Source organism: Lycorma delicatula, chromosome 4, assembly GCF_047948215.1.
Source record: "Lycorma delicatula isolate Av1 chromosome 4, ASM4794821v1, whole genome shotgun sequence".
In the NCBI taxonomy this organism is placed as follows: domain Eukaryota; kingdom Metazoa; phylum Arthropoda; class Insecta; order Hemiptera; family Fulgoridae; genus Lycorma; species Lycorma delicatula.
This window is the reverse complement of record NC_134458.1, coordinates 49,219,930-49,342,683: the sequence shown is the minus strand read 5'-3', so window position 1 is coordinate 49,342,683 and position 122,754 is coordinate 49,219,930. Positions and strand designations below refer to the sequence as shown.

Sequence of the window (122,754 nt, the reverse complement as noted above, 5' to 3'; positions counted from 1 at the left end):
GTTATTTAAAATGAATTTTATTTTAAATCTTTTTATCAAATATTTATTGTTATTAATATTTATATGTTTTACATAATGTAATTAATAAGTCTAGTTATAAAATAACTAACGTGACTATTTGCTGTGCAATATGGTGCCCACATTTTTATGTATTGCAAGAATCAAATTTTATTTGTACTTGTTTTTATAATTAGATTTTATTTTTAAAATACTGTACTATGAATCTGTTTTCTGTAATTATGATTAGAGATGTAAAGAATTTATCAAAATTTTTATCAGATTTAATTATTTTTATTAGTATTATTATTATAATTATTATTATTAGCAGTGGGCAATAAGAACAAGCATTTATTTAAAATTAGTTCTAGGGTTATTTATTTTTAAAAGAGTATTATCAAACTGACAATGAAGTCATTTTACCATAGAGGAGTCATTTCTGTTAAATGACTGAATGATTTATCGTGACGATTTGATGTTAAGAAATCTGTCATGCATAACTATTGTCAAGGGAGAAAGATAAGTTCATTAAGTTGCCTTTCATAATAACTTTGCAATAAATTTTCTCTTATCATGTTGTATATTTTACTGCACTTTATCATAGTGTAGAAATAAAGTATACCAGTAAACTGATGATGTTTTACTGTCGGTAGATTATATATATATAAATGTTTATAATGATTATTTTTAATAAAGTACAGTTACTGTCTGCAGTATGCAGTGTGTATATGTGTATCAGTTAGTAATTAAGATTATTGACATTTTCTATTGCTTCAATATTCTGTTATCAATAATGATAATGGCCAATCCTTTATTAACATGTTCCTAACAAAGAGTGTTCCCAGAGTCCCAATAATGGATATTGTCAGAAATAAAATTACACATTTATTCGTGTACTCTTTTGCTTGATATTTCTGAATGAAAATATTTTACAATCACACAGCACAAAAACATAGAATAATTAATATTTTTATGAAAACATATATACAAATAAAATGTTGGATAATATTTTTAAAAAATGTTTAAAATTTCCCTTTATATCAGTATTTGAAATAACTTTTTTATAATCCAACTATTATTTGCTCAGTTGATTTCAGACTCATTTATTTCTCCGAGAGTATATAAACTTAGTCTGAAACTGGATCATCATTATATTTCATCTCTAAAAGAAGAAAACACATGAGTAAACACAATTACAGAAAATTAGATATATTCTACAGTAACAAAATTATAATTTTTAATGGCAAAAGAATTTCTTTTGATATGATGTTTTTAAATAGACCGATCGAAATAACTCATTTAGAGGGGGAAACAATTGTTACCTGGACTTTTATAAGTGGAAATGGTAAAGAGGCTTATAATAAACATAAAAAAAATAAAGGGGCAAGTGGAGGTGGTAGAGGGTTGAAAAGGGGTGAAAAATGATATTGCGATTTCCGACAAAAGTTGACGTAAAAAAAATTTGTGGTTATTTAAGACACAGAAGGAGGTCTTTCACCAAGTTTTGTTAAAATTAAATTATTTTTTGCAGAAATGAAAAATAAAAAATGAAGAAAAAAAATTTTTTTCTCAAATTTTGAGGTTATGTTCTCCACAAAAGTTGTAGATTTTTGCATGATCTACAACTTTTGTATTGGAAAATTTTTTTTACAATCCCCAAATCACCCCTCCACCCACTCTGCTCACGCATTTATTTTTTTTACATTTACTATAAGCCCCTTTACCATTTCCACTTATAAAAGTTCAGGTAACAATTTTTTTTCCCTAAGTGTAATTTGGTTGGATGAAAACTCTTGTCATTTTTGCATGTATTTTTCAATCTTTCAAAAGTAAGCTGAAGCATTATGATATGAATTTAATAAACTTTAAAAAATTATACCATCTTCAAAAAATGCACCAAATTGTAAAATAGACTAAAAGTAACTTACTAATTTTACACAGACTTCAAAAAATAAAAATTTAATGAACATTAATATTAGTTTATTTTTTAGTTTTAGTCTTATCTAAAACGTGGTAGGCCTATAAAACATCATTCATGAAAATCCCATTACTAAAAGTGCATAAGTGTGAAAAACTTCCATCTTGAAAAAAAAAATGTATGTAGATAAAGATTAAGTAACTTCTACCTAATATTAATTAAATTAGTCCTAAGTATGGGAATGTGTATTACTTTTTTAACTCAAGGCCAACTAATGTTCTTGAGGTTTGAATGAAAACATTGAATATTCTCATCCTATTTAATTACTATGATAATCCTTTAATATGTAATGATGAATTCAAATAAAAAATATCTTATGTTGTCAGAGAAACATCCTTTAAAATAGAATCCTCAAAATTTGTGTATTTTGTTGTGAAAGAGATGTGAACATCATACTGACCAAAACAACTTACTAATCAAATTTGTGTAAACATGTTCTCTATTTTATTATTATTATTAAGTCAATTAGAAACTCATATTAAAACAAATTTGGTTCAGTCTATCATAAGAAGTTAGTTTTGTATCATTTTCACTGCCAACCATTGCAAAAAATAGTCAACCATAAACTGAAGTTAATAATGTTTTAATTCTGCACTGTTCATTGTACAAGGAGTATTCATCCTGCTATAATATACAGTTATATCAGGTGTCACATCAATTAGAAGTTGAGGGCAAGGTAGGAGCAAAATTTTATTTGTTGGTCCTGATGCTGAACCTAGTTAAAAACTTTCCAACTTCAATACTTATAAGCTAAATTAGTTTTATAACTGAACTTAATACGTACAGGTCTCATTTAAAAACTGTGGGACTAAAGAAATTTGTGTAGAACAAATGAAACTGCCAGGTATTTGTCTCTAGAATCTGAGGAGCTTTTGATACAAAAGAAATTTGGTTCTTGAGTCTTTATCCTTCCATTTTTTGAGCTAGAAAGATGTATAAAGCAATAAAAATCAGTAGCCATGTTTATTGAAGTATAGCAGATATTAACCACAGTTAATTGTGGTGTATTACAATAAAAAAGATGCAATACGTCTTAGAATATTATCTTTCCAGGTGTAAGTCACTATAAGATAAAACAACTTTTCTTTCTGTAACAGAAAATTGGCATAATTATTACTAGTTCGACCCTTGTGGTAGAAATAACAATCACATATACTAAATAATGTCGTTCGGAACTTTTACTGAAATATCATTTTATTTTGTGATTACAAATTAAAGATTTTATTCCTCTTTAAAAGAATTATATATTTTTGATTTCAAAATTCTGAACAAAATGGAAAATAATTAATAATGTATCGCATCTATATTACAATTTTTTTTTTGTAATTGTGCATAAAGATTAAAAATATTACTTTTGCATTTCATGTACTCTGTTATTCGGCTGTGTACTCTAAATTTCATGTAATAAGTTTTAATAATGGAGAAAATCTTTGCTGAGTCTGATCAATATAATTAAAAAAGAGATAGGTTTTTAGGAGTTGAAAACAAAGATATTAAAATACAGTCATTAATTTTGACTGTAATAATAAAATTACTAAATGGAGTAAGAGCAGTTTTTTCTCATCTATCAACAAAAAACTTACAAAATAATTCAGTAATTTCCAAAACTCCAGAAGTTTTCAGAGAAACTCAAAGATGAAACACTTAAGAAACACCCAAAAATCTTAAGTACCATTAAACAGTGTATCCTTAATACTTCCAAATCTAAAGATTACAAAATCTACTTATCTCACTGTGTATTATTATCCAGTTGCCTGTTAACATAAGATCAGTCAGTAGCAGTACGTTTTAATAGGATTTGTTCTTTGCTGTATTTTTAATATAATTAAAAATTCTTTGCTGTAATTTTGTAATATAATGTGGATACCTGCAATTCATAATTGTTCTCATTTTTAGATAAATAAAGTGTATCTATTTTTGTTAACAAAACAAACTCATTTCATGATTTTTGTGAGTTCACTTAAACTTTCTGTTAGTTTTATTTTTCAATGATAAAAATATATTATTTACAAGAAGGTAGAATACAGAATATTATGCATTAATATAATAATCAATATAATGTAATATCAACTGTTTATGATAATAAACACACTTCCCTGTGGATTGGGAGCCTGGCAGTAACCAACAAGCTTCAGATAGGAGAATACCTTTAATATGATTGTAAGCTGTTGATGAGAAGCAATCTGAAAAGTAGCTGCATATAGGCAATGACAGTGACCGAGATGTGGTATAGCGCTGTGAACTGGGACAGTACCTAAAAAATGCAAGCAACTTTATAAGGATACTGGCCACTTATATATAAGCCAATGCACCCCTTGTTGAAAAGCTTGCATGCCTTTGAAAACTAAGTAGCTGTACTGTAGTTACTTAAAGAGTTAGTACTTGCATTGAAGCCAAATAAAGAAAGGGGGCAGCAGCTCTTACAGTAGTTTGAGATTGCAGATTGATGGTTGGCCAATTAAACAATAAACTTAAAGCTTAGCTATCTGAAGGCCATGTTATATATTATGAAATTGATTATTATTAAGAAATTTACACTGTTAAAACTAATAGCGCTTTTAAACAAAGACTATGAACAAATGTAAAACAAATAATTTTTCTACAGTTGATCACCTGATTACACATAAACATCCAACAGCAATTACAGAAAATAATATAGAAATATTAAAAGTAAATAATAATAAACTTGAATATTTAGAATAATATTACGTTTAAAAATATAAAGCAACAGGTAAATTTTGAAAATGATGAATTATTTTAATTGTCATAATCGATTTGGTAGCTGGCCCCTAGTTGTAACCAATTTTATTTCAATTGGTTATGACCAACTATCAACGTTAATAGCTGATGAAGGTAATTTGTTCCCGGAAATAGATCATCAATAAGTGATGAATCTGCAGATTCGAAAAGTGCTTTTTATGTAAATTAATTTTTCAGTGAGATCAAGATTGCAATTAATTTTGAGTATTTATGAGTGGTTTTTTTTTTATAGTTTACATATAACCTCTTCAGCAGAAGTGAAAAGATAGAATATACCCGGTGATTAAGGGACGACTTCATAACTTTAAAAGCATTAAAATTTTATTTGCATTACATTTAGGTTCGGTTGAGGTCTCATTTCATAGCAAAACTCATTAAGTTTTGACTCGTGTAGTTCATTAGTACTTAATTAGCCCACCAGTGTTGTTAAAAACAGATAGATGTACTGGTGCAAAATGAGCTCGCTATGTGTTTTGGTTTCACAATTTGCAGTTCAATGTAATTTTCATAGAGAGTACCTTAGGAAACCTCCTTGTAGACACCAAACCTTTGTTGTTCTGTTAACATACAAATTCACCAGGATGCCACACATACCCGAAGCTGCTATGGAACAACTCAGAGAAAGCTTTGCATGTAGTCTGAAGAAATCAACTCGACATGCATCATGTGAGACTGGCATTCCACAAATGACTGTTAGGCACATATTATGTAAATGATTGCCCTTGAAGCCTTACAAACTAACCTGGTTCAACACATTACAAATAACAACAAAGTTGCTCAGCTGCAGTTTGTTTGGAAATGATGGGTAGAATTGCAGACAATACATTTTTACACAATGTAATTTTAGTGATGAGTCAATGTTTTAAATCAGTGCTAAGGTGACCCTCAGCAGAGAATCCTCATGTAACTTTGCAGCACATTGATGATAGCCCTAAGTAAACAAAGACTGTACAACCTGTTCTTCTTCCAAGAGGTAACCGTAAATGGTGTCATTTATCTGGACATGCTTCAAAATTTTCTCATTAAGACGTTGATAACAAAGATGGATGCCATTACTATCAGCAAAACAGGGCACCAGCTCACTGTCGCCTAGAAGTCCAAGATTTTCTTGATAATCAATTTCCAGGTCAATGGATTGACCATTAAGGTCCAATTGCATGGCCACCTCACTCCCCAGATTTGACCCCGCTAGATTTTTTCTTGTGGAGTTTCATTAAAGATCAGGTTTATGTACCACCTTTGCCTGCTGATCTTGTTGAGCTAACACTTCAAATTAATGTGGCAGCTGCAAAGAATTACTGGCTACAGTCTGGAATGAAATCGACTTCAGGTGGGATGTAAGTCACATTACAAATGGAAGCCGTATTGAACCAAAGTGAATGTTGGGTGACAAACTTTGATGAGTTTTTCTTTGAAATGAGACGTCAACCAAATCTGTAAGTTATCTTGACAAATGTTTATATGCTTTTAAAGTTTTGAAGTCCTTTTTTAATCATCTGGTATATATGAAGAAAATCTAATGTGTGATCTAGTCAAATGTGTAAAAGGAGATGACAATTTGGTCGTAATGGAAGACTTGAATGCTATATTAGAAGGAGAAGTAGTTAGGAAAGGGAAAGTACAGCCAAGTTTAAAAAATAAAAGAACTAGGCTTTTAGAATTTTGGGCAAGTATAAACTACTGGCTGCAAACAAAATTTTTAAAAGTCAAAAGAAATAGTAGAGTTTCAAATCAAATAATAGACTGCAAAATGTACTCAGAAGGGGACATTGATTCTTTCTTTATATTACTAATGATATAATCTTTAAAAAAAAAATAATAAAGAGCAAAGAGGTAGGATACAAACTTGCTAAAAGAGAATGATTTAAAGTTAAAAACTGAATAAATCATATGTTAAGACCTAGAAGTTGCTACAAAGGAAGCTTTAATTTAAAGTAAATGGATAAAATTAAAAAGACAATAGGAGGTAGGTTAAAAAAAGTGTATTAGAACTGATGAATTAACAGAAAAAAGATAGGAAAAAATTGTATCAACAAATGAAATTAATAGGAGTGTGCAAAGTAGCAAATGAGAAAAAAATTGGATAAATGACAAAAATGATGTGGATATAAAATCTTTATGAGAGAGAGAAGAAAGAATGAAGTGGTGACAGAAATACTTAAGATTGTGTGGAGGAGAAAAATTATCTAGTTGTGTGCTAGAAGGTGAAAAAAGAATGATTATAATTTAAAAGGAAACTATACTATTATAACTAATTTAAAAAAGACTCTCAGTTTGTTAGAGCTCTGAAAGACTTAATAATAAAGCAGCAGGGTGATATTCTACTTGAATTACATACTATCTGGGAGAAGAAGAACTGAACATTATCTGGAAAAAGTTTTCAACATTAGTGAGCAAACAGAATATGTGTTAGATGAAGAGTAGCTCAGTTTCAGAAAAAGCACAGTTACAAGAGAGATCATTTGGACCTAATTTTAGGAGGCAAACATAAGAAGATAAAACCATCTACATAGCACTTTTAGGTCTGGAAAAAGTATCTGATAATGTAGAAAGGAGTAAAGGTTGCAAATTTTAAGAAACAACCACTTTGATAAGGAAAGGAGTGAGTAGAGGCTGCAGCCTCTTAAATTACAACCCCTACTGTTTTTCAGCTTGTTCAAAGAAAAAACAATACAAGAATTAAAGGAAAGCTTGGGTTATTTATCCAAGGGGAACAAATAAGAATAATCAAATTTGCAGATGACATTGTTTTTTTATGAAAACTCATAACAAAGGTGACTGAAAGGAATATAATGAGGAATAAATATTATGATAGGGAACGTTGTGTAAAAGAAGTAACAGAATTTTGTTATTTAGTCAATAAATTTAAAGAGAATGACTAAAATAAGGCAGATATCAAAACTAAATGGTGCAAGGAAAGTAAGGTTAAATCTAAAAATGAAGTCTGATAATATTAAATCCACATCTAAGAATTGGGAAGAAATGCTTTAAAAATGTTTGTTTGGAGTGTAAAATCTACATTACTTGGAATGCTACAATAGAAATTGTGGCAAAATAATAAGAAGAAAAAATATGTGATGTAGGAGGATGTTGAAAATTATATGAATTAATAAAATTTTAAATGAATAGAACCAACAGAAGTAGATGGAAATTTATGATAGAATCATGTGAAAACAAAATAGGGTGGTTGACCATACACTACAATATCCAGGATTAGTTAATATAGCAAAAAAAAGATATGAAGAAGGCAAAAACTTTTAAAACTGGAGGAACAATTAAAAACAGCTATTTGACAATAAAGAACATATTAAATATATTGAGGTTAAAAGATTGCCACAGCACTAAAAGTACAGAGAACTGTCAACTGAATGATGAATCCAAAGAAAAAATAATGATAAAATATGTCTACATGGAGTACAAAATTTTAATATACAGTAAGTCATAACACAAAAATCATTAATAAAAACCACCCATGAACTCATCAAATTAATAACAAAATTCAACTTAAACTTGCAATTTAATTAAAAACCGCTTTTTGAATCGTTGAGTTGATGATCAGTGTCAAAATAATATATCAGTCAATGCATTTCCTGAGATTATTGAAAATAATATTTTAATTACTGATAATGAATCCATGGATCAGTTTTTATGTAAATTGGTAAGTTTGGTATTAATTCGATGTGTTCATGGAAGATTTTTGTTGGTAGTTATTGATTGCAACACATACAACATATTTAAAATGATAATCCATGTAAATGAACTACCGAAAAATTATGCTTACATCCCAAAGCTTTTCACTTGTGCTTAAAATGTCAATCTTAAACAATATAATAGCTCAATATTCTTTTGCATATGAATTAATGATTGACCTCATTTCGAATTAATTTTATTTAATTAAATGTAAGCAACTTTTGATTAAAAGAATATGTCTATATTCAGAGTATTTCAGGGTGATTTTCTCCTAAACTATGCACAATACAAAAAAAATAAAACAAAAGTTACTCAGATTGGAGGGTGACCGTGGAGTTGACCTTGACTGTTTTTCAAAGTTAACATGTTTTTTTTAATGAAATATCCCACCAATGAAAAGTACAAAAAAATTGACATTGAAATATGTGGTCACACATATGATCTTTGACCTTTTTTAAGGTCATACTGGTCATTCCATTTGAAAAAAATTATGTTAACCTTGAAATAATGATCAAATCCAAGGTCACCATGAGGTGCCCCCCTCCAATCTGAGTAACTTTTGTTTTGGTCATTTTTTTGTATTGTGTGTAGTTTACGAGAAAATTACCTGTGGCGATTAAAGTGAAACACTCTTTATATAATGTATTACAATAGATAATATTTTTTCTGTATTGAGCTGAAAAACAATTTATCATGACCACATTATGTCACTTAATTGATTAACTTATGCTATAGAACAATAATTTTTCTTTCACTGTCTAAGAAAAACATAACTTTCGCAATTTTGTGTTTGCTCATGTTAAATCTCATTTTCTTATTTGGTCTGATAAATGTGTAAAATTTTACTCTAAGGTCTAAGGTAAACTATTTTTGTGACAAGTCTGTTCTAAATGACCCACCTAGTCTAGTCTAGTGGTTAACGCGTCTTCCCAAATCAGCTGATTTGGAAGTCGAGAGTTACAGCGTTCAAGTCCTAGTAAAGCCAGTTATTTTTACACGGATTTGAATACTAGATCGTGGATACCGGTGTTCTTTGGTGGTTGGGTTTCAATTAACCACACATCTCAGGAATGGTCGAACTGAGAATGTGCAAGACTTACACTTCATTTACACTCATACATATCATCCTCATTCATCCTCTGAAGAATTATCTAAACGGTAGTTACCGGAGGCTAAACAGGAAAAAAAAAAGAAAAAGTCTGTTCTAAATGGAACTATTTTATCTCCAGTTCTTGAAAATAGATCATCATGGAATTTTATTATGCAGTGAGTGTATGAATTTTTAATAGCAGCTCAGTGTTACTGTATGGAAATGAATATACTTGTATATTCTCTTTTATTTTACTAGCTGTTGGTTTACAGCTTTTCATCATTATGTGTTTTGCATTACTTGGTATTCCTACTATCAATCCTCTTCTGCCTAAAAATAATTTTTTGAGTAGAGGTTTACACTTAGGCTTATTGTCTGTATCTAGAATATGTCTAACAATGATGTTGCCCATTTTGAAGTAGTTGGTAAATTTAATATGTGTTTGAGTAGCATCAGGTATCCTAAATGTAACTGTGTACCTAAACAAAAGCATTTAACTTGTTTTTTTAAAAATATTGTTAGCAGTGAAACTAACAACTGATTTCATGTTTATAATACTTTTTATTTTGATAACCTTTGAAACTTTTGTTTCCAGTGTGTGACAATGATTTTAAATTTGTAGCTTGCATTTTTTTGGAAAAAGTGTTTTGTTTGTGGTGAGTACACAGAATATGTGAAAGGAATGTTTCATTAAAGGTTTCCAGACATCATTGTTCCACATCGTATTGCTGTGGAAAACTTGAGCAATAAGTTATTAGAAACGGAATCTGTCAAAGATGTTCTCAAGTCCAGAAGACCATCTATCCTGACAAAGGAAAAGTTAGATCATATTTTTGATTGCATAGCTCAAATTCCAATAAAATTTATCAGAAAATTGGCACAACAAGCAGAAATCTCAAGGACACACTTAGCTAAACATCTAAAACTACAACTCTAAAAAATTACTGCAGTGCATTAGTTACTTAATAGTGATTTTTAAATGTCTTGAATATGTAAAATTTTTTTAAGATGAAATGTGGTTTCATTTATTGAGCCATATCAATAGTGGGATGTGGTCTTTGAATAGTCTACATTTGATCTTAGAACAGCTTTTACATAACAAAAGAAAAAATTTTACTTTGGTGTGCTCTATCATATAAGCGGATAATCATTCAGTTTTTACAGAACACGGTAAACTCAGAATGTTATTGCAATGAAATCACATATCCTTTCCCTGGTTAACTAAGTAAGTAAGAAATTGTTGAACGGAACAGAACACAAAGACAGCATGGGATACATATCCCCCTATTAATTGCAGAACTTTGACAGCCTTGCTGCTGGGGGTCTTTCTTATTATTAGGCAGATGTTTGTTTATTTAATGTTGGTTATATATTAGTTTTGTTTATGGACAAAATTGTTTATTGCATTCTGATCTTTACAGATCAGTTTGAAAATTGTTACTTGGGCTCACCTTGGGAGACTAGCAATGTATTTGCATCTTTCACCAGGCATAACTCCCCTTCAGTTGTCTGTCCACTGAATGCCTGTTGGTGCTAGTGCCTTTTGGTCTTGCAGTAATGTATCTTATGGGATCCTAGTTGTTGGCGGATGCAATACACTCCCTTCGACAGAAGGAGTCACATGTCCTTAACTGTAGAACTTGCTGAAGTGTGCTTCAAATGAGATGAAGCAATAGTGCACCACCAATGTTTCACTAAATTTATTGTATGAAGTTTTCAGGGATAGACTCATTTCAAAGCATGTATTGCCACCAAGATCCACAGATCTTACATCAACAGATTTTTATTTATGAGGAATAGTGAAGGATCTGTTTACAAGAACATTCCTCATACCCTGGATGAACTGAAATATAACATAACTGAATTTGTAAATGTAATCACTCCTTTGGTCCTTCAATGTGTATCTTCAGTCATGTTGAATTGTGTTCAGGCTTGCCTGGTGGCAAATGGTGACCATATTGGGCATCTCCTATAATAAAAATTCAATATAGTAAGTATTATTCATTTTTCTATCATTGTTATTTGAATATAAAAAAAGTTTGCAAATATTGGTGCATAGCTTCATTTGGGATACCTGGTACGTTTGATCTTTGGTGTGTTTCTTCATTTAATATGTTGTTTTTATCAAATTTAGTGTTTGTAAATTTAATATTGTTCAGATATGTTCATAATTGTTACATATTTTATAAAATTTGCATGTTGCAGTTAATTACTTATGTTGGAGTTACTTTGTTCTGTGTATTTATGTTTTCCTTGTATTTAAGTATAAAGTTAAATATACATTATTTGGTCATTTATAGTATTAAGTTAAATTTGACAATAATGACGTAGCAAATCAACAGCCATAGCACATAAAATTTACTATTTGACCATATATTAAAGGGGGTCATATAAACACTTTAAAACGGGCGCTAACTACACCATCAACGGAGGTGTTCTACAAAGCAATTTCATTCATTCAAAAAATGGGGTTTTTTATTTGTATCGTTTTTCAAACCCTTATACTTTTCCATACGTTTATTATCTGAAAAATGTAAGAGATTGAATTGGTGTGTGTAACTATAAAATTTTACTAACAATTATATTACTTTAAATAAAAATATGAATATTTAATTAGAAACTTAAAAAAATTTTAAGTTATTTTATAAAATTGATTTTATTCAATTCTCTTTTGCTATATACTGTATAAATTTCATCCTCAACCGACACTGTTGAATAGGATTTTATCCTCTTTGAAAATATCAATAAAATTCTTGCGCACGCTGCTTATGTGGCAGATCCACGAATGTGAGACATTACGTCGGGTCTTCGATATAGCCTTTCTTTCTCAACGTAGGATAATGTACACCTAGTTATCTCCGAAATACTATTTTATGTTGTTGATTTTGTAAGGTAAAACAATTAAAAATTAGTAGACTGCAGACTACTTTACTGAGCGCATGAACATTTTTGTTTGTAATATGGAAATGTAAGATCTTTCATATAACATTTCTAAAACGTCGGTGTATGTGTACGTGACGTAGTTTGTCCGTTGCTCTTTGCATGGGCAGGAATGTAATAAAATAGTGTGTTGGTTATTGCTAAGTTTTTGTGTTATTAGTGAAGTACTGTTTATTTGTGTGTGACTAAAAGACATTTCAAAATGTCGACAATTCTTCCGATAAAGTTTCAGGAGCATCTATTGGTATGTCTATTTAAGAAGTATTGTAATTAGATAAGTAGACCTTTCAACGCCCCTTCGTTATTTTGTACCACTAAACAGGATGGATATAATTTATTAGTTTTGCAATAATGTTTATATAAGTACCTTTAATTAGCTGTAATACCTTATGGTTAATATTTTTTTATATCTTTTGACCTAATTTATTCAAATTTTCATAAATTAACTTGTTCGATTCGTAAATGTTTGCGAGTTGTGAACTAATTTGAAATTGTTCCAATAATGAATTATGCATTTTAGATGACGCTGTCAATCATGAATTATGCATTTTAGATGACGCTGTTAAAAAATTTTCGTGTCACTCTTAGTGGTTATGATAACGAGATGTTCGTGTGGGTGTTATATTCGGCCATTAACATTGTGAACCAATTTTCCGCTTCCTGAGTTAGTCACAGTAACCCGACCGTGGCAGGTTATATTAAATAATGAAATAGTTCCCATTTTCTTTGTTCACTTTACATTTGATTTACATAGAGTTATAATTTATTTATTGAAACATTTTCCTTATTCCTTCCCCTTATGTCAGTTTTAAGGGATTTCTTTCAGTAAACGTATTTCGCCGAAATATTTGATTTTTTTTTTTGTCGAATTGTATGACTATTTAAACTGATTAGTAGAGATGCGTGTGAGTTATCCCAATTTTTATTAAAATACATGCATTAAAATGTTTGGTTAGAGTGAACAGTAAGTTTCGTTTAGTGCAATCACTTTGTGAAGTTTTTATCATGTAATAAGAAATAGACAGTACCAATTTACTCTTTACTGAAACTGTCAAACTCCTACTGAAACAGTCTACTCTATACTGAATCTGTCTTATTATATAAGAATATTACAGAAGGATTATTATGTAAGGATAGACATTACTTATGTTGAAACAAAACTGGCTGCTAATTAGCTGTATTGTTTCATATATTTGTGTTACTGTATTTTATACATTTTAGAATTTTTAAAATTTGTATGTACATTTGTTATGACAGTTATTCATGGGAATGATGTCCAGTTACATGCTTTTAACTCCATTTTATGTATGAACTATTTGTATAATTTACTAATATTGATTCTTAAAATTCATGCAATTAGCAGTATATTGGTAGGAGGACAACTTATCAGCCCCAAGTAACAAATATTTTGTTATAAAGATAATGTGTTGTTCTACATAATAACCTACTTTATTATTTTATTTTCGTCACATTTATTATTCCAAATTAAAATATTGCCTGAAAAAAATTTGTAAAGAATCAGAAAGACATAATTTTATAAACATATTAAATAATTTTATTACAAATTTACTGAGTCAAATTATGAAGAAATTGGATTTTGTTTTACATCAAACATTTTTGCTGAAAGAATTTATCTAATAGTACGGGTCTGTGTGGTTTTTCATTTGATTAAATTTATTTTGCCTGTATCATCAAGATTCTGTTCAGTTACATGTTGAGTCTAGATTGTATTAAATATCAGAATTGATAAGTTACACACCCACTTTAGCTTTTATCTATTATTTAGATAATGAGACTACATTTATGTTATGGCATGTAAAGTTAACTATTATAGCTATACCATTTAGGATTACATTTATATATTGGTCTAAAAGAGGACTGAAGTTGTTTGTTGGTGATGGGTAATTTAGGAAATTTGAGTTAAGCTTAATGATATCCTTTTATTTTGTTACCTTGGGAATTAAAAGAAGATTGAAAATAAAGCTAACCTTTGTGTGCTATTAAGCTGTGTATTTTATTATCCTTTATGTCTTGCATGTGTGGGTGTCATCCATTATAAGGCACTTGGAAAGGGTATGTTTGTTGAAAAATTATAAAAAAAAGAGCACAAGGGTTGGGAGACATTTATTTGATAAAGACTTTAGTTTATATAAAAATTCTTGCAATTTAATTAAAGAAATTTCTGCAATTTTAGTTTTCAACTAGCAATTGCAAGTAATTCCCGTAACAAAAAAATTATCGTATATACAGTATGATAAATATTACTGACACATAATATTTTATTAATAAAGATAAACAAGATTTCCTTTTATTTTGCTGATAATAATTTATATACTTATCCCTCATCTTTTTCATTTTTTTATAACAGTGAAACATTTTTAATTTTCTCAGTAAATATTTTATATTAACACATTTACCACATCCTACATTATTTTCTGTTTCTTTACAACTTTGGCAGGTGTGCAAACCTATTAATGAATGATCAGATCTTGAATGTCACGTCAAGTGATTCTACACAGCTTTTGATTCTTTTCATCTTCTGCAGCCAAGAGAAGTCATATCTTTAGTTTTTATTTAACCTGTACTTTATTTTATCTACCTTCCTTTCTTAGGAGATCCTCTTTTATATGAAGCTAAAGGCAACCAAATTCAATGACCATATTGGATTCAGGCTGTGCAAAGATGTTATTTGATGTCCATATAGGATACCATTGCTAACTGAATGTTAACTTTTATAGTTCTTATTGAGTCTTCGCATTCCTAGTTTTTGGGCAAAAGAACAATGTAATAATTAAATTATTTTATGTTTTTCTTCTAGGTTTACTACTCTGACGTAATTTTTATTTTCTCAGCTGTACCATCTAATTTCTTGTATGCAAAATCTAAAATAACTTCTCTCTTTTTCTAATTATGTTTATATTATTCGTTATCTATTCCATTATGCATTATTAAAATGTTGCTGAAGATCTGCAAACACTATGTAGGTAGGTAGGTAGGATTCTTTCTTCAGTTTGCCTTCAAAATTTAATGAGGAGCAATCATTTTTCTTTATGTACTGGCAATTTTTCTGAAACTGAACTTAACTTTATAAGGACACCTTCCATTATGTTCTACAAATAGTGCTATTTAATAATTTGAATAAAATTGAAACATCAGACTATTATTGCTGTAGTTCTTGCATCTATTTTTTTCCTGTTCCTTTGTTGTTGGTAATAACTCCATGTTTTTTGACTTAAATGCAAATACACCTTGGGAACAGTTAGGGTCTTACTTCTTCAGACTCATAAATTGTGCGTACTAATTTGTGGAGTTATTCATTCTGTTCTGCCTAAATAATTAATAGTAATTCTGATTGTCATCCATACCTATTGATGTTATCTTGAACATCTTTTGAGTTCTAATCAAATTCGGATAGTTGTGCAGGATTAACCCATCGGGTTGGTTTAGTGGTGAATTGCGCAAATCAGCTGATTTTGAAATTTTGAGTTCTAAGGTTCAAATCTTAGTAAAGGCAGTTACTTTTATACGGATTTGAATACTAGATTGTGGATACCGGTGTTCTTTGGTGGTACAGTTTCAATTAATTACACGTATCAGGATTGGCTGACCTGAGACTGCAAGGCTGTAAAAAGTTTGTCAGAATTGGAGAGGGTCGAGTGGGGACCCATCCAAATTTAGGTCGCTAGACATGTACTGACCCTGTTGCTGGGCAGAGAAGGGAATAATTTGGCTGGACAGCTATTTTAACAGAGTGGGTATGTGACTGCTTGTGTGTATCTAGGGACTTTTTCTCCTACCTGGGAGTTGCAAATGGGTCTTCTAGTTGCAGAGTACCTATCTAGTAATACCAGGCCTTTTACTGGGTTAGACGGTGAACTACCATGATTAGAGTCAGTCCTTCTGTGAGTTGAGTCCTCCCCTTTCATCTCTTTTTTTTTTTGGATAGGTACCTATGATTATGTTAGCCATTGCTCTGGATTCATCAGTGAGGGCATGCTCTGGCACCTTCCAGTAGCTAGTGAATGAACATTTGCTTTTTTATTGGGGCTCAGTTGGTGGTGAATCTGCCTGTGTCTATCCAGAAATCTGTAGGATGTTCTTATTCAGGGATCACATGAACATCAAAATAATACCTAGTGCACCTGCACTCAGAAGAATGATAACCCAAGCCTAGAATTCAGAATTTTTTCATAACTTGAATGTAGAATCGTCCAGTGTTTAAAAATCAGTTTTAATCTAATTTAAGATACATACAACTCAGACTAATTGTCACTCAAGTAATTATAATTACCCTCGTTTTTTAAGAAATGAATTCTGTGTGAAAAATAAAATTTGAATTTCAACCCAAAACCTTGGGTTGAAAGGCAAAGATAATAAATATTGTGGAACTGAAATACTTAAAGATTTCATCATCATAATAGACACAATTAAGAATTTAATTGTTGTCAGGTATGAAACAGTTGTTTGTTTCTTGAAACTGCCTAGGCTATGTTTCATGGAAAATTTTCTTGAGCAATGATCTTGAACCGGGGTTAATTTAGTTGTGTTGAAGCTCACATTGCACTCATTACTTGGTGCAAATAACCTTTATTATATTTGCTTGGTTCTTGAAATTTTTTTCAGTGTAATGTGAATCGCCAGGATTTGTATAACCTCTCAGCCCTGAACTAGTGGCCACAGAATTTGAAAATCCTGATGGGAGAAGTACTTCGGTAGTAAGCCTTGCTCAAGTTTATTGAGTAGATGTGCAGAAAATCATAAATATTAAAAATTTTTAATTGGTTTTGTAGTGAGATGTATGTATCTAAGTTGCTGTATCGCAAAGCATTATTCCATAAGTATAAGTTGCATTTTGTACTAAATGACTGTTCTTTAGGTATCATTCAGGCCTACAAACAAGTAAACAATTGTAGGGAAGAGAAAAAACTTCTATAAAAGTCAGAATAAGAATTACTTAGAGAAAGGTTAGATTTGTTGAAACTTTATCCAGTATATATATATATTTTGATAAATCCATTTATTCTGGTTAGTCATCAGAATTAATTGGCGAAAAAATATTATTTAAAACTTTATAAAATGTTTATGATTGGAAGGCCAAAACGTTTTGTTGAAAAAGTTAAATTCTTTTAATACATAAGGTTGCTCTCAGGTTTTCTGGTAACTGTTCATAACCATTAATAGAAGTCTGTTAAGGAGAAAGAAATTTAAGTTATTCAGTTGATATCATGATGTGCAGCTAAAAGAGTAACTTTTAACTGATCTAAATCTTCAAAGAGGAATTTTATTCAAGTATCTTTGTCATTATGATGTGAATCAGATATTTTACTTACTGGTAGTGTAAATGTGAGCCAGAAGCAAACATTTACTTATGCTATTAATTTCATACAAGCATTGATTAACTTCAATATTATTTTCAAAGAGCTGAGATTTGAGAAAAGTTATTATTGAATAATTCACAATTTAATTTATTGATGTAATTATTTTTGTTATGCAATAACTGTATTATTATGTAACATATGGTTACTCATGACTTAGTAATGTAATGTAATAACATGTAATATTACTAAAATATGTTTATTCAGCCTTTTTTTTTTTTAATTGAATTTTGCTATAGGCCGTCATTTCTGTTTTTTTTTTTTTTATATTATTAATGTATTATAATAATAATAAATGAATTAAGTGTTTCTGAGATCATTAAAACCTGAAGAATTAATAAACTTTTTGGAAGTTACTGTGAGCTTGCTCAGATGCAACCTGATTTGTAAAGTAGGGATAATTTAGTTGGGACCTTTTTGAATTGGTTTAATAAGGGTTCCCATTTTTTGAAAATTTTATGGAGAGAAATGAGTGATAAAATATGTTATAGTATTCCTATATAACATATTTTGGGCATTGATTATTGCACTTGCACACCAGTTAAAGAGATAAGATTTCTTCATATGGCATTCAGTTTTACTGACCTACTATAAAGTTTTACATCTCTAATCATGTATCATTTTACAAATTTTTTGTATTGTTGGTTATTAATTATACAGCAGCGTGCAATAACCCGAAACTGGGAATTTTTGTTTATTTCTATTTTGTGCCACACTACTTGACCACACCCATTCTTTAAGTTGTCTGTGTAATGTGATGTTATTATTCATTGGTTATTTAGGAATTTTCATGTTATAAGTAGTGTTCTGTAAAAGTTTATTTCATTTTTATTACAGGATCATATTTTTGTTCTGTGTCTCTTGAATAAATGGCCATAACTCCAAAAAAGTGGTTAAAAATTGTTTCTCTTACTTAGCATACTGATATGACACAATGACAAATAGCTTCTGAATTTGGTGTTGTCCTACGGACAGTGGATGCTATTCTAAAACATTTTAAAGAAACTGATTACTTTTCACCTAAAAAAAAGGCAAATGTGGCTGTAAAAAAACTACTCCAACACAGAATCATCAATTATTAGTGAGAAAACGTAGACTTATCCAAAATTATCTGCTGTGGACTTAAATCAAGATTAAGCAGCCAGTGAAACAAACTTACGTGTGACAACTGTTAGATGTTGACTTTTTGCAGCTGGATGGAAAGCTTGTCAGCCAGCTAAAATGCAGATTTTTAACACCAGCATTGTGCAAAAAAAAGGCTCTTGTAGGCCAAAGCACATGCTAACTGGACCAAAGAAGACCGGAAAAATGTTATATTTTCTAATGAGTCAGATTTTTATGTTCAGGGACAAAGGGGTTAACCCACCAGGTTGGTCTAGTGGTGAACGTGTCTTCCCAAATCAGCTGATTTGGAAGTCAAGAGTTCCAGCAATCAAGTCCTAGTAAATTCAGTTATTTTTACACGGATTTGAATACTAGATCGTGGTTACCGGTGTTCTTTGGTGGTTGGGTTTCAATTGACCACACATTTCAGGAATGGTTGAAGTGAGACTGTACAGACACTTCATTTACATTCATACTACATATCATCCTCTGAATTATTATTTGAAAGATAATTACCAGAGGCTAAATGGGAAAAAGAAAAAAGGGACAAAGGGGTTCCATACATTTGAAATATATCAGATGAAAATACATCACCAGCAAATATTCAACGATCAGTTAAACATTTCCAGAAAAAAGTTTTGGGTTTCACATTTGAAGGCCCTTGTTCATTACTCCAGTAGATGGTATGTTTTAAAAAATGATGAATAACTCAAGATTCTGAAAGTAAAGGTTGTGACACTTCAAAATTCCCACAAGGCAACAGTTCGAACAAGATTTGATACCATGCCATACTGCCAAAGAAGTGGAAAATTTTTCGAACAACGAAACATTAAAGTTCTCCAGTGGCCAGGCAGCTCCTCAGACTTAAACCCTATTGAAGATCTGTGGGCAATAGTCAAAAATGAATTGTATCACAAAAATTTATCTTATTTAAACAAGCAGTATGAAACCATACGGATTTGATCAGTATGGTTTCATACTGATATGAAAAAAGAAACAAAAAGAAGTGAAGTGTACTTGTTTAATCAATGCCAAATCATGTACGTGAAGTTATTAGGAATAAAGGAGGTCATAATTATTACCAGTATTCACAAATTGTAATAGTATAATTTTTTTAAATAAAGTTACTTTTTATTTAATAACATATGTGTTCGGATTAATTTGCAGGCTACTGTATTTTTAATTCCTTACTTTCTTTATTTCTTCTGGAAAAATTATGTAATTAATACAATTTAATTTGCTGTAGTAAATTAATTGATGTCACTTTGGTAATACTGAGCAATTACTTGATCTCCATCAAAGTTTTTCATACCGACATGTTATATTAATGATAGAAAAAGTGAAGATCAACATAAATTAAATTTTGGAGATGCAAAATAAACCATAAACTAGCATTAATGGTTGTCAGTTGGACTGAGTCAGCCGTTGAAGATGACTGAAGGCGTTGTTTGTAAGGTGATTGCTCTTTGTACAGATTACTATTAGCGTGGAACATGTTTTGTAGTCTCTATAGTGACTATATTTCCATTTAAATATAAATTTGGACAAGTATTCTACAGGATGGTGTTTAGCATTGCCATACCTTGGTACATTATCCCTAACCTTTTCACAGAACTAATTAGCATCTGTACAGGTCGCCATAACTCACAAACGTGATTGCTAATTGACTAGAGTACCTATAATGTGCAGAGTTTAATTTTGCTTGTGTTACCCTCTGTCCAAATCTGCTTTCCCATATTTAGAGCTTGTGTTTTCCTGATCCTAAGCTTATCTATTATGATATATTAAAGTATGAAAACAAATTGAAATTGATGTCATAATTGCTGAGAATTACTGTCTTTTTGTACTCCCTCTTGCTCATTTGTTTTGATATGTGGCTGGACACACTAAGTACAGTCCTAATTTTTTGCCTTATGTGGATATCTCGCTGATTATAGAGTTTGAAATTTGGGTTGATATTCTGGATGTATTGCACACTAGTATATTTGTGGAAAGATGTAATTTTTTCATTAGAGAGATCAGTTCTTACGAATGCCCATTGATCTGAATTTTGTGAATTTTTTTTAAAACTAAATGTTATTGGAAGATTTGAGATGTAATGTAGATTTGCAGAAACAATGTTTTAATGTGTATAAATGGTTTTGAATTGTCTGTTGTTGGGACCCACAGTGTTTCTTAGTAGTTTGAATAAGCATTGCTAGATTGTGTGTAACTGCTGGTTCAGTTATGATAAAGATGTATATAATAAAAATTAAAAAAAAAAGTAAATAAAAATTGTAAAATATAGTATTAAATAATGTATTGTTCTGTTTTAATATAAAATTTTTATATTTTTGAATTGTTTCACTCTACACCTGTAAAAAATAATAAATAAGATTAATCAAAATATTTTTGTTCGACAGAAACAACTTATCAATTGATTTCTGTGTTTAATATATATATATATATATATATATATTATACAACACACAGATTACACTGATGGGCATTTTGGTGTAAAAAAGAAAGAAAAGTAATAAGTAGACAGAAAAATTTAATGACATGACAACTGAGTGAGTCCATTCAAAACCTGGATTTTGCTAGTTCATTCATCCTGTGAAACATTTGAACATACTATGTTTTATGTAAATATAAATGTAATTAACATGTTAAGAACCAGTGTTTTGCATAATTTTTTATTCTGCTTATCTTGTTTAAATCAGGATAAAATAATGTTTCTTTACAAATTTCTTTACTCATATTAGTATAAAAAAAAATTTCTTTGTCCGATTGCAAATAAATACACAAGTTTCTTGTATTGCTCAGTTGTTTACTTGATTTTTATATCTAAAAAATGCTTAAGATTCGTGTTTAATTTGTCTTGTAATTATGAAAAAAATGTTAAAGTTCCTTAAAATCACAAAACTAATATTTGAAGTTTATGTAGCCATCCATTAAACATTTTGTTATTCAACCCTTTATTAGATGTTATCTAATAAAGTTTATTATGAATAATACATTTATATAGTTTTAAGTGAAAGGGTCTGTAAGATGCATTCCAGAAGCATTAATATATTTTCTTTTTTATTTGATAAATCTGTAACAACATGTTAAGGTCAATATCTATTAATTACGCCACCTTATGTTTTCTTGTATGTATAGTGCTAGTACTATTTATATATTTCATATATCTAATGTAATTTTTCTTTTGAATGTCATAAGTCTCCGTGTATCACTTGAGCTTGTTTTACCATGTATCATTTTATCAGTTTTGTTTTTCTCCCTTCTTAAACAAGGCTGTATTCTATTTAGACTAGTATGATCATTGTTTATTTTTAAGTACATATTTTGTGTCCTGACTTGTAATCACAACATAAATATAGAAGAAACTTGTAAGTTGAATGAAACAGTGGTATTATTATATTGTGTTAAGTCACTTCCTCAAAATCTATCAGTGTTGTAATGCCTTTCTTATTTTTCAGCTTACCAGTGTTGGCATCAACCAGGCAAGTGTCAGTTTCAATTCTCTTACAATGGAATCTGACAAGTTCATCTGTGTTCGAGAGAAAGTAGGTGATTCTTCTCAAGTAGTTATTATCGACCTAAATGATGCATCAAATCCAATCCGTCGTCCTATTTCTGCTGATTCTGCAATTATGAATCCAGCTAGTAAAGTAATTGCTTTGAAGGGAAAAGCTGGGCCAGAAGGATCAGCTGCTGGTATGTCTCCTTTGAATGAATGTGTTTAAATAATTACAGTGATTTATTTGAATTTTAAAATTCTTACAGAAATTCAAAGGAAAATAATTCCTTACAGAACCTTCGATGACTGTTATTATCTGTATGATTAGCTATCTTTGTAGGAATCATGAGACTGTTGTTTATTGAACAAGTTGCCTGCCTCTTGAGAATTGTACAGCTGTTTTGTTGGTAAGTACACATATGCTGAGGCTAAGCAGAGAAATGATTCTTAAAAAAGGACAACTCTTCAGTTATCTCAGAGTGCTAATTGATTAATGCTTAAAACCTGAACAACAGAAACTTACTTTATGATAGGACTTTCAGTATCATATAACTGAAAGCATTGGTAACATATAGCTGTAAGTTATTTAGAGTAATAGTAATTAATTTATTACAGTAGTGTTTCTTCATTTCTCTTTTCTAATAAAATATGATTGCATTGTAAAACATTCACTAGTAAAATAATTAATACCTTTCTTAGGTCAGTGACTGGAAATTACAAAATACAATTCATCAGAAATTACAAGGACTATTATCAAGTATCAAAACAACAAGAATGATCAAGTTAGATCAAATCAATAAACAAAGATCAAATCTGAGTATTAAATATTTCAAGTTTTGTTAGATATGGTTATTATGCATATCCATATGTGACAATGTGTAATAATGTGTAGACTAAGATGGAAAAACTGGATTTGGTTTTTGTTAAGAAATAGCCTAATATAACATCAGGAGTAATATTAAAAACTATTTGAAATTATTTTATTAAAATCTAGTTGAAATCTGCTTCTAGTGTCTGTTTTGAATCTTCCTGACATGAACATTTACATACATTTGATTGATGTTTCAGTTGTGTAGTTGATATCCAAGGCTAGGTTTATTTGATATTTTCTGATCTATCATCATTTGGAGTTATATTTTGTTTATGATCAATTTTCTATTTTCAGTTGGAATGATATAATGTTGTCAATTTAAACATTAAAATAGTTTTTATACCTATTCTAACACCTGCCCCACTTTGCTGTTTGTCTGTTGTATTTTGTGCCGAGACAAAGTAACAATTTTAGACAATTTTCTTAGTACTGTATCTGTTTTCAGTACAATAAAAAATTAACACATATGTTAAATAGGTAAAAATTTTAAACATTTCCACTAATCAAATAGGATAAGGAATACACTGTTTCCAATTACAGAAGATCAAAAATACAAGTTGATAAATAACTTCAGATGATCTGTAATAATAATAATAATAATAATAATATCAAACTTCATAATATAATTTTATGTATGTGAAATATTCATGAAAATATATATTTTTTTATTGTGTAAAGTTATAAAAAGAAAGATTTAGGTACATTTTCAATTCAATAAAAGAAGTATGGATTTTGGCATTATATCACTGAAAAGAGCTGAATTATTGAGAAGGAAATTACAAATTTTTTTTTTTAAATTACATGTTATAGAAGTTAATATTTCATTTAAGTAATTTTTGTTAACAATGGCAGCAATTTGCTATTTATGAATTTTTAAAAATAACCACTTTCTAGGAATTTGTTACTTTTAATATTAGTTTATTGTGATGTGACTCTTTTTCGTGGAACAGAAATATGTATGTCAGTAAAGTTCTTAATTCTTTTTAAAATTTATTTTTTGGGTTAATTCAATCTTAATTATTCTGGAGTGCTTTGTACCCGTATGATTCCAGCATAACTATTTGCCTTGTTTTTACAGCCCAGAAGACGCTACAGATATTCAATATAGAAATGAAAAGCAAAATGAAGGCACATACAATGACAGATGATGTTATATTTTGGAAATGGATTTCGCTTAATACTTTAGCTCTAGTGACTGAAACTTCAGTTTTCCATTGGAGTATGGAAGGTAAGTTTCGAAGAAGTTAATTTGATTACTTGTAATTTTAATTACTTTATTTATACGTTAATTTACTTATATATGAGGGGGAGAGAGAGAGAGTGTGTTTGTGTATGTACATGTACATGGCACGAAAATAGGTATCATTTTATGTTACATTCTTATTTGTTGATTAATCATCTTCTAATTTTAGATTGAAAGCACAGAGTTCTTCCTGATTGTAATTTTTCTTATTTATTTTGATTTTTTTTTTTCATATTATTCTTGTTTAATTCTTCTATTCTTGGATGTAGCCTACATCCAAGAGTAGAAGAACCTTTTTATTAACTTTTTGATGAAAGTCAATTATGATATTAACTGGTGTTTTATTGGTTCAATAGAATGTTCCAGTAAAATTTACTGTGATTCATTATTTTATTACTCTGTCTTCCAAAAGTGAGAAGCAGTTTTGATAAGGATAATTTCTCTCCACAAGAGCTCCTTAATCTCTATTTAAACATGTTAATTATTTGTGTTAAATTGCATAACTTATAATGTGATAAGTCTTAAAATCGTAGTAATTTCAAAAGGCTTGGAGTTTGTTTAATCCTTGGTTATAAAAGTTTTTAATAATATTGGGTCTGTTTGTGAACGTCTAGACTGCAGGTAAAGATTAAACTGCGCTATTTTTTTAAATAAGTTTAAAAAATAGTCGTATTAAAAATAATTTTAATCAGATAAGTTAGTATACATTCATCTAACTTTTTAGAGACAAGTTTTAGATTAATTAAAAAATAGATTAAGTTAAGTGGTTAATTTATTATTTCTTTTTCTTTTTTATTGTGTGCACCTGCACCTTAGTGGAAAAAGAAGTCAAGTATCTGGTGGCATTAGCTTGTTAACTTCCCTGCCTCATTTTTTTTACCCCTAAAAAATTTTGAAAAGTTAGTCATTAAATTTGTTTTCATAAAAAAATTGTTATATACACCATTATTGTTTTATTAATGTTTTTTTTTTTTTTGGTATTCCCTTGCCATTTTATAATTGTTAATTGGACAAATATAATTTTACTGGACTTGATTATTATAAAATTCTAATTATATAAAATTGTTTTTAAAAGAAATTAATTTCTAATATGCTTGTGTGTACTGTTTCTGCTTTTATATACAAAAGAAAATAGTAATTTCTTGTTAAGAATGGTTGCACATAACAATATATATATTTTGTATGTGTTATAAATAATTATGCTTGAACATATTTAATAACTTTGTTGATATATTCTTAAAACGTTTTATCATTATTATCATTTTTTTTTATGTGAGCATGAATTGTGATTTTTTGGTTACTTGTTTTGTTAACATTTCCTTTTCTTGATTTTAGGTGATTCTGTACCTCAGAAAATGTTTGATAGGCATTCTAGCCTGAATGGTTGCCAGATAATTAACTACAGAACCGATCCGAAACAAGCGTGGTTATTGCTAATCGGAATATCTGCACAGGTATTTTAGAAAAAAAGTACTTTTAATCTGTAATATAAAATTATTTAAGGCTGATTATGTTCTTGGTATAGTTTTTTCTTTTGAAGTATTTTTATTTTAACACATTTGTAACATTCAAACAAGTACAATTGCTGCCAAGTAACGGCGAGCTTGGGGTGGCGATGATTACTGCCCGACATAAAAACACTTTATAGACATGGAAAAGTAAAAGAGAAAAAAATATAATAAAAATAATTGTTTTGTATTTGCAGCATTGTTGCTTTCTTAATAGTATAAACACACAAAAATACATTGCTTCATAAACAACAATTGCATCATGTTTATGCTAGTAAGAGATGACTATGCCAATGTTTCAGAGAATACTAGTACAGCAGTGACAAGCAGGCTGGTCATCCATCCAAGCTTGCCATTACATGGCAGCTACTGTACTTGCCTTACTCAAAATTATTTTTTTATATCATCTAGATTACAGTTAACAAATGGCAGTACTAACTGATTTTTATGAATGTCAGTGCTTTATACACTTCTGTTTTCAATATAATTATAAATAGTTTGCCCTTATAAACTTTTATGGTATTGTAAGTTTTTTTTTTTTTACATTGATTTAGTTACTACTTGATTTGTTAAATTGTACTTAACAAATTTTTGTTGCTGCTGTTTGTCCTTATGCATAATTTCTTGTGTGTGTAATGTTATGTTATCACTTATCTTCAAGATTACAAAACTACCTTTTAATTTTACTATCCAGAACATATTTATTTTCTGGCTATAACTAAGTTTTCTGACATTAAAACATTCTCTCTGTTAAAGTTATCCTCCAGCATTTCACCAGTAAAATCTACTGTAAAATACTACTAACTGTTTAGTAACCCATTGTCACACCCCTCAGTATGTGACAGTGAAGGTGAATGTGTGTGTGGCCTCTCACTTAACAAAGGAAATTTTCCCAGGCATGGGTTCATGAAATTCTTTATGAGTGTGTTCATAAAAGAAGTCATGTTAAATATTTTCTATTTTTATCACACTATGAAACCAGTATTAACAGAATATTTTAGGTAATTCCTGTGACACAGCACTTGTAGAAACAAATTAAAGTATCATTCACTGTATTAATACATGTATTCTAAAATTTATTTTTTGATTTATTCCTCTAATGGTTGACATTTTTGATGAAACTTTTCCAACCAGTTTGTTAAAAAAACAGTAGAAAATGCTTTAAAAAATGTGAATATTTTAAGCTCGCATCACATTATTTGTAAGAGAATATGTTATGTAAGAGTGGGTAGCTGATTGGATTCAATTAAATAAAAACTTGTTGCTGTAATTCTTTGATCTCTGTTGATGGAACTTTGTAATTAAAATGATCAGAAGATTTGTGTTAGAAAAAAGATTTAAATTTTGATATAAAGGAAAATTAATTTCGCCTAATGTAATATCATTATAGCCAAAGACATCAATAGTTTCTGCATGGTATGATGTAGTGACCTCATCACTGTTTGTACATCTTTGCAGAAGAAAAAAATTTATGAATTGCAAGTCAACAAGGCACGTAATTTTGTTGTTAATTCTGCAGTAAGGAAATTTGTTCAATAGGAGATTCGATGCAAGCTTTGAATATACGTGTGCAATAGGGTGTATTGAATGGAAACAGTTTATTATCTGTAGGTTTGTATTTTGGCTTTACTAATAATTATACAAGTAGCAGTAAATAGTAATGATACCTGAAACACTAATTGTGTTAAAAGCTTTATGTAATAATGTACTAGTTGCTCACAGTTAATCTAACTGTACTAGGTTTTAATGTGTACCTTTTAAGATAATTTAAATTTCTTTGCTGTGAGGATATTACTCAGATTCCTCTTATTGATGTTGAAATAAGATTTTTTTTTACTATGTAAATATTTGTGTATATGTATTGATATAAGTTTATTTTTTTTTTAAGCAAAATAGAGTAGTCGGTGCAATGCAGCTGTACTCAGTTGAAAGGAAGTGTTCACAACCAATTGAAGGACATGCTGCATCTTTTGCTCAGTTTAAAATGGAAGGAAACCCTGAACCATCTACATTATTCTGTTTTGCTGTCCGAAGTGCCCAGGGTGGTAAATTACACATCATTGAAGTTGGACAACCACCAGCTGGAAATCAGCAGTTTTCTAAAAAAGCTGTTGATGTTTTCTTCCCAGCCGAAGCTCATAATGATTTTCCTGTGGCTATGCAAGTAAGTATTCAGTTTTTATGACTAAAATAATTTTTCTATTCCATCTTAATCGTTTTTTAATTTATGTTTTTATCAAGTTTATTAACAAAAACTGAAGTATTTTGTTAATATTTCTAGAAATTTATTTTAATGCCAACTGCTTGTTCAGTCATTTCTGTATTTTGAGCAATAAAGTTTATTATATTGTTAACCTGCTGCTATTGCATAGATAAGAAGGGGTTTAGTTCTTCCACCACATAGTGAAAAAATAATAAATATGTATGAAGTGCATATGATGATAAAAATAGGTTGATGGTGGTGGTAGTAAGGTCTGATGTTGGTGGTAGTAAGTTGGCTAGTATCATCACTAAAATCAGTGTTCGTTGCAATTTCCATCTTGGTGGTAAATTGTGCGCTGTAATGTTTTTATACCAGTGACTAAGCAGCTCATAGCTTAATAAACTTAAACAAAAGTTTATGTTGTTGGAATTTTTCTTGTTTTCATCATGTATGTGCATTAGTACACATTCTTCTATTAAGCTATTAGTTTGCTAATTTTTAATACTACTTATACCACCTGTTAAGTTATTAACTAACTAGTTTTATACTCATGTGAGCATTCTTAAGTGTGAGAGGTTTTAGATATTACTAACTGGCTTTTGCCACATTTTTCTTTTACTTCACTTTCTCATTTGCTGAAAATTCATCAGGATTTCTTTTACTCACTTTATTGGCTGTAAAACCTAGATTTGTAATTGAAATTGATGAAGATGAAGGTATTCATTATATTTATACTTTTATGAATTGTTCAGGTTTGATTCCATTGTTTTTGTTTCAGGTCAGTGCAAAATATGATGTAATTTATTTAATTACAAAATATGGTTATATACATCTTTATGATATTGAAACAGCCACATGCATTTATATGAATCGTATTAGTGGAGATACTATATTTGTCACTGCACCCCATGAAGCATCTGGTGGAATAATAGGTGTCAATCGCAAAGGACAGGTAATTAAATATTTATGGTCTGATATGTTTTTATTTGATATACTTTGATAAATAGTTTTTCAGGCTTCTTTCACATCAGTTATTTGAAGTATTTGTTTATTATTTAATTTCTATATTTTCTTTCTTTTTTTAGTTTGTTATATTGTTTTTGTTTTTTTTATCAGTCATTACAATAAGATGACAGTGATAGTAATATTGATATAAATCTTTACTTGTTAGTAAGTAATAAAATGTATAATTTTGCTATAGTTGAATTCATAAAAAAATTGAATTAAGAAACAGCTGCTGGGTGTTATAAAAAACAGCATTATATTTATTCTTCCACTTATTTTTTTATTAGTGATTTTAAATCCTTTGTGATGCATTGGGTCAGTACTACGAAATGTATGTTGATATTTCACTAACAAGTTTTTTTTTTCTTGGTAGAATATAGTAAGTATTAAGAATAAAGGAGTATTTTAAAGTGGTTCTGTTAGAGGAACAGATTTAATATTAAGTTCACTTGGTTATAGTGTTTGTAAATTTCACATTTCTTTTTTTTTTTTAATTTCAGGTTTTATCTGTTAGTGTTGAAGAAGATAATATAATTCCTTACATAACCACTGTTCTACAAAATCCTGACTTAGCTTTGAGAATAGCTGTCAGAAACAATTTAGCTGGTGCTGAAGATTTATTTGTTCGCAAATTTAATGCTCTATTTCAGAGTGGACAGTATACTGAAGCAGCGAAGGTAAATGCATTTTTGTTACTCATTTTGTAATTTTTGGTTATTCAAGGTGTTAACTAAGAAGTTCTGAGAATTTTCTTATGAAAAATTAAATACTTATTTTTTTTACCCAGAATTTGTTTCCGAGTAGAGTAGAAATTGGATGAGGGGGACAGGTTCAACGAATAGGAGTTGAGATGTTTGCTAGGAACTGCTTTTCAGTGAGCAACTTTTGTGATGGCTTTATTAATACGATGCATCACCATTCTTTAATATACCTGGCTTTTTGTGTCATGTTATTCCTTGTTTTTGTTGTAACCTCATGCTAAATTTCTTGATACATCTGACCTTATTGCTTGAAACAAACTCCATATGCACAATTCCTTTCAGGGATATTTTTCTTTCATGTAGCTCTATTTCTGACACTGTCTTCTAGTTTTTCTTAACATGCCTAACAATTTCTTATATTTACTGTCTATTTATTCTCCTTAAGTTGAGTTATCATACGTGTGTATTGTAGTTTGCATAAAACTTTGAAAAAACTTTTACTACTTTTGATAGGGACCTGCTTATTTCATTTGATTCCTCTTGTACTGTTAAAAACTGTTTAATACTAAAGTATAAAGGAAAAACAATAATCAGCTTTTAACTATAATACACATACAAATAAATTATTTTAGAATATTGGATGGCAGTGTATCAAATTTGCCAGATTAAATGTAATTTAGCAATGATTGATTATAATTCTTATAAATGTTCATAGTATAATAAACAGTAAAATACTAACTTGTAACCAAGTCTGCTTTTTTACTATTAGTGACTATTCTTGAGAGTGAGTTGAGATATAATTCATGTGTTAGATATAGGTAATTGATGTAATTATAATTGATAATTGTGTAGTTCTTCTCTTAGATAATAGCAATATAAGGTTGGAATAAACAGGTTAATACCATTAGATAGGCGCATCATTTTATTAATATAGATATTTGTTTTTGTTGTTCTAGGTGGCTGCAAATGCACCAAAGGGAATTCTGCGAACACCACAGACCATGCAACAGTTCCAGAAAGTTCCAACACCACCCAGTCAGACTTCACCATTATTACAGTATTTTGGCATTCTTCTGGATCAGGGTCAGTTGAATAAGTATGAATCTCTTGAACTTTGTCGGCCAGTTTTACAACAGGGGCGTAAGCAGTTATTGGAGAAGTGGCTGAAGGAAGACAAGCTGGAATGCTCTGAAGAATTAGGAGATCTAGTCAAGCAAGCTGATCCTACGCTTGCGTTATCTGTATATCTTCGAGCAAATGTCCCAAATAAGGTAAGGTTTAACTCTGTAAATATGGTATTTTACATATATGTATGGTCCAAACATCAAAGTTGATTTAATGTAGATGTAGTATTTGTAGAAGACTTAAGTTTTGGAAGTTGTTAATATGGTAAGTCCATTTATCATATATGGTGGCAAAGGGTTTATAGTGTTACCCAAGGTTAAACAATTTTGCATTCTTTGCTACAAGAGGGAAAGATTTTCATAAACATTAATTTTATGAATGTATATTTATGTTGCATATTAATGAAATTAAAACCTGTTTCAATTTTAACACAAAACATACTGCACAGTTATAGATAACAGTTTAATTTAGTTTTTCAGTTTGTATAATTAATTTACTATCATACAAATTACAACTGTGTGTGTGTGTTTATGCATTTGTTTGTTCTATTATATATTAATTTCTTTAAAATTTTTTTTGTGCTTTTATTCTGTGCTTTATTTCAGTTTCTTTTATTAGATGATTTCTGATTTCAGGTTATCCAGTGTTTTGCTGAAACTGGTCAATTCCAAAAGATAGTTTTGTATGCAAAGAAGGTTGGCTACACACCTGATTACATATTCTTGCTGAGAAATGTAATGAGAATTAATGCCGATCAGGGAGTTGCTTTTGCTCAAATGCTTGTTCAAGATGATGAACCTTTAGCTGATATTAATCAGGTAATCGTACATTTAAATATGCATCTGTAGGTATTATGAGATGTGAACCAAAAAGTATCTGAATTTGTGGTTTAAGTCTAAATCGAATGATAACGATTAGAAACAGCCTTGACAAAGATTGATGTTGTACACTTACTTCTGTATATATGGTGTGATTTGTTCCCACTAGAAAAATTTCAGCAACAAATTTGCATCATATGTGTGTAGATCATATAAAGACACTATAGTATATAAAATAAATCTTTTAAGGGAGCTTTTTTTTAAAAAGGTTGTGAAATTGTGAATAGTCTGGATGGCTTACAATCAGCGGAAGTAGAAAAAAAGTTAAACTTTGACATGCAGCTGTGCTAGAAAAATCTCAAATTACAATTTGCTGGTTTTCTAAAAACTTAAATACAAATTTCTGTTCACTTTATCATATTCTTGCGTACAGGTTGACTATGAGAAACATGTTCTTACCAAATCCTCATAAGACCATAATTATACACAAGTTTCAGTTTGTTTTTTGTAATAAATAAATAAAAAATAATCATTTAAAAACTTATCATAGCTGATTATGAATGTTGAATTTATGAGTATGAACTCAAGGTTTGGTCTTTAGTATAAAAAACCTCAAATCCTTCTAGACTTAAAAGGTTCTGTAAAATAAAAATGATAATGACTTATTCTTCAACCTAGATGGATTATGCATCATGAATACGGTCCAAAGGGCAGTTGAATTGACAATAGTATTTGTCACGTTCTGTGCCATTCATGAGACTAGGTTTGTTGGAAAAGACCATGTTGCATTGAAAATGATGACTGATGATTTCATTATGACAGTACCCAATCCATTTATTGCAAATTGTGTCGCAGTTTCTTATTATTAAGATTGATACAAGTCCAACAATTACTTGTCTGATTTCATTTCCTATATCTTTTAACCAAATATATGATATTTAAAAGAAAAAAAGAGTTCAGTAGGTTAACATAAAATTAAATATGGTGTGGGAATTTGCTGTTTCTAATGATTTTTAAAAGTGCTTTCATAGCTGAAAACAGTCTTGGTAGGCGATTAAGTGATAATATTTTTAAAATTAATTTATAATTGTTTAAAAAATAAATATAATTCAGGTTTTTTTTTTACTTAACCTCATAAATATAAGTTAGGATTTATTGTATTATTATTTTATTTAATTTGGTACTGTTAGCGTTAGTGCATATTCCCTTACATTTATTGATAATGTGTCGCTGTTTTCCAACAGTAGAGCTGTGAACAGCCCAAGTTCAAATATATTTATTAAGATTATTTTGCATTCATAGTTTAGTTTAAATGACTGCTGCTATGTATAGTATTTACTCTTATGTAATGCCAAAGATTTTTTTTTCTTCTGGTAATTGCCGATGTGTAAGTGAATCTTATTAGACATTACCAAATTCAAAATATTAACTCTATTTTTTTTTAATTGCCATCGTTAAACTAGAGACTTTTGAAATATGTAATTCATAAATATTTTATTTTTGTAATGTTGATTATTGGATATTAAACTTAATTGATGATTGATTAAAGGATTCTTTTTTTTTGTGAGAAAGAACATTTATTTTGAAACTGAGACAAGTATATGTTATTGAAGTATTGTCCATAGTTAGCTACAACATTTTTCCATCTTTCTGGTAAAAGACATTCATTGTTGGCAGAATGACTTATCTTTAAGGTTGTCCATGAATCGAACCATTTCTCGATATCTTAAAAAAAACTGAAGTGCTGGTCAGGCAGGTGGTTCTACATGGATTGAAATAAGTGGAAATCAGAAGGAACAATGTCTAGTGAATATGGCAAAGGGGGTAAAACATCCCTTCTGAGCAGCTGTAGCATTTCCTTAACCAGTTTAGCAACATGTGGCTGAGCATTGTCATGTTGTAAAATCACTTGTCATGTCTTTTGGCATACTCTGATCATTTCTCTTTTAATTCTTGGTTTAACTGCACTAATTGTTAGTAATGGTTTCACCAGATTTTAGCAGCTCATAATAGACTGCACCCTTGTGATCCCACCAAATACAGAGAGAAATACCTTTGAATGATAGATATTCGGCTTTGCTGTCGATGTTGATGGTAGGCCAGGCTTGTACCATGATTTTTGTGTTTGGGATTATTGTAATTATCCATTTTTCATCACCAGTGACAATGTGATGCAAAAAAACACTTCCTTCTTTGCCATTGAAACAGCAATTCACATTTGAGAAAACCCCTTTCGGTGTCCTTTGGCTTCAGTTCATATGGCACTCAATTTCCTTACTTTTGAACCATTCCCATTGACTTCTAATGTTTAGAGACAAACATTTTGGTTACATATAATGCTTCTGTCAATTTTTGTCTTTAAACATTTTTGGTTGTCAAGGGCTCTCCTTATCTTCCAAATCAAAATCTCCACTTTTAAATCGTCTAAACCAGTACTTACCAGTTGAAATCAGTGGAGCATTATAGCAGTAACCTTCACACAGCAAACAAAGACTTTCAGCTGCCGATTTCTTCAAATAGAAACAAAAAAGTCATGTTTCCTGCAAATTACATTTTGTTGGCACAAAACTCGACATATACAGCACACTAAAAAAAATATGTTGTTTACACTTTGACCAAATGACATACCAATTCTTGAAACCTAAAATAGCTTTTATATGCAGTTGCATTTAGTATAAACAGAAACCAACAGGTGCTAATTATGCAGTCTCTGGTAAATCCTTCAAATTAAGTTTAATACTAAATATTAATAGAAAAATTCTAGTTATTAATAAATTAAACATTTTTTTTAGATTGTTGACATTCTTATGGAACAGAACATGGTTCAACCCTGTACTGCTTTTCTTCTTGATGCTCTGAAAAATAACCGTCCATCTGAGGGTCCATTACAAACACGTTTGCTGGAAATGAATCTTATATCAGCACCACAGGTTAGTTATAAAGTTTTTTAAATGTTGGATTTAATCATTCTTGTGATGAATTGATGCTATTGGCCACCAGTTATCAAATAAGTATGGTTTTCTGTGGTACATTACATATACCACAATGAATAAAAGCAATAATGATAAACAAGCAATATCAAATTCCATCACAATGTGCAAATTATAGATAATAATTTAAAAAAATTATGTGCAAGTGTCAGTATTTATACCAGTGGATCCAAGTTTGGATACATATAAATGCAAATGGCATGTTATTAAAATTCTGCTCCAAAGTAATGGTTTGTAGTTTTGTTGTATGTTGTGTCTGATGTAAAGATATCAGGTGATCTTAATGAGTAGTGATACATATGTAGTTATTTAGATTATGTGATTTATAATAATAAATGAAATATTACACTGTGTGCGTGCATGCATGTTTTTTTTTTTAAATGGCTTCCATCACTACTGGAATGTTCACTTTTTGTTTATGTAAACTTATTAAAATTTGAATTAATTCGTGATGCATATTTTATCATCATGGAGGATGGTCGTAAAAATAAATTATTAACCTCACTGAATGTCTTTGTTGGGATTTATAGTGATGATTTAAGTTGTAAGCAGTATTAAAAATAGATAAAATGACGAGAATGTTTTCACATAATATAGGGTTATTATTTCTAAATTGTTAAATGTTATTTTTTGTTTTATTTTAAATACATACATGATTGATGATCTGACTAGTAGTTCTTCATAAATAGATAACACTTAGTTCACACTGTACACCTAATTGCTCTTCTAGATAACCTGCTTTAAATTTTTTTCAGCTTTCTTTTAATGGTCCAATGTGATTGCAAACTAAAATAGTTCCTTGACACCTGCTTTGCCTTCCTTCTTTCCAGTTTCTTGATAATTGTTGGTTTGGTTTTTATTTGCTTGAAGATCTTATTTTAATCTTTACTGTCCTCTTTCTTTCTGGTAGTATATCATCATTAGCTATTTATTGTAATTTTTTTCTCACATTTGATTGGATCGGTTATTCTTTCTGTTGAACTATCAGGTAGCCTTCATTTTCATTTCTTTTATATAATGTGTTAATGTATTAGATTTTGCTTTATCTATCCACTTAATTATTTTCATTAGTCTCCATATCAACATTTCTAATGTTTCTGATTTGTTTTTACCTTTTATTTTAATAACCCTTACTTAACTCCTTAAGACACTGCATTATAAGCATAGTATTTAATATGAAATTTCTTTAGGTTTAATGTGTTTCCTGCCTTGTTTGTAGAAATTATTTGTTTAATTTTACTCTGCTTAATGTAATATGTCAGTCACTCATAAATAATTTATATTTAGACACCGATGTATTTACATTTGTTCATTATTGGGTTGCAGGTAGCAGATGCCATTCTTGGTAACCAAATGTTCACACATTATGATAGAGCGCACATTGCACAACTATGTGAGAAGGCTGGCTTGCTTCAGCGGGCACTTGAACATTATACTGGTTAGTTGACTTAGATTCTGTGTAAAACAAAATATCTTTATATATGTCCTGTTATAGATAACAAATTAATTATTTTTTAAAATGTTTATGTTTGGTTGTCAGTTAATCTGATTGTTTTTTATTTAATACATTATCATCTAAATTTTTTGTTTTATTCCTAGAAATATAAAGTTATTTATTTTTATTCACAGATTACTGTACTTGTAAATGGTGTAAATGATCATGTAAATTATGTATTTCAGATTTGTATGATATAAAGAGGGCTGTTGTTCACACTCATTTGCTGAACCCAGATTGGCTTGTAGGATATTTTGGTACTTTATCTGTGGAGGACTCTCTTGAGTGTCTCAAAGCAATGCTTACAGCCAATATTAGACAAAATTTACAAATCTGTGTTCAGGTAAGTTCATTTGTTAACTTAAGATTCTGTTTTTATTCAAGTAGTATTAAACCATAGATTGTCGAAGCTGTTGCAATTACTTAAGTATTATCATTTATATTTCAGTTTTTATAATTGGAAAGAAAACAGAAAACTAAGAATATATTTCCTTTTACTATTTATTTTTATTCGGGTAGCTGACTTTGTTAATGTACATTTTACTTAATTGCGTTTAACATATACGTTGTATTTTTTAGTTTTAATTTTTATTGTAATTACTTCATTAACTTTTATTATTATTATTTTAGTTTTGAAACTTTTCAAAGTCATTTGGAATTTTTTTAAATATATATATATTTTTTTTTTTTGAGTTTTCTTTTTGGGAAACTCCCAATGTAAAATTATAGAATATCGTACTCATTTTTAATTGTGGTTTAATTTTAGCATTGTTTGCCACTTAAAGTAAAATGAAATTTGCTACTAATTTTTTCCTCAGAATTCTTATTATTTAGTTCTGAAACTTACAGAAATTAAAATCTGATAACTTTCCATAAAAGTTTATTTTTTCAAATGTGTCAAAATTAATTGTAAAGTAATGTTAGTTTCATGAAATCTGATTATTTTTATATTTATTGCAGTATCAATGTCCTCAAGTACTTGTGTGTGTATATATATATATATATTTTTTTTTTTTTGTGTAGTTAAATGACGTTTAAATCAAGTTATTCATTAATTCTGAGCAAAAACAGTTATAATTAATCTTCTCTGCTTAAAATGTTTTAAGAGAAAGTTCAGTTCACTGAATTTTCAGAAGAAATTAAAAAATCTAGAGGAGTTAGTTTAAATGTGTACAAAAATTCAAAGCAAGCATTTACTTATTGGTCAAATTAGTCGACCAAAGTATCAGAATGAATTTTTACTGCTTATTTTTTAATGTAAACGTTTTGAATTAAAATTCTGTTGAATATAAGCCAAATTACACTGATAGACAAAAAAAATTTAATGTTTTTTCTCTAAGTGTGATACCATTTCTTGAATTACTTTGCGTACATTACAGATTTGTAAATACAATTTTTCTGTCACCCTTAGTTTTAAATAAATTACACTTCAAAAAAAAAAAAAAAAAAATTAAGGGAAAACGTAGTTAAAATCTGTAAAATTTGTAACTTTGCATGGCCATACTTGTGTTAAAATGATTTGTTGATGCTTTTCTTTTATAAATAGCCTCGGGCATATCCCGAATTAATGTCCAACAGTAATCGGCTAGCATGTTAGTATTCCATTTCCCTTAATAGCGGCTTTCTATCACTGAAATGTCTTGGTGGAAACGTTCACCATGTTCGTCACTTACGTCTCCAAGGTTGTCCGGGAAAAATCCAGATGTGAGTGGAGGAAATGTATTTTCAAAGACATATTACATCCCATAGCTGTGTATGAAGTAAGAAGTTGATTAACAATATCGTGGTAGTTGTCAGATTTAATTTGTTTTTTCTATTTGATTTTACGGTAAACTCACCACATACATAACAAAAGGCATCCACATCATTTACACAATTTTGAGGCATGACACTGCACTGTTAACAAACTTAAGACAGCAGTACGACTGAACAAAATTAATTCATTCCTAAATCCAGTGCTTAATACAAACAAAAATGCAGTTGTGTTTTCAGCTACATGTTTTGATCGCACAGACATGATTAATCTTGTCCATGAAGGCTCAGTCTTCGAAATTAGATATGATGTCATAATGTGTGACTGTGATATGATTTAATTCTTTGTCTGGTATTGTTTATTTATAGCTTACAAATTATGTTAACAAAGTTAAAAAACGAAAAATTAGCTAACAAGATACAGTATACGAGCTTGAAGTGCTGACTTTATGTTGAAAAATGAAAAAATCCTTTAATTAAAATTAAAAAATTTTTCAAAAATGATGGGTGATAGAAAGACTCTGAGTTCATATTCATTTTCAGCATCAAAAAACAGATTAAAATCATGTATCACATGTTAGGAAACAAAAATTATGTTTATCAATGTTATTATGAAATAAATTTGATAAAAAGTATGGATGAATATTTGCTTACACATAGTCTACATTTAGAATTATAGCATATTATCATTTTAGTAAATTAAATATAACCTATATATATGTATATTATTAAACCAAATGTCTGCTGTTTTGATCAACTACAATTTGCTGTTTAAAATCATATCCTGTCACTGTAGAACTTGTGTTTTCTGGACAAAATCTAAGATAATTGATTTTCACAGGCCTCTTTTAAAACCAACTTTATACTGTTAAGGGAGTTCTGTAGAGACCAAAACAAATGGTAATATAACTGTGCAAAATCCAGGACTATACATTAATTGCACAGAACTTCATGGCCAAGCTCTCGGTTTTCAACATATCGCCAAAGAAATTTGAGGGTATGGTGTTGCGGCAGGAAGGCAACACCTTTCTTATTGAATTCTAGTCTCTTTGTCTTGATTACTTGGTGTATCTATCCAGTTCTTGACAGTAGAGGTTAGAATCAATCAATTGACTGTATGGCAGCAGCTCATAATGAATAATTCGTTTTCCGTCTCACCAAACATGTAGCATCACGTTTTGATGCCAATCTTATCTGTTCCACTGTTTACAGAGCTCCACCTTGCTTCATCCACAATTTTTTACGTACATTATTGTCGTACATGACCCATTTATCATTACTCATAATGAGCTGTTTCAAAAATGTTCAATTGCTTTCTGATTTAGCAGATGGAAATTTAATCCATTAAATTTTTCTTTGTAAATCTTTGGTGCCAAATTTTTTTATTAATACTAGAGTTATGCAATCCTAAAGATGTATTCTGGGAGAATACAAAGAAACTTTCTCCAACCCCAATGTTAAGTATGTGTACGTATGAGTAACATATATATATTGTGTGTGTGACAGAGGGAGAGAATTCAAGAAAATTTATGCATATTTTAAAAGGAAAAAATTCATTCTTAATCTAAGTAACAAATAATCAAGTCCTAGCTTAACAATAAATGAAATAAATTCACTTGAAATGGTATGGCCTTCAAGAACACCGTAAATTTTTCAAAAAGACAGTTCATGTAAATGAAATAAAAAATAAGAGTTGCCACTTATACATTACAAAGAGGCAAAGGCATTATGAGTGGCAAGAGGGATATGCTACTGTGCAGTAATTGTGTTGAAATAATTAAAGATTATTTTTGGCTTTTGTTCTGTCATTTGCTACTACCTCAAAGATAAATTTGAAGAACTCATTTTATGCATTCCTTTTTTATGGATAATGTTATAGTGTACATAATTTTTTTTTCAGATTGCTACCAAATACCATGAGCAATTAACTACCAAAGCATTAATAGATTTATTTGAATCGTTTAAAAGTTACGAAGGTTTATTCTATTTTCTGGGTTCAATTGTAAACTTCAGCCAGGATCAAGAAGTTCACTTCAAATACATTCAGGCAGCTTGTAAGACCGGTCAAATAAAGGAAGTAGAACGTATATGCAGAGAATCGAATTGTTATAATGCTGAAAGAGTGAAAAACTTTTTGAAGGAGGCTAAGTTAACCGATCAGTTACCACTGATAATTGTTTGTGACAGATTTGATTTTGTTCATGATTTAGTCCTTTACCTGTACAGAAATAATTTACAAAAATACATAGAAATATACGTACAGAAGGTATGTATTCTCTTATATATCAATTTTATTATTTATTTTTTAACCACTAAACAGGTTACATGCTCGGCTGAATAATTTCTGTAAAAGAGCATTTTATACATTAACAATATTTTTTAGTAGTTGTAGTTTTATTTTATGATGCAAAATTTACTGAGCTTATAAAAATTCAGTTTTGAATTTTTATACAATTGTTATTTTAGCTAAATTTTTGGTAAAAATTATTTTGAATTAAATTTTTATTAAAAAATTTAATTCAAAATAATTTTTACCTTGTACTACTATAATTTTTAATTTGTACTCTGGATTTGATAGCTTTATTTTTAAAAAAACTTTAATGTTATTTGTTTTTAGCCATGTATACTTTTTGGAAATAGTTTAATTTGTGTGTGTACATGCCTATTATTTGCTTAAATGAACAACCTATAGGTCTTTTTTATTGAGAGCTATAAATTATTATTTCTCAATGAAAATAACATGTATATATTTTGTTGTTGATTTAGTTAGTAATTGTCCTTCTATCTATAGAACATGTGACAGTAAAATTTTGTATTAATCTTTGATATTTCCAGATAGGACTGCCCATTATTGCAAATGGAAAACTAAAAATTCTTACAATCTTCTAAACTACAGATGTATGAACTATGTGTAATACTATCAACACATCTTAATAGATCATGACTTAGAGATTCATAAAAACTCCATAAAAAAAATAAAGTTGTGAAATATGATCTTTGCTCTTTGTTTAAAATTTATTGTTCAATTATTTAAAAATATATACATATGTAGATCTTCCAAATTAACTTACAAAATACTTTATTTGATATAAATAATAGTATTTCTTCATTAAAAAATATATCTTTAGTTAAATCACTTATCTCAAGAGTAGAGTGTCCAATTTTCATAAAGGAGATACCAAAATGACATCATTCTACTTCCCAAATTTTATTTTTGGGAATAGGACAGTTAGCTAGTTGTTTACAGAATATAATACATAATCTGGTGATTAAATATTATTGTATGTAAAATATGATGTACTCTCAGTCAGAGATTTATCTCAATTTTGAAGTTATCTAAATTAATTTACTTTTAAATCATTTATTAAAGTTAGAGGTGCAATTATAAAATAATCGTCAACGTTGGACCACAGTTTCTAAGATTATGATGGATATCTTTATATGTATAAAAATATATGATATCCAATTCGTATAAGACAAATCATATCTGATTTTATCATACATGACAAATATACTTTAAAATTTATATTTAAATTCTATTACATAAACCACCTACAGAATATTGAAATAAGACATTTCTCACCTTATTTTTTCATGAAAGTACTTTCATGGGATCCTGCATCCTCAGGCATGATTGAAATAATCCCCTTATTGCATAATAAGAATTTTAAAATAATGAATATTGTGTATTAATTTACTCAAGTGCTGCTGTCTGTTGCAGTTGTCACAAGACCATCTCCCTCAAACAATGTCATTGTTTGTATTTATGTATGGGGTCTGTTGAGAAAATAACCAAACTTCATTTCTTTAATCTACATTATTAAATTTACAGATTATTGGTCCTTGTTCTCTTCAAAGTACTCCCCTCTCTTATTTATACACTTTTCTCAAAGCTGTTTCCACTTTGCGAAGCAGTCCTGGATAGCTTCATTTGAAATGGCCAGTAAGGTCTGTGACAAATTTGCTTTAATGTCATCAGTAGTCTCAAAATGGCACCCTTTCATCATTGACGTTAATTTCAGGAATAAGAAAAGATTGCAAGGAGCCAGGTCAGGTGAGTAGGGAGGCTGAGGGAGAACAGTCATCTGATTTTTGTCACAAAACTGATGAATTGACAAAGTTGAGTGTGCAAGCGAATTGTCTTAGTGAAGGAATCATGAGTTTTCTTGCATAACTCTGGTCTCTTTTTGCAAATTTTTTCATGTAACTGTTGTAAAACACCTTGATAATACACACAGTTCACTGTTTTACCTTGATGCAAGAATTCAAAATGCACAATTCCATTAAAATTGAAAAAAAAAACAGCATCACTTTGGCGGCATTAGATTGAGAATGACTTGCTTTCTTGGGATGTGGAGATTTTTTTTTGTCAATCCATTGTGGTGATTGAACTTTTGTCTCAATGTCGTTGTATACCCAGCTTTCATCTCTTATTATGATCCTTCGCATGACTGTTTCATTGTCATTAGGTTGTTCAAGAAGTTGGCAACAAACGTCCAATTTTTTTTTTTCTTTAGGTCAAAATGTCACAGTATGATCCAATCAAGATGCTAACCTCTCCTGCAAGTTCTGTGACAGTCAATCAGTGATTTGCACGCACCAGATCATTGATTTTCTGAGCATGGGTGCCACCAGTTGAAGTCGAAGGCCCTTCTGGTCGAGGGTCATTTTTAATTGACGACGGCCACTTTTAAATCATAAAAACCATTCGTAACACTGCATACAACCCAGACCATCATCTCCATAAGCTTGTTTTAAAAGTTGAAACATTTCTTTGAAAGTTTTTCCCAGTTTCATGCAAAATATTTTATGTTGTATCATTGCTCCTGAAAATTGCACATTACAAAAATCGCTACTAAGCTTAAACATGTTGCTTTCAAATAACAATATCATGAAAACTAAATAAGATATCAACAATCCAAGGACGTGTGATTACAGAGGAGGTTATGCAGAACACAATGCTGCTAACCGCCCATCACTAAATATCTCCGTTTATGTGTAATTAAAAATGTTTGGTTATTTACTGCACAAACCTTGTATGTAATATTTTTCTTGTATATTTAATATTTGTAATGTATGTAATCTTTCTTAATTATATCAGAAATAGAATGATTATTGCTTATTAAATGGTGTGCCCTATTAGATAAACTTGATTTATTATCTTTGCAATTTCTATAATGTTAAGGAATCTAGTTTTAAAGGATCTATTTGTTTTTCTGATACAAATATCATCACATTTAATTTTATAAATTTCTACAGATTGTTTATTTTATTTTTATCATTATTTTAATATAATTTAACAGTTCAGAGGAATAAACTGCATGTTAAAAAGATTAATTTCAGTAAAATAAAAATTTATATATATATATATATATATATATATAAAATTAAGATTAATATGTAATAATTTATGAACCACTTAAGCAGAATGTGATCACAGCTTACTGATTAAATGTCCATGTTTGAAATTTTATTTATTTTTTAATGGTATCATAATTGTTAAAAATATGACAGCGTTTGTAATACAGTTTTTAATTAATTGTGTTATAATGTGACACTTAATAAACAATAAAATAATTTTTCCTCTAGTCTTATTTAAAGTTTATTATTTTATAGGTAAATCCATCTCGGCTTCCAGTTGTCATTGGAGGATTATTGGATGTTGATTGTTCTGAAGACATAATTAAAAATCTTATACTTGTTGTACGCGGACAGTTTTCAACTGATGAATTAGTCGAAGAGGTAGAAAAGAGGAATCGGCTAAAACTATTATTGCCGTGGCTTGAATCTCGTGTCCATGAGGGTTGTGTTGAACCTGCAACTCATAATGCTTTAGCCAAAATTTATATTGACAGTAACAACAATCCTGAACGTTTTCTTAAGTACGTATCTGGTTTATATTAATTTTTGTGATAATTTTTTTTTTATTGAGAATAATTAATTTTTTTTACTAAGAATAATTAAATCTGTTATTTAGTTTCCTTTAGCATAGATTGATAAAGGGGATTTCTTTTTCATTTTAGTGGAGCAAATCTCACTGGTTTCAAAATCTGCAATAATTTGGTATCACCATGAAGTACATTTTTTTTTTTTTTTAGTTGGTTTGTTATGGCAGCTGTTTAAAATGGCGTGGGCTGTATAAATACTAGGTTCAATATTTTACTAATGGTTGTGTAATTATTTGTTGAAAACTATTATTAAATTGCGTTCCATGTTGTATTCTAAAGTATACAGTTTTTTTTTTGAATTTTTATGATTATTTAGTTTGAAAAACTACAAATTTAAAAAAAAATGGTCAGTTTTCAATGAAACTATAAATTTTTCATTTAAATATACATATAAATTTACACTTTTATGCTGTTTTTTTTTAAGTTTTCAGTTTCTACACTACGTGTTAGCCTTAAATATTGGTTGCATTGAATTTAAAATTAAAGGCTTGTTTTTTCTTGTTAGCCTTTGCATGATTTTTAATTATTTTTGGATGCTTACTTACTATGTTCTCTAATATAGTGTATAAGCTGCTAACGAGCAAAACATGCTAATAATGTACTTAGTGTAATGGAAACTACTTTTCCCAGTCTCTTTAAACTTTGTATTACCAGGGCAGGTTTATTAAACATGCCTTTCATCATTTACATTTTATTATATTCTTATATAAAACGTTATTCTCTTCAAGATGATGTAGCCTAAATCATTCTAACTGTAGAATTTTCAGGTTTTAAGGTTCTTTAACTCTTAAAAGTTGTTACATTCATCTTTTGATATCCATTTTGTTTTCCCTGGGAAATACAAATAGATTTACAAAGTTGTCCTTATAATATTATGGAGAATCACTACATTTTCAGTAACTCCCCACTTAGATACACAAGAGCCATACTTATAGTAATACTTAATTACCGTATTAATTTCAAAATTTGTTGTAATGCTGTTATTGTTAGTAATTAATTTTAAATAATCTCATTACCTGTTGTAATGGTAACTTTGACGGGATGAAAAAGTATCTGAATCTAAGCAATTTACCAGGGGTGATAGATATATTTATTTTTAGTGTGTATACATGTATTTGTAGAGTCAATTATATATAGGAGTAATTATAGCAAATGTGACATTAAATGTTTATTTCACATTCATTTGTTTTGCGAGGTGGTACTTCAAATGTTTTAGGTACAGAGTAACTGTCATGTTGTATACTTAGCAATTGACCATTTTGTGCTGGTTTGTAAGAATTATTACTTGTAGTCTCATTATTGTCAATTTGTACAGGCTGTTTTTAATTAATTATTTTAGCTTAATTTCTGAAGTATAATTTTTTACTTTATTTTTTAATTTTAGGTTGAACTTTGATTCGTTGACATTTTACATGTTTTGTCCTCTATGTACATCACATCAGTAGGTCAAAATATTTGACCTGATGTTTCTTTAATGCTTTTCCGAACCATCTATTTAAATAGGAAGTAGATGGATAGTTAGAATTCCTTATTTTGAGAACTAGAAAATTATTGCGTAACAAATCGTGATGTAGGTGTACATCACATGATTTACTGTTAAGAGAGGAGTTAGATACACAGTATGTCTGAAAAGTTCCCAAACTAAATTAAATAAAAATACAGATTTAAAGATAAACAAATTTACTCACATCAGCCCTCTACATAGAACCATTCACTAGGATGGCATACTGTGTATGCCATCCTAGAGACTTAAAAAATTACCAAAAGTGAAATTTCACCGTTTTTCATGTTCAGTTTTTGGTAATTTTCTCATAGAAAGAAGAAAGTTAGGTAAATAAACTACTGGGACCAATCTTTTACTTTGAGAAAATATGATTAAATTGCTTTTTGTTTCATCCTTCCTGGACCAAATTTTTTTAGTTCTGATTTTTTCCGTAAACCCTTACAGTCACAAAAATAGGTGTGCACACCGTAACAAAAATGGCCGCCACATATAAACTGCTTAAATAAAAAATGAAAAAAAAAAATAGTTTTAAGGTCCTGAAACAGTGGGAAAGTTTCTTTTTTTTTTGAATTGGTCAAGCAACCAGCTTATATTTTTTTGGGACACTTCAAATGGATTGGCCCATATATATCTATTTTTTATTTATATTAGTATTAGTATCCAAATTAATTACTTTATGAAGCAGTTGTTGAGAATAAAACTTTCCTATTTCAGAGAAAACCAGTTTTATGATAGTAGAGTTGTTGGAAAATACTGTGAGAAACGTGATCCACACCTAGCTTGTGTTGCTTATGAAAGAGGACAGTGTGACCGTGAACTTATTAATGTTTGCAATGAAAACTCATTATTTAAATCTGAAGCCAGGTGAGTGTAAACAATTATTTTTTTTTTTTTTAATTTGTTTTACTTCATATATTGCAGTATTTTTTTAACAGGTGTTGAAAAAAATTTTTTAAGTAGTTTTTATTTATTTAACCTGATTGTATAAATAATTTTTTATATATAGAACAGCAGGGTTGTAAAAGAGGTTTGTAATTGTAATTCTTTATTATATTAGGCATTATTTCATTATTAGCTTATGACAGATTCTGTCCACTAGCATATTTGTCACTGTATAAAAAGGGAATTGACATTTTCTTTTCTTTTTTCCCCTATGCATTAGTACACTGTTTTGTGTAGTCCTTAGATTGTTTTGGAAACCTCTAAAAGAGTCTAATCAATCTTTTCAAACATGGGAGTGAAGTACTGTCATCTTTATGAGTGGCTTTCACATTCAGAGCTGAAATGTAAAAAATATTATTTTGTGAATATTGTCGTATACAGAATTGACAAAAAAATTTCATCTGCTCAGATGATAATGTTATGTTTTGAAAAACTATTGAAAATTTAATAAATAAATTATATAATTATTATTTTAATCTTCAGTGTAATTCAGATGACCATTTGATGGGTAGTTGATCTTGTGTAAATGTTGGCTCACTGAATATTAACTCTGTAATCTGTTAATATTTTCCTGAGACCACTTAATTAGTTTCATGATGAGTTTTTTATTAGTCCTGAAATCATACTGATTTTTTTTTTTACTCTTAAGTAAATTCAACCATATCATAGAAGAAAATAAGTGACCTTGGCGATCTTTATAGTAGTAGAACATCATATGTTGCGATAATTTTATATAATTACATTGATTTTCATTTTTTGCAATCAGTTAGCCTTAGTTGCAATAATGAAATATACTATAAATATTATTTCATTCTTTTTGCATATTGTACTGATTTTTTTTGTCATGGCTTATTTGGCGTAAAAATTGCATTAAAAATTTATTTATTTAGATTTTTTTCAGTAATCCAACTTCAAGGATCGCCTTAGTAATAAAATAAATTTCATGTACCTGATATATACATAGTAGTTATTTAGTGTCAAAATGAACAAAATATAGAAACAAAAACTCAAAAAATGCACATATCAAAGCATATACTTCCACTTGCAAGTATAACAACCACCACTTATAAACATTAATATAGAGACTACACAGTATGCAATGCCTGCTTAGATCATACCTGTTTTTCAGACCTTCCCTTTTTTTTTTTTTAATATTGATATACTTACCCATAATTTATTTTTATCTTATTAAAGTAAAATATTTCAACTTAATTTTATTTATGTAAATCATATTTTCAGTGTGATAATGTTATGAAAAATAAAAAAAAAGCATTTGAAAAGTTTAAAAATTAAATACTAGTTAGCAAGTAAGAGTTTCCCAAAATTTATAGTTAATTTTTTATAGGTTTAAAAATGTTCCTTATTATACCCTGTTAAAAATTACACAAATAACAATTTATATACAGTATATCACAACTTTACACTACTATTTTCATATCACCTTCTGATTAAAAAATTTTTTTTTTACTAGGTACTTAGTGAGAAGACGTGAACCAGAATTATGGGCTGAAGTTCTGAGTGAAAACAACCCATATAAACGACCTCTTATAGATCAGGTATGATAGTATTTTCTTTACTATATGCATTAATTGTAGAATTTATTACACGCGGTTGCATTTCTCTTATCAAATGACATATTCTGTATTAATCAGACAGTTTGCAATTTTTTTTTTTTTTTTTTTTTTTGTCTTCAGTCACTTGACTGGTTTGATGCAGCTCTCCAAGATTCCCTATCTAGTGCTAGTCGTTTCATTTCAGTATACCCTCTACATCCTACATCCCTAACAATTTGTTTTACATATTCCAAACGTGGCCTGCCTACACAATTTTTCCCTTCTACCTGTCCTTCCAAAATTAAAGCGACTATTCCAGGATGCCTTAGTATGTGGCCTATAAGTCTGTCTCTTCTTTTAACTATATTTTTCCAAATGCTTCTTTCTTCATCTATTTGCCGCAATACCTCCTCATTTGTCACTTTATCCACCCATCTGATTTTTAACATTCTCCTATAGCACCACATTTCAAAAGCTTCTAACCTTTTCTTCTCAGATACTCCGATTGTCCAAGTTTCACTTCCATATAAAGCGACACTCCAAACATACACTTTCAAAAATCTTTTCCTGACATTTAAATTAATTTTTGATGTAAACAACTTATATTTCTTACTGAAGGCTCGTTTAGCTTGTGCTATTCGGCATTTTATATCGCTCCTGCTTCGTCCATCTTTAGTAATTCTACTTCCCAAATAACAAAATTCTTCTACCTCCATAATCTTTTCTCCTCCTATTTTCACATTCAGTGGTCCATCTTTGTTATTTCTACTACATTTCATTACTTTTGTTTTGTTCTTGTTTATTTTCATGCGATAGTTCTTGCGTAGGACTTCATCTATGCCGTTCATTGTTTCTTCTAAATCCTTTTTATTATCGGCTAGAATTACTATATCATCAGCAAATCGTAGCATCTTTATCTTTTCACCTTGTACTGTTACTCCGAATCTAAATTGTTCTTTAACATCATTAACTGCTAGTTCCATGTAAAGATTAAAAAGTAACGGAGATAGAGAACATCCTTGTCGGACTCCCTTTCTTATTATGGCTTCTTTCTTATGTTCTTCAATTGCTACTGTTGCTGTTTGGTTCCTGTACATGTTAGCAATTGTTCTTCTATCTCTGTATTTGAACCCTAATTTTTTTAAAATGCTGAACATTTTATTCCAGTCTACGTTATCGAATGCCTTTTCTAGGTCTATAAACGCCAAGTATGTTGGTTTGTTTTTCTTTAATCTTCCTTCTACTATTAATCTGAGGCCTAAAATTGCTTCCCTTGTCCCTATACTTTTCCTGAAACCAAATTGGTCTTCTCCTAACACTTCCTCCACTCTCCTCTCAATTCTTCTGTATAGAATTCTAGTTAAGATTTTTGATGCATGACTAGTTAAACTAATTGTTCTGTATTCTTCACATTTATCTGCCCCAAATTTCTTTGGTATCATTACTATAACACTTTTTTTGAAGTCTGACGGAAATTCCCCTTTTTCATAAATATTACACACCAGTTTGTATAATCTATCAATCGCCTCCTCCCCTGCACTGCGCAGTAATTCTACAGGTATTCCGTCTATTCCAGGAGCTTTTCTGCCATTTAAATCTTTTAATGCTCTCTTAAATTCAGATCTCAGTATTGTTTCTCCCATTTCATCCTCCTCAACTTCCTCTTCTTCCTCTATAACACCATTTTCTAATTCATTTCCTCCGTATAACTCTTCAATATATTCCACCCATCTATCGACTTTACCTTTCGTATTATATATAGGTGTACCATCTTTGTTTAACACATTATTAGATTTTAATTTATGTACACCAAAATTTTCCTTAACTTTCCTGTATGCTCCGTCTATTTTACCAATGTTCATTTCTCTTTCCACTTCTGAACACTTTTCTTTAATCCACTCTTCTTTCGCCAGTTTGCACTTCCTGTTTATAGCATTTCTTAATTGCCGATAGTTCCTTTTACTTTCTTCATCACTAGCATTCTTATATTTTCTACGTTCATCCATCAGCTGCAATATATCGTCTGAAACCCAAGGTTTTCTACCAGTTCTCTTTATTCCGCCTAAGTTCGCTTCTGCTGATTTAAGAATTTCCTTTTTAACATTCTCCCATTCTTCTTCTACATTTTCTATCTTATCTTTTTTACTCAGACCTCTAGCGATGTCCTCCTCAAAAATCTTCTTTACCTCCTCTTCCTCAAGCTTCTCTAAATTCCACCGATTCATCTGACACCTTTTCTTCAGGTTTTTAAACCCCAATCTACATTTCATTATCACCAAATTATGGTCGCTATCAATGTCTGCTCCAGGGTAAGTTTTGCAGTCAACGAGTTGATTTCTAAATCTTTGCTTAACCATGATATAATCTATCTGATACCTTCCAGTATCGCCTGGCTTTTTCCAAGTGTATATTCTTCTATTATGATTTTTAAATTGGGTGTTGGCAATTACTAAATTATACTTCGTGCAAAACTCTATAAGTCGGTCCCCTCTTTCATTCCTTTTGCCCAGCCCATATTCACCCACTATATTTCTTTCCTTGCCTTTTCCAATGCTTGCATTCCAATCTCCAACTATTATTAAATTTTCATCTCCTTTTACGTGTTTAATTGCTTCATCAATCTCTTCGTATACACATTCTACCTCATCATCATCATGGGCGCTTGTAGGCATATAGACGTTAACAATCGTTGTCGGTTTAGGTTTTGAATTTATCCTTATTACAATGACTCTATCGCTATGCGTCTTGAAATACTCCACTCTCCTCCCTATTTTCTTGTTCATCACGAAACCTACTCCTGCCTGCCCATTATTTGACGCTGAGTTAATTACTCTAAAGTCACCCGACCAAAAGTCGCCTTCCTCTTCCCACCGAACCTCACTAATTCCTACTATATCCACGTTTACCCTATCCATTTCCCTTTTTAAATTCTCTAGCCTACCAACCTTTTTTAAGCTTCTAACATTCCACGCTCCGACTCGTTTGCAAGTTTGCAATTATACCAGCAATATTTGCTTTCATACACAAATCATTGACAAATTTTCCTACCGTGTTCAGGGTTGTTAAACATTTTAAACCTGAAAAATCTTTAGTTTGCCAATTAAATAGTTTAATCTGACAATTCATGTGACTTATTTTGAAGTCTTACTGGTGATGGATATTGCTGATGTTTCTTAGGTTATATTATTTCTTTTATATGTATATATAATATTTAGAAAAATTAGCTAAAAAGTTAAAATTTACAAATATATACTTATTGATAAATTTATCTAAAACTAGTTAGTTTTATCTAAAACTATTTAGATGAAAGGTGAAGACTCTTCATACTTTCTTTATGAAAGTGTAGATGTTATTCTACCACAAAGATGATTAAACTGTATTTAAAGTATTACACCATACCAAAGTATATGGAAATACATAATGCTTTATTAGGATATTGTGAACATGTTTTTTTATAAATCTGATTTTTTTTTAAGAACGTGGTTTTTTGACTGTCTGGTGGTATAGTTAAGTACAGATTATGTAAAATATGCTGTTATATAGATAGAATATACATTATTTTCTTGATAATGAGAAAATAAATCTGTTAAACTATCACAGCTTGAATATGTTTTGCCATAGTAATATAAACATCCGATTCAAACCGTAAGTCACATACTTCGCTAAAAATCAATGTAAGAAGAAGAATATATAAGAACTGAAACTACTCTTAAATGTTAGAAAAGTGAAATCCATATTACTGACTTTTATAAGAAACAGTCAGCGTTTAGCAGTAAAAGAAAAATTAAAATATCCTGGAATAACTGATTTAAATATGAAGATACAATATAAGGATAACAGCCAAAGATACATTTAACTTATTAATTCTCTTAGGCCGCTTCAAGGTTAAATAATAATGGATACAATTTTTCTGGATGGCATTGCCATTTATTAGTAATTAGTAAGTAATGTCTGATGGCATTGATGGATCAGTAAAGTAATTTGAAGTACAGGTGCAGCAGAAGTGACTTTCACATTTTGAAAGTTAATTTAAAAAAAAAAACATCTTTATTATCAAAAAAACCCATATATTGCAGTTTTTTAAACATAAGTTTTGGGGAGTACGTCACTCAAATGTTGACTGTCATCGGCCATACATTGTAAAAGCCTTTCTTGGAAGTTATTCAGTACTCTACAGCACATCTCAAGAGGAATGATGGCAATTTCTTGATGCATCTAATCCTTTAAGTAATCTAAATTTTTAGGACAATGTCTAAAAACCTTTTTTTTAAAGTATCCCCACAGAAAGAAATTGCAAGGAATCAAATCTGATGACCGTGCAGACTAAGTTTCACCTCGTAAAGAGATTAGATAGATGACCACAAAACATGTCTCTCAAAACTGTGAGCAAACGTCAAGAAGTGTGAGCTGTGGTGGTTCTGTCCTGTTGGAACCAAGTGTCTGCTGAATCTTCAAGTTCGTCTAATCTAGCTTGTAGAAAGCTCTGTTATATCTCTACATATCGATCTGAAGTCACAGTAACTGTGACACCATTGTCTTCAAATCAATGGGGCCCCGTACGCCAGTTTATCATTGTACACCAAATGGTAATGCGAGAACTGTGTAGCGGTTTTTAGTGAAGTTTGTGAGTGTTGGCAGCCCACATAATAAAAACTTTGTTTATGCTGCCAGAGAGATAAAAATGTGCTTCATTGCTAAATAGCACAGCAGATGCAGGAGGGGGAATCTGCTGCCAAAATTCATTACACAGACTTTACGATTGATGCAGTCCCTCTCACTTAATTCTTGCATAACTACCATTTTGTAGAGATGCGTTTTAAGTTCCCTGTTGAGAATTCTTTGTACACTGATCAGAAATCCCAAGTGCAATTGCATATATACTTGCGGAATGTGTTGGAGATTGCTTAATTGATGCTTTTACTGCCGCATACTTTCTATGTTGTAATGGTCCAAGGTCTGCCAGATGGTCTTCTTTTCAATATTGATCCAGTTGTACGGAGATTAGAAACCCATTGCAAAATTGTTTTCCTAACCAGAATGGTGGTATGTCTACCAAGATCAAAGCATATACAAAAGACTCACTGAGTCATGATCACAGATTATTGTTTTTGATAAATGCTTGAACAACAGAACCACAATGTTCTCTCATCCAAGCCATGGTAGAAACTAAAAATGGCGACTGACATTAACTACTGAGACTCCACCCGTCTCACACCCTCACTACATACAGCACAGTGATGTTTTCAAATGTGAGAGGTAACTTCTGCCGCACCTTGTATTTAATTTATCTCAGCATCAGACTGAAAAATTGCCGTTTTAGTTCCTTAAAGTAATAAAATGTTACTGTACTCTTTTATAAGTATTTGTTTTGAATTTCCTTAATTATGCAATGTTATGGTACCAATGTTTTATTTTGTTATTATTTATTTACTGCAGGTGGTGCAAACTGCTTTATCAGAAACCCAAGATCCTGAGGATATATCAGTTACAGTAAAAGCATTCATGATTGCTGATTTACCAAATGAATTGATAGAACTTCTAGAGAAAATTGTCCTTGATAATTCAGTTTTTAGTGATCACAGGTAAAATCTAATTTCATATTACATTTAATGTGTTTATATATATTGTTTATGACTTATGTATATTTGTCCAGAATAGAAACTTAAATGGAAAATTAGAGACAAGTAGAAGTTGTTATACTTTTTACTTTATCATTGGTGGCAGTTAAAAAAAAACACAGGATGTGTACAATTAAAAAAGCCATGGAATTTTAAGTTTTGGTTCCAAAAATTAACTTGTTTGCCTCAAGTAAAATAAATTAGAAATTACAGCAATATAATTCTACATATCACTGTAGTGTATTTCTATATACTGCACTCTTTTGAGTTCTTTTATATGTATTTAAGATTTACGTTGAGGAAAAGTTGGATGTTCATTTGCTGGATTGACAATAAATTTTTTGCAGATTTGTTAGGAGATCAGTATTAGAACAGTAGACATTACAGTTCCTTAAAAAATAAGTGGCTGGGACCAGGAATAACTGTGCTTATTCTCTTAACTGTATAACAAATTAAAATCTGTTCTTTTACTTATTTTTCTATAAGAAACTCCAGTCTATAGGCTACAAAAAAAAGATAAAAGATTGGTAAAATGAAGATTTTGTAACTTCATAATATGTTACTGCATAGTTACTTTGTAAATTAAAAGTATATTCATCTCTTAAATGCATCTTGTTTATTTTACCTGTTTATTATTATGTTTTCAGGAATCTACAGAATTTATTAATATTGACAGCTATTAAAGCAGACAGGACTCGGGTAATGGAATATATAAATAGACTTGACAATTATGATGCACCTGATATTGCAAACATAGCTATTAATAACCAACTTTATGAAGAGGCCTTTGCTATATTTAAAAAATTTGATGTCAATACTTCAGCAATACAGGTAATAATCCATGAATATGATTAAAGTAACATAAATGTGTATGTTTATATGGGCCTTATGATTTTGTGGGTCATAAGTTCTGTTTGTATTTAATACAACTATTTTGCTATTAACATACACAGGTTAATTAACATCCTCCTGAAGTACTGCAAATTTCAGGTACAGCTAATGTTTGAATTATTTTTTGTAAAAATTAGTAGTATAAAATACTACTTTAAGCTACTCTTTACATCTCTTTTAAATATATTTGTGCCACAATCTTTTACTCATAAATCTTTAACAAAAATTCTGCAATTAATAAATAAGGTAGTTAATACTTTGATAAGAAGCTTTCAAAATACCATCTGTCATATTCAATAGAAAACAAATGAAGTGTGGTATATGCCAAGTTAACAGTCAAATGAGGAATAGAAATTACAAAATCTAGTTTGAGCAAGGAGAGCTTTTACATCACTTCTTGCTTTACTTACATATCTGAACTTTTCATTTACGGATATAGTATGGTAGAATGCTACCATTAGTATGTCGAGAGATAAGTTGAGTCTACAGTTGTATTGCTTGCTGAGTGCAAGCTCACTTGTTCATTCGGCTGTCAACTCAGCAGCCAAGTCTATGGATGTCACCATGTCTGTTTTCTACTTTAATTTATTGGCATTGTTCCAAGTTTTTTACTCTTCCTATATATATTTGAGGACTAAGAATTTTTTTTAAAGAAATATTTACTGTTATTTGTTGAGAGAACATAGCCTCCTGGTGTAAGTTTGTATCGCTTAGTTTTGGTTCTTCATCAAAACTGTGTTAGTTACTAACAAAATTGTTTTTTGATAATGGTTCTGATTCTTTTTGGGGGTTGGCCATTGGCAAACAAAAATAGTGTAAATACAATAAGAAGAATTGATAATTTACAAATGTGTTAATGTAAGATACTGTTAATAATAATAAATTTATTATTGATATCAATGAACATTCTTCAGATTGCTAGTAAAAATAAAAATAATTCTGTCATCTACGGAAGAAGTGATAGGTTTTGAAAACTGTAGTGTTATAATAAAATAATTTTCTTAAATTTATTGACATGCTTAAAATCTTAATAACTAGTATGATATATGAAGGACTTTTTTTGAAAATAATAGAGATGTTGGAAATAGTTGTCATAAATTCTGTGTAACATATACAAATATTTCAGGATTTTGTTCAAAAAATAAAATAGATAATTTTTTATATATATTGGAATATAGCACAATCTGATAGAACTATTGCCACGTAAGTTGGAAAAAAAAACTGCTAGCATTCAGCAAACATTTGGCATGGTACTAGACCAACTGAAAACATTGTCAGTTTAATGTAGATATTTATAACCAAAAATACATATGATGTTATTTAATTAAAACTAGTTTAAGATCCCAGTTAATATTAACTTAACATCATGTTAAAAGTTGTATTTCTTTCAGCTATTGTCCTTTCACTTGATTCCAAATCATTTCAATGGCATTTAAGTCAGGGCGATAAGTTGGCAACCGTAGAACTGTGACCATTTTTAAAAATGTCATCTACTAGAAATTTCTTTGTGTAATTTTTTAGTATCATATAATTCAGTCTTCGTCATAACAGGAGAACAGTTAATTCGTTGTTTGGCTAACCATTTTAGATCGCTTTTTATAGTTAGCATTTGGCTGCTTTTGTAGTAGAACAGTGTAATATAATGTGTTAACTATATAATGACCGATTGAGATGGCAAGGTGGGAATACACTTCTGTAACCATTTTGTGTACTTTTCGGAATCCATCTATTTGTGATAATCTCCTTTCTTATTTGATTCATATGTAAGTAAAGCATTGTTAATGAATCCTTTATTACAGCCGGCATGAACAATTATCAATAGTGAGCCCTTGGATACTGGTGTATTCAGTCCCTCATAAAGGTTTGTTGTGTCTACCCACAATTTTGGTGTTGCTTGACTACTGTGAATATAGGTTTTATCTGTGTATAAAATTGGTCTTCCATCACGAAACAGGTAAATTTGTCATAGAAATTTCATTATTTGCATTTTAATATCATGCTCTTTTATCCATATTTTCCAGTTGTCTTCTGTTTTTTCCATCTAAATTCCACTTAACGTAATATTCTCCTTAAAAATCTTCCACTCTAAAATTAATTTCACTTCCACGAGCTATTTGCATAATTCTCTTCACAGTAGGAATGCATTTTTCAGTTACATAAAATTTTTTTATTAAACATCTCAAAGCATGTGCGTCAAACAAATCTAAATTGCACACATTACTGGGACAATTTGCACGTTTTCTCGGCAAAACAAACACTGATGGTTTCTGTTTCATTTGATTTCCCTTCTGCTATAATCTGTGGACTGTTCGTTTTGATACTTTTGTCACATGAACAACCATATTCAGCACTTCTGTTTACCTCACTATTCCAGTTTCAGCATTTTGTAAAATAGAAATTGTAAACATTGAATACAATTTCCCTCACCTGACTATGAACTACTGTACCTTTTCCTCCTAACTTGGACATTAAAAAAAAAATAACTATTGAAATATTGAAAATTCAAATGACTGAATTGATGACAAAGTCTTAAATGAAAAAACAAGTAGTAAAAATAAATCACTAACAGCTATTGACTTCATTAAGTAAAATTACACCCCAATAAATGTTTCTATAATAACCACTTCTAGAACATAATTACAAGTGATGTGTGACATATGATTCTTCACAGCGCATTGATTAAAGTAGATTAAAAATAAGTAAATGAAATTCTTAGAATTGCATATTTTGTTTACAACAGTTCATAGTAGGCCTAGATCACAACTTCAATGTATAATTTAGAATAAAATTCAATTACATACACTACAGCAAGTTTATAAAACTAGTTTTTTAAGTTTTACCATAAAAGACAAATGAAAATGTTTTTAGTTTCATATAATAGAGGCCAACGCTTACAAAATGCTAGTACATAGGCTTTCAGTCCATGCGCCAACATATGTGCCGATACATTTATTAAGTTACCTTTCAAAACTTGCTTATAAAATCTTGAAATCGACTACAGGTTTTAAAAATGTGTGTAATCTCCAAAATAAACTTCTACTAAATAGATTTTGTTAATAAATTTTTTGAAGAATTTGTTTAGAATGTACACTTGGATTATTTATACAAATGTCTGATATAGTTGTATACTGTTTCATGCAATTTTTCCCTGATAAAGTAATTTAAACTTTTTGTTTGTTTACATTTTAGAGTGAATATTATATTTTGTAAAACTTTAAAAAAATGTTGAGCAAACAATGTATTATTTCTTGTGAGCTGTTACAAAAGAAAATATATCATGTCAATAAATGATCAGATAGTAGATTTCTTTTAGCTTGATCAAGGAAAAGGGCAGTTTACAGTTTTTTATATATAAGGTATAAACACCTAGAAATTGTATGTTAGAGTGATACTGATAATTAAGCAATAGCCTTCCTACATGATATGTTGTTTTGTTTACTGGTTCTTATGTGTGAAGTAGTTGTATTTTTATGCTAATGGCTCTTCAATACTGTTTCCAGCCACCAATTAGTTGGGTTGTAAATATTAATCCATTGATGTAGTAGGTATTGTAATTACCACACAAGAGATGCGTTGCCTCTTGAATAAAAAAAAACTAATAGGTATGGAATAAGTAAGTATTTTCCTTAAAATTTATTAAGATAATTATCTTAATTTATACACTTTTGTTTGAATACTTATTATAATTTTTTAATAGGTATTGATTGACAATGTGCAAAATTTGGATCGTGCATACGAGTTTGCAGAACGTTGCAATGAACCTGCAGTGTGGAGCCAGTTGGCAAAAGCTCAGTTACAAAAGGGTCTTGTAAAAGAAGCAATAGATTCTTTTATAAAAGCTGATGATCCTTCTGCATATATTGATGTTGTTGAAACAGCCCATAAAACAGGTTAGTTATTGCATAGCTATATCAGATATTCAATTCTTGTGTTATTTGTATATCAAAGTGTATCTCATATCTTTTCATATAACAAATTATATTTTATAACCCACTGTATGGGAAGACATCTGTGTTTCTAACTAATATATACTTAGCAGCATAGTTATGTTTATAAATATTACCTCTATTGGTAATATAAATAAAACACTTAGTAAAACTTTTGTAAAAAGCTGTGTAAAAAAAAACCGTTTACTAGCCAATTAAAAAACTTACTGTTGCATTAATAGCTTCATTTTTCATAACTGTGTTTTTTTATTTTGTTTAACCCTGATGTATAACTGTTAGTTATAGCATGATTTTACAGTTATTTGTGGCCTACATCTAACTAGATCATACAAACAAAAACTGAATGAAAACTGTGAAATTAAACTACTGTAATTATGAGATAATATTTTGAAACATGTTTTTGTAGACTTTTACAAAGTAGAATCCTTTGCAAAGTTTATTTATACTCCTCTGCAATATATATTTATACATTGCAGGATAGATTTTATTGAAGTACAGTAACATGAAAAAGTAATAATACTAAATAAATACTTTTAAAAGTTTTGTTACTTCTAGCTTACAGTAGTTATATTGCCTCGACTTGAAAATTACCTTTAAATTGTATGAACACTTTACTCATTTTATACTATATGAAAAATTAGTTATATTGACAGTACTAAATAGTTTATACAAATTTGTGAAAAAAAAATTGACCTTAAGAATACTAATAAAATTGCCAAAAGCGTTTGATAGAAAGAATTTTTTAGAATTCAGTATTGAGGAGCTTTTTAGAAACGCAGTGCAAAGAGTTGCTTAAGATTTATTAGAATTTGACAGTCAATCTTCTTCTGTTTAAGTTAGAATCATACACATGTTCACTGATTAGGAGTGTAATTGCAGTAATTGTGAATGAGTTCTTTGATTGTGATTTCTCTTCAGTTATTAGAAAATAAGCATAGGTAATAAACTATGTTCTACAGCTAAGGCAATCAAAGACTTCTTTATTTATATATGACCTGACTAGATGTGCTATCATGTTGTGATGGTTAGTTTGTTTATAGTTAATTAGTCTTGTTATCTGTAATTATTTGTTATTTATAAAAAAACAATAGTAGTTCTTTGTTCATAAGTATATAGGATTGAGGTTACTTCACGTTTTTAAAATGAAAGTGTTGTTTAGGCATAGAATAATATTGAGTGAATGTGCTGTTGAAAAATGTGTGCATGATCATGTAGTTCTTCTTTATCTAATGAATCATGCACATTAAATTCATTACTAATAATTTTAAATAAATTAACCAAGAAAACTTTAATTAATTAATTACTGATCATTCTTTTACTGTTGTATTCTACACTTTTTGAATGGAATTAGTAAAAAATGACAATTTTAATTTTCTTCAATTATTGGTTATTTAAGGGTTAAAAAGTTGTAAGTTTAATACATTAAACTTACAACTAGTAGTGTGTGATATTACATATCACACACTAGATATATACACACTAGTGTGATATTACATATCACACACTTATGTGTGTGATATGTAATATCACACACTACTTTGCATTATTATTATTATTGTTGTTAACAAAGATTTTCATAAGTGATTAATTATAAAAAATTTAATTTAAATTATCCGCATGAATCATGTACACAGATTTTGTGGTGTAGTGACTTGTTATTGACAATATCAATCCATAAATTTTATGAGAATATTCTCTCACTACTATCTGTACTTGCTGAGAGAAATTATTTTAAATAATTGCAATGTGAGTGACTCATCTTATGCCATAAATAAAACACAAAGAAAATGAAGTTCAGTTTGTACCAATAACACAATTGAATTTATCAATTTTTGGCTTGTGAACTGAGGTCTGTTTATAATATTAATCATTAAAAAAAAAGCTAATAATATAAAAAAATTATATTTAATAATGTCTAAACATAAGAAAAATACAGTTCAATTATTAATAATTAAAATGAAAAGTTTCAGCATGATATTGGACATATTTAAAAAATATATGTGCTTATAAAATAAATAAAAATTTATTACTCCTGTTCAAATTGTCTACACACAAGATTCCAATTGGGTACTGATTTATTGATAAGTCATTAATTACATGTTGTGCTAGAAGAAGTGTAAATAAGATTGCTGTGGCAGTTATTAATGAACCACATAAATTTATAGAATGTAGCGATGACAGATAGTGCTGGTTGGTGCTGTCACCTTGCCTTATTGATAATTCGTTTTAAAACAGTATAATTAACCGGAACATTACTAAATATTATTTTAAAACTGAGTATTACTCATCAAAGTTTAGGAATTCCAAACATATAAATACCTATTAGTTCTACCAGGGATACCTGAAGTAGTATTGGCTCTACTGTGTTAGTACAGTGGAGGGTATAGTATACCACAAAAGGATAAGTACCAAGAAGCCAGTTGCTGGTCCAGAAATCCATCCTCACTGCATCTCAAATGAGCTTTTTAAACTTTTGGCAGGAAATTTTCATTTTGTTTGATTGTAATAATTATATTAAAAATTGAAAAAATAGATGTTAACCTGCTCTGGTTTGCTGTTTCATTATGTTTAGTTTATATTATGTGAATAATGAGTAAATGTCTTGAATAATATTTCTTATCTTATGTTATATTTCAGAGAGCTGGGAAGATCTAGTACGTTATCTTCAGATGGCACGCAAAAAGGCTAGAGAATCATATATTGAAAGTGAACTTATATATGCATATGCAAGAACAAATAGGTTAGCTGATTTAGAGGAGTTCATTTCTGGGCCAAATCATGCTGATATTCAGAAGGTAAGAAGTTTTTCTGGATTTTTTTTTTTTTTTTACATATAAACTAACACCTAAAGAAATTACATAAAAGCAAAGTTTATTTTAGTATTTATTTTAGTTTATTTTTAGTGTTAACTAACCATCAACCTAACCAAATTTGTAAATGGAATTATATAGGATGTATCTGTATACTTAAATTTCCCATAATTGCTTTCATCAACCTCATGTATGCTTTATATTTTATTAATGAGTAATTTCATTTCTCATGGTTTCATTGTCATTTTAGAAACAATTTATTTGTGCGTTTTCTTTTATAAATCATTTTAGAATTTTTCTGAACCTTTTTAGTTTTTTAAAATTATAACTTCCTGTTGATAAATAAAATTTATTTTAATGCGTAAATGATGCATTAATATTTTGCATACTGCACTCATAAATTAACTATAAAAGTGGAGTATTAGTATGACAATGTAGTTCAATCTAGTTCAAGGCTTGAAAAAGATAAAACAAAGTTGATAATAGGAATCGTGCTATGATGCAGTCAGACTTCATATTGTATATGGTTTTAGTATTATTCATGTAATTGACTTTTAATTTAATTAAAAGTGATAAAATTATGTCTGGCCTGTTGTTTGTCACCAATGTGTGACATGTGGTTATGACAGCAGCATGTCATTGGAATGACATAGACCTTGGTCTCTAATTTCAGTTTGTAGTAATATTATATATAAAGGTTCTAAATTTTATGTTTGCTTTATAATGTAATTTCGTTGCTCTATTTAGGTATATATTTTATCTGCATATTATATCATTATGTATGTATTAAGTTTTGTGCACTCCAGATTTTTTTTTTTTTTTTGTTTTAGATTGGAGATAGGTGTTTTGATGATGGTATGTATGAACCTGCTAAGTTACTGTACAATAATGTTTCCAACTTTGCAAGGCTTGCAATTACATTAGTTCACCTGAAGGAGTTCCAGGGTGCTGTTGATAGTGCACGTAAAGCAAATAGGTACAGTACCATGTATATTTATTTATTTATATTCTCTTAATTTGTTAGCTGCCATGGCTGTAAGAAAGAAGTATATTACATTATCATGCAGGAACAATGTTCTCGTTTTGCAAGTGGATCTAGTCCATGATCCTAAAACATTAAAATGGATTTTTAAATTACTCATTTTTTGTTGATCTACTATGGTTACAATGCTTATAAATTTGCATTTAATTACGTGTAAAAATTTCATTAAATAAGTTTCTATTCTATGCCTAAGTTATATTTCATCTTTGTAAAAGTTAAATGTAATTTACTAAAAAATAGTTTAGTCCCTAAAACTTTCAGAAAAATCTCACTAATTTATGTAAAAAGAAGTTATTAGTAGTTCAACTTCTGATGTTTGTTTAATTTGACTACTTGAAATAAAAAATTTGACTGATCACTAAATTTTTGTCTGTAAAAGTGGTTTTATATATATATATATATATATATATATATATAAGAATGTTAAGAAGTCTGTGCAGTTGCTTTTTTATAGTAAATAAAATTGATAAAATGCAGGGGATTTTTACTTATCAATAATGAGGTGTTTGCTTTTGTTACAGTACTAGAACATGGAAAGAAGTTTGCTTTGCTTGCGTTGATAGTGAAGAGTTTAGACTAGCTCAGATGTGTGGATTGCATATTGTTGTTCATGCTGATGAACTTGAAGATTTAATTAATTATTATCAGGTTAGTAATTTGTTTTCTTCCATGTACGGTATTTTATAAAAGTTTACTTTAATTTCTAAACTTTAACTAGACCTATTCTGTCCAGAATCAGATGCACTTTACGTCATGTTGACAGTTTTTTTTTTTTACATAACTGATACAAGTATTTTTTTATTATTTATCATAATGCAGTATTGTATATGTATTTTAAGATATTTCCAGTAACATAAAAGCGGTTCAAATATCTGTAAATTTTATTGAAAACAATCAGAATCCTGATAATCATTATCAGAACATGTTAGTTCCCCTCAATTACAATGTATTTGTTCCAATGTTGTGTCAGTTTCTTGATCACCATCCTCAAAGAAATCTTTAGTTTTCTTCCCAAACGTGCCCTGTTTTGCTCCAGTTACCAAATCTTTATTGTTGAATTTTTTACCACCTAAAAATCCTTTCACTAGTGGTTAAATGACTGATAATTAGGCAGAATTATTTGTATAGCTTATGATGAACATTTGTTCCTAAACTTTCCTTTAAGCCTACTTCCAATTTCAGAAAAGTTGATTCGTAAGTTTAAGCATCTAAACTTGGTTCAATTAGTTTAGACAAGTAATAGAACAAAATTCTCAGTTTTATTTGTGTTTGTTATGTATAAATTTATTTGTCTTTGTTGATAAAACTGTTTTTGAATAGTGGTCAGATACTTATTGTCCAAATAGTTTTTGTTTGCCTGTTTAGAGATTGTATTATGCAAATTGTAAAAAAAAAATATTTTTGACAGTGATGAATGAAACTTAGATTAATAAATTATCAATAAATAAATTTAGATTTGAAAGTGATACAAATTGTAATTATGGACTCATATAGAGTAGTTGTATTAACACTTTTGTGATAGTTGTTGGGTCACACATCATGGCTGTAGGTTTTCTGAGTTGTTTACTTTATATTGTAAAGCAATATGTTCATTCTTTTAATACTGGGCTTAATCAAAACAAACCACTGATTTTTAGGATAAGTTTACCAAAGCCGAGAAAACTGGTGGTTTTGCTGCAAATAATGTTTAAAGTGTTAAGAGTGAAGTATTTTTTAATATATATTTATTTAACTATCATTTATGCTATATATTAATGGATAATACAAGAAAAATCATGTTTCTACAGCATATAGGAAATTATAACAATAGCTTATGTCTTTAGTGTTGTTATTTACATCACCTGCCTTCTAATAAAGAGTCAAGTTTCATCTGCATTGTTTAAGTGTAAAATTTATAAATTCATCATAAATAAAATATCTTATTTTAGCTATCATTACTATTATAACTTTATAAGCTGTTTAATACAATGACAGTCTGATCACAGTATATAGCTTGAATAAGAATGTGAGGTTTATGGTTGTAATTGTTAGTAGAAAAAGATGTTCTTGATGTTAGATTCAACAGTTTTTTTTTTTTTAGTAAAATGTACATTATACCCTTACTCAAAGGTAAGGTATGCAATTTCATTAAACAAACTGAAGTGGTTAGTAGTACTGATTTAATTCATATTTTTTTTGCAGTTATTAATAAATACCTGCAGCATGCATACCATCCAAGGAAAATTGTATCCAGTATTGTGAAATTTCATTGGTTATTGAAAATAATTCATTAAATATAACTTTAGCCACTGCTATTCAAATCTTTTTACACGCTTATGTTTTGAACACTGCTACTGTATGAGATATTCTATTTGTCTTGGAACTATTAGTTTTAAGAGACTTAAGTTAGAAAAACAAAAAGTTTTTTTATAAATAATTTGTTATGTTATCTGTCAGTATTATTTTTCTTTCCTGTTACAGGACCGGGGTTATTTTGAAGAGTTGATAAATCTTCTCGAAGCTGCTCTTGGTTTAGAACGTGCACATATGGGCATGTTTACAGAACTTGCAATTTTATACTCAAAATATAAACCAGCTAAAATGAGAGAGCACCTTGAACTTTTCTGGTCTAGGGTAAACATACCTAAAGTAAGTACACTTACAAGAAGCATTAACAGTTCCTTTTATTATCAACACATTCAATGTTATAGGGCACCATGGAATGACCCGCAAAATCTGAACAATACTTCTCTATATTTATTTTGGTGATATTTCAGAATGAAAATTTAATTTTTAAGTCATTCAGTGTGTTAGCCTACGTTCATAGTTTCTTAATCGAGTAATATTGTTTTGGTATTTTTAAACTGTTTTGTAAACATATCTGAACTTTTATTAATTTAAGTACTTGACTTTATAAGACATTTTAAGACTTTATAAGTCATTTTTTAGTGGGAAATATGGATGAGCAATGAGCCCAGTTTATGTCATACTATATTTATTTCAATATAAAATTATCCTGTGTTTTAATAAATGTTATCTCTGATATTACTATTAACTATATATCTTATGCAAAACCTAATCACGGAGCTGAAAGATCTGATAAAATTTTAAGGCAAAATATTGAAAGTGTTTTAGTTAATATTGTGCTGATTGAAAGGATTAGTAATATTTATCAAAATACATCTCTTTAATTATAATTTCTGTTTATATATATATATATACTGAAACTAAATTTTAGTGGGGGTATTATGTATTGATGGTTTTTGAGTTAGCATTGATGAATTACACATTAACCTTAATGTGTAGCTTATATTATATTTGTGTACAGAAGTGCACATGCTATTACTAAAAAAATTAAGTGTTAACCTACCTTTCATAGCCAATATCATATTTGGTAGATAGAAATGGTAATACAAATTCTAATATATTTTACTGGTACTGCTGCGCATTAAAGTATATCTTACATTTATTATTAAATTAGTAATTTTTCCATAGATCACTTCATACAGTATAAAAGGAATACACACCACGTCGGACAGTAACAGTCAAGTCAATAGTTAGCTTTGTTTTTGCATAATGTAGATATTTATAATACATCAACTAAAATAGAAAAATAAAAAAATATGGTGAAAATTTTTATATTCTGTTGGGATTGAATAGTAAATCCAATTAAGTAAATTTTTAACCATTCCTTCCTCTATATCTAGGTTATCCTCTTTTATTTCCTAGTTTGTTACATAAAAAAAAAGATTTTATAAAATTGGATGATGTTGACAGCTTTGATATTGTTGAAGCTCTTTTTATCTGTATTTGTTATTTTGGCTTAGTGTATTTTTTTTTTTTTTCAGTTTGATTATTAACCAAATTTTCCTTGCTTTGACATTATAGGAACACTCAAAATTTTAATTGGGGTCCAGAGCTCAACTGAAACATTTAATTCAGGATAATTTAATATTTTTGTACTTTTGTTGCTATAGTAACTTAGATAATTTTAATTGATGATTAGCTGTGTCTAGTTGAATAGATTAATAATTAAACTTGAGAATTTACAGAACTTGTTTTATAATCAGTTTTTATTTATTTCAGGTACTACGTGCTGCAGAGCAAGCTCACTTATGGGCAGAGTTGGTTTTCTTGTATGATAAATATGAAGAGTATGATAATGCTGTGATCGCCATGATGAGCCATCCGAGTGAAGCATGGCGAGAAGGACATTTTAAGGATATTATAACCAAGGTATGATCCATTCAAAAGTGTTCCTCAGTTATATTGTGAATTCGGATATTTCTGGGTAAATTATTCTCTCTATCTTTTTCTTGAAAAGATGTTTTTCTGTAAGAAAAGAAAATAAGTTAAATTTACTAAACAAAATGAGTAAAGGCAATTTATGTATTGGGCAAGAGGTCATTGTGTGTTATACCGTGAGTTATGCTTATTATATGTGTGTTTGAATTAAACGGTTGTTAATTTATATCACTTTTAATTTTCACATTGGTATGATCCCTTATATTAATGTGAACTTGCATCAATGGAATTTGTCTTTGATTACATTATTTTTAGTTGTAGAAAGATATTTACTTCAACTGTCTTATGCAGTAATAGAACTTTTTTATTTTTGCTGAAAAGTCTGCCTTTTAATTGTAGTACTAGCAAAAGCAGATTTTTGTATAAAAGAGATGTTACTAATATTTTTTACAGTGATCATCTTTCTTTTGATATCTTACACTAGACATAATAAACTAACATATGTATAGAAATTTGTCTTTTACCCATCAAATATTTGTTTATTATTGCTAAGTAATGTTAAGTATGTAGCTGCCATTTATGCACAGTGACTTTTCACTATGCATAAATAAATGTAAATCAAACAGTTTTATTTATTAAGTATGATTACAAGCATTCTTATACCGTAGAGTCTATATAATTATATGTTTTTGTTATGCTCTATATATATTTATAAATATCGAGCATATTGCATCCTAGCAGCAGAATATAATTATTTATAGAACTTTCTGTTTATGTTTTCTTTTCTTCTGTGTTTAGTGCTTTTTCAAAGATTTATGCTTCATCAAAATGTATATATTTGGACATTTAGGTTAAAAACTTGCTTAAAAAATACATTTATGATAAAATGGAGAGTTATGTTTATGATTTTATTTCAGTCACTGATATAAACTATTCTACTGCTATAACAGTCTGTAGCAGATAAGGGAATGATTGTTGTTTATTGACACAAAATCTAAATTTAAGTAGTTTTAAAAATGTACTCAAATTATGGTACCCATAAACAGTAGCTCTGTTATTTTCTACAAATTGAATAGCAGCAGAATAATTAATTTTGTGTCAATAACCAAGATTGTAAACACACCTTCTTTCTACATTCAAAAAATTTTAAATATATTTTTAATCTGAGCTCCAGTCATACATTCTGATGATAAAAGTAGATAAATCTCTGCGAAAGCACTAAACAAAAAAAAAATATGCAATAGCAGATGAAAAAATAATAAATTTTTATAAAAACTTGAAAATCTCGGCATCCAGCTCTTTAAACCATATTTCATTATATGCACTTGGGCAGCATGTAAGTGCATTTTGTTATATTTTGTGCTATTGTTAAAAAAACCTTCTCTTTCATATTTTAACTTTGAAAATTTTGAATAACTATCTATAATCATTGCTATGCAGATCGTTGTTCAGAATTTTTAATAATTAGTCACTGTAACATAATAATTTTTGTACAGAGACTGGCCAGTCTTAATAGATCAAGTTTTCCAATAAATACAATTAAAAATACATTAAAACTTTCTATTTCAGGATTGATCAGATTTTCATATGGTAATTAATTATTGCATAGTATAAATAGGTATTCGTGCTATTTTTCTATGTTTCAATCTAAAGTAATTTTTACATAAAAATTTTCAAATTTTGAAATGATTCAAATACAATAGCTTTAATCATAGTAGGATTAATTAGATCAGGATAATGTTAAAGTAAATATTTAATTTCTGTATGTTTAGGTATTTTTAATTCATTAATTGTTTTAAATTTATTTTAATTTTATACACCTTTTTTTTATTTTTTATTTTTTTGGAAAATTTTATAACTTCAGAATTCTATTTAGGATAGTTATTGTTCTTCTTATATAAATAAATGTACTGTACAAGCCTAATCCTGCTAACTTTGCTTATATATATGTATTTTGTTTAGTATTTATATATCAGGCAGGTCAATGATAATAAAATTTACTTGTCTGTAAATGAATCATTCTACTTAAATCTGAAGTGTAATGTAAAATTATTTTATTTGTTTTATGTAAAATAGAGGATCTGCTGACAGACATAAGTACTTAATTTAATTTTTATGAATATTGCGTTTTGTTAAGTGCCTATAAAATTGAATTGCCCAAATATGAAACCATCATATTTAACCTTGATATTCAGTTTTGTCTTATATTTTTTACATTATATTTACTCTCTTGTCAATAATGTGAGATAGCTTTAAAAATTTGCCATAATCAGCCAATGCCTTCTGTTTAAAACAATAATCTTGACAAGGAAGAAACTTTTATAATCGCCAGTTTTCAAGATATCATAATGTTGCATCCTTGTTTCTTTTCTCGCAATAGCAACAGCTGGTAGTTTATGTAGCATCTGACATTGCCTGTTATGGTTATATATTTCCATCATTAAGCAGCATGTAGTTGTCACATTTTGTATTTTGCTTAAGAAATTACAATCAGAAAGTATTCATTGTGTTTCCCAAAGCGTTTGGTGAAATGGAAATAAAAGTACAAACATTTCCATTAGGAGCTTGTAAATGTTCATTTTCATAGGTATTTAAAAAAAAAGATGAACATGTTCAAAGTGGTAGAAATTGAGGAAATAGTATCAAAGTTTGTATTATTCTTTACTAATTGAAAATGCATTCTGTTTGTCCAGAAAAACGTTATCCTAAAATGTTCCACAACACATCAGTCTGTGCTAAAGGAACAATGTAATGCTTCTGAAGTATCCATCATACCCTCCTGACTTGTTTGCTTGAAGACAACAGAAAGGAAAGTAATACAGTCGCACCTCTATATAACAAAATGGAGAATCCCGGGGGAAAATTTGTTAAATGCAGGTTGTAAGGTTCAGAAGACTTACTAACACTGAAGTATGTCGTCATAAGTGGGAAAATCAGAAACGGTAACCTGTTCATTAGCAGTGATGAAATCTTCCAGTGTAACGTCATTACTGACATTTCCAGTTGTTGGGAGGAAATTCCAGTGACTTTTTAACTGTACTAGTGTCATAACATTTTCATTTCATTCTGTCATGATGATACTGAAACCAGCTTTACAAAAACAATGGAATATTGTTTCATCACTAACATCATTGGTCCATACTTTTGATAATTCAGAAATGCACTCCCGAAGGTCAACAGTATTAACAGGGACAGTCTTATTCTCTACAATTCTCTAAAAAATTGTTTTTCAAGATTCTTTTTCAGTAGTGCAATTTAAGATTTTTACCTGCTGATCCATTGGTTGTATAATTGACGTTAAGTTTTAAGGGGAAAATACAACTTTTCAATTATTTAATACAGAATTAATCTCTTGAGAATGTGCCATACAATTAACAATAAAAAATACAATTTTTCTTTTTTGTCCGGTAAACTGTCCATCTCTTTTTACCCAATCTGTAAAAATGTTGGTAGTAATCCGCGCCTCTTTATTAAATGTGTAGTCTGTCTACCTCTTGATTGATTGATTGTGGCCATCAGTTTGCATCCAAATGGCCTTGGTTTGACCTTTGTTCGTCTGGTTGGTGATTGAGGACGCCGTTCGCTTGACTGCCGTTTTCTCTCTGGCATGTAATATGAAATCCATGTTTCATCGTCACTAATAGTCGAATTAAGGAACTCATCACCTTTTTCTGTGTATCACATAAAATATAGATATGAAGATTGCACTCGCCAAAATTCAGGTTGATTTTTCATTTGTTAGTGAGAAATTAAAAAAAATAACAGGTCGTCAAAAAAAATTCAAAAATCCGTTTTAACCCTTGAAACTTAGATTAACAAAATCAAGAAATTGGTTTTAAGTATTGAATCATTCAGTTCAAACCCAGCTCACATAGTGATAGACACTCACAGTTCATAGTTTATTATTTCAATCCATTAAAGCTTTTCTTCAGCCGGCAAATCTCCACTACTATATAAATATATATTTTTTTTTCCAAAATTTTTCAAGATAAATTATATCTAAAAACCTTCTCACTTATGCCAACAAACATGGGTAAAAATTTGGTTGTGATTGATTGGGTAGGTTTTAGTTAATCCCGAACAAACAAAACCCTCTTCCTCTTTATATAATAGTATAGATTAATTAAATATAAAATTTCATTTCCATATTGAGTAAATAAGTAAATTTGAAGATTCTAAGGTGTTTTTTATAAATATGAGTGAAGAATGTTTAGAAATTTAAACTATATTGTTATAATTTCAGGTAGCAAATATTGAACTGTATTACAAAGCTATTCAATTCTATTTGGATTACAAGCCATTGCTGTTGAATGACATGTTACTTGTATTAGCACCTCGAATGGACCATACTCGTGCAGTAGCTTTCTTCACGAAGGTAAGTATGTTATTATTTACACTAAATAGCTAATTTAATTTTTTCCTTGAGGTAACTACTCTTCTTATTAACTTCAAGATTTAATTGTTAATTTTAGAGCATTAAAAATGAGTTCATATTTTCATATCATAATGGTAGTATTTAATAACTTGAATCTTTGTAGGGAAAATTACAATATGAAACTATTAAGTGGCAATGGAGAGCTTTACTTTTCATCAAATTGCATGGATAATTAATCACGTGTGAAAATTCATGTTGTATTTTCTAGAAAACAAGTAAGTTAATCTATATGTAAACAACAAATTATATATATGAAGTTCAAAAATTAAATTGATACTACTTTTTAATTAAATCTCCAGGACCACGGTTAGGTATTTCTTCAGAGGGTGAGGTGAATGATTTGTAGCGTGTGAAAATGCCATCCCTGACCGGGATTTGAACCTGGGACCTCCGGATGAAAGGCTGAGATGCTACCGTTCATGCCACTGCTTAATTACTTCATGTTTAACATTACATTTCATTAGCATTTTTGAATAAATAATTTATACGTAAAAAGAAAGATTGTGTAAATTTTAGGGTTGTAAAATTTTAGTAGTTCAATTTCTTTGAGCAATTGGTTTCATTTAAACTGTAATAACAATCATTTTAGCTGTAATCCCAATAAGTTTTCTAGTTTTTCTCTGTACTGTGACATATATGAATATTGTATATGAACTTCCACAAGTTGATTTCAGACAGATGCCAAACTTTATGGCAAAAGTAGATGGCCTATATTAAAATTTTGTAGAGAAGCTAAAAATAAAAAATAAAAAGGATTAAAAAATGATTTTTTTTTTTCAATTGAAGAAAAATGTAACAGTTACTTTATAAGTAATAATTTGCTACGCTCTTGTAAAAATCATTTTCTGTATTACAATGAATTAGAAATTTTCCTTTAAACTAAATTACTAATTTATATTATAATACATTAATCGCACTTGATTTCAACAGTTATTTTAAACAACTGCTACTCTAAACAGTTTTGTTCATGAACTATTGTGTGGTAAATTATAAAACCGAAATTTGTTTCAGGTCAATCACTTACAGTTAGTGAAACAGTATTTGCGTTCAGTGCAATCATTGAATAATAAAGCAATTAATGAAGCATTAAACAATCTGCTGATAGAAGAGGAAGATTATCAGGTAAATATATCAGTTGATAATTGTATTTTTTACTTACTTTTTTTCTTATTTTTGTTATGCTTATCGACAGGAAAGTTAATCAACAAGTTTTTGTTTTGTAGCTTGAATATTTAATTGTTTTCATGGTTATGAAATAAACTAACATTATATTTTATTTCGCTGTTTAATTTTCTTCATAATTTAAAAATTTCTCTCATTTGTTTCTGATCTTGCTTAGGCTGTGTTAGTCTGTTCTTGGACTCACTTCTTTTCATTATGATTATTCTTGTTCATTCTTCGATTATTTCTGTTCCTATATACTTTGCTCAAATTGCAACATAAGTTGTATTATACGTAGTTCTGTTCACATTTTACTAAGATTTATTTCTGCGTTACTTCTAATATATATGGTCATTAGTTATTATAGTAAATGCCTATAGCTTGCAGGAAACTATATTCTGTTAGCAACTTACTGAAACCATTTCTATAAAAACATTGCTTCATTTTATGGCATTTTACCTTATGCTTTTCAATTTCCAAAATTATACTTATGGCAATGTTACAGGTGTTTGTGGAAAAATCATGTTAAGTTATAAGGGATGCAATTTTACGGAATTACCTAGGATCGCTATTCTGCACTCATCTTTTATATGCAACCAAATCCTTTGGCCAAAAGGTTATCTTTGTTTGAGTTGGATTCTATGAAATGTCTTAGAAAATCAAGATTACAAGATTTGATTTAATTTGATTTTCTGACCTAAAAATTAATTGTTATTCAATGGATAACCTTCATAAAATATGACTATCCACTAATATCATTTAAAGTATGAGTGTGTGTTATACATTAAATGTATACATACAAGGCGTGTTTTTAAAGTAAAGTCCATTTTGAATTTGCCGTCTATATATGCAATGTAAACAAATAGTACTTGCACTATTTGTTTGAATGATTGAAAAAATTTGAGAATACCAGCACTTCACCATGTCAAAATGATCTTTGATTTATGAAATCTTGACTGAAAAATGGTGTGCCAGATGAGTGCAAAAGATGTGAACTGATACACACAAAGAAAATATCTTGCTGCAGCCCATGAATTTTGTGGCATTATGAAAATGAAGTTATGAACTATTCGATCACATTGTTGTCGGAGATAAAACTTGGATTTTGTATTTGAACACTGCAACAAAGCAGCAGTTGACGCGATGGTGGCATTCATTATCTGTGAGACTGAAGAAGTTCAAGCCCTTTGGTAAAGAAGCTTATTATGAAACATTAAAAAATCTTAAAAGAGCTATAAGAATCAAATGTCATTGGATGCTATCCTGCGGGATTTTGTTTTGTATGACACTGCTTGGTCACACACAGTAAATCAGAGAGTGAGATAATTGGAAAAATTTCATTGGAAAATTTTCAGTCATCCACACTGTAGATGATGGATTGGTAGGAAACTTTAGCTTCCTGTAATTATTCTCTTTTTCTTAAACAGTGCTTTGCATCACAAAGGTTTGGTGGCAATGACTACAAGTGGCATTACTAACGCCATATATAATAATTAATACATAATAACTAAATTGGCATTCCTACATGGTTTAATTCACTGACGGCAGAATTTCTTAAAGACTGAATGAAGAACTAGTAAAAGCTATGAAAAATGTATTGACAGCTATGTACAAAATTATTTATTAATTAGGTTTTAGGCGTAAGTAAATAAAGTTAGTTTATATTTTTCAGTTCTATTTTTATTTCTAAATGGGCCTTGCTTTAAAAACACACCTTTTACTAATTTGATTGAAACCTTTTCATTATTCTACTATTAATTTTTATTTTAATTATGACATTTATTTGAATACCTGAAAATATGTGTAAAAATTAATTGCTCTTGTTTCATTATTTTTTTGTTTACAGGGCCTTAGAACATCAATTGATGCCTTTGATAATTTTGATAATATAGCGTTGGCTCAGAAACTGGAAAAACATGAACTTATTGAATTCAGACGAATTGCTGCATATCTTTACAAGGGCAACAACCGATGGAAACAGAGTGTTGAGCTTTGCAAGAAAGACAGACTATTTAAGGTTTCTTTTGTTTTTTTATTACAGAACAGTATACAAAACTGTATTAAGGATTTTTACAATTGTAAGACTTAACTAGCTGTAAAGAACATAATTTCTCTGCCGCATATGAAAAACAGATTTTTATGTCACTTTTTTTTAACTGGTAACATATTTGCAATCTTCCAAAAATCATAAATTTAAGTGTAGTTGGTCCAATTATAGAATGATCTTCAAGATTTTAGAAAATAATTTTTATGTTTGTTTATTTTAGGTTACGTTTAAGCATGTTTAAGCATCATTGATATGATATGGAAGTGGATCAACAAAGGAGATATTTGTTGTTTAAACACCAGTAATATGTATAATATAGAATTTTACATTTTCATTGTTTAGAAAGAAGACAATGAAAGGTGTGATAATTTTTCTGTTTTTATACATATTGCAACAAAATAAAATTAATATAAAAAAAAGCATTTGTTATATATAAAAAAATAATCATTTATGAGAATATTATTGTTTATGTATCGTATTAGTTGTTATATTATTGGTTTTGATTCTGACTCTTTAACATTCAGAATATTTTATATGTATGTGAAAAACTTTAAATAGGTCTGGTATTGTATATTAAAAAGTTTAAGATCATACAGTACATAATTCCTTTAAAACAAGCATAATCTTTGCAGTATTTTGTTTTTGGATTTCAGGTATTTAATGGTTTAATATTTTATAGATTGTTATTAGCACTGATGAGGATTGCTTTCTCAAAGAGTGTTGATGTCCTCTTTACAATCAATTATCATGGAGAACAACACAGTTAGGGTGCCATATGTAGGGCTGAATATTACCTGCACGATAATGTGGAACTAAATATTTAGCATTGTTAAGAGGGTAACAGAAACTGCTACACTTATCTTTTATAGTAAACCTGGCACTTGATACTCTGTATTTTTGTGGTTTCTGATGTCAGGTTGCTTACAACATTCAGTTATGACAACTTATATTCATAAATAAAGATGAATAAAAATACCAATAGTACTATTAATATAATATATTATAGAGGTTGCTTTAGAAAATACAAATCATCCCGAATCTAGATCGTGTGTAAAACAAAGAAATTCTCAATCTTGTATTTTATACTCAAATCTATTCATGTTCTAAATTTTAACAGTTTATTATGGTAATAAATTCTGTTTTTCTTTTTTCAGGATGCAATGGAGTATGCTGCTGAATCGAAGAATCCTGATGTTGCTGAAGAATTATTGGCTTGGTTTTTAGAAAATGGAAAGCATGATTGTTTTGCTGCTTGTTTATTCCAGTGTTATGATCTGTTGCATCCTGATGTAATATTAGAGCTTGCTTGGAGACATAATATTATGGACTTTGCTATGCCATATTTGGTACAAGTGACACGAGAATACATTACTAAGGTGAACATGATGACTAGTTCAGTAGTATGATATGTATAATTTAAAAATTAACATATTGAAGATTACAAGGCAGATAAACATGACATTTTTGTAGAGCGAGTTAATAAGTTCTAAATGATGGAAATGATCCACTATGTCCCATGCTCTCACTATCCAAGACCACATCTTTTCAGTCAACATGCGTCTTATCTGTCTTCGGATCTCTGAATGTTTTCCTTGGTGCATTAGTTTGGATAAAAGCCTGTTTTTGTTTTCTCCAGTAATGCATGTTAAATTTAGGAATTGTGAACTCGTGTCCAACTGCTCTGTTTTCATGTTTCCCCAAATTATTTCTAAAAAAAACAGTCTGTAAATAATTTGGTATAATTTTACTAGCAATGTATTACACATATATTTTCTAGTATTTTTCTGAATAAAATGATTTTAAATTTAATTTATCAAATGCAGTAGTTTTATTACATGTTAAATTTTATAGTCATGTTGAATGGAGAACACTAGAATGTTAATGGTGTTGGCTGTAGTAGAAACTGCTCACCCATCCTAAAAAAGTTAATATTTCATTTGTATATTTATTTCCATTAAAGTATCTACAATCATATATTTAGCCTTTATCTCAGTCTTCAGCTAGTAATTCTGTATTAATCTAGTTATTTCATACTCTTTCTATTATTTAAAACTGATCAGTACACGTATTAAGTATGTTCAATAAAGATGTGTTTGTGTATTTGTTTAGAATTATACTTTGTACACTAGTTCTGTTCACTGAGAAACAAAGTTACCCTGAAATTTTGATATGAGCTAGTTCGTTACCTTTGAGAATATTAATTTGTACTTATTTTCAGCAGAAAGACAAATTTTGGTATCACGTGTTTTAGCTGCCTTTTTATTGAATCTATATCAAATATTACTTTCAAAAATTACTCATTTGGTTTAGACAGCATTTTCAAAACACATGATCTGGATTTATCCATTAGCATTTCTGTTTGCTTGTAAAGAACTACATGCCCAGTGTATACAACTGCCCTGACTATAGGTATACTGTAAATTTTAGTAGTAATAATTCCTATTTACCAAAAATGAAACTAGAAGTTTATTTCCATTGTTAAAGGATCACTGGTATATATAAAGGAAAACAAGTATTCATAATTAATCCCTCAATTTCTACTGATGATTGTTTAACAATTGAAGTACTCATCAAATTAATAGATTTCATTTTTCTACAAAGTTCTTGAATATTTTCAATTTTGTGTTATTTCAATATTGTTTAGTTTATTATTTACATATCCTATTACAGGTCACTGGGTCTGTGTGTAAATCTGCTTTCATTCCAGAATTATGCCCTCTCAATCATTTCCCATGAATCACCTCATCTCCACATATTCCCTCAATACAACTTTTATCTAATACGTAGTTTGCTTCTTGGTTTCCTTTCTTCCATTTGTGTATTTTTTATTCTCTTAGGTAGTCTTACATCTTACAGCCTTTATGCATCTAAATCATCATAATGTACTTTATCTCTTGTTTACATATTATATATTAATAATGTTACACTTCCTTACATATCCTAGCTATTTTTGTTTTGCTTACTACTGAACTCATTAAATTTTATCTCCGGCTTGAACCATACCCATCCCTTCGACATAACCCATGTTTCTCCTGCATAACTGTAGACAAACAATATATCTCTACATTATGCCTTCTACAGAATGATCTATTTCATAACAGATGCTTTTTTATTTTGAAAACACTTCTTTTACCTAACCTACCGGTGATCTCATGACTATTGGTTCTTCAATCTGTTCCAACATGGTCAGTAAATTTGTTCAATTTTAAAATTGTGTTCAAGAGTTGCATTATTTATTTACTACTTAAACATCCCATCGCAACTGATCTTGTACAATTTCAGTGTTCTCACCCCCAGATCATTAATCTGTCAGCAAAAATCACATAATACATCACCTAGAATTTGCTGCACATTCTTTTTATAATTTCCAGTACTTTATTTTTTAATCTGTATTTTCCAGTCAAATCTAAGCCTTAATTTCTGAATTCTAGTAAATCTGTACTTTTAGTAACTGTTTTATCAGTCCTAATGCGAATTTCACACAGATTACATGGCTGTTTACAGTCTGGGGATACATTTAGCACAGTTCATTCTATAATAATTTATAAATTATTGTATTAATTTTTTGATATATGATTAATAATTCAAGTAATATGTTTCAGGTTGATAAGCTTCAGGAAGCTGAATCACGCCGTATGGAGGAACATGCTGAACAGGACCATAAACCAATGATAATGCGTATGTGATAATTTATTATTTTCAAACTTATTTGTATTTATGCTAAATGGTATTAGATATTTTATTAGTACACTTCATTACATGTATTTTTATTATTTTAAAACAAGTCAAACTAGCAACCGACTTCTGATATGATAACACCCATCATTGAGGAGTTAACATATTAATCATAACAGATGTACTAACTTGCATGTTAAAGGTACAGAGAGAGGATCATTTTCAGGGAGGAAAGAGAAAATTACTAGTATAATATGACTAAAGCTTTGTGATTGTGTATGTACATGAGCCTAGTTCAATTTGTTGTAAAAATTTTGTGTCTAGCCAGCTGTAATTAGAGATCATAACTAACACTCATTAACAAAGAATATTTTTATAGTTCATCTTACATTTTGAAATGATTTTTTTATTCTACTTTGTTGCAGCGGAACCACAATTAATGTTAACTGCTGGACCTGGTATGATTGGACCCGGATTCTCACCCGCCTACCCTAATGCATATACTCCAGGAATGCCTTATCAGGGATACGGCATGTAGATAAAATTTCTTCATTTAGGAATACATGAAACAAAAAATTTTGTATGATGGTCATATAAAATTCATCAAAATTGATAGTGAAAATCATCAGTTTTTATGAACTGATAATAATTTAGAATAACTAAATTAGGGCTATACAATGTAAAGTATTTATATAAGTAAACTACTGACTCGGTTCAATTAAATTATAAAACAAAAGTTATTGCATATTTTATGTACAAGTATACACAGCGTTATTTCATTTACACTTAAATACCTTTAGACAAACATGTAAAAGTGACTGGAAAGGGGGCTTACAAGATAATTATTATAAGCAAATTATTGTTAGCAGGTAATAAATGATAAATAGCTTGTGTGTTTGTAAAAGGATATATTCTGTATTTAATGTTGAAGATTTTTATTTGGTAAATGATTGTACATAGAATTAATTTGTTTTTACTTTTTAAAAAACTATACATAGATATATTTTTTGTCAGATTTTTCATATTATTCTTTTGTTGCATTCAGTTATTACCTAAAGATAAGTTTCATGCTTATATAAAATCATGTCACAAAGTGATAATTTGGTGTAAGATTTACACTGTTCAAGTTTAAATAAGGAACTTTATCCAAAATTGATAGCTGGTATTTGAATGTACTGTATAGTAAAATCATTTCATTTCTTTAATATTGTTTTTTTTAGTGTGGTTTTTTTAAAATTCAGTTTCTAGTAGCCTTGCAATTTTTTTTTAAGATCATTGCTACTGTACCTTTTTCCAGCATATCATTTAATGATTCATATATATATATATACATGCTACATGTACATCTAAACATACATAGATATTAATAATTACATGTACAGATGCAAGGTATTCATTCCATATTAATATGTATAAATAAACACATTTTAAAATCATCTGTGAACATTTGAGATTACTTGTTAATCTATGATTAGAAGTTGTATTTTTATTATAAATGTAACTTTTAATATAGGAATTGTTTATAGAATATTTATTTATCGCTTGTGAACATTTCCACTAGTATGTAGTGTTGATTGATTTATTCGACTGGATTTCAGTGATATATTATTGTTATTATTATTATTATTAATATTATTATTATTTATTGTTGTAAATTTCAATGCATAATTTTTAGAATTTTATTAATTTGTTCCTAATTATATGATATCTTGCTGTTAACAGTTATACTAATCCATCTTTGTTATATAAAAATTAATTATAATAAAGCAGATACGTTTATGTAATGATCTGTAGAAATGCTGTACTATTCATCTGTAAAAATAAAACCCGTTACAAAGTAATAATGTTAATTACAGTATAAATTAGAAATGTACTAAATAAATAAATCATGTGTTAGTATAAGCTGATTATGATGGGACATTATGATTCATTTTCAGTGACATATGTTAATATTCCTGTTTGAAGCATTAACTGGTCAGTGCATAATAAAGTTTTGTAAAGTAAAAATCACTTTATCCAATTAAAATTGTATAATGTTAACGATATTGTGAAAACAAATACAAACTCTTAAATGTTAACGTGTACTTTTTTTTTAATGGAGCTTAATATCTTTGCTCTGGGAACCACACGTGCCAATACTAAGTGTGCTATGGCTCTGTGCTAGGAATGAATGAGGTTACTTTTTTAGTATGGTTTAAGTTAGCCAGCCTCCGTGGCACAAATGGTAGCATCTCTGCCTTTCATCTGGAGGTCCCGGGTTCAAATTCTGATCACGCATGGCATTTTCACATGCTACAAAACATTCATCTCCTCCTCTGATGCAATACTTAACGGTGAACCTGGAGGTTAAAATAGAAATAAAAAAGTATGGTTTAGGTTGGCTTGTTCATAAAATTTTACTTACATACTAAGTTTGGATCTCAACCAAAGATGTGATACAGGCTTATCAGGCATTTTTCAAGTATTAAATAGTCTGAAACAAAGATTTGATTGTACTTTACTATGGTGGATATAGTAGTGTAATTAATTGATGAAATACATGATTTTTTTTAAATGACTCATTATAAAAAGAACAAAAGCAATGATCAAGTCATTTAATCCCAGTTGATTTTAAAATATCTACAGACAAGTCGAGGATTATTGTAAAATCTCTTCAAAATATAGTAGGTTGTTCAGTTCAATGAGCAAGTCAAAAGTCATGTACACCATGTATAATAAGCCTTAATATCATTAATAAATTCAAAATTATTACATAGTTCTTACATCTTTCTTTGGTTGAGAAATCTTTTTGAGTGTACTTGTTCCCCACTGATGGTATTGCATACGGGTGTAATATATACAGTAAAAATTTCTTAGCAGTGTTCTTACTCTGAAATACTGTTGCCTGTCACTGTTACAGTACCTTGAGAACTTGCCTTTCGGTATTGATAGTGGGTGGAAGTTGAGTTTGAGAGCAGCATGGGTGCTAAGTTAGTTTTGTAATATCTTCATTAGAAAATTGGTTAATACTATGGTAGTCGTTGAAATACTGTAAAAATAAAATTTTCCTCAGAGCTTCTCATGTGCCTCATTTAGCATGACAATTAGTGATGGATGTTCACTCTCATCGGGACACTACCCACAAAATATTAATTATTTCTCTGCATATCTACACAGAAAAACTCACTGAAAACAGTATTTACCAACTGATACATTTAATAAATAGTTTAAAAACAATTTAGTTAAAGCATTACTTAGAAGCATTTTTTTTTTTTTTTTTTTTTTTGCCAAAGTACCTTTTACTGTGTGTACCTACTAACCATATGCAGTAAGTATCTGCAATATTATAATATTATATTCAATTATAATTTTTTTTTTTTATTTCTCTTTTGTTTTGAATTTATTTTTTAAGTATTGTAACTGTACTGTCACTTGCTTTTATTTGCCTACAGCTTTATTAAAAACAATAAAGAGTTCAAAGAAGCTTAGAAGTAATGAAGAAGTAACCGCTGATTTTTTTATGAATTTTCCAATTGTTAGAACGAAAAGGAAAATTATGACAATGATAAGGACATGGAGTTTTTTCTTAATGATAATGAGGGGCATTAGTTGTAGACTACTTACAACATTCATTGACTTATGAATTAACATACTGGGATTAAAGCTAATTTAATTTAGCAGTAAAAGACGTGAAAAACTACATCTGGGAAAAATATTTAATAAAAAAAAATTAGTGGAGACTGAATTGATTAAATGTAATTTCTACAATTCGTACCACTAACAGGACAAGATTTTCTGTTATATAATTCTGCAAGTAATGAAAATATATTCGTTATTGAAGACAAAAGTATTTCTGGAAAGAATGGATTTGTATGATATACTGCACTGTGCCGTTATGGAAAAGAAAATATTTCTACAAGAAGTATTTACATACGACCACCACTTACCAACTGTAAAAGTTACAGAACCATTTCAATGTTTCAGAGCACTTGTTTATGAGAACATAATGCATGAGGTTATCATCTATACCAATTAAGAATTTGGAAGGCAAAGTGAACAGTATAAGAACACCAGCAATGAACATTACAAATTATGTCACATGAAGAACTTAATGGACTTCTGGGAATTTTTATGTCTTGCAACAAAGACAATCATCTGAGTACTGTTTGATAACTTACTCAGGGGTAGATATCACATAACCATGCTGAAAAAGAGATTTGTTTTTTTGGCCAACTGTTTACGGTTTGAATACAATATTTCAAGGGATGAACACAAGAGAACTAATAAACTAGCTGTTATATCTGATTTTTGGAAATGCGATTGAAAATTTGCTTGGAAAATTACAAACCTGGCTCGTGTGACTAGTTGAGCAGTAGGTTGGATTTCACGGCAGTTGTCCATTCATATGTATATTCCTTTCAAACCCAATAAGTTTAGTATAAAAAAACATGTGGGTGTGAGGCATAAAATACATCAGACAAATTGCCTTATTTAAAAAAAGGAATAGTAGAAGACTTAATCATTAGAACTAACGGGAATAAATAGAAATAGACAGTAGATAATTGGTTTACCAATATACTGTTGATAGTAAAACTAGGTGAAAATAAATGGGTTGATGTAGGAACAGTAAAACAAACCTCAACTTCCTGGCACTTTACAGATTTAAAATACAAGAATGCTCCTCTAACCTCAAATCGCAGTTGTTCTACCATTACTATAAATCATTATCTGTAGTTTACCTAAATAATGATTCATTTATTATACATGCTCGTTGATTTTTTTCAATTCAAATCTTGACAAGCATTATCATACATTCTAGTATTGTTTTTGTACCATTTAATTTTTTAAATATTCTGTATACACTTGTATATATGTACTTAACGTAACATTTTCATTTCCAATTGTGTTACTTACTTTTCATTAAAAAAAAAAAAAAACACTTTATAATTCATTCAACTGCTGGACAGAAACATACTTAATTTTTTTTCTAAATAATCCCTTTATTTTATCTATTATTAAGTATATAAAGCTAGAAATATTTGTATATCAATGAAAAAATTAATTATCACTTAGGAATAAAATGGTTTACACACGCACTTTGACAAAACCATACAAAAATATAATTTTCTGAAGAATACAGACATAAGACATGAACAAACAATACTATTACTGAAAGTAATACAGTTACAAATAAACTATTTTAATTTGTTTTTTATATAAATTTATTTATTTTCTTTACTGCAAATGAAATTCTTGAAAAAATGTTGACTGTAGGTGCACATTACATTTTGTACACAAAAATATTGTATGGTTTTTACATAGCTTACCCCTTTTTCTAACTTTCTTCCCATGTTCTGAAATAAACGTGCCCTAATTCATCATAACAAATATATTGTGGCAAACTGTTTTTTGACAAACGACCCTTGGTTGCCACTGTAATAAAGGAAAATTACTTACTTTTTCTTCATTTTCAGCAATGTTTCATGGTATTTTTATTTCTTCACTCCTTTTCAGTGATAATACAAGAACAAAAAACCTAAAATCAATTTGATTTTACTATTATTTTCATGTCTTAATATATGTCATTGTGGTTACTGGCAACTGTCACCACTGCATTATCATTCATCTAGCAACTGTGAAATTTTTTCATCAAATGTATCCATTTTCTGCAATTGTTTAGAACTGTTTAGTGAGCAATAGCAAGCCTGTTTTCTCTGACTTTGACAATCACAAGGTAGTTTCTTTTAGGTTTGCAGTTTTTTGCTTTCTTCCTGTAACTAGATTTTTGAACATCAATGTCTTTTTCAGTATGCAACTAAATCTCAAACATGTCAATTGTACTCGTGAAGGGATCTCCGCAAATTTTCATCAATATCTTTGTCAGTAAGTTCATAAATTTTAGATGGAATATAAATTGCATTGATGGCAGTTGCTTGTGAAATATTATCTTCATCTTATAAAATGCAATGCAGTTCTTCAAGTGTCAATGATGAAGTTTCAAAATTTCACATTTTAACAAATCCTTACACTTCAATAAAACAATTAATACTTTTAAATATATTGCACGAGTATCACAAAGTAAATACTACTTCATTAACATGAAATTGACTGAGCACATAGTTGTAGAAACTGAGCATTTTATAAAAATAGTAAAATCAAAACAAAATGTTATGACTAAAGAAACTGTATCAATGAGATAAAATTATAGACAATACAAAAATGTAACAATTCAAACATAAAAAAGTACATCTCTGGATTGCAAAGTTATTATTTGTAATGTAAGAATAATATATTGCACACCTAGTGTGTTATCACTCCATAAGCACACCTGTGTATTGATTTTTTCCAAATACTGAATATTTTTTATTCAAAAGTTTATTGTGAGAGATTTCTCTAAACTTATCTTTATATGCAAATGTATTTTTTTTATATTTTTCAGTTGAAATTATGTTACAGAACATATATCCAAATATTATCTTAAAGGAAGCAAAAGATTATTAAAACCCCTTTTAGCATACAAATAAAAATTACATCTTTTTCCTACATAAAATTAAAATGTATAAATATTGTCTTTTTCTGTTTAGCCACTGGAACCACTGGTATTACTTCAGAGGATGATATATATGAATGCAGTGTATTCTTGTATAATCTCAGGTCGACCATGCCTGAGATGTCTGTTAATTGAAACCCAACCACCATAGAACACCAGTATCCATGGTCTAGTGTTCAGTCCATGTTTCTTCCTTTACTAGTTACCAGTAGACAAACCCGGTGGGTTATAAATAAACAGCATGTCTATGAACAGCTGCACATTTGGACCATGTGATATTTTGTAGGCTATTACAAGGCGGCAGCACATTTTAGATTTTTTTTTTAACCTCCAGGTCTGCAGTCAAGCAATTCTTTCCGCAGAGGATGAGATGAGTGTTTTGTAGCATACGTGAAAAATGCCATGTCTAACTGGGATTCGAACCCAGGACCTCCAGGTGAAAGGCCGAGACATTACCAATCGTGCCACAGAGGCCAGCATTTTAGATACTTGAAAAAAAATTAGCACCTTTGGACTAAAGCAAAGTTAATCACAGAAGAGATATCACTAATTCTACTAAATTCAAATAAATAATAGTTAAATTTCCTCTATAAAATTTACAATGGCAGTGCTCAAGATACTTTTTATCTTAATCATTGGCTAAAGTATCTCAAAACTTTATTCTGTGTATTTTCCACATTAGAGCAGGTATACTTTAAAGGATCTAAAGAGAAGTACAATATTTGAATGAACAGCTACCAAAATCATACATTTAAAATTAGTAACTATGATATTGAAAACAGATAGATATAAAAACATTCTCATAGGCTGCCATGCCAGCTTTAATTATTATGCATATGATATAACAAAGTTATTTGTCCCATTCACTGTTAATCCATGCAATTGTCGTTTGTTTTTCATATGTAGAAATCTTTTAAGTAACCTCAGAAAAAAAGTCTAAACAGATTGTGAATTCACATCAACCATACTTACACCCTTATTCTTTGAAGAAGTTATTCACAGCAACTGAAATTAGATCGAAATGTGCAACACAGCGTAAAAGCACACATATCAGTTAACTAAGGATTATAATGTGACAAATATTATGCTCATTCAAGTTGGAAAATGGATATCCCAAAAACGGATGATGAAATTTTGAAACGGTAATACATATAAAAATTAGCATATTCACTTTATTGTCAGTTGTGTTCAACAATTTTTCAGTTGCTATTTGAGAGGTTTTATTAATAAAAGTAGAAAAAGAATAGTGTTGCTATCTTAAAGTTTAATTTTAGTGTGCTAAGTTAGTATGCAACAGTAAATCAGCTTAGTGAAGGCAACGCTCTTCTGTTAATAATAGTTTCTGTTTCCTGACAACAGGGAACCAGTTCTCTCTTTCCCTGGAATGGGGTGTACGTGAGAATGGCTATGCCATCTTAAGAATATCTCATGTCAGATTTCCTACAATCATTTGGATATTATGTCACCATAATTGTATACAGTAGTACTTAACTATAGGGTCAATTCATTTGAAGTGACCCAAGAGTGGTTGCTTGACCAATTAAAAAAAAATTGAAACTTACCCACTTGTTTCCTACACATATCAGGACCGTAAAACTACTTTTTTTTTAATTTTTACTTAAGCAGTTTACCTGTGGTGGCCATTTCTTTTATGGGTGCACATATCTTTGTGATTGTAAGGGTTTGCGGAAAAAATCAACTAAAACACTATTGGTCCTGGAAGGATGAAACAAAAAGCAATTTATTCATATTTTCTCAAGGTAAGAGATTAGTCCAGTAGTTTATTTGCATATCTCTATGAGAAAATTACCAAAAATTTGGACATGAAAAACAATGAAATTTCACTTTTGGTAATTTTTTTTCAGGAGGCAGGGATAGCATATGCAGTTTGAATTATTTTTTTTTATGAAATTATGTAGTTTTAACATAATTAATATTAATGGTAATCCATGAATTTTTGAAAAGTAATTTTTTTTAAAAGATTCAAATTTTGAACCCTTGATGATAAAAATCTCAAATTTTCACAACTTAGTGTTTTTGTAGATGTTTATAGCAAATAAAAATTTTTTTGTACATTGTACTAATGAAAAAGTTATTACCTCTCAAAAATCATGAAAAACCTGTTAAAAGTGATACCATTTTGACTCTCTAAATAAGTGCTCCAAGGGAGTTTCTTGGCACTTTAATATTTTTATACTTACTATAGTTGAAATAGATCTGTTTGAACCATTCAACTGCAGTGTTCATGTTATAACAGGTGCTTGAAATAATTTCCAGTCATCAGGAAAATTCATGTCATTTATGCTTGTTGTATCATCTAGCTTTCCAGTTACAGACTGGTCAGTCTGACATTGGTCAATTATCTGTTCAGTTCTTTACTGAGTGTCTCAAATTTTATCCTGTATTTATTAAATAAATAAGTTTTACTTAATAATATATTTGCAAATTTTAAAATCAATTACATTTTTACATCATTTTCAAGTAATTTCACATAAAACAATGGAACAACAATGTTCTATAAAAATTTATGTGAATGAAGGGCGTCATAAAAGTGTATGGTACAGTGTCAAAAGAACTCATTAAATTTGTGTATTTAGTGATGAAAACAAACTTATTTTTTTACGTATTAATTCAGATGTCACTAGTGTTTGTAAATATGAAATAAAATTTTTCTCAAAATTCAGTCACATGTATGAACAGCTCTGTTGCAACTCTGAGAACTCATAAAAAAAAACAGTGAAGAAAAACTTAAGACAAATAACATTAGAGCAATCTCTTAAAGAACACATTTTTCCAAATTTAAATTTAATTCCTCGGAAGTCTTTTTGTGTTAACTGTTTCAAAAGTATTTTTTCTCAGCAGAACAAAGAACTATATGAATGCGAAGACCAAGAGCAATACATTACCCCACATCACAATATTGAACAATTGGATGCTGCTTGTAGCATTTTGGGTGTATCACCTCCATCAAAATTGAAAAAATTAAGCATGGATCAAAGGACATCAGCATTAAAATTTTAAATAAATAAGGTATCTGAAAAATTTTAAAAAAATCTTGAATTGTGTTCTCTGACTCGAAAGTTTCTGAAAATGAAAATTCAGCTCAATCTTCTTCACATTAATATGATGATCTTATTTTAAAACTAAAGGAAAAATGTGTTCTTGCTTCTAAAGAAAATAAGGTTAAAATTATCAGTTTACTTCCTGAAACTTGGACCAGATATAATATAAATATATATACATATATATATATAATTGACCCTATATGTAGTAAGTGTTTTTTTTTCATTTATTTTAAATATGTCTAGCTTCATACAAACATAGGTCCAGAAACACTTTGTTTTCAAGTTTACAGCTAGCAAAGAATTTTGGTACAATGATAAAATAAGACTGTACAGATACTACATAAATTAAGGGATAAAAGTAAAGTTTTGCATTTTATTGACCTGAAAAACTTTTTAAAAATTGCTTCTCAGAACTTATCTCCTGCAGTTTCTGAGATTGTTGTGAGGTCAAAAACACTTTTTTGGGGTTCAGTAGAAAATTTACTGAGTTAAACTCCCAATACACAAAACGTAAATGTAAGCTAAGTAAATTAATTAAAAATATAAGAATTTGACCAAGAGAATACCCATAAAACTGGCAGAAAATGTTATACAATCAAAAATTTCTTTGGTATTGTGAAAATTGTAGAAACAAAATAAATTTAATGAAATGAATAATTAAATAAAAAAGGCAGTTTTTAAAATTAAGGTAAAAATCAGTCACAAAACTTTAATATTCAAAATGCTGAATTATTTGAGAAATGTTTTATTTCATAAGTTGACAATATCAATAACAGCTGACCATCAATTTTATCTGAATTATTTTATAATCTTAAAGAAGTTAATAAACAGGGCGTGCATGGTAGAAAATGCTTTTCTATTTTCTAATGGACAAAATGTTTGGTTATAAATTTCATAAAATGTATTAACATTGCGCATATTTTACATCAATAAACAGTTACAAACAGTATTCCAAGCCCCAAAACCTTTACTTTGTTACTTCACTGTTTACATCAAACTGAATCATTTCCATTATATTTATATTCTGTTGTAACAACAACAAATTTGATGAAAAGGAAAAGGAAAACATAATTCGGTACATTCACAACACACCAAGACTTTGGCTTAGTTGAATTTCCCATTACACTGGAAAATTCTTTTTATATTGCAATATAAAAAATATATTGAAGATATTACTATTGAAGTTTTTTCACTGGTTTTAAGACAACCATCACAAAGTAAGCTATACTTTATTTAATAAAATATTTTTTTTTTTTTTTAAATGTAGTCAATTCACAAAATAACGTAACTGTTAATGGAGTTCTGAAAACACATGGTGTAATAAAAGATAACTTTCTACCTAGGTTTCATGTATTACTGTGCAAAAAATTATTGATGAACTATTAATTTTAGATAAACCCTTATGGGAAATGTGTATGTAAATTTCTTGTAAGAATTTACCACCTCTTATAGATGTTCTTTTAACAAAAAGTCACCAAATGATTTTCCAGGATGATGAGATAAAAGGCACTTCCACATTTTAGATATGAAACTAAAAATTACTTTCTGTATCTTTCTAATAATTTAGTAAACAATTCTAATTAATTTCTAAATCTCTTTGCTGTGGGCTCTGAATGTTGATGGAGCTGCAGTACTGGCACACAGCTGATTACACATACAGGTCATGTATGTAATTTAACACTTTCTCCTCTATTCTTCATTCTACAGTTACTAATAGCAAACGTTTTAACATCTGCATACAATGAGCTTAATAAATATACATAGAGAAAATTAAAAAAAATTACTGGTTTAAAACATAGTGAAAGATTGCTCAATTCATTCTATGCAATCTATTAATGGTTACACAAGAAGAGTTTTATATCTTTAGCTCCTGCATTATCTTATTTCCTCTATTTTTCAAATATATGAGATAAAATTCTGAAAAGATAGCTTGCTGAAAAAAACAGTTTAATTTTTCAAAAACTGAAACAAATCTTTTTTAATTTTTACACTAAAAATAAAGAATTTATATATTTCCTTCCATATCATTCCTTTTGTTAGATAATAAATGCTTTCTTGAAATATTTAATTGTCTACAGGTAGGAAGCATTACTTTCCCAGAGTAATCGGTACACAATTCACTATGTTATTTACATATAAAAGAAACAAGGAAAAATTGATTTATTATTCATTTTATAATAGTATTAAATTTGTATTGCTAATGAAACAATAAATTCATGGTCTGAAAATACAGGATATCAAATGCATTTACTATCAAATTCTCATCGAGCCTATTTATATACTATTTTAATTTTTGACAATTATCTTTACTTTACCAAAAATAACATTCTATTCATTTCTTATTTACAATTAAAATGGCTTTCTATGATGAAAAAAGATCATCTGACATGTACACTGCAAGTTTATCAATTGCATATGAATGTCAGTGACATAATAAAATTTATTATTCTTTTTACCATTCATTTAGTATAAATGTGTAACTTTTGTAATTTTTATACTTTTAAAAATCCAACTCATATTCCTGGCCAAAAAATTAGAATTTATCTTTGTAACTTGGTAAACTTTCAGAAATAAGATTTGTTTTTCAAATCTTTGGATGAGTGAAATTTAATAGCAAAGCACAAACATACCCCTGAAAATTTAGGCTTCTACTGAATAATATTTAAGAAAAATTGAAATTTTATACATTTTAGAACCATTTAACTGAAATTTCTAAATATGGCTCAATATCAAATTTCTTGAAGTTCCAAATGGTACAAAAGTGATTAAAATGCAATATATGCATCATTTTACACAGATATAAAAAAATATATTGAAATATATATATATTTAAATGCAATATTTTAAAAGTGATTAAGTTAAAAGTAAAAATTCTCCAACTTAATTTTTAACCCTTTTGATACAAAAGTTAATGTAAAACTTTTGCATGTTACACACTTTTTCAAAATAATTACAAATACATTTGATCTGTTTTAATAATTTTAAGAAAGTCGAGGCCAAACACAAGCAGTGGGAACAAAATATATTCAAATAAGAAAGAATCTAGGAAAAGAGACCCCATGTGGAGGTACAGTTATGTTAACATTATTTCCAATTAGATACGTCAAAGTAAACAATTGTATTGGGTATGGTGGATTAAAAATTAAATTCTCAACAAATTTTATTTGCAAGGTTTCATTTATTTATTGGCAATTTAATATAAACCAAACCTTAAAAATTGTTTTACAATTCAGTATTTTAGGACTTTATTTCTTCACAAACAACTGGAGATAAAGTTCTGGGAAATGTATATATATTTTTTTAATTCTTCAGGTCCAATAACATAAAACCAACAGTTTTGCTCTATAATTTGTGTAGTATCAGTGTTGTCTCATTTTTACCAATTGAGCAGAATTAGGGATAATTCTTTGCAAACCATAAGTTGAAAGTAGTGTCTGGATTTATGTTTATATGACCATTTTTCTCTATTTTTGTCGTTAAAATTTATTCTGAACATTATTTTTATTTCTTCAAGAGACACCTGTATATTGTATTGTCCGGTTTTAATTACAGAAATGATAAGGTAAAAATATACTTCTAAGAAATGCGTACGAATACTTATTATTTTAATTACTCTTGGAAAAAACAGTATTGTGTAGCAAATTAACATTTAAGTTGTTAAGTATGTTAATAGAAAATATGCAAGCATATGTTTTGAATGATCCTAAAGTGCAATGAAGGACTGACAAGAGCTATACAGAAAATGTTTAATAGAAGTGTAAATGGTACATTACACTCTACAAGTGTAAATGGTAAAGAACAGAACATTGTTTCATCAATATGAAATAAAAATGATTAAACATGATTATTTCAATTCTTTCTTACACAGGCAACTGTGGAATAGTAATAATGTAAGTGAAAATCATAACTGGGGCAAAAAATATATACAATTTAACTTTCACAAAAAATATATTTTACAAAATAAAAGAACAAAATAATCAGAAAATATTACATCACAATTACCAAATTGCATTTGATTACGCAGTTTATATTATTAAAATAATTATATATAATAGGATGGCCATGCACTAAAATGACATGACTGAAATTTCATAATCATACATATGCAATGGATGGATAATTTTATTTGAAAATCACTGAATCTAAATTTTCCATTAGATGAAAAATTTATTGTAACTATCTAGAACTAAAATTTTATCTTTATAAGAAATAGTGGTCAAACCCAAAGAAGTACATTTGAATTCCTTATATACATATAAAAAATATATAAACAAATTTTTTAAATCTATGACTTACGCCTTAAAACAAATAATTAAACTCTAAATGATGAAGTCAACCACAAAACCACAGAATAACAGTAACAAAGCAAAAAAGTATAATAGCAACAATAATATTACAGTTTTAAAAATTCAAAATATATAATTGTTATATAAATTTAAGAACATACAAATTATAATTATACAAATATATAGATGATATTTATTTAATAACATTTTATTATTTATTGTCACTCAATTCGAGTGAGTATTGCTGTATTACTTCCACTGAACAACCATTCATAAAACACTTTTTCAGTAAAAAATTACAAACCTAATCATAATTTGTTTTATACATATCGATCTGAATATTTATGAAATAAAATAATAGGATTATCTACAAAAATAACAAATGCTTAAATTGAGTTATAATTTTCTTATGCCATTGTATTTAATTCTAACCAATGATCAATTAGCATCTGGATTGGACTCATATCTATTTCAGTACATAGACATAATTATCTGAACTGCAATTATCCACAACATTTAATTAAATGTAATGTTATCTCAAGCGATCGATGTTCTATACTAACAGCAAATTTAGTGTTAGCTTATCGCAGTGAAATTGTTTACTTAACGTTATAATGATAACTGTAAAATACTTCAAAACAAGCAATTATATTTTTTAAAACAAAAATATTTTTTTAATTTATACACTGTAACCAACTTGATCGAAGAACAGGCAACAACACATCAGTCGGTCAACATATATTAAGATAAAATTAAATAACGATAACAATGATACAAATTCTAAATAAATAAACTAAAAATGGATCAATTTCTAAATAGTTTTAAATATCCTTCCATGATAAATTTTTAATTGTGTAATCGCAGTGTCAATCTAACTGGTTACAGTTGTGATTTTTTTTTAAAGTTGAAAGTGGTCAAATAGAGAATTTTATCTGTTACATGTTTTTCATTTAATGTATTTAGAATCCTAACTAGTTAAAATTTATTTTTATATAATCATTTAAACAATATTTCTTTATCTTAACCTACAAAATGAAAGTAATGGAACTTGGAATAGGTTAGAATATGAAGATTTCAAAATGAATATGTAACATTTTTTAGTAAGTAATTCTTGAGATTGCATCACTTACAATGAATAAATAGAACCTATCCCTTATCCCCTTAAACAGAAGTTAGTAATTAATACAAAATTTATATTATACCAGTATCTACAACAAAGATGTGATAGTACTGCAAGGAGAAACTATGAAAAATAAACTGTATTAAAAAAATTATATATATTAAAAACAAAACCTTTCTTTATTAAATATTGTTTTTATTAATAAAAACAGTAGTTTTATTATTATGTTTTTATGTTCTCAACATTTTATGATATACACAGCTTCGTATAAAAAGTCTATATACAAAAATGAAAAAAAAAAAACATCAATTACGTTCTATGAATATTAGGTACACATAATACTTCACAATTTGCAGTTTTGACAATCGTGAATCTTAATTTTAGGTCATGGGTGTATTTTTAATTGAAGATTAATTTTTCACAAAGAAATGATTTGTATGTTGTTTACAGAAAACAGTTTTTTAACTATGTTAGTTGTTCTGCATTCTTTATTTAATTTTTTTAAATTATGTTTCAGTGTTACAAAGTGGATTTATTTTATAGTCATTTAAAGTATTAAGGCATTACTGAATATGTAATTCACATTCAATGTTAATTTATAAATAGGGCAGCATGATTTTTTCAGTTTTTTATTGTGTAAATGATTTAATATTACAAAAATATTATTCTTACATTTTTACACACATATTTTAATTTTTTGAACCTTGACTTTTTTCTGGTGTCTACACCAGACACCAGAAAAAATGTTCATTTTTCATCATTTTTAGTTTTGTACATTACAATATGCTAAAGAATACATAACCATACTGGCAAGGTTTATCTGTACTGCAAAATACAAGACCATTTTCTTAACATTTTCAAAATATTTCGCTTGAGGATACAGTGTAAGTCCTTGCTCTTAATAAAAACATATATTTTTTTCAAAATAATTCTTATCATAATTAAATGAATTGTTTATTTAAAACAAAAAAATCTTTTTTAATAAATAATTTTGTATATTTATGTCACACCATTATCATCCCATATTATTTCTGTTTTTTCTGACAAGTTCTTGGTCCCATTTACATCAATAATCAGGACTCTACTGTATAATAAATGATACAGCAGGCAGAAAGAAAAAGTAAGTATTCAGTTACACAAAAATTTCAATAACATAATCCACATCGTTTAGATTACATTGCAACAATACAAGAAATACTTATTTATATTGTTTTAAAAGAGTTTTAAATTAACTTACATTCTGTTTTTAATATATGTACAGTCAATTATAGAAAAAAAGACACACATAAATAAAAGTAAAAAAGGAATGTGATCAACTGTAATTTGATAAATAAGCAGCAGTTATGTTATGTATAACGTGATGGAATCCACTGGCTACTAGATAATATACTCTGTGTCTCAGATGTGTGTCTGCGTCAGAACTTGAGATCTTTAATTGCTTGTGGTAGATCTGGTAATTTCATTTCTTTTAACTGCTGAGGTAAATTCATATTTTTTACTGCAGAAACTGCTCTTGCTGCTGCCATTCCCGACTGAAATTTAACATAAAAAAATAGATAAATAATGTATAAACTGGTATGAAACTTATAGTACCATATTATCTTTTATTTACATTAATTTAAACACATTTTAACATAGTATATTTATTATTGTACATATAATAAAGGGGTGTCAATTGAGTTCAAGAAATTATCTTTATCATTATTAGAATGAAAGAATGCAAAATAACAAAATTCAGGTTACCTCTTGTTTTTCTAATTTATTTTGGTCTTCTATTCTTGAAAGTATTTCAGTCATGTTTGTTTCAAGGACCATTCCACCCATCACTAACTCATTCAGAATATAATGAACCTAAAATTAGAATTAAAAACTTACATCAGATTAGCATGAAATATACGCTAATATCTTACATATATTTTAAAGGGTATAAACTAAGTAAGCACTGAACACTGGCTATCAATTTCAATCTTGTGAGTGGTGAAATTCGACTTGAACAATTACAGTCCATTACCTTTTTGTTATATAAACCATGTACCACTACGACCACAGCAAATATACAGTTACTGTGACCGGCATTTGATCATGATGAATATATTTACTCGTACAATAAACAGGCTTAAAGATGATCATGAGTTCAAAGACTTATATCACACGGTTTTATCAGAAGTATAAAGATCTCTTCCTCATGAACATATAAAATATCATCCAATTTGTAAAAATTTTTATACTGATCAGGTCAAGAAAATGAAAAATAATCCCCAAAACATACATATTAGTTTAAGTTTGGAAATGGTATAAGACTCAAAAAAATTAATCTTTTAAGTGCATTGTATTCAGTGAAGGAACAGCAGGAAGCTGACAATACAAATACTGTAATCAAATGACAGATAACCAAACCCATGACACTTAACATTTCTGTCATTTCAAGACATTTTACATTTCACCAGTTAGTGAAATATTAAGCTTTATGTCATCAAAAGATTAATTTGAATGACTAACAAAAAAAGCCTATGAATTCATGAATAGAATTATTTAAAGCAAGTAAACTTAAGAATATCACCCATATCAGTGTAACTTATTATAACAAGAATTTATAAAAAAATTTACATTACTACTGTACTTCACTTAAAAAGTAGTAAATATTATCAAATCATGAAAAAAAAGTTTAATATGCAAATATAAGATCAACTATAATTAATTTCAATCTGAAAAAAATGTGAAATTAATATTTTCCAGTAACAGAAAAAAGCTTATAATATTACAAAGATTAAAAAAAAGAAAAAATTGTGAACTGATTTTGACCAATGAGAAAGCAAGTGAACGGAATGCAGTTGTCATGGTAACATCACAAAGTAATGTCCATATTCCATGCTTACACTTCATTGGTCATGCTCAGTATCAGCTAAAAAAATTTGTTGTATTCACAGAGACAAAAAAATTCCCCCTTACCTTGTCAACATGAAAGATCAGATCCAATTCACAAACGTTTTCAAAACATTTATCAAGTGTTTCAACAAATACTTGAATAAGATCAAGTATTCCTAGTTCTGACTCAGAAGAATCGACACAGAAAACAAAGTAAAGAGTCGCATAATGTCTATAAATTAATTTGTAATCTGAACCTCCTATTAAACTGTAAATAAAACAAATATATATTATATAAGACACCAATCTGGAAATAAATGCTGTAAAAAATTCACAAAAAACAATTTACACACAAATAGAGGAAGGATTTTTAATACAGCAGGAGATTGTAATACATTTAATGATTCCCAAATTGATTTCCACTCACAAATGCACATGCATATATGTGGACTTACTCGTACATAAAATAAGACATAACTTAACATTTTAGTTTTTTCATCCAATATGTTAATTGATTAAGTATACAAATATTTATATAATAAGTATTAAATAATTAACTTGCTTAGTATTAGTTATCAAGTGTTCAATAACAATTGTTCTTTGTTTAAGAAAAATAAAACATATATCACTATTCTGATTTCATTATACTACGTAAATATACTAAATGTAATAATTAAACATATCACTGAACACCATGCATGTAACACAATTACAACCATATTAAACAATTATGAGTAACACATTATACAGATTATATCACATCCAATTCATTATTACAGATTATAAGTTATAGAACCTCACAGATTATTCTATAAAATTACAGAATTAAAAACATCATTAATCACTAAAAATGTAATGCAGTGAACCAATCAGAGGTTTTCATACTTTTTAAGAAATAGGACTACTCTCAACTAATCTCGAGTTTGGAAACCAGATTGTTATAAACAGTAATACTATAATGTAATTTTTTTTAGAGAAAAATTAGTATATAAGTTAGGAAAGTGACATTAACAGAACAGTTTAAACATTTTAGCAAGTTTCAAATAAGCATAAAACACAATACATTTTAGCATAGCATACGTTCTAAGTCATGTGTGTTAGGGATAGAAAATATCTACAGTATTCCCATCCTGTTATGAGATAATTAACAAGAATGCCAAGCCTGGTAAATAATCAAGCAACCTTTGACACTATTATGTAGATAAACTTTTCAAAAGTGATGATGCATTAAAAAAAATATGTTAGCTGTTAAATACCACATTATGTCTTTTCTCTAAATTAAACAAGCTAAAAACAATACATTACAAACGATATGACTACACAGAGGAAAATATTAAGAAACCACATCTGAAAAAACTCCCAAAACAAAAGTAGCCTCAGAAATGATGAAAGCTAAAAATACACTCTCTGCATATAATACTCCAGAAGTAAAGTAGTCTCAGTCCCTAAGTTGAATCTGAAAGAGGAAATTTATATGAGAAGTTAAAAGGAATAAATCATAAAGATCTAGACTGAAACCGTAAAACATAAGAATTTTCTTATGAGAAAACTTGGACAGTTTAAGGAAAGTTGTTACAAGGAAAAATAAATATTAATAGAAGTTGTAAATGAGGTGAGGTGAGAGAATATAAGGAAACTATTTTTTATTACAGTAGAAATATCAGAAGAGGTGGAGTAAGTATGCTTGTAAGTAAAGATATTTATATTATGAATATGTTTGTACAAAGACTAAGAGAGCGACATGATAGTAGCATTAAAGGTGGGAATGGTAACACAGAAATCAAAAATACTACTCGCGCATATACTGACCAGCAACCACCACAACAAAGAAATAGCAGAATTGTACAACAGAATTAAGAGTACAATGAAAGAAGGTCTGAATTATTGCAATATTGTGATGAATAGAAACAAGCATAAAAAAAGGAATGATTGTTGCTGGTACAACTGTCAAGTACAATATGGCAAAAATGAGGCCCGACAGCACAAGAGTTAAGTTAAATAACATACTGTTCTGCACTGTAGTGGAATTACGCAAAAGAAGACAAGCACACAGCAACTCCCTATTATGACAGATATATGCGCCACACCACAGCGAATGTGTTAAAAAAAGTTCTATGAAAAAGTTGAGTATAACTAAGGAGATATGTGCAGAAATGCGATGAAAAATGACAATGACTATAGTTTCCTTTATAACTAAAACAGATTTGAAATCATCTTGTGGGTGACTTCCTCATCTTGGCCCCTCCCCCATGTCGTATTCTGCAGCAGTGCGAAGCACATACGGCCAATACATCACCACATCCATTATTAACTAGACATCAGAAATCTAATAAGCCAAAACACAAATATAGTACTTTCAGCAGATGACTTAATCACAAAAATTTAAATCAAATCTTTCAATAATAACCCCGTATAAGGTATTTTACAAACACAATGAGATTATCTCATTCTAAAAAAATTGTATTTTCCCATAAATTTCGCAATCAAGTTACTAAACTTGCAATTTCACAATGAGTTACTTCATTCCTTTTTGTATTGTTACGAGTTAACAGTCGCATAAAGGGGCAAACCTTTTGTAGAATATAAAACTGCATAATCATCATTTATATTTTTAAGTTTAATTGTTATTTTAAATAATCTATGTTTACTACTTCAAGACATTGTTACATCATGTTTGTCATCACATACGCAACTATTGTTTTGTAATTCAATTTTGACCAGTTCGGATTATGGTTTTATATCAATCAGACATGCAGTTTCTTTGGCTGATCTTTAATTGTGAAAGTTGCATTATCTTAATTGTGCAAGCGTGTAAGTTGAAATGGCAGCAAACAGTCCTCATCTTCAGAAACAGTCTAAAAAAATTATTTATAAGGTATATAATTATTTAAAATAATTTATGCATAGCAAACCTAATACTACTATTAAAGAGCTTTTAATGCAATGCAGGAAGTGACCGCAACCATATGTGCTGTATCAGTGCTTACTGTACAAAATGTGTCATGAAGGTAATGAAATTGCATCAGCCTAAGGCGAATAATGTGAACATTATTTTGAGTCGCCTTAGAAAAAAATTCCGGTTTCACACCTTCTGATAGCAAAAATCTTATCACTGAATGTTGCTCTTCTGGTATACACATTTCAAGCACATTCTGAAATCAACAAAAGAGGTTATGTCTAGATTAAATATGATCAAACAGCTGATTAAATGTGTTCCCAAGGTTGCCAACTTGACCCTCAAAAAGTTTCATTGTTATTGAATGAACCGTTTTTTTCTCTATATCAATTTGTCTCATTAATTCTTGAACATCCCTTGTACTCGTATTATTACTGTGGTGTAGGGGAAATGAGGAGAAACTTTAGGCAGTGAAAGGGGAAAGAGCACGGACGTTCATCCACAAGATGATTTCAAAACTATAATAATAAGTAATATTTAATTTACATAACTAAACAAAATTGGAAAAGTGAAAATACAGTAAAAATCAGAACTGCTATGGCAAAAGATTCTTTCTTCACCAGCAGGAAGGATCAAAGAAGTAAAACAGAGTTGGGGATGAAAGTAAGACTATTAAAGTGCTTTGTTCAAATTGTTTTTGAACTTGGACCTCATAGAAAAATACAAAAAAAGGATAGCACATTTGAAAGGTAATGTGAATTGATGGAATAAGTAAGGAACATGGAAATATTAAGGAGGATGAAGAGGAATGAAATATAAAATGATGTTCATGAAAGAGGAGCACGACAGGAAATATATCAATAAATCTGCTGGAAAGTGGCGTGAAAAGGAGAGGCAAATATGTGATGGACAATTCAAAGGGCATCCTGAAGTAAAGATTGGATTATGGTATAGTAAAAACAACATTAGTAGCTTCTAAAGAAAGCTGTAAAATAGAGAAAATAATTGACTAAGACCTTACCTTCCTCCTTCTAAAAAATTACAAACATTGTCATCTCTTTTTGAAACTAGCTGAAATGTTTCTTTAATAATCTGTTGCTGCATATCTTCATTCTGAAAAAAATAGAGTAACACAATCTTAATAGAATTAATTCAGTTATCAATAAAGAATGACACAACCAGATTATTCATACCTAGAGTATGATGATTTTTCTATATGGTTTACAATAGAAAAATACAGCTATAACATATGAATAGAAAGGTAACATTGCAACTAAATAGTAAAGCAGAAGCAAAATTTACATGTGTACTATGAATCATATAATTTCAGTATCTCTAAGTTTTATAAGGCCACTTCATTACATATTCATTAAACTGTTGCAATTATTAATGTTATACAAGCTTTTTAAAAATCACCCTTCTTTCTAAAATTACAGCCTTGTGGACATAAATTTGTGTCCTTCCTTTGACATACTAGACTACATAGGATACCCAATTGAATATCCTAAGAATATCATGTGTCAGGAGATCAAACACAATTATAAGTAGTAGCATACCTTTTTTATCAGAAATGCAATCATCCATTATGTCACTAAACCAAGAAATAACAATCTCTGCTTGACTAATGCACATACGTGAATTCCATAAACAGCAATAAAATACTTTCAAGTATAAGACAAACATGTTGTAATTCAGTCTTATCATCAACAATGATTATAGTCAAATCTTAATCCTTTTAAAGACAATCAAATTTTTTAAAAAGCATAACTGAAAAAATTAAATACATCGCTTACTTGAAAATATCAACTACAGATACTTCTAACAATATAGGCACTAAATTATATAAAACTAATCAAATGTTTTAGAGTTCCATTTTTATTTTTTGGCTGATTTAACATCACACTTTTTGTAATTGAATCACCATCTTTTGCTGCTGTAATATTTGACATTATTTGATATACTAATAGGACATTCATTTTTATGTATTCATTGTATCTATTCATAGGTAAGGTACTATATTATATTTCCAATGGAAACACACATAAAGCATAATAAATATTTAATAACAACAAGCTCAGCGTTTTGTTAATAGAGTTTAAGGCAAAACAGTAAGGTTTAATTTAATTGCAGAAGATATCTGATCACACAAGACCTTATCATCTAATAGGACATTCAGAAATTTCATAATGTGGACTGAACACTTAAGCTACAAGAACATATTGCTTAGAAGTAAAGTTTTTAGAGAGAAACGCACGTCATTTACTTCTGCATAAGGTACAGATATTCAAAGTAAGCAATGGTAATGAAATGACACAACTAAATGATACAAAACCACAAATAAATAACACAAGTCTCCCAGCAGTAAGAGATAAGCACTAAACATATCAACGATAAAGAAATTAGTTCCTTGTTTTAATATTGGTTATGGTAGAATAACCTCAATGTGAATTAATAGTGTGAATGTTCCACACATTAATCTGTAATTTCAGAAAAAGAAATTAAAATTATACCAAACATGAATTTGTTATAAATTTTTAGCTGAACATAATCCTGCCTACAAATTTGTTTTCTCAATAAATACAGCACAAGTACATTAAATTAAAAGCCGTTAACATGGTTTTAATATATATATATATATATACATATAACGATAACATAGTTAAAAACACACTGGTCATACTTACAAAATACTGATAGAACTTTGATAACCTAGGTTTTCCATGGTTATTAAATACTAAAATAGCTTTAATCATTATTAAAAATAACTACTGCGCGAAAAACAGATATTAAAAATGTCCTGAATAATCAGAGCAGAAGCAATCAAACACATTACAATTATTTAACTATATAAGCAAATATATTTCTCAACTGATAATGCACGAAAACTCAAGACGCCCTATTTATAACCATCAATACAACCAACCAACACGAGTTTCTAGCCCCATGTTCAGTACCCTATCACGGACCACTTTCTGAACACTATCAACTACTAGTCAAGAGCTCTGCCACTACTTCTTTCTGAAAAGCCTTCTTTTTTGTTTTATCAGATTGTAATGACGTTCTAAACAATATTATAAACAACAGAAATAATTATCTGATGATAAAAAAACAAATAAGACACTGGACTAAATGAATTAATTAATTTGTTCATTACGAGTAAGAACTGATTTGAACTAAATTCGATCACATCGTACTTCAAGAACAGTTAAATTTTTATATTTAAAAAGCTTGGACAAAGAATTGACAGTTAACTCTCCCAAACATTTGACTGACTAAAAAAATCATGGCACCTATCTTGTACATCGCTTGCTGTCTGTGAAGCCGTTAAGTTACCTTTTCTATTTACGAGAAGTGTAAGAAAATCGGTTTTAACTGAGCCATATTCAAAAACCTGAACGAAGGAAATCCTAAGACCTGAAAATGTAATTAGTTGAATGTACTTTGCAATAAATAGATCTAAAGAAAAAAATTACTACGGCTACCTCCAGGAAATTATTTTTTAAATATTAAGTTGTTCAGAAATTTCAAATTTGAACTAGAGATCTCATCTTCTTTTCAGCAGTTTTGATGTAGTTCTATCTTTCTTCAAGCATTAAGTTCACGTGACTACTCATTTCTACTCCTACACATTTCCTAAATTACAGCAAATAGTCAGGTTGAATAAAAGTATCGACAGTTTTTCAGTCAACCTATTTTCATTACGTGTGTTAATATAACAGGTGCTTGTATCAAGTTCAACAATTTTCTTGTATCAAGTTCTGGAACTAAGCTATGGGAGTTACACAAATTAAACGTCAGTTGAGAGTGGCCAGTGTACCGATAAACCGTCAACAAGCCGAGATCCAAACCTCATTAACGAGAGCAGATTGTTAAAGGAAAATTCTCGGCTGAACATTCTACAAATAACATTAGGTTTGCAATGGTTCCATACAGAATTTTAAAATTATAACGAATGATTTAGACATGCACACAATGGTTGCAATATTCGTCGATATATTAGCGGCTAGAGTTAGTGTCTTGGGCCGGAGTTTAGAAGTTATGGATTTGGAGAAGTTGGCGGAGAGGCTTTCTCTTAATTATGTGGATACTGCAAAATACTATCCCACATAGTTCTGGGTTCTGTTCGGAAGAGAGCTGCTTCGCGTGAACGAGAAAGTTTTCTTATCTGAAGCCGCCTGTGAGTGGTCTTAGGAGAGCTTCTCCACCTGAGAGTGACCCTAAGCGTATACTGATTATAGGAATTTGAGGACCCAGTATTTTCATTTGATTCGAACAGAAAAAAGGAATTCTTGACGTAATAAAGGTCGAATGTCCTTCGACCTTTATTACTGTTCTTTTTCAATAGAACATACTTTGTGTATGTCCTGGGTATACTTTTGGATATATCCAGTATATTTTTGGTATATCCTCTTAGCTTTGGGTTGTGGAGTCTGACTCTCTCATGCGGTTGTCATGCTAGACACCTAGATTGGTCGACTTATTTGGGTGCAGGTCTGAATTTATATGTGGCGTAAAACATAATTTTAATTGGTATGACTGTAGCGCTGATTTAAGTTTGAACGCGTTCGTTTTCTGAGGCATTCACAGTCACGAACGGTGTTGCCAAATCTTTACTAGGCGTGGGGTTCGTACTTAAGCATTTTCGCTCAGTTAGTTTGTGGGAATCATGTTAGATTGGGCATGAAGATGTCCGTTTGAGGTCTACATGAAGGCAAAATTTGATATGTAATTTACTAATGTGTAAGCTAAAAGAAAGATAAATAAGCTAAAAGAAAAAGCAAGAAAATTTTATAATCGCCACAAAGAGAAAAATTTTACATACTCGAAAAGCAACATACAACAGTCAAAAGGAAAAGATATTAAATAACTTAAAAAAAATCATACCAAAGAAAAGTAATTGAAACAGAATCTTTATTAAGCATTTTCAAAACTCAACAATAAATAGTCATATGTCAAAAATTATTTCAGAAAAATTAAATATGAGTACCTCAATAGAAAATACCATTGAAGCTGAAACAATAATAAAATGGTGTATGGTAGGTAGAAAGGAATATTTTTGTAGCTTAATTAGAACATTGCAAATGTTGAATGAAAAATCAGAAGCATTTATCGAAAAAGCTAAAGTTGCAAGTTTTAATAATATTGAGGAGAAAGTGTAGTCTCAAAATGTGTAGTCTCAAAACATAATGCATCATCTGAAGCTTATTTCATGGCCACAGCTTACAGAAATGATCACATACTATCTATGAGTATTAATCCAATTCATCAGATAGGTAGTAAATGAAATATCAAAATTCATTTAAATTATGAAAAAAATAGCCATGAATTAGATCAACAGTCATGTAATCTGTCACGATCGAATAATAATGACAAAAATTGTATCAATCTTGCTATAAATACTTCAGGTAAACTTATGAATGTTTTGCCAGTAGTTTACAAGAAATCAACAAATTCATATAATTGTGATCAAGATCTGTGCAAAACGAATGATGTAGATTTCATAAATCATTTTGAACAATTTTTGCACTCCACCAAAGATCTCAAAATAAAAACTTTGAATACATTATTGGAGAACTTGATAAAATGTAATGCTCCTCACTTAAATCCTGCAAAACTTGGTCGCCCTCATAGCTGTTATGTTGATATTTAGTCTTGCACATCATCTTTTATTTCTACTTTGGTATTATCTGTACACTTTCCAAATGTCAGATATATTTAAAAAAATAGCATATGATATTGTTTTACTAAAAAAAAAGATTTCAGAATTAGATAGCGCTCTAAATACAGCAGATGTAGGTTTTTGAAGTTGCAGTATGTTAAAATTAAGGAAAATCAGAAAACCACAGAATATATTGAACTAGATGAAGACAAAATTATGCAACTTTTCTCATCAGCATGTGTGGCTTTATATAAAAAATCAAAAGACCTACCAATTCATTCATGTATATCTTGTAAAAAATTATACTGCAAAAAAAATGTTCATGACACCTATAAGCTTAGAAAACCTCTAGATACAAAATTATGATTAGATTTTATGAAGCATTTAACATGTCAAAAAGATGATGTTTCTGACAGTGTAAAAAAAATTGACAGCTGATGAAAATTCAAGAGTACATCTAAATGAAAATCTACACATAGATCCAAACTATATTTATGACTATTGTTTAAAAAAGTTCCGCAAAAATGAAATACCTTCAACATGCATACTAAGTAATCTTACTGTAAAATCTGTACCAGAAGAATTATCAACTTTGAATGAATATGAAAAAATTCTAATCCAAAGAGGAAAAGCATTTCAAGTTGTCCGGCGAATGCAACCAGTTTCAAACAAAAATTTGCCTTGGAAATGTATGATTCCAAAAGTCAAAGGTAGAGCGTTCCATTTACCATTACGTTTACAGGAAACAACTGAAAAAATTTGTCAACCTTATGAACCTATCCATCCTGACCCAGAATTTTATATTTAGTAAGAGGATTCCCTATTAAATCAAATGTTATATGGAAGAAATTAGTCGATTTGATGAAAGTACTATATTGTCAAATAATTTTATCAGACATTTAACGACTTGTGGAAAAAATTGAATTTGGATAACTCTGTATATAATATTGATGAAGGAAAAGATGATAATGAAAAAGGTATTGGTGGTAATACCACCAAGAAAAAGATAACAATAAAGAAACTAATGAAATTTGTGATAATACTCCAAAAAAGGCTATGTTAACACAAAAATCCAATAAAGATGAGTATTATGATCAATATATAATTTATCCTGTCAATGAAAAGAAAGTAAATGATACTGCAATGAACTTATATCAATTTATCAAAATACATGATCTTCTGATGGACAACCGAACAAAATCGTTTATTGTGTTTCCCTGATTTATATCCATATGGAGATGGTAGTCAATATGCAGATCGAAATACTCGATTAAGTGATTTGGAATTCATAAAGTATAAATTATTGTCCAAGCATCCACAATTTTGATTAAATATAGAGTATTTGTTTTACTTGCTTAATGATAACAACATTCACCAATTAAAATCTGGAATTTATCATAAAATGAACGTTACAAATCCTGGAGAAAAATACTCTGCAGCATCTTACTTGAAATTACTCTCTGAAGAACAATTAGAGAGTAATTTAAATACTATTTTTTCTAGGCTACGTAATACTGAACAATATAATTATGGTCCTGCTACATGCTTTTTGACTTTAAGTCCAGCAGAATAATTATGGCATGAATTGATAAATTATGTTTGTGAAGTTAACAAGCCTCACATGGATAAAATGTCAGATGTACATATAATTGCAGCTGATCCAGCATGTTTCAAGATTTATCGATATTCAATTTCATGCTATGCTTGACTTCATTTGTTCAGAAGATAATCCTTTAGCAAAAATCACGCACTAATTTTGACGGCAGGAATATCAAAATAGAGGAACACAACATTTTCATTTATTATTGTAGGTGGAAAATATTCCTTTCATAGGGGAATCTATGAATGAAAAAGTTTCTGAATTTATTCAGAAATATGTTACATGCAATATTTTAGATAAATTTCTTTCATCAACTTTATACCGATATGTTAATACTCATCAAAGACATAATCATAATTCTTATTGCCAATGTAATAAAAAAACAAGAGGTTTCATCAAGGTTTGCAGATTTGGTTTTTCACAACCTCAGACTGATGCTCTTGAGGGATGTTGTGTCTTCCATTGCAGGCAGGAAAACCTTGAAGACAAGAAGTAGATTATATATTTACTAAGAAATAAAGTGAAGAATACATTAATTATTATATCTATCAATATTACTTGCACGGGAAGGAAATATGGATATTCAATTTCCTGGTGATAAAACCAAAATCATCAATAGATACATTACAAAATTTGAAACCCTAGAAGAATCTGATAGTCAGTAGTTTATGCACAGAAAGAAATATTTATTACTGTCAACAGTGCTGGCTTTTCAATACATCTTTTGATGCAACTATAATGCTTGCAGTAAATAATTTACCTTTCCGAGTTCATAGGATTACCAGATCTTTGAGATGTAGGAACTGCAAAGGTAATTTCCAGAAATAATTAAATTACTTTCTCGCTTTTATGTTTTAGCAGATTTAAAGAAACAGTGTTAGCAGTTAAAGAAACCCAAAGGTGGTATCAATTATTTAAATCCAGGCATACAAAATCAATTAAATAATTTGATTGTACATGGAATCAGTGTCAAAATTAAAAGTGAAACAGAAGAAGCTGTTTTTATAATAATAATAACAGATATAATGCAGGATCTATCAAAAATCAATCAGCTAAGTATTGTATTTCATTAGGTTCTGATAAAATAAATGAAAATGAGAAACCAATTGAATTGCACATTTTGTGGATGTACTCAGGTTAGTAGTTGAACATCACAAGGACTAGAAACAACAGTTTTAAAAATTATTGTTTAGTTAACTATCAAAATTGCTTAGCCAAAGTTACAACAGGGCTGTGAATATGAATGGTACCTTGTCAGGCTTACAAGCAAGAATTAGAAACAAAACCCTGCTGCCAAATTTGTACACTGCTGTACTCATAATTTGAATTTAGTGATCAACAAAGTATCACCGATGTACAAGAAGTCACTCAACTAATTTCACACCACAGTTCCAAGCAGCTTTTCCAACATTATGACAGCGACAGTAGTACAAAGATTTTCAAAAGTTAAATTAATCAAAACTTATTTAAGAAGCAGCACAAATTTTATAGATTTTCATTCAAACCATAATGGCGGTAGAAATATTTTTGGATTGCCAGTAGTTCTGCTAATGGTATCAGAAATTTTGTTTCTTGGTATTGTTATAGATGAAGGATTGAAGTGGAAAAAAACATACCCCAGTTTATTAAAAGATTGAATAAAGCCTATTTTCTAATTTTATTGAGCTCCAATTATTTAATTATTAGAACCTTGTTAATGGTGTATTTTTGGTTATGTATATTAATTGTTGACTTATGGAGTAATTTTTTGGGGTTCATCCATGGATATTCAGAAAGTATTTGGAATAAAAAAAAAATTGTTCATTTCATTAATCATGTCCATTAATAACATTCATGCAATTCCAGTTTTAGATGTTTAAACATAGTAACCTTTCCTGGCGTTTATTTTTATGATATAGTCATGTTCTGTAAGTTCAATCCATCTAGATTTATATCTCTATCTAAAAACCACTATTACAATACTCAGAGATCAATTTTATTTCCACTGCACTGAACAGCTGCTTTTGAGAAACTCCCTTGTTATGCTGGTAGTAAGTATTACAATAAACTTTCTCCAAGTGTCAGAAAAGTTGATTTAATCAACAGTTTCAAAAGACATTGTTGGGGTTTTTTTCAGGAGAAAAGCTGTTAATAAATGAATTTTTGACTGACAAAAGTAATTATGGTTGTTGCTCTTAATAGTAACACACACACACATGAGAAAGTGTACATGCACACACACAGATAAATATATATATATATTAAAAGAATTACCAATAGAAAGTGGTACTGAATCTGATATAAGTGAATTAACAGCTGAAAGTCGTACTGGATTTGATGTTCTGTTCTGCAACTGGTGATCTTGCAACCTACTGATGAGTAACTTGATGTTTCATCATTTTTCTTTATTTAAAATGATTGTGATTTTGGATATTTTTTGTATTCTCTTGAGTCTATTTTATTGTTATTGTATGCATTGTATTTAAGTTGTGAATGTACTTGTGACAAGTTGCTTACTATCTTTTGGGAAGTAAGGTGTTATGCGATGATAGAATAGAAATAAATAAATACATATGTTAAAAACTGTACATTAGTTATTATGTCTCATATTGATGGTTCATTGCAACTGAGTTAAAACATGTTTATATATTATAATTATAACATTGGCAGTGTTTTGATATTACCTGTAAATTGCCTTGTACAGAAATTGTTTCTTCTCTGGCAAGTTTTTCTTATGATTGTGATATGAAAACTGTATGAAGTATAAGTCACCAACATAAGTTTCTTTCTTTGAGAGTGGTAATGTTTAACACTTTTAGTCTATTTCTTGAAAACCCACTGGGTTGATCTAGTGCTGAACTCATCTTCCCAAATCAGCGGATTTGGAAGTCGAGAGTTCCAGCGTTCATGTCCTAATAAAGTCAGTTATTTTTACACGGATTCGAATACTAGATTGTGGATACCGGTGTTCTTTGGTGGTTGGGTTTCAATTAGCCACACATCTCAGGATTAGTCGGACTGAGACTGTACAAGACTATACTTCATTTACGTTCATACATATCATCCTCTGAAGTATTACCTGAAAGGAAATTTCTGGAGGCTAAACAGGAAAAAGAAAGAAGCACTGTACAATACGCATTTGTTTATCTGGGTCCAAATCACTTTGTTGAAGGTCCAGGAAATGTCAGGCTTAGCCAAATTAGATCTCTCGATGGACTTAGGATCGAAGAATTGGACAATTCCAAATTAACATAGGAAGAAGAATTTGCACTACTAATGGATTATCAAAAACGGATCGAATGATAAATCTTTTATAAAAACTCAAAAAAACGTTTGTTGAATATTGTGATGGTTAATTAACTAGATGAAATAAAAACTTTACTATTTCATTACTTTGTATAGTAAATGTTTGACTGAATATTTGTTTCATATTTTATATATATACGTGCAGACCCAGCAATGCTTCGCTGTTGCTAGATTTGTATATATATATATATATATATATATATATATATATTAAATAAACACAATTGAAAGTTTCATAAAACATTAACAAAATGAACATTACAGAACTTCAAAAAATTTAAGTTTTCACTTTTTCCCTTTTCCTTTTTCCCCGCATGTAAATCGGGTTGGGTTAAAAATGACATCCTAATTGTCTAAATCGTCACAACTATGCTGTCCAAAAAATGCTCCTGTAAAAGCCCATCGGGGCTAAGAACGGGACGAGGGTGTGGCAACAGGAAGCGTAACAAGGCGGGTGTCTTCCCTACGGGATTTGGATGTTCAGAAAATAACAATAACTATTTTTTAAAAATTCCAAAAATTTGTTCAATATAATTATTCTAACTTTAATGAGCTTTTTATCTTATTATAGAATTTTAATCAAATTTCCTAACAGATCACACGATTTAGAATTATTTTAACTTGCTGGCCCGTCTAGTCAGAATTTGAATCCTCGGGGCTCAGGTTAGCCCGGGCGATTCCCGGAGCCAACTCAGGAGTTCCTCGGGACCTACCCCATGGCTGAAGAGCACACTTCGCTCGCCATTCCCTTCTACCCAGACGGCACCAACCCCTGAACCCCCGCACTGTACATTACTCTCATATTTGTGAAAATAATATATTGACGAACAAATTTTCTGTTTTATTTTTTTTTAATTCTTTAGCAAAAAAAACATTTTTTTATGAAATTTTATCGACCTGCATAATTCGTTTTTATTATTAAAAATGATTTACAATTTTTATTATTAACAAATGTTATTACATGATTTCGGTTTAAAATTTTACAAGAAAAATAGTGTTGAACGCCGTTTTTCGTCAAATTTGGAATGATGAAAAAATCGTGTTAATAATATAAAACGCGATGCATGATCAATTTTATTGCATTTTCCATTTATAATGCAGACAATAGCAATGCTGTTATAATAGTAATAATTAACAATGAAACAACAAATTATATCAACTGATATCATTTACTCATTAAATTTTTTCATTATTTAAATAATAAATAATTGCCATAATTACTGAATTTATTATTAAAATACTCAAAACATTACTGTGTTAATTAGGCGAGGTTAGGGAGCGAAGCGAAGGTAGGTTTTTGATTAAATTATATTTATAAAATAAATAAATATAAATTGTTACATTGAGTGAGTTACTAAGATGTTCAAACTGGATTAGCGGCGGAAAATAATTTTTTTAATTTTAAAATTATTTTTATGCCCAAAATCAAGGAAATATAATGATTTTTCAGGATTGTTTTGGTAGGGGGGGGCAGTGCCCCTCCAATTGTTACAATATACGGCCTAAATGTAAAATTATAATTTTACGTTCTGATAATTTAAAAAAATATATATATAGAAAAAGTTTTTTCTATTTTTTCTCGACTTAAACTTGTTTTTAACATGATTATTTTTGAATGATTTGGGCAAGAATTTTTGGGTAGCATATAATGAAAGTACCGAACATAATCGCTAGGTATAAATGCAATGTTCAGCATTTTAAAAAGTTTACGGTTGAAGTATAGAGACAGAAGAACAACTGCTGACATTTACAGGAACCTAACTGCAACAGTAATAATTGAAGAACATAAGAAAAAGCCATAATAAGAAAGGGAGTCTGACAAGGATGTTCCCTATCCCGTTACTTTTTAATCTTTACACAGAACTAGCACTTAATGATGTTAAAAAACAATTTAGATTCGGAGTAACAGTACAAGGTGAAAAGATAAAGTGCTACGATTTGCTGGTGATATAGTAATTCTAGCCGGCAGTAAAAAGGATTTAGGAAGAACAATGAACGGCATGGATGAAGTCCTACGCAAGAAATAAACAAGAACAAAATGAAAACAATGAAGTGGCTGACTGTTAGTAAAAAATATTCACATGAAAAATGCCCGTTTTATATTTGAGGTATGTAACAGATATTTCATGCTCCACAAAATTAAATCCTGGCCTTCAGTAGATGAATTCATTAATATTCAAAATTTTGTGGGAACAACCTATTTATAGTGTTTTATGTGCAACATGGTGTTATTAAAAAGTATGACAAAAGTAAGGTTAAGGGTATGAAGTACAGGCCATAGGTCACCCAGGTAACCCACTGGGTTGGTCTAGTGGTGAACACATCTTCCCAAATCAGCTGATTTGGAAGTCAAGAGTTCCAACGTTCAATTCCTAGTAAAGCTGATTTGCCAATATCACATTTTGAAACTGCCACCTGTAAAATGTATAGAGGAAATTTAACTATTAATTATTTGTCTTTAGTAAAAATAGTGATATCTCTCTTCTGTGATTAACCCAGGTGCTAATTTTTTTTTTCTAAGTATCTAAAATGTGCTGCCACCTTGTAATAGCTTAAAAAATATCACACGGTCCAAATGTGCAGCTGTTCATTTATAACTCACTGGGTTTGTCTACTGGTAAATAGTAAAGGAAGAAACTTTTATATGGACTGAATTCTATAGTGGATACTGGTGTTCATTAGCGGTTGGGTTTCAATTAACCATACATTTCAGGAATGGTCGAACTGAGATTATACAAGACTACACTTCATTTACACTCATACATATCCTCTGAAGTAATACCTAAACGGTAATTATCGAAGGCTAAACAGGAAAAAGAAGAAGGTCACCAAGGTCCTTAAATATCTGCTAAGAATTTTGGACACTTATTCATATGATTAAGTTCCTTGTGCACCTTACTTCCTAAACTTGAAGGATTGGAGCAGTTCTGAGAAATTCACTTGCTAGAAAGGTCAGATGATACTTAACAATTTGCTTTATAGGCAAAATATTGTAGCTCCAAAAGCAACAAGATACAGGAATTAAAATGTTTATTCAGATAAGTGAGAATTTACCTTCTTTAGTAATTTTTAGAATTGGATTGATTTTCATTAAATTATCAATGTTAAGTACTACCAAACTTTACTCTCATTGCATGAATCTTTACCTGCTGAAAAATTTTGAAAAGATAAACGGTCATAATTGTTACAATTGCCATGCTTATGCTTATGCTTATGAGGTTTGGTTTATAACTTTATTACAAGATTGCTTGAGTTGTTTGGTGAATATATATTAATCTCTGGCTTTTCAAGTTTTTCAATATGATATAAAACTGATGTGATATGATATTTGTCTTCAATATTAGAATGGTTGATCAAATTTGATTACAGTAATAAGGGTCAATGTCAATTGAGTGAAATTCTGTTTCTTTAATGGAAAATAGATTATACAATAAGTTTATGTGAATAACAATTGTATTTTTAAGTTAGTATTAAATATATATTTTATTTTTGCTCTTATTATATTAATTCATTATATTGCCGATAATCTCTGAATACAGGCAAGCCTCTACAGATACCTAATTTCCAATAATTTGGGGTGTTTTCTGAAGTGTATTATTAAGAAATCTAAATTAATTTTGATTGTAAGATAGAATAATAAATTAGAGTTTGTAATATTTGATTTAATTGAAAATAATAATAATATTATTATTATGTACTAGCACACCTGCCATTCATGATGTGATCTATATAATGATAATTTTGTTGTTATGAATTGAATAAATTCCTAATAGATTTCTGACAATCCTAAAACAAAACTATTTTCCTGTTTTGCATTAAACTTTGACTACCAGTAAGGAATATATTAATTATTCAGTTAACAATTAAAGAAATAGCTTAATCATATAAAACAGCTGTTATTAACTTTTTGTTTTTTCATTTCTTTTTTGCTTGGGAGTTGGAAAGGATTGGAATAGAAGTGCAGTGTCCTTTCCTGATTTGAAAGGTTGAAATAGAAAAAAAAGTGTGCTTTGCACTCCCTTTAGATGAGGGGATTTAAATTTTCTGTCATCAGAAAGTATTTCATGAGCTGATATCAAAGTTTACGGATGCAATATGGTGATAATGTTTACTCCAGCTCATACGTAACAACTGGAATGAAATGATTAAAAGTGTTATGTTATCATTGATATACACTTGCTGTAAACATATACATTAGTTTAGAATCCAAATACAGAATATTTACAATACCCTTGGCATCCATAAAGTCTGCATATGATGAGTTCCAAAAAAGCAGACCAAAATAAAAAGAAATGAGTATCTATCTATTTTTAATGAAAACTTTTCAAACTAATCGTAAAACATAGCTGAAGTAAAAACTATCATCATATTGAGTTGTGGCTTACAATGGGTACTGTCACTAGAAACACCTTTTCATTACAAGAAACATATCACAGCTTTTTGTTTATCCTTCCTACAAAAAAAAAGATTGAAAAAACAACAGAAAAAAATTGGAACATCAAAGTAAAATGCTTCTACTAACTAAAATAAATAAAAAAATATAAATAACCTGCATGGAGTGCACAACACTCATAAACAGCTAATTTTGACAAGCAATTTTACAATCATGAGAAATACAATTCCCAAATAGTGGATAACATTCAACATTCATAACAGACACCTAAAGCAAATAAAATCACTTATTAGTTGCCATAACAAGAATGTTAACATGACATTAAATGAGTCATCCTAAAATTGCAAGCTTACCAGGGAAAGTTCCTACACTCCTCTCTACTGAGCTGAATATACTACTGACTGTACATCAGTATACCAAGCCCATTAAAAATCTGTGGACATTCAGCCCTACATGTGACTTCACTTTATTCTCCTTATTCACTTTATATATGTATATATTATTACTTATAGGGAAACAATATTAAGTTGACGTTCTCATAACAAAAGGGATTTATACATATCACAGCCATAAGAAAGAGTGGAAAAGATGTAACGTAATAAACTAATGTATTTCTTACTGTAATAAAACAATAAATTTTAAAATATGTTTCTTTTGTCTTCAATACATCTCTATGTAACATGGGGTAGAAGTAATGAAAAAAAATAAAAATACATTGTACTTTAAATAAATTAATAATAACTATATTCAAATTAACAGGGTGTCAATTAATTAATGACCACATTTATATTTAGTGTAATTTAATTTGTGTTAAACTTACAACTACAAAATTGAAGTAGTAAGTAGTAAGATACAGGAAAATAACAAGCATTGTCTATTTTTTTTTAAATTACACACTTTAGTTATCCTTCATTGAATCACATTCATTCCTGATTAAGAACTGACACTTTACCCACAACTTTTGCAAGTGTTTTATTTGATGTCAATTGAATTTCATTTCTTATGGCTGCTTTCATATCCTCTAAGTTGTTTGGTTTATTGACATAGACTTTAAATAACCCCATAAAAAAAAATCAGGAGCAGTTAAGTCTGTTGAACGGGGAGGCAATTCAGTGTCACCAAACCTCGAAATCACATGAGTAGGAAATGCATGTTGCAATAATTGCCTAGTTTCAAGACTTATATGGCTTGTTGCACCTTGCTGAAAGAACGTGTCCCCAAAATTGGGGTTCCGATGCTGTAACTCAGGAATAAAAAAATTCTCTAAGCAATTGTGTGTAACGATTGCCATTAACAGTTACAATAACACCATTTTCATTTTAAAAAAAAATATGGGACTATTATCCATGATCTTGATATTGCACACCATAATGTAACTTTTGAACTATGTAAAGAGTTCATGAATCTCACATGGGTTTTGTTCAGTCCATGTTCTCACATTCTGTTTATTAACATAACCAGATAAATGGAAGTGTGCTTCATCAGTCATTATGAGCCTATCTCCAAAATTCTGATTGGCTAAATTAAAACTAATCATAGTGTTGCATAGCGCCAATGAATGAAAATCAACTCGTTTCAACCTGTAGGATACCTACAGTTTATAAGGAAACAAGTTCAGATCCTTCTCAGGATGTTGCACACTGTTTCTCTATTGACACCAATTTCTTGTGACAACCTTCTTGCAGTTTTTGGGCTGTTTGTGATAGCAGCTTTCACCCTTTCAATGGTTTCTTCATTGTGTACAGATTTACACCTACCCGTATGTTTAGCATCAATTACACTGCCTGTTTCTATGAAATTCAACATATTGCAGAACTGATTTTTGAGGACATGCACACCCACACCAAACCTAGTGTGAAATCTTCTTTGAGCAGTGATAACTGACTAATTGCTAGCAAAATAAAATTCCACTTTTGCTGCTCGCTGTTGAATGCCCAATTTTCCACATTACACCACTAAATTTCACAAATTTTGATCTATCTTCACCTAAACAGAAACAGAAAAAAAATTAGTATCACAAAACTTTCAATGTAAATATGGTCATTAATTAATTGTCACCTGTAGTTACAATTATATTTATACTGATCAATTTATTAAAAAGAAAATGTTCAGTATAAGTTCAGAAATGATAGATGTAGTTTTAACTGATTCATGAAACATTTATAATTTTTAACCCAATCAAAACTATGATGAATGTTTAATTAAAATTAATACTCTCAATTTTACTTTCCCATCTGGCACTATAGCTCTAGAAGGTAAAGTATTGTAATTGGTCCAATTTGGGCATAAGCGGTTTCACTGGATCTTGATGTTTTGACACCTAAGGAATGCAAAAAACCAGATGTTAATGTTCATATATGTGTGTGTGTTCGGTGTTGGCCTCTAAATCACCTTATATCTCCAGAACTATGGGACCGATTTTGACCAAACTTGGCCATATTACTTCTTTGTATGGGGCATGGATGCCATTAAATTTTTGACTTAAAAGGTCATAGGGGTGAGGCTGTAGAACAAGGTCACCCTCAGTATCTTGAGATTTTGCCTAATTAAGATTATATTTTTCTTAGACACATTTGTTAACAATAAAAAAATAGCAATATTTGCAAAAAAAAATAATTTCTGCAAAATCACACCACCCCTACCCCAAAAAATGCTCTAAACTACTGTTATGTTGTGACATTACAGGTGAGCGGTAGAATTAAATAAATGAATAATATTTAAAGTGTAAACAAATAACTCTGTCTGGCTGGGTCTTGTACTTGATCGCCCAATCAACTTGGAGCCTTGCAGCTACACCAGTCTGCTGACCGTACAAGTGAGATTTATTCTAAGTTGTGATATTACTTTAGTTTATTTAGTGCTGATCATCACTGCTAGTACCGCCACACCTGCACAAATAAAACACAGTATGTGCGTGCGCTTTATTTAGAATCATTGAATTAATAAAATAAAAAATATATAATTAAATAAGATGATAAAAATTTTAAATTGTGTGTGTAGCCATAAACTACTCACAATTGTAGGACACTGTGTTATCAGCTTTTTTATTTATTTGAGGAAAGAGAAAAGTTATGGAGCATGACAGTTATAAAACTGTGAACTTTATTTTAGCATAATTATTTAAAAGTAACATAAACTGTTAAATCTAATAACATAACTAAAAATTAATAAATACCTGTTAAATATTTTCAATTTCTTGAACCATTTTAAAGCTTAATAACTAATATAGAAGAATTATGCACTCAATATTTGAGTTAACAGTCAAGAAATTAAAAAAATGTTCTTAAACCCTTTTGCAAATTTCTAAACCATAACTTTGAATATATTTTAGTTAAATTTCTGTAATTAGAAACAATTTTCCAAAGGACTAATTGTAATAAAATTATTCCATATTGTTTTATTATAAAAGATAGGTTTTTCGCTTTACTCCAATTTCGGCTTTCAACAAATGAATTGAATGACCAACAGAAAAATAACCTAACATTACATAAAATCCTTTTGCTATAGCAGATTCATTTGAAAGAAAGATCTATAGACAAAATCCCTCAATAAACCAACACTTTATAAATTTTATAACACAAAGTATATTTTTTTATATTTTTAATAGACAGATTAATCTACATACAGTAATTTTGTAATGTTTATTTTAAAAAAATAATAATAAATTTAAATTCTGTGAAAAAATATTTGTTAATTCAATCTCTAATTATAATTTAACCTTGATAGATATTTTAAGGTTGTAATACATATATTTTAGTTGATTTCAGGACTAATTTTCCTTACGGCGCAACACTAAATAATTAGTATTTCTTATTTAATATCTAGATTTTATGAAGTAGGTGTTATGACTTATTGTAAATGTCAATAGTGGATGTCTCAGAGTTGCTAAAAAGGCAACAAAAACAAAAATTTACAATGACACCAGATTCAAGTAGCCCGTGACTTAACTTTATAGATTATTTCATTAATTAAGGTGACACAGATATTATGTTTAAGGTAAACATTATCTCACAAAACAGTGCAGTAAACCAAAACATAACAGTACGATGATTCTAATTTAATTTAGCGTAATCCATTAGAGAAAAAAATAGTTCTCTTGTAACATAAAAATGAAGTAAAAATAACTTGTAATACAAAAATTAGAAAATTATGATAAAATGATATATTTAACTTAAAAATAAAAATGTTAAGAAAGTTTGTTACTGCTACATTAAAATTTCATCAAGTAAAACAGAAAAAAGTATCTGTTACCTCAATGTATTTCTTCAATACCTGATAAGCTGCTGTTTGTTGAACTACTATCATAACTTCCCAAATTTATCTATTATTGAAGATATTGTGATATCATATATTGTGATATTTCACACAAACTGTCAGCTTCCCATACTTGATTCTTCTTTAATTATATGTTGAATACAATTTCTCCAAGCATTTGGATCTACTCTATTAATACCTTCTATCAATAAATTTTTTACATCACTTAACTTAAATGTTGTGTATACTCCCAATGTAGCCTTTGATTTGTGTTCATATTAATTTTATCAGTTTAAAATTGCAATGATATGGAGGAAGTCGCACAAGACACAATTTTTTGATTTTGCAATTTATTTACTTGATAATGAATATTTTTGTTTAACTGATTTTACTACTTTTAACAGTTCTACTTATAGCATATCCTCATCTTCGATTTTAACCTTTCAGCAATTTCTGATTTTAAAGTCGAAGCATTTGGAATTTTTTCAGTTTTCAGGCAATGGTACAGTGCATTATCAATTTCTATGATGGATCCCTTATCGACAAATTTTTAAACCACTGCATAAAATTGTCACCATTCATTTCATCATGATACTGTTAGGAAGGTCACTGAAAACCTCAATTCCTAAGTCAAAATTAATTAAATATACAGGAGTGATCACCAATGAGTAATTTTGGAGATTATTATATTTTTTATTTTAACTGTATTCAAATACCCATAAACCATCTTTCAAAAACCAATTTTCACTTCTTACATGTGTGACTATTAATCATTTACCTTTTCCTGCTGTGGTTTTCACCCCAGTTGACAAACCTTTCATAAAAGTGTCTTTTATGCTCTATTTCTTTATCCACCCATGCCTTTTCCCATAAATGTCCTGCATTAACCCAAGTTTCATCAAGATAATAAATTGTCTAACCTTCTTCACAAAATCGCTTAATTTCTCTTAACATTCCCTATGCCATGAAATATCTTTGCATTTAATAAATAAAAAAATTATATTTTGTGGTCAGAAATGAAAATTCAATGATGTTAAAACATGATGTACTTCTAGAAAAATTTGGCAGTTCATAATCAGTATTTACAGCATTTAATATTTTGTTCAAGTTAGGAATCTCATTATTCAAATAAAGTGAATGAAACTTTTTTCTGTTAGCGGTTTTAGTAAAGTTGTCCCACTTTTGCATCATTTTCAGACACTTTCGACTCTTTTTAGGGCTAACAAGTTTACTATTAATTTTGTGAATGAGTTTCTTTATTATATTAAAAATGGTCTTTAGCTAATACCTGTTGCACTACTTGATTTCCAAGCAATGTGTCTGACTGCAGTTTCAGGTTTAACTTGTTTTAAGGTTATATATATGTTGCTGATTATTTTTTTTCAGAGCTACTAAAGGGTTTTCCTGGTTTATGTTTCATGACAATATCACTCATTCTTAAAACCAAATTGGCATAAAACACACAGAGTAAATTAAAATTAATGAAAATAACACTGAATAAAACTGTAATAAAAATGAACTATAAAATTGTATCATACCACGTACAGCAACAGCGATAACATACATTGAAATACTTTTTTACTGAACTGAATAAAGTTGTAAAGCATTACAAATGATGTTATTGTTATTAAACATCAATAACAGACTTAACAAAATTTTTAATTGCTTATCATTGGTATGCCAAGGCTTCAGACAAGTGATAGATTACCGTGCATTATTATATGGATACAGTAATAATTGCCCTTGCATGTGGGAGTGACAGAATAACAGCCTAAACTACTAAGATATTATCTATACATGTTGAATTCATATTAATATCTGCTGCACGGTTTGTTTTTTATTCCGATGAAGCAGGTATTTCATCTTACCAGATATATATTAACAGCCAAAATAACAGTGTGAAGAATCATCACATTTTTTATTAAAAACATTTGTAATCTCTGAAAATTGGTATTTGGTATGGTACTTTCTCAATTAAGGATTGTGACCCTTTTTCACAAATATTAAAAACTGAACATTATAAGGAAATTATTACAAACTTTGAAACTACGTTAAAAACTAATAACCAAGAATGGTAGTTATAGCAAGATGGTGCAAAATGCTGTACAGCAATTCAACTACTGCATAAATTTGTCAGTGGTCGTGCAATTTATTGTTTGCTGTTGCCTCCACGTTCCCCTGATCTATCACAACCCAAATTTTTAACTGTGGAGTCGTTTAAAAGACTATATTTTCAAAAACAACCCGGTCATTGGATGAGTTGAAAAAACATGGAAGAATGCATCTTTAATATTATTGTTTTTTTATGAATTTAACCATCAGAGATGATTAAAAATCAATTTTCCACATGTTAAAACACAAGGGAAAACTTTCAGTATGAGGAAACTCCTGCTAGCATGAACATATTAAAACATGAAGAAACAAGTTCGCAATTTCATATCTATATCAAAGATTGAGGGGGATATTTTCATTTTCAATACATGCCACGAGATATAAGAAATATTAATTAAATTTGAAAAAGTTGTCTATTTAGTTATTGAAGTGATTTAAACAAGGATAAGACTTAATGAAATCTATTACATTCATGCTCTAAAATTCTAAAGAAAATTAAGGATAACAGCATAAATTAAAAAAATAATAAAAGAAACAATAAAATATAAAGAAAGCATTAAATTATTACTGACAATTTTATTTATATTGATGTATGATTTAAATCACAAAACTGTTAATTAATTAAAATATTTTTAAGGCTAACAAACTTTGTTATCAATCAGTTGAAAAACATTTGAAATAAAATTATTATAAAAGTTTCTTTAATAATTGCAAAATAAACACCATACTTAAAAAAAAAAAATTTCAGCCATATAAGTGCATGAAAAAGTAATGTACATTTAAACAGGTTAGAAATCAGTAAAAAAAAAATTACATATTATTACATTTCTAACATCTAGTTAATTGTATTTTAACTGTATCAGTAAATTATTAATTTGTTACAAATTATATGCATACATAGATTTATATAAATATAATAACAATAATATAGCAGAATAAAATACACAAAATTATCTCAATTTATTGGACACAAAATAAATTTATTATTTAAACCAACATATTAAAAAAAAATAATAATAAAACAAAAAAAAATACAAGCATTACATTCAAAATAAAAGATTATTTATGGCAGTAATTGTAAATTGGCTTCAAGATAAGGGTTCTTGGCCAAAAATATGAACAGATTTTTTATTTCATTTTAACCAGGCCACTTTTAAGGAGTTACATGATGGTGTAGATGTAAAATAGCAGGAAAAGTTTCCAAAAAACCATAGCGATTGATTATACAATGTAAAAAACAAAAAAAAAAAACACAAAACTCAAACATAAAAATCAGCTGTGTTCTATAAGACATTCAACTAAAAATTGAATAAATACCATATTTATAACCATATAAGCAAGCCTCCTGATTTTTATTTTTGTATAAAATAAAATTTTACTACATTTAATAAATTCAAATGAGCTGTTTAATTTAAAAAAAAGATTTCTTTAACTTTAAGAAAAGCAACTCTTTGTCTACTACCGAGGTCTAATTACTCAGATAAGTTCTTGAATTTTAATATTTAATCACTATCCAATACAAAAATGATCAATTTCAATTAAACAGAATTGTAAAACTGAAAGACACCAATATATTTTGTTACGTCAAATAACATAACTGTTTATGAAAAGAGAATTTCAAGTGCAGTAGTGAAGACAACAGGAACCAAAAAAAGTTTTTGTACCGAGATGCCAACAATTATAGCTGAGAGTAATAAGCTTTATTGCACATTAAAGCAAAAAACTTACCAAAAGGCAAGTCCCCCCTAAATAATTATTCTTTGTATGAAGTGGGAGAAAGGGGATATAGTAAAGTCTGGATAAAAGACTGTGCTAGAAATACAGTGGGTCAATATCCAAGATTCTTATTAAGATGAAGACTATCTCTTAAACAATTTTCAAACTTACATGGGCAACGACTACATGGCCTATGAAGGTAAAGTCATAAGAAATAAAATTTTACATTGCAATTATTTCTCAAAGCTACCATAAATTTTTCAACGACTTAATATTTTAAATTTTAGAAACTACTTCAGAAAATTTGATTCAGAGTAAACAGTAACAGAAATTATTTTTTTAAAAATGCACAGACCATAACATTAAATGATTCAGAAATGGCTTTACTGAAATGAGAAGTTTACTTCTTCCTAAACTATTACAAAAAATTAAAAGATAAAGGATTCTGAATGAAATGAATAGATCAGAGATCTTGTTATGGGAAGATAATGAAATTAAGAGTGAAAGTTAAGCAAACACTAATGTAAGCGACAAATAAAATTACAGTGACATTAGTAATAACATAATGGTAATTTTTCTTTTAATTATTTTTAAATTAAAAAAAACTAGATACACAAATTGATCTCTAATAATTTTGTTTCATTTTTGGTATTTCAGAATTATTGCAAATAATAATAATAATAATAATAATAAAAGTTAAAAATGGCCATCAGAACCTGTTTTTATAAAGCGATTTTACTAGTAACATATTATAAATACCATTAAATCAACAACTTAATAATAATCTGTAATAAATATGAACAGGTTAGAATCTGATTACAAAAAATGTTTGTGTTCTATTATTTACAAATGTAAAAATATACACTCATTGAGATAATCATGCAGTAGACACTCACTAAACTTTTTGACGTGAAGTCAGACTTATATGTGAATAAATATGGTACATCAAGCTATCATGCAGTCAGTTAAAATAATTCTTAAAAACAATAAACTAACCAGAAATAAAAGTTACATTTAAAAACTGTTTACA

At 29.1% G+C, this 122,754-nt stretch overlaps 3 protein-coding genes across 3 annotated transcripts in view; 1 reads left to right on the top strand and 2 right to left on the bottom strand.

The window, feature by feature from the left end:
* The first annotated feature begins 12,295 nt into the window (after positions 1-12,295).
* Positions 12,296-80,022, top strand: Chc (clathrin heavy chain). Its single transcript, XM_075362902.1, has 30 exons — positions 12,296-12,699; positions 22,396-22,633; positions 24,386-24,535; positions 25,886-26,004; positions 27,947-28,222; positions 29,040-29,213; positions 29,767-29,943; positions 30,924-31,238; positions 31,728-31,910; positions 34,703-34,840; positions 36,227-36,338; positions 36,581-36,738; positions 40,048-40,413; positions 43,764-44,029; positions 46,314-46,463; positions 48,013-48,097; positions 53,531-53,676; positions 54,360-54,543; positions 58,301-58,493; positions 61,188-61,345; positions 62,191-62,336; positions 62,924-63,050; positions 64,863-65,030; positions 66,468-66,617; positions 70,870-71,001; positions 72,073-72,183; positions 74,069-74,239; positions 75,424-75,645; positions 77,872-77,947; positions 78,370-80,022. Exons 1-30 carry the CDS (start codon positions 12,658-12,660, stop codon positions 78,480-78,482), a joined length of 5,046 nt encoding a protein of 1,681 aa, XP_075219017.1. The 5' UTR covers positions 12,296-12,657; the 3' UTR covers positions 78,483-80,022.
* An 11,445-nt stretch (positions 80,023-91,467) lies between these two features.
* Positions 91,468-101,922, bottom strand: or (AP-3 complex subunit sigma-2 or). Its single transcript, XM_075362901.1, has 5 exons — positions 101,390-101,922; positions 99,727-99,818; positions 95,894-96,077; positions 94,688-94,795; positions 91,468-94,476 (listed from the first exon to the last, which is right to left on the bottom strand). The coding sequence occupies exons 1-5, from the start codon at positions 101,456-101,458 to the stop codon at positions 94,360-94,362; spliced, it is 570 nt and encodes a 189-aa protein (XP_075219016.1). The 5' UTR covers positions 101,459-101,922; the 3' UTR covers positions 91,468-94,359.
* An 18,660-nt stretch (positions 101,923-120,582) lies between these two features.
* The window catches only part of LOC142323368 (small integral membrane protein 15-like), an 8,485-nt gene continuing 6,313 nt past the window's right edge, over positions 120,583-122,754 (bottom strand). Inside the window, exon 4 of the mRNA XM_075362900.1 lies at positions 120,583-122,754. This exon is cut by the window's right edge and continues 364 nt beyond it. The gene's annotated coding sequence lies outside the window, so the exon portion shown is untranslated.

Coding starts and splice junctions, on each gene's coding strand:
- Chc (XM_075362902.1), top strand. CDS start 12,658: ATGTCGACAATTCTTCCGATAAAGTTTCAGGAGCATCTATTG. Junction 36,739..40,047: donor ATTTACAAATCTGTGTTCAG/GTAAGTTCATTT, acceptor TTTTTTTTTCAG/ATTGCTACCAAATACCATGA. Junction 71,002..72,072: donor CAGTAGCTTTCTTCACGAAG/GTAAGTATGTTA, acceptor AATTTGTTTCAG/GTCAATCACTTACAGTTAGT.
- or (XM_075362901.1), bottom strand. CDS start 101,458: ATGATTAAAGCTATTTTAGTATTTAATAACCATGGAAAACCTAGGTTA. Junction 94,796..95,893: donor TGATCTTTCATGTTGACAAG/GTAAGGGGGAAT, acceptor TTCTAATTTTAG/GTTCATTATATTCTGAATGA. Junction 94,477..94,687: donor ATAAATTAGAAAAACAAGAG/GTAACCTGAATT, acceptor GTTAAATTTCAG/TCGGGAATGGCAGCAGCAAG.